Source organism: Diadema setosum, chromosome 3, assembly GCF_964275005.1.
Source record: "Diadema setosum chromosome 3, eeDiaSeto1, whole genome shotgun sequence".
Lineage (NCBI taxonomy): Eukaryota > Metazoa > Echinodermata > Echinoidea > Diadematoida > Diadematidae > Diadema > Diadema setosum.
The window spans coordinates 21,540,243-21,657,252 of NC_092687.1; the positions used below are offsets into that span (position 1 = coordinate 21,540,243).

Genomic DNA, 117,010 nt, shown 5'->3' on the forward strand with positions numbered 1-117,010 from the left:
CTCGGCAATCCAGGATATGTCATTATTTCGAATAAGCACAGTGCGTAAGTTTTGCTGACAAAATGTTCTGGAAACTATGTATTGTAGTCGATTCTTGTTAAGATGAATTATTTCCAGTTGATGCAAGTCAGTGAATGACGAGTCGTCCAACTTTTTGATCAAATTGGAACTCAAATCCAAGACACAAAGAGTTATAGGAAATTGAATTGCATTGACATGCTTGATTCGATTACCAGAGATGTCAATTTTCTCTAAATAGGGAACGTCTTTGCGGAGGTGCGTCCCAATATCAACAATTGCATTTTTTACCAAAAGCAGCGTTCGTAGAGAAGTATGATTGTGAAACTTTGGAATCGAAATCAGGAAATTCTCAGAGAGTGATACACTATAAAGCTCCCTCATGTACAAGAATAAATCTGCGGGAACATCCCGTAAAGAATTCTTGTTCAAAAATAACTGTTTTGTGCCTGCCACGTCTTGAAATAGTTCTAGGGAGATCCGTCGTGGCACTTCCTGAGTACAGACGTAGGAGGCGCTAGATATGCTGTTGTTGAGACATCTCGAACGAGGAACATCAAATACGTTTATGCAGGTAACGGTCTGACTAATAGGATCACATGTACATATGTCACAAACCTTCCCTCCAACAGATTTAGATGAAAGGAGAACAGATAGCCCCAAGAGAATAAGGTGCAGTCTGCTACTACCCAGCCAGCTTTGCTTCCTCCTTACAGTGCCAGTCATTTTTGTCCCTGTTTCAAGAATGAATAATGGTGAATCATTTTATGAGGAATATATATATTTGATTTTCCGTCAGACTAAAATAAAAAGTAAATAAATGAATAAATAAACAAATAAATAAATAGCTAAATAAATAAATAAAGGAAATTGATCCCGGCTGAAGAAATGGTGTATTACCCTTAAGGATCATAATTGCATAACAGTTGTAACAATATTTTCATAAACCAGTATACTTCTTTTTAAAAGTGTCTATTATGATGTCCCTTTTTATAAGAATAACTTGCCCGCTATGTTAGAAACAAGAAAATACAGCTATAGTGTCATCGGTCTCTGCAATCGATTGATTTTCTGAAAAAGAAATGATTCAGCGATTGCTTAATGATTTCATTATTAAAAGTAAAAGATGGATAATAACAAAAGAGAACTAGAAATGTCGCAATGGCGACTAGTATGCCTCCGCCATAATGCATGATTCTCCTAAGGTCTAATAGTCCAATGTCTTGGCAATGTGTGATGACAGTTTCACATAATTGGCAAACTGATATCATAGGTTTGTCACAAATGTGTTGAATGTTCACTTTCCTTGAACTAGGTTTAATTGGATGAATGGTTATATTGTTAAGAGTGCAGGTGGATTTGAGGAGTTTTACTTGACTTTTGACCCTTTCATAAGTTTATGCATTGAGTAATTTTCAAGGTATGGAGAAAAAGTGTAATTTCAGTATCAAAGAGTAAAATTTTAACATTTTTACCTGGCCTCTGACCCTTGACCTTTGACCTATGACCCTAAATTCCCAAGAGAATCACTGCCAGGTAGAACATGCATAGCTGTATAAGGTTTCATGACGATACCTTGAGTCACTTTCGAGATATCAAGAAGTGAAATTTAGCACTCTCACTTGACCTTTGACCTTTGGGCAAGAAACTTCCAAGAGAATCTCTATTGGGTAATACATTTATATATATTCAGTTTCAAGTAAAATCCTGCAGACATTGCATAGATATGAGGGAAATAGTGAAATTTTGAGGAGTTGACCTTGACCTTTGACCCATGACCTTTGACCCATGACCCCAATTCCCTACATAATCACTGCCAGTCAGTACATACATATGTACTAAGTTGCAAGGAGATACCTTGAACCATTTGCGAGATATGGAAAAAAAAAGTGAAATTTTAACATTTTCTCTTGACCTTTGACCTTTGACCTCATGACCCGAAACTCTCTCTGGTAAATGTTTATTTAGTCGTACACATATACCCTAAGTTTAAGAAAAATACTTTCAGGCATTGTCTATAGATATGGAGGAAATAGTGAAATTTTTAGCATTTGACCTTGGCCTTTTGGCCTTTGACCTTGAGAATGTGCACCCAAAAGTTGATAAGCACAACTTTGCCCACTCATACATATACATGCCAAGTTTCATTAGGATACCTCAAACGGTTTAATCAGTTACGCTGTCCACAAAATTGATTGCGGACGGAAGGACGGACGGACGGAAGAACGGACGGAAGGACGGACAAACCGAAAACATAAATGCCTCTGGCGACACTTCGTGGCGGAGGCATAAAAATCAAGGAAAATGTATATACTAAGTCGTAAATGCATTATGTTACAGGCCTACACTATAGGCTATTTTGTCATGAATCCAAGTGCTCCACCAAGTTCTCAATATGCAACGTCTAAATGTAACCATGACAAAAATGAGAAGCATTCAAATCACCAGAAAAAATACTTTTATAAAAGCTCAGTTAAGTCAAATATTTAGCGCAAGTTTGCAAGGGTTGACAAATCTTGATCTCGTTTGTTTGTATAAACGAGTATCTGTACGGCGATTCACAATTTCAAACAAAAACATTGTTGCAGGAATCCAACATTCAGGAATAGTAAAAACATTATGTATTAGTCAGACAAGAGGAAATAAAAACTTTTTGTCTGTAAGGTAAAGAACAATGAAGGCACAATCTAAGTTCAATAGAATAATAATCTAACCGCATGGTTACATATTTACATGCCACATTAAGTATGTTTTACTTAGCATGTAAATTGAACATAATGAATGATTCTTGATTGATTCTCTGTGTATTTCAGCTGGATGATTTTGGTTAATAAGTATCTTGACAATGGCAGAACAATCTTTTTAAACCTTTGAAAGCTTGGGCGTTTTTTTTTTTTAAATCTATATATTGTTATCAAACTATGGTGCCTACCAGCTCAGACCAAAATTCCGCAATGAGCTACCTGAATGATAAACAATTATAATCTTCATTCTTTGTTACACGACGTGGTGAAGCCTTTGACTTTATTCTTCAGCAGAATCGTAAATAAATGAATCTACGGTTTTATCTATCTATTTATTTATTTACTATTACAATTCAGATATGGACGGAGGAAGAAGTCTTCCCCAATCTCCAGCACATTGTCCTCATGAGTCACTGGCGTAGCAAAGATTTGATCTTAGGGGGCGGTTAGTATGCGAGGGAGCAAGCGAGGGGGAAGGGGTGGGAGGGGGATGTCCGCCTCCCGCAGTGAGAACTTTTTGTGCATTTTGATGTTGTAAATGGTGCAATTTGATGCATGTTTTCGTATGTTTTATCGACTTGAAACAGTCCCACTGGTTTAAGTAAGGTAGCAGTATTTTGATGTAGATTATAATTGAACAATTTGCCTGTAAAATGTTATCATTTGAATAATATCATAAACGCTATATGTTAAGCAATCAAACAGAAAAAGCGTGAAAACGAGGGTGTAGGAGAGAGAGGGGACCGCCCTCATCGCCCCCCCCCCCCCCCCCCCTGGCCACGCCGGTGTCATGATTCCAGTAACTCTGTGATTCCTATCACACCCTCACTATTAAAAACAAAGCTTAACAATCCCATGCAAACACACGAGAGACTTTTGTTTAGAAAATTAGATCTTTCGTTTCGTTTATTCCTTCCAATAAAAGATCAGTGGTTGCATAAGACAAAAAAAAATAAAATCAATAAAAATGAAATCAATGATATAATTCAAACAAACAAAATTAGTAGTTTATATATTTACCATATCAAACAGTACATGGAAATGAAAAAGAGAACTACAGAAAAGCCTTGAGACCTTGCATGAAATAAGATCTCTCAGGTGTGTATGAGTGGTTGCAGAAGCACGTTTTACAATGTCAAACACCAAAGACATAAAGAAATGTGACAACAATTATATGAAATGTTCAAACAAAATAAAATAAGGTTCAGTATTTAACAAGAAAAACACTTTTTAAGAGATTTTTTGAACATCTTTAAACACTTATGACAGTGCATTTTGATAAAGAATTCCAAACCACAGGAAGATAAAAAATGGACAGGGGTTTTTTTTTTGGCGAAAGTTGTGATAACTGTAAACATAGGAAATTAATTACCATTACGAGTATCATGACGATGGGTGCTGTTATTTACAAAAACATTTGTTCACCTTCAGTGTAGACCTAGTGTCACAAATGTATACACAAGTAGTTATGTACATGTATCAAGGCTGTATGCATGGTTGTTTAATGTGTATGTACACAGGGTGACCAGATTAATGGAGAACATTCTATTATGGTATAGATATAGTACATACAGGGTGACCAGATCAGTGGAGAATTTTCTACATGGTATACAATGTAGCTACAGTACATGTATGCATGTGACAGGAAATACATTATAGCTCACTCAATCTAGAATGATTTAACCCATTCCAGAAAATTCTAGGAAGTGCTGGCTGAGTGAGGCACTGCCCTTGTAACCCAATGTGATTGGTAGTTAATTTTGGCAATGATGTTATGCACATATTAGGCAGTGAGTCATCCAGGATTCCTGGAATTTGGACTTGCTAGTATGTTCAGGTATGTGGCCCCAGGTTGGAGAAAGTTACAGAATATACTAGAAAGGGGTGAATGGATAGTATATAAGAAGGAGAAATTCTGAGGTAGGCAGAGTACCCAACACCTCTGCTCTGAGAGTTACGTCACTTCTGGCTCTGAAGCGACTTGTTATAGTCAGTCCTGTGTTACCTGCTGACCTGCTATACAAACTGTGTTTGTGGAGATAAGGCCTGGGAGACATTTTGCCTGCAGAGAATTAATTTGCCTACATTGGAGATAGACTCCATATTTTAGTGTCAACGGACATTATTACGGCAAAGCTGTGACGGGCTGGATTCCTTGCTGGACATTATAAAGTGAATCATCATTAAACGCATCAACTGGACGTGGTCGTCACAACGTTTGGATTCTGCGCGTTTCGCCGTGAACATCTATCGTGGACTATACCCTGGATTTATAACGCGGATTATTGTAATCTGTGCCTCTGGATTTACGTCGAAGGAATCATTCATCGGTGCATCACGGATCATTCATTTGTGCATCAAGCATCGTATTTGGACACTACCAGGAAATTGTAGGGATTTCGTGATTTAGTGAGTAAGTGATTCCATTACTGACTTATATTTGTTTATAGTGATCATTATTGTACTGATGTGAAAACCGATTACGAGTCTGTACCCACAATATCACTGTTAATAAACCGCCTGAACATTAGTTGATTGTTTCTTTTGTGCGATCATTCTCAGAGTGATTTTGGTCGTAACACTAGTGTATTTTCATATTCCTCAAAAATAAACAATCCTTTCTTGATTGTAACACAAAAATATATGCACGAAAACACGAAGTAAAAGTCAATATAATATGCTGACATTGTAGATTTAGAACAGCAGAGATAGAAACATGAAGGAAACCTCGAAAAGCTAAAGTTGTAGGAATTGCACATTTCCATTGAAATTAAGCATCAATATGGAGATCGGAAATAATAAAAAACTGACCTAAGCAAATATCTTTACAAACATCACTCAATGAGCAAAAAGATGGCTATCGAAAGTTTATGTTCAACTGAACTTACCACGCCATTCACCTGGTAATGTAATGAAGGAAACGTCCACATAACATGGTTGCTACCGAGAGCTTTTCACGGTGTATATGGCTCTGGAATAAGCAAAGTGCTACTGAAGTCGATCTCTTCGTAATTTTAGTGCGCATTCCAAAAATCCTAACTTTTACCCGCGGACAGACTAGTTAGAGGTGTCTCCTCACCGGCTGCAAAACATAATGAATGATAACGTCATAGAGATGTATCTTTCATACAGATTGCAGTCAGGCAATGATGTAAAACTTTCTGGATTTCAGACGTCGCATGTATGAATATATTCATATCCAATCAGACAACATTTCTCAACATCCAGGGGCGGATCCAGGAATTCCGTAAAGAAGGGGCGCCTTTACAAAATTAAAGGGGGCGCACGCTTCCCTCTTCCTTTTTTTTTTCTTTTTATTTCTTTTGTTTTAACAAATCCGCCACTGACACCAATGCAAAGTTGAGAATTCAATCGAATGGAAAGTGCTATTCCGACATCCCAGCAATGCCCGGAATTATAATAAGTAATAATTATAGACACTCCATATTCCGACATCAATTCAATTAACTCACTTGTCACAATTCTTATACCGACTCACTCAAACATGTGAGTATTTCTTCTATTCTACAATGACAGATTCATACAGTGCAGAACTCAGGCATAATGCGCGTACCTGCGGATTTGAGGCCTAATCTTGTTTTACCGTCTGGCCGATGTTTTTTTTTTATGGTTTTGCCCTATTCCATCGTGCTGAATCCGAATCTGGATGATGGAAGTCTTGCATCCTTGAGGGTTTTGAGGTACAATCAAAATTCAATATGGCCTCAAAAAATGGCCACCAAAGGGTTTTGAGGTACAATGTACTCAATATGGCCTCAAAAAATGGCCACCAAAATCTGAAATTCCTATATAATATTATTTCATTATGAATGATGAAAAATTGACACAAAATTGGGTTTTCCCGCATTTCCAGGGTGCTGAATCTGAATCAAAATGATGCAATTTTTGCATTCTTGGGGATTCTGAGATATTCAAAATGGCCGGCAAACATTTGAATTCCTTCATAATTCTTTTTAGGTGATGAAAAGTTGAAAATCATTGGTGGTTTTAACTTATTTCGAGGGTGCTGAATCCGCATATGGAGAAGCCGATTTTTGTATCTCTGAAGGTTCTGAGATATTCAAAATGGCCGCCAAACAGTGAAAAATTTATATTAATTATTTCTGTATGAATTGTACAAAATTGAGAATAAATTCATGGTGTTACCCTATTTCAAGGGTGCTGAATTTGAACCTGATGGTTGATGCAACTATTGTAGCAATGAGGGTTTTTTCATATCCAAGATGGCCGCCAAAAATTGACATTCCAATTCATTTCCTTATAAAAAAAAAATGGTAAATTAGTCAATACGAAAATTATGGTTTCACCCTATTTCGAGGGTGCTGAATCCGAATCTAGTTGATGCAACTCTTGAATCCTTGAGATCTTTTAGATATTGAAGAGTTTTCACATTCATTTTGGACGCCATCTTGAATATCTCAAAAACCTAAATGATACAAGACTTGCTACAACGAGATTCGGATTCAGCACCCTCGAAACAGGGTAAAACCGTGAATTTATTTCCAATGAATTTATTCACATTTCATAAAGAAAGCAATATAAGAATTTGCATTTTGGCGGCTATTTTGGATATAAATCTCAGAAACGTCTGGGATGCAAGAGTTGCTTTACCCAGATTTGGATTCATCATCGTGCTCGAAATAGGTTAAGAACATCAAATTTTTCACATTTTTCACTCTTTCAAAGGAATATCCTATAGGAATTTCCATTTTTGGCGGCCATCCAGAATATCTCAAGATTCTCAAAAATGCAACAGTTGCATCATCCTGATTCGGATTCAGCACCCTGGAAATGCGGTAAATTTCCATTTTGTGTCCACTTTTTCACCACTTATAAGGAAATGAATAGAAATTTCGTATTTTGGAGGCCATTTTGGCGGCCATTTTGAATATCTCAAAACCCTCAGAGATGCAAGAGTTGCATCATCCAGATTCGGATTCAGCATCCTCGAAATTATAGAGTAAACTCATCAAAAAACAGACGGTATAAAGTTCAGCCTCTGGCACCCAGACTGGAATAATCTACTCATAAATATTTTTCTAAAAATCGAATATTTACGTAAAATTTTCAAACAGCAAATTGTTCTAACCACGTTGTGTAGTAGCAGCAGGCCTACTGGACGACGATGCTGTACACTGATTGTCCGCATGACTGACACGACATTTGCTCCTGTGACATCATTTTGCTCCGGTCTTATTTTCTCCAAGGATTTATAAGGTTGTGGTTATATACAAATTTTGTAGGGTTGTGATAGGGTTTTAGGTTTAGTTTGATGGGAGGATTAGGATTAGGGTTAGGATTGTGTTTGTGGGTAGAACCACCAGCGTAGCCAGGATTAGTTTTGATCTTTTTTTTTTTTTGGGGGGGGGGTGTATATGCGAGGGAGCGGAGCCAGCGAGGGGTGTGGAAGGGGTGTTCCCCCCCCCCCCCCCCGCAGGCAGAACTCTTTGCATTTTGATGTTGTAAAATATGGTGCAATTTGATGCATGCTTTTGCGTGTTTTATCAACTTGAAACACTCCCACTGATTTAAGTAAGGTATATATAGCAGTATATTTTGATGTAGATCATTATTGAACAATTTGCATATGAAATGGTATCGATTAAACAAACTTCTGGTATGAATTTGTTCTTACAATAAATATCATGAACGCTGTCATATTGCTAAGCAATCAAACAGAAAAAAGCATGAAAACGAGGGTGTATAACTCCTCCCACACAAGGGTGATTTTGAATTTTCAGACCTGAAATTCAGCGATCGGGTGCAAACTTTTGGTGAAATACTTAGAATGGTGGGTCTTTTTTTTTTTTCAAAACAAAAAAAAAAACCCACAAAATAATGGAAATGAATAGGGCTCTTTTTTTTTAGGGAAGTGTTAATAGCTATAAGCTGCTATATCACGGAATTTAGCTCTTATTCCGCATGTGCATCATCACTGTGTTATACAGCTACAAGGTCTAATGCGGTATAAGAGGGGGAGGGTGTGGGCACTGGGGTGGGAGGGGGATGTCGCCTTGACCGCTTGACCGGGAGCTTTTGCAGTTTTATTGAAATATAAGCGATCTGAAGCAAACTTTTTGTGCAAAATCAGGAAATTGTCATTCCCCAAAGTGTACTATGTCTATAAAGGGGACCAAGCAATGACAGGGTGGCAAGATACCTCTCCCATATTCGAGGGAGCTTTTTCATTTCTATAACTGAAATTCAACGATCTGGCGCACAATTTTGTTGGAATATCTGGATTGATTTTGTCCGTCAGAGTTAAGTGTAGCAAGTCTGTGGAAGGAGACAAAACAGGAGGATGTAGCCGGGAGGGGATAAGCCCTAGTATCCCTCCTCCACGAGCGAGATTCTGTATTTTATGATAAGATTGCAGTTAGGTGCCTAAACGTTTTGATGCACACATTTCGTGGCATAAAGGGGGTATTTCCCTTGTACATGAGAGAACTTTTGAGTCTTCGGAAAGTACATGTAGGCCTAATTGAAGTCTTGTACACTCAGAATTATTCAGGTTTGGGTTTTTTTCTTTTCAATCTGAAAAGTGAAGGGCGCCTAGCTACTATAGGCTAAAGGGGCACAGAGGGGGTGGGAGGGGTATCCCCCTCCCAAGCAAGAGAGATTTTGCAATTTTAGAATTGAAATTCAACGATCTGGTGCACACTCTGGGTGAAATATTGAAAAGTTATTATCTTATAAACTTGATAAAAGGCCGAAAGGGAGACCAGCTTCATGCACATGCATAGGCCTACAACAAGTAGGCTCTATACATAACACGCAATTTTGGTGGGTAGAACTTAGGTTTGGCTTTAAAATATTTCATGGTCGAGTAATTGTCGCAGGAGCGAATGTCATGGAACTGTGTCTTGGAAATAAGATCATGACTGGGACTGAGTATTAAAATCCCGAAGAGATTCGTCCTGCGACAGAACTGCTATATACACCGTGTATATTGATTCGTTCACTCTTTCCATCTGCACACAAACTCCAACGCGCATGTGTTGTAAGGCGGATTTGTTTTTTGTTTTTTGTTTTCTTTTTCTTTGTTTCTTCTGCGCGGGCGGTCTCGCATCGATAGAAGAAGCCCTGCACCAATATTGCACATAACTCAACGTGGGTACAACGTAAAGTTTACGTAGGTAACCTACGTCTGCGTAAACTCAGTGTGGGGTACTTTGTACTATGGGCTGCTAGGTATTGCAGTCTTGTGATTGACTGAGGACCGCGACTCTGGACCTAAAACCTCTTAGGTAAGAATGAGAATGTATGCCTACATATTATCATTGTGAAATGCTTTATTTGTGTATATATGACTCATAAATGGGTTTTCATGAGGCCTTTTCAGAGATCATTCGAGTTGTCCATACTTGTCAGTCCCATACGTAAGAATATGTGTATTTGTGCGCATGATTGTGTAAATCAGATCAATGACAATGGTGTATGGTGGGTGGTTTAATAGCCTGACCAGACACTGTGCGCAAAAGGGTCTGACATGTGTTAGTGTTTCAACGTTGTAAACGACCGTCACTATTGACGGCAAAATCACATAAAATACCTTTTATTTTGTATGATTTTAAGAGTAATATAATTGCAACACTTACCTACAGCATATTTTCCTGATGATGTTGATGGTTGAGTTGAATTCGGCGTTTTGTTGGTATCCATACCTTATTGTTGAATTTTTCGGAGTAGATCGTGCGGTGGCATCTTTTCCTTCGAGAGCTTCAAAAAATCAACAAACTACCATGCATGCGCATTCAGAAGTGGTTGCTTTTTACCTACGCCCGTGCGCCCGTGCGTTTCATGTGTTACGTAAAACTTGTACCGGTAGTAGATCCGCGCGTGCTGCACTGGCAATGATTTGACCTTTTTTAGTTGGGGTCATCCGACTATCTCATTACTTCCGCCCCGACTACCTACGTTGTAGTATACGAGAGTGAATGCCATTCATATAACACGCAGATGAGGAGTGAAGCAGTAAGGACGTTTACAGACTTGGGGCCCGTTTCATAAAACTTGTTATTAGTGACAACTGCCACATTTCTATGACAAATTTGCTCTCAGCCAATCAGATGCAAGAATTTCAGTAGCTTGTCACATCTATGACAACTTGTCACTTATGACAAGTTTATGAAACAGGCCCCTGATTTCAGCCACAGATTTCGGTAAGTTTTTGACGTAATTGAAAAAAAAAATTGCATACCGATTATTGAATGATGGTCATAGATTACGATAATTCCTTATATTTTAGTTTTCCACGATTAATAAAGATATTCATGAAGGAAACAGTGAACCATAACAATGTCTGCGAAGGAATAGAGGTGCAGCCGCTGTCGCAAAGCGACGGCGGCTGCGTGTAGTTAGTGGGTGGTGTGACTGTAAGTTTGCGTGTAAATTTTCAGCAACTGACCATGATGGTGTGATATTCGTAAATTTGGGTATTTTTAGTACTGGTATTTTATGTCGTGGTTCAGGAATTGAGACCAACCAATTATGCCACACCACAAAAAAAAAAAAAAAAAAAAAGGCAACCACGTTTGAACCAGTGGTGCTGTCCATGACCATGTGACATGACAATTGACATTTGTTTGTTGTTGATGTGTTGGGTTTTTTTTTCAGAGTTCACCACGTCAACACTATGCATTGCCCTCATCTCTCTTTTTTCTCTTGTTTTGGCGTGTAATCTAAATTGGGTCATTATAGATCTAGTTGACCGAAAGATAGGTCTGTATCTGGTCGTCGGGGTCGGGGAGACTGCGTCTGGCTTCACGAATCCCCTCCTATACAGACTGAAGGCTATGATGCTGGCTACTGTAGGGATGCTCTGCCAATGGTCGTGCACAGACCAAACGTTACAATAAACCCAATTTCATGCAGCTTTTTTACATTCAAACAAGTTTGACATGGCACGACACATTACGCAGCAATATTTGGGGTAAATTTCTCACATTGTGCAATCGAAATACAGTAACTAGAATGCCTACTGTAGGTTAGATCACAGAAATTTGTATCCATATCGCAACATCGCCATTCGCTAGCTGTAAGTCACCATTTTGAATCCGTTAGCCAATCATATGCAAGGTACGTGTTTTCATGAAAAAACACATAGAAGTTTATCTCGCATGTGATTGGCTAACGGATTCATATGTTGAAGAGCTGTTCTCGTATGACCGTACAGAGGGCTGGTAGTTGCATTATTTTTTCATGAAAATTTTACTAAAATATTGGATATATCATTAATCTGGTGAGTGTAATGCATTCTTGAAATGTTGATTTTGCTATACAAGTTTCAATTTGCCGATCTAGGGCTGTGAATTAGACGCAATCGAGAAGGATGAGGTACCTCACCCAATTCTCCATAGAGACAGTGGTTAGAGCTTCCCCACAGCTAACTGCACCAGCGACCCCAACCCGTACTGAGTAGGGGTTGCATGGCAGCCCTATGGCTATCGCAGAACCGCGTGATATGGCTTAGCATTTTGGTGATCAGAGACCAAAATACAGGGTTTTACACTGAAATTCGCAGCCATGCTGTTAGATAGGATACTTACAATCAGAGCCACCGAAGTCGATTTACAATATGATCTGTTTTAAGAGCCCAGTGAAAGATTTTATCTGAGATTTTGCTCCTTCCGCACTTTGTATCATAGTACAACTTACACAGCGCATGCGCTATCAGCCTTGCTGTCGATCGGGTATGGATAAAACGTAGCACATATTACAATACACAACGTATGCGTGTGGAAAAAAAAAACAGGGGGGCTAGCTGAGAACTGAAATGAATATTCATGAGGCATGACATATTCTACATCACGCATTCTTAATAGAACGCATGCTGGGCGATGATTTACTATACTTATTTATTTTGTTTCGATGACGATTTATCTTGTTTTCGGAGGTAATGGTGAGGGATACATCAAGGCACCTGTAATATTCAACAATATGGTATTACAACATGTGGCTTTTCGTTGCAAATCCAAGTGTCGTTTCTTTTGAACAGTGAGCTGTTTACAGAATTGCAAGCGTCGCAGTGCACTTGATTACTTCACTAAATTGCATACACGTCGTCGGGGCGCTGTTACTGGTTACAGCGCCCAGCGCCGGGGTTACCCCACAGCAATGTTGTAGTACAAGCTTCCGTCTGTCTCCGGAGGAGAGCGATAATGTCAAAAAAAAATTAAAAAAATAAAAGACAGATCTTCCTATAGACCTCATAGTATGCTGCTTAGTGATATATTGTATCTTTAGGGGGTTGATAATAGAGAAGGGCAGTGATTTGGCTCAGTCAGGAGCTCATCTGCCTCCCCTCCAGTCCTCATCAAAGTAAAAGCAAAGGACCAGGGTTTGATTTCTGAGTCTCACTGAGCAACTTGTTTTGTGTACTCATCCCGTTCCCTCTTGAGGTTAATGAGGCAAAAACGCTGTCCCCCAGATAGGACATAAAATGGAGGTGCCATGTGTGAGAGAGTTATTACAACTCATGCACATTGAACTAAAATCCTGCTTCATTCGTTCATTGCAAAGAGCAGGGTGCTAACCCAGTACAGTACCCAGTGAAGTGACCACCCACCTACTTGACCAAAAGATTGGTCTGTATCTTGTTGTTATGGATATGTTCTGTGAAGACTACATCTAGCTTCATAGAATCCCCCCCCCCCCCTGTACAGACCAAAGGCTGTCCTACTGGCTCCTGTAGAGGTGCTGTGCCTGCTGTTGCGTGCAGACCAACGTTACAACAATCCCAATTTCATACAGCTTTTTTTTACATTCAAACGAGATCGACATGACATGACACATTATGCAGCAATATTTGGGGTAACTTTCCCACTTTGAGCAGGTTTCTACTGAGTGATAAAAATTCAAAACGATGCGAGGTGATGTGAGGTGATTCGCAGTGATGCACAGCGATGCGCGGTGACACCTCAAATTCTTCCTCAGTAGAAACACATCAGGCAGTGGCCAATGCACGGTGATGTGAGGTGGGTGATGCACGGTGATGCGAGGGATGATTTTCAGTAGAAACACAGCGGCTAACGAAATTCACAGTGTACTAGAAGTCTTGAATTATTGGGAGATTTAGCCTGCATTATTCTAACGGTCACACACTTGCATATTACTTTATGTTCACAGCGCTGATGCATCTTATGTGTTGTAGTACTGGTATCTAATACATGCACTATACAGTCTACACAAGTACTGCGTACTGTTACTTTTCGTCTTACACATGGCTTGCATGTTGTTGGGGTGTAACGTTTCCTGAACAGATACACTAACTTGTTTCTTGTTGTTAGAATATAAAATTGTGTCGGATAATATTGACTGGACATTGGATCTGCACTGATTTTTTATTTTCAAGTGCGGCAGGTGACGGAAGTAATAAAAGACATTTCATTTTTGGACGGCAAAACAAAGCAGAATGCCGGCGGATGTAACCTAAATGCCTCTTTCCTCCTCTTTCTCCTTCTCTGAATCTCAAAGCAGCAGGTTGAATTTGACTCCTGACTCACTGACTCGCAGTGAGAGCAGTACTAAGCAAAAATACTAATACCGTAAAAGTGAATATTTTGTGCGACTAAATTTTTCACTGATTGACAAATTGCCCTACATCGACGTAAAGAAGCACTGAATGATCAGTGTTTTAGTAGTAGCCATGATAATCATGGACGTACATACTCGAGCAGGATTCAAACCTACGACCTCCTGATCACCGGACAGGCGTCATCTCCACTAGACCACCAAGCTTTCACCCGACAGCAAGTGTTGGTTCTAATCCTTATAGCATGCAGCGGGTACTGCGTAATTATTAGAATTCATGAAATTCTTCATATTATCACGGCTACTACTAAAACACTGATCAATTCAGTGCTTATTTACGTCGATGTAGGGCAATTTGTCAATCAGTTGCAATGAGAACACCTCGACAGAGGAATTTCATGAATTTGAATAATTACGCAGTACCCGCTGCATGCTGGGATTAGAACCAACACTTGCTGTCAGACGAAAGTTCGGTGGTCTAGTGGAGATGATGCCTGTCCGGTGATCAGGAGGTCGTAGGTTCGAATCCTGCTCGAGTATGTACGCCCATGATTTTTTTATCATGGCTACTATTAAAACACTGATCAATTCAGTGCTTATTTACGTCGATGTAGGGCAATTTGTCAATCAGTTGCAATAAATTTTTCACGCTTGACCGGGTGAGAAGAGTTTCGCATGTTTTTAATTCCGCAGAAACAAGACATCAACTACTGGAACATATGGCATTGGCAAGCAAATATATTCTATTGCTTTTATTAACGTGCTACCTTCCGGTTGTGCGACATGCACGAAAATTTCAACACTGCAAAAATTTCCACTTTTAAAGTAAACAATTCATGTCCCGATGACTTGAGAAATCACACAATACTTCACAATATGTATGAATATAAAGAATTAGCCTTACCTGTTCTTTCAGCAGAATCAATTCAGTCACAAAACTTTTGATTTCCAGCTGTGTCAAGATTGATTCATTTTGGGCATAGTCAGTATTGCCTTGTGATAATTTTCATTACCGTGGTAACCATGTATGTTTTACATAGTAAAATACAAAGGCAAATCATTGTACATGTACACTGTACAGGCTATCCTCTTATTTTGTTGTCCTGCCTCGTATGAACAAAAAATAATCAGCGTGGACTGCTGTTATGTCTTTGAAGAATGTCAGACATTTTGTGCATATCTTGACCTAGCTTTGATTCTGCTTCACATTTCTGCCCAGGCGATCAAAGGCTCCATCAGTGAACCAGCACCAGGAATTTTGTGAGTTCCAGGATGTTTGGAGGACAGCAACCGACATCAGGGGGCACCACTGGTACCCCCAGTCTCTTTGGGACCACAGGTGGTGCTACAGGCACTGGCCCACCAAGCGGAGGGTTCTCATTTGGTGCAGCTCCCACTGGTTTGTGAAATGCTGATATGTTGAATATACATGTACACATACTTTGAAATTACATATTACTGTGCACTCCCATTGTAACCAACACGGTAAATAACAACATTCTTGTTACAAAAAATTAAGGTCCCATAATTATCTATTCCTCTTTACATACTTTACTGTTTGACCATAATGAGATATCAATGTAGCAAAAGAAAACTTACAGTCCTGAGGACTTTGTTGTAATGGAATTTAAATTTACCACAGTACCGGTACCGTACTTACTTTAAAGTACATAATCCCCTTTTATATGACATTATAATAGAGTTGTATTACAAGCATACAATAGATACCAAAATATGTTGTCATTCATTGAGCTGATCAAGTTCTCTAAGACCCCGTTTACAGTGTGCGAAAAGGCTGGGCTCGGCCACGGCCGAGCGCGGCCTTCATTTCAGTGTAAACGCGCAAAAGGCCAAATGTGGGGCCAGAAATGGCCGCGCATTTGGCCACGCTATGGAGGTGGTCTCGGCCTTTTCTCACTGTAAACGCAAACTGGGCCAAATGCGGTACCAAATTTAGTCAGGCTTCCTGACCCTCTGCCCGTGCTATTTCACTATTCAGGATATTAACCCCCTCAATGTCGAAAACTAGTATAGTTTAAGGTGGTTTTGTCCTGCAAAGGATTTTTCCTTCGGCAAAGGCCTTTGCCGAACGGCGACTTCGTTGCCACGGAATTCAGTTGACAAAGGGTCTGAAAACCAGACTATACCAAATTGCGTTTGTTTACAAGCAGAGTGCCACTACAACAAAATATTGAAAGGTTTGAATTAAAAGCCCAGGCCGAGACCGGCACTGTAAACGGACAGAATTGCGGTCTCAGTCCCGCAATTTAGGCCGGGCTCGGCCGCGGCTCGGCCCGGCCCCGCACTGTAAACGGGGTCTAAGTCCATCGGAAGTTTTTATGCATTTATAGATCATTTATAAATGTGTGATTAATTTTAGTGCATTACATTCCTAAATGCATAAAATCTTAATTTGTAAATGAGGTGACAATACTGTACAGTTCTAGTGTATAACATTAATGTAATGTAATGTAAGTTATTGAAATAACGTTAAATCAAGGTGGCTCATACAAGAAGACCATGATATGAAAGGGATATCATAGAATAAACATTACTAACATTGTATTACTTGTAATACCCAAAATAAACAGAGTAGAATACAAGTGTTGACTGTAGTATGAATTGTGTTGGATCTTTACTGTGCATTCACCATGCATTCATTATGCAAGTAGTATTCCTAGAGCAAGTCATTATTGAATATTCCCACAATTACCTCATTAAAATTTCTTGCCGTTAGAAGAAAGTTGCTTGAATTGTCAAGTCACATAATCAGATAAGAGAATCTGGTCAAAAATATTGTTCCTGTAATATATATTTCCATACCATTTCAATTACTGATTCAAGTAATCATTTTATCTTTTTCTCCTAATGAAATCTGATGAGATTTACAAGGAATCATCCATGGCAGTAACGAATGCAGAGTAAATGAAAAGAGACAGTTTTGGTCCCTTTGGCTTCTTAGGGCTGCAGCACTGTTTGTTTTATTAAAGTAACAGCTTTTCTATCCAGTAGATCAGTTAAGTGTAGTGTGTTTTTGATACCCATGTTACTATATAGGGAAAGAATAATACGTAGGAGGTTCACAAGCTCAAGTTTGCATACTTCAGAGACTGAGACTTGCATACAGCATCAGTTTTCCATGGATACACAAAAGTAGTCCACACTTACCGGTATATCAAATTTTGTGGTCTTAATGATCCGGGTTCCATGCTGCCATCTTTCTGAACAATCTGAAGATGCATTATGAAAACTACCATAATGTCTGGTATAATTTACTTGTCTATTTAGGGAATGAAATTAAATTTCACCCAGTGATAAAGCAGGTATAACTTTAACAATAAAGTCAGTCCATCCAGAAATGTGTGCAAATGTGTAAATCTGAAGTCTATGTTTTGAAAGTGTTTGAAGCTGTACCCTCCTGGAAAGCTGACTAAAGCACTTTTCTGATTACTTCTGATAAATGAAACTGATATGGTATACTCTTTAGGTATTGTTCTTTATTAGTTTATATGTCAGATTAGTGTCCAGGCATGTTCAATTGAATAATTTTTGTTGTAATTTCATCAATGTTTGCACAATTTCTAGTCACACATCTGTATGACTTTAATACCACCGTAGAGATGGCAAAAAGTAGTTACCATCGTATAGATGTAATATTCCTGAGAGAGTGGCTGTTCATTATGTATTGACACATGATTTCAATTGTCTTCCTATTTGGGAGGCAGATCCAGTTTCACACATACTTCAGATATTTTTGAGTTGCGGTATCAAAATAAGACTGTATTGGCTCCATGTCATGAACCTCTGTGATAAAACATTGCACTTGTTTGTTAGGCCTCTGATATGAGGTTAGCTGCTTGCTATGTATTCCTAAGATAAAGTGACCCAAACCACTGTTTCCACCAGCCTCAGGTCCACCATCATTCAGTTTTGGAGCTAGTGTCAAGCAGGGAGCTCCTGCTGCAGGGGGGTTTTCCCTTGGGACCGCCACCCAAGGGAATACAGCCATAAGCTCTGCAGCTACCACAGCTGGGGGAGGTTTCAAGTTTGGAGGAGTAACGACAACCGGAGCAACCCCATCAGGTAGGGAAACATGGCACCCAGCAGAGAGTAGACAAATAATACACATGAATTACCCACACAAGGTACCCTTGGAATGGTCTAACATATTCGCAAGTAAAAAAAAAAATTAAAAAAGAGAGAGAGAGAGAGAGAGATTAAATGTTGCCTCATCACCATCACGATGTAAAGATGCTCATGACTGGTTAAAAGCAGAATTATATGTTAGATAAGATAAATACCTGGTCATGTATACGCTCTCAACCAATCATTTGATTAGGATCTGCTTTATCATTTTATGAAAAAAATAACTAAATAAATAAATGAATTCAAAAAAATGTATATGTGTATATATATATATATATATATATATATATATATATTAACAATGGGAGAATATGTTGGGTGTATGACACATGATGAATGTGTGTTGTTCCCATCTGAACTAGAATGTATGTTTAATAGCCATTTGGTTGTGATGACTTAGTGAATCAATACACACAGTGGGAGATATTCTGATATGCAGAATAGTAGGCTGAAAAGGGGTGAAATGAATATAATAATGATTCACATCTGTATAAGGGCAATTACCCCCAGCTAAATACTAGTAAGTGATAAGGTTAGAGGAAAGATTAGGGTTAGGATTAGGATTAGAGTCAGGATAAGGATTAGGGTTAGGATCAGGGGACGGGTCCGGGGTAATTGCGCTAGATCCATTCACATCCTACACAAGCACTACTTCTTCCCTTTATGTGAGTGTCCTTTGTTAGGTTTCCTCTGATTTCAGCAAAGTGAGCAGCTGTTATACAATGGATCAGCTGGACTGATGTCTACACAGATTCTATGTTAGCTCGGTGACTGACTTATGTTACTCTCATTATCAATTCAGAGACACCATCCCAAGCATCTCTTCAAAGGAGATTCTCCTGTATGGATCTCCTTGCATACTGAAGACTGATCCTGCAAACATGCAAACATAATGTGTACATAGGGACATCCCTTTGCCGCTGTGGGTTCAGATCCTGTTTACTTGCTCTCTGGTGCTATCTCAGCCTTATTTTCAAACGTTTTATTTGAAAAAACTAAAGTTGGGTGCGAGAAAGTAGATTTTAAGCACCAAAATATACATCTTTATAGTAAAAGGTACATTGTACACTGCTAGGGTGGAGAGATTTAAACTCAAGCAGGATATTTTTACAAAAATGGGCTCAAAGCAGGAAATTTTGCCAAAATCAGGAGGGTTGGTGTCTTTGTCAATCATTAAATGAGTATTGTATTCACATAATCTCAGGTGGGCTGACCCTTGGCCAACCAGCAGCCAGTGTAGCACCCCAGGCTGCCAGCACCATCACAGCTCCAACAACAGGATTCAGCCTCGGGGGAGCAGCATCAACGGCCCCCTCATTGGCAGCAGGAGGGGCTCCTTCCACTGGCTTCTCTCTCCTGGGAGGAGGTGAGAAACCTTCATCAGACATTTTATACTGTAGTGTGAAAGTGAGCAGTTTGGCGCATTTCACCCAATACAAGATGAAACTAGCACGAAATTAAAAAAATGTGAATCATTTTGCTTGTTACACGCAGACCCTCCTATCATTTCATACATATTGGACCTCTGTGTACATGTAGGTATATTGTAATGTATGGCTATAATGTTATTTCTATATTTTCTGCATGTTTGCTCATCCTGTAGCATGAATGGATTAGTGGTTATGGTGTAGACCTGGTACCTTTTATCGTACAGTGGACTCCCGTTATAACGAAGTCCTCGGGACCGGCAGTTTTCTTTCGTTATAACGAAATTTCGTTATAACCGAATGAATAAACAATAAAAATACATAGAGTTGATAATGTTGCGGCCCTAAATTTTATTTCGTTGTAACCGGAATTTCGTTATAACCGTGTTCGTTATAACGGGAGTGCACTGTACAATGTGCTGCTGATGGTATGGCAGCAGTAAGCTGTTTGAAGTGCCCTTTCAATTGAAACCATTCATTTTGCCAGCGCTCTTCAGACCCTTTCAAATTTTAGTACCTTTTTGATAAGCCTTTCATTCAGAATATCTCTTTACACCCTTTCTTTTGACAGAACCCTTTCTGGAACTTTCATTTGGTGGAAGCCTCTAGATATCCATGTCGTCCTCAGTACCTCTATACACCCTTTCATTTTGCACAACAGTTTCTTGTACCCCTTCATACCCCAGCTGTGTTGTAGACCCTTCCAAATTACAGTGTCTTTTTGGTAACCCTTTCATTTTGCAGAAGAGTGTCAATAACCCCTTTCATTCTCAGCTCTGTTGTAGACCCTTTCAAATCACAGTAGTTTGCTAGTTGCCAGAGTTTGCTGTGTTCTTCTTGGAAAGAGTCTGCAAGAATGCGTGAGGTGAACTTGCGATACCCAGATGAGCCCTAGACCCTCTGGGTCTCTCTTGTTTGTTTGTTTGTTTTTTACTTCATTTCTTTCAATCACTTTCATTTACTTGATACACAACACTCAGCTACTGCAGCTACAGGACAGATATCTCAACCATTGGCTACCACAGCCAGTACAGGAGGGTTAGGAGCTGGTCTGGGATTCTCCCTTGGAACAGCTGCAACACCAAACACCAGTGAGTGCAGTGATTGCCAGACTAGAACAAGTTTGTGACATCTGTGGAGTATTTCAACTCTTGTGGAGTAGAGGTCACACTTACATAACTATTGCATTGGGAGTACATCAATTCCTGAATATCACTAAGCGTTTCTTTTTAGTTGTTTGCACGGTGAGATGAGTAAAGGTGGAGAGTTTTGCATTGTCACTTTGTGGTAGCTGAGAAGGATTAATTGTCTGTCATTAGGCAGGTCTGCACATTAACCCATTTTTCCTACTGGTCCGAACATAAAATTTACTGGTCCTGTATTTTTTTAACTGGCCCCGTCAATATTATTTTTGTTATTTTAACTGTCATATTGGACCATTAAGTTTAGCAATTCCTGAAAAGTTACTGGTCCAACATTGATTTTTACTGGTCTGGGACCATTGGACCAATTCCAGTGTTCAGCATTGCGTTAGGAACCATCCCGATGACTCACAGTCAATCTGCTCCAAAAGCTATGACTCTTAGGCTGCGTTCACATAGAAGTATACTATCCGGGTATTCGAGCTCGTTTTTTGAGGGCACGCGAATAGCTTGAATCGAACGATAGGATTTCCTCACACCGGTTCACATAGGAGGGCACTATTCAAAAGTACCGAATAGCTGCGAAAAGTATAGCAAAGTGGGAATCGAACTTGTTCGATTTTCTTGCAGCGTATACCGTCTCTCGTTTGTGAAATAATGACAATTTTGGTCTGGATTTGCCCTGTAGCAAAAATAAGCATGTTAAGAAATTGTTAATAAGATTTGCTAGGATGTAGGAGGAAGAAATCCTCACTGCATGGGATGGTGAGTTGACGGTGCGGGTGATGGTGTATTCGGGGCCCGAATAGCGAATACCGAGTACTTCTATGTGAACGCAGCCTTACAGCAGCTACCCAGGTCATAAAATTTTTATTAAGTATGCTCAGGTGATGGTTATAATGACCTAGAAAGAATTCAAGCAGTCCTTCACAGGTGATGGTTATAATGACCTAGAAAGAATTCAAGCAGTCCTTCACAGGACTTTCACAGTGAGACACTGCAAACTTTCATACAAGCTTTTTTCTCTTTTTTTTCAGATCAAAATCTTCCTGAACTCAAACTGATATAGCAACTGTTTTCATAGATTTTGTTATAGCAAGCATGATTAGGGAATATTTGGACCCTGCTTTAATGAGATTTTCTTGTTTACATCTTTTTAGATGTTATGACAGCATCATATATGTGGCATGCCAGATTGTGCATACTAGAGCAATCTTACAAACCATACAATTGCCAAAAAAAAAAAAAAAAAGTCATATGTGTATTAAAGTACTGCTTACATGGTAGTTAGTTGCTAGTGCTGTCAGAGAGTAAGAGGGAAAATTCATGTCATTCTCATTAGAGCTGATTAATTTGGCAACTCACATGTTTTTCTGTGAATTTTGTTAACATTTTGAATTATGCAGAGACTACTGTATAAAGATGTGTTAATTTAAGTGTTTGTTGAATTAACATGTCAATCAGCTACAGCAGCCTCGACGGGATTAAAGCTTGGTAGTCTAACAACCTCAGCTCCAGGTGGTTTGACACTGAGCACAGCAACAACCTCTGCACCAGGAGGCTTAGGAGGTGAGCAGCTGCCTTGCAGACAGTGTTAACTGTGTCCATGCATAAAGTCTTTATCTTGTAGCTTTTTTGTAGTACTAGTATATGTTTTCATAATTGAATCTTATGATAACTATTTTTTTTTTTGCTACTGTTACAGCATTGGTTATTTTATATTATGTTTTCCTCAATCATTTTCTGTGTAGATTCTTTTATTTTGACTAATGAATGTAGGAGTATAGTGTACTCCTGTTCATACAGACATTGTTGTACCAATATTTTCCTTACAACAAAGTGAAAATTCAGGTTGCAAAGTTAGCATATATAACATCTTTCTAAATCTTTTTTAAATGTTCACCTGATGTGAGAATTTGAGATAACTGAAGAAAACTGCTGGTCCCAAGGACTCAGTTATAACAATTATAATTTTGTTTGTTGTTGAACTTGTGTTCCCTATGCCTTTCTCTTACTCTCTCTCTCTCTTTCTCTCTTATTGACAGATCATGTGATAATTATCAAGCAATACAGAGGATATGCTGATAGGGAATAAATTTCTAAAGTCCAGATTTATTTATTTATTTATTCATTGATTTTGATGAGTCCATGCATGTTGGTACCTGCACCCCATCCTATTTGGGCATATATATTTTTAGTATTATCAAACTTTGGTGCATGAATTTGTGTGTATAAATGAAGAAGATACCTCATGCATACCCATTGGGCATTTTACCAAAAACAGCTGTAAGACGTAGCACCTAATTTGGTAAGTTCATGTTCAAACTACTACTGTTTAGTTTGTGTGATTTTTTTTGTCTTTCGAAATTGTAATCCTTTTTGAATGGACATCTTAAAATGCTATTGATTTTACACAGTTCCCAGTGATTATGACCTCTTGACTCATCTGGTACTCACAGAATCTGTTGTTACATGGAAATATCTGTTGTAATGATGAAGTGAACAGTGCAGGTAGTATGATTAGGTCTTGTGGAGCAAGACAATTTAATACTACAATGATCTACTGTTTTGGAATGCCCCATTCATATGAAGATGAGCGTTAATAACTACTTTAGTCTTATCAAGTGGTTCAAGCATGTTAAAGTCTTTTGTTGTCCTTGGCAAATTATTGTTCTCACCAAGCGTGTGGTAAAATAACTTCCTACACTAACCAGGAGGCTTCAAACTGGGTGATCTTGGAGCCAAGCCGGCTACTGGGGGACTATCATTGGCTACACCAGCTAGCTCTACCACCTCAGCCCCAACAGGGCTGGGGCTACTAGGGGCCAAACCCACAACCACAGCTGCTACCTCTGCTCCTGGGACTGGACTGGGTAAGTAGCAAAGCATTAAGTTTGGTCTGTGTGTATGATATTGAAGGATAGGCAATAACTCTGAGGGGGTGCAAGTCACGAGACCAACACCCACGAGTCGTACAGCCCACAAGTCATACGGCCCATGAGTTATACCTCTCATGAGTCATACAGCCCATTAGTTCGACACTGAGCTAACAAGGCCCACGAGACCAACACATTGAGCCGAACTCATAGGCTGTTTTTACCTAGTGTCAAACTCGTGGGCTTTATTTGCCTAGTGTCAAACTCATGGGCTGTATGACTCATTAGCTGTATGACTCATGGACCTGTTTTCAGTGTCGAACTCGCTTTATGACTCGTGGGTGTCGGTCTAGTGGGATGACCCCCTCTGAGGTAAGGTACTAACTTCATGATCGGGAAATGCCTTTTGAGGGAACACTGCTCATGTGTATTGAATTTGATGTGACAGATTTTTGTAATGTGATTATTACCACTTACTCAGATCCACAGTGTACTCTCAAAGTCATGACATATGATGGCTGAAACATTTCGATTGTCAAACATCAATGTCTATAAATGGCAGTTCAAGCCAGTGAAATAACCTCATTGATTTATATTTTAAAACAGTAGTTATTTTATAGCCAATCCCAGATGGATTCTACGGACAGCACATTCTCAACATTTGCTATTTGGCAGTAAGACATACTGTAAACCAGAAAGTTTGTGTGCAAATTTTTGCAAAGGAGGAAAGATTTGTGAAATTAAAATGCATGTGAATGTTCTTGTCTACACGTTTATGCATTGAATGCAAAAGTTCAAATAGATTGTACAGTTTTGGTGCTCTGCTGCCATCACTAGACGACAAGAATACAACATTTCGTGATGTCACTACAGGACAGTGTTATAAAAGAAATATAAAGACTCGTTATCATATCTTCTTATTGCTAATATGATGAAAGAGCACTTGACTTTACACCTCTTTTAGAAACCAGGGGAATGATATTTACCTTCAACATATGTCAGTAATATCAGTATCAGTTGAGGGGTTGTGTACATTCCACATCTGATTAAAGTGGAGGCCACTACATTAGTGTCCTTGCCACCAAAGACAGTTGCATTTAAGTATGAAAAATTACTGTTTATGGAGAATAACACCACACAAACACATATTCTGTGCTAGACACTTTGGCATACCCTTACTTTGCCATTGTTACAGCTGTCACTTAATGATATCGATCTGTTTTGAATCTCCTAATATGTCATTGGTATCAATACAATTCATAAGTTTCCATGCATAACATGTTATAATATAGAAACATGTGTAGAACTTGAAAGAATGCAGGGCCCAAGTTTTTGCTGATTCCTGATTTTACTTGGTAATTTTCATCAGCAAACTGCTAAATTCTGGAATCACATCACCATGACAGCAATGCATTACAAATTTGAGACAACATAAAGTCATGTAAAGTGATATATAAAAACTCAAGAGATAATTGTGATTGTTTTCCACAGGTCTTGGTGCCAAGCCTGCTGCAGCTCCCACAGGGTGAGTTATCTTTGCCTGAGTCCATTATAATAAAAGTATATGTTGCTTCCTAAGCTGATATTGTGTTCCTGTGATGGAAAGAAGAGTTGATGATAGAAATGTGCCTAATTTTTTACAAAATTTGGAATAATATGTGACCCGCCACGACAAAAGGATGCGAAAGGTGCCGACGGGAGAAAATTGAGTTTGAAGTCTGATCATCAAAATCGGTCAAAACAATCGAATTTCTGTTTTTGGCTTAATTTTGTAGTTTTATGTTTCGTCTATCATCTGCCGAAATTTTGAAGTTAAATCATCAAAGGGAAGGCAAGTAATTAGCATTTTTCTGGGCCATAATTTTCTGACTTTCGGCGGAACAGGAATGTGTTCGATGATTTGGATTTAGCGCGGCATATGGACCCTGCCTTAGCAACGAGGGAGTGATCTTATTGGTCAGTGTGTTGCATCCTGGTTACTGATTGGTCAGTGCGTAGACTGTTGGCACTACGCTTGAATGAACATCGAGGAGGTTGCTAGGAGCATACCTTCTATTGTCAAGAGGTGAACACTGTCTTACCTAGACCACTCGACATGCTCTTATAAAATCATTGATATCTCCAAAACAGAGTACTTCTGTGATTCATGTTATATATGAAATTAAAGTGGATGAGTGAGAGAATAATGTCATGTCATTTTAAGAAAATTGACCCCCCCGACTTTTGGATCCTTTTGTTGTAGCAGGTCACATATTGTCTTCTTTAAAAAGACTGCTATTGTGTTCTATTTTCTGGTATGTTTTGCTCTTCATTTATTCTTTGATGGTTTTAAAAGCAAAAAGAATGTAATTTAAACACTTCTGTAGTAGATAGAGCAGGAATTGGCTGATCTGGCCTAGATCAAGAGGCAATGTATTATGTTGTTGTGTATGTATCTTACTACTTCACTCACATTGAATTTGTGGTGACTACACAAGTAGGGCAATGCAAACAATAGGGGAGTACTTACCATATTCAAAGTGAACAGTGGAATAAACATGTGTAAACAGGCCCAGCTGTCTGACACACATATTGGATTACTGTATGTCTCTCGTAGGATGGGATCCTAGAGAATTTTTTGCTCTGACTTCATTTCTCAGTGAAGAACTCTTACCACTCCCAGATTTATCTGTCTGACTTTAAAGTGTGAAGTGGAAATGTGGTGTAAAGAGTTCCTCAAGAGTAGAAAGTCATTGTATCCAAAGTTTTGATTTGAGGCTAGCTCAAAGCATGATAACAAAGGACTTTCTTCCAGTTGGACCAAAGAAAAGATAATCTTGTTGTTAAATGGCAAGATATGTTTTGTCTATGTTTTGGATACCCAGCACATCAGCTCCCACTGCAACCATGTCATACAATGACCTTGAAAAATGCATCAACAAATGGACAGTGGAGCTTGAAGAGCAAGAGAAGGTCTTTCTACAGCAGGCAGGACAGGTCAACGCTTGGGACAGGACACTGGTCAGCAATGGAGAAAAGGTCAGTTAGTAGTGGACAGAGAACTTGTCACCTGTGGGAGGAGCTCAGTGGACAGAAAACTGGGGTCCGTGTCATGAAGTCATCACATGAAAGTCTTTACATACATCTCAGAATGGCCGAAGTCGCTCATAATATGTATGAAGCTATGAGAGACTTTCAACCAGAAATGAAATCCATTTCACAAAGTCTGTCATAAGTGTGTCTTATGAGTGAAAAGTCTCTCATAAGACTTTCATGAAACGGACCCCTGAATGACTGGAGTGGGATTTGTTGTCTTTTTTTTTTTTAAGCAGAATTCTTCTGTATAATGAAATTATGTGTTCTTAGAGGGGTGGTGATGCAAGAACATCAGATATAAGTGAAATATTCTTTATTTGAACCATAGTCACTATCAGGGAATGAGGTTTTTGGCTGGGAACGCGCTGTAAGATTAAGGGAAAATGTTACCCATAGTCAGAACATTAAGCATTTCATATGCTTTTTATGTATTGGTAGTGAATGGACACTCCTTTAAACAATATTGAAATATTCTTTGTAAACTTGCATTGCTTGAACTTGTAGGGGTAGTGACTGGTGTGTCAGCCTCTAGTAGAGTACCAGTTGTTAATATTTCTACCCAGGGTGTTGAAAGTATGATGAAAAGATTTCATGTCACACAGATAAAGACATGTGTATTGTATCACATCAGCTCTTATTTACTTGTCTTGTGACTTTTGTTGGCCTTCACAGATCACATCACTTCACAATGACTTGGAGAAAGTGAAAGCTGACCAACAGAGGTGAGGCTCTTGTGTTAAAAGGAGAGTGAGACCCTGATATATTAATGAATTTAGAGACTGCAGCAATGTTAGTAGAACACAACAGAGAAAGTTTGAGGAAAATTGGACTATTGGTTGTAAAGGTAATGAATTCTTCAAGTTTTGGTACTACCATCACTGATCAAGAAGACTACAACACTTTATGGCTTATCATGAGGGGAAAAAAATCAACATATTCTCACTTTTCTAGCACGATAAAAGAGCACTTGACTTACCTCTTTCAAAAAGAAGAGGGCTGATTAATATTACCCTTAAAGGTATTAGCCCACATTTGTAAACCTGCAGCAATTGGTCTCATAGTTAGCATGGAGTTTGGGTATGATTGCAGTAACACCTGCGCAAAATTTCGTTCCATTTAGTCCATTACTTTCATAAAAATAAATGAAAATGCACCGTATGCATGCGTATAAAAACGCTCGCTAGCTACGGTCCGCGCTTGTACTACATGCATGCGATACATTGTGTAAGTTAATGTGCGTAGCTAGCCCGCGCTAGTAATTTGATTTTGGGTCGGGTTGACCCGGTTTGAAAATTGATTTTAAAACGATGATTTTCTCTCTTTTATCGAATGGTATAGACAAAGAGCAACAGGTGAGGTATGTTACTGTTATAACTTGTACTTGAAGTCATATTGGACCTGTTTTATGCAGTTTTGATTTTCGTGGGTTTGCAAATGTGGGCTAGTACCTTTAACATATGTTGGTAACAAGTTAAGGGAACTTATGCTTTTCATTAAAGTAGTAAAATTGAGAAGAATTTCACTTTCCGTTTTCTTCATATTACTTTCCATACTCTATGATACTGAGGTCACAAATTGTGGTAGTCTTTTCATCCTGCTATGGCTGCACCGAAATTCTAAAAAATCACAGCTTTTGAATGGAATGTCCATTTTTCCTCAAACTTTACTGATGTGTTCTACTAATATTGCTGCATTTTTACAATCCACTTATATATTTGGGTGTCATTTCCCTTGAAGTCCAGCATTTGTGGTTAAATGTAGTAGATATTTCCCTCTCTTTGCACCCCTGATGTCACTTTTATAATAAATTTTCTTTGCTCATTTTTCCACTAATGAATTATATTCATTGCTGGTCAGTTTCCTTCTGTTTGCACTTGTTACAAACTCAAAGAGCTGCATCACTTCGGTGATCCCTCACATTTATCCCCAAGTTGAATTATCCTTCGGGTTTATGTCAGGTTTAAGTGTGTACATGTGTGTCACACACAAACACACTGCTATAGCTGCTGACCATCCGAGCATTGAGAATTTAGTGTTTCCAGGATGAACACTGTACTAGGGCTTTCTATAGCTCAGTCGTTAGAGCAACGGTCTCGCAATCCGGAGTTCTCGGGTTCGAATCCCAATGGAATCCCATTTTCTTTGCTCATTTTTAGCACTTACAATAACTGTTAAATTTTCCTGTTAGAATAAATCAGACTGAAGCAAGTGTAGCACAGATGAGAAGAAATAGTTATTGATGCGTATTTTGATCTTACTGTTTGCTTTGCATGTCAAGATGTTATTATTTTGTTTGAATTGCTGAGGAGAAGGGGGCTCTCGTCTTGTGTTGGACACCAAGAGGGTTGGTAGTGAATAGCTTTTTCACAAGTGCAAGTCAAATTGAGGAAGAGACATTACATATTTTAGCTCTTCTAGTTGGTAATTAGTATGTAAGTAGCTCATTTTTCCTGGAATCTCTCAAAGATGTTTTATCATTATTCTTATAGCTCATGTTAGGATATTATACAGTTTTCACTTTTATGACCTAAAGTCAATCCATGAAATTATGCTCTTTCAGCCGTAGGCCATTTTTAAAGACAAAATGTTCCACAAATTAGATGAACGTTCCTTTGAAGAGTTTGTACTCTAAAGGCTTGTCTCTTTCATCAGAATATGATGCATCACGCGTTACCCCGGGGTACCGTAGTACCCCGGGTAACCGCGTTGTGTAGCGCCACCTCACGTCCACTCGAGGACAGCCAGAGAAAAATGCATGCACTGTGTGTGCGTGTACATAGCATTCCCATGCCACTGTATGTTATACTATGCGTGCATGGAAGCTGCGATACCACTAGCGTGTGCTTTAGTGCAGTGCAGTGTAGTGGCTAGTGCGCGCTAGCTCCAGCACCAAAATAATTTCCTCTTTTTGGCATCCAGGGTACAACCTTTTTACAAAAATAAATCAACAAAATGGCTGATTTTTATTTGGTACCCCGGGATACCATTTATGTCATCATATATCAAAGGTGTGCCTTTAGTCATGACAAACAGAATTTTGCATTTCTATTCACTTGATAAATATATTATCTACTCCTTGATTTGTTACTGTATTGTTGTTCAGCATTCAGACAGTTCCTTCTCACTCTCTCTCTCTTTCTTTCTTAACAGTCGAGGAGATCTGTGTATGGACAGAGAAGTGTTCTGTAAAATGAATGTCAGTGTGCATTTTAATTTCGTGAATTTCACTAGAGCCAAGATTCGCGAAATTAAAATGCACGCAAAATTGTCTGCACTATGTGCATTGAATGTTAGAGGCAACTTGCGAAAATTTCATGCTGCGGAAAAGGCTGTCGGCTCCAATTAACGAAAATTTCATGCCACGAAAATATTGTGTTACAGTATTTGACAATAAGCATAGCCATGCATTCATAAGTGTGGAGTAAGGTGTATGTTGGAACCTTGGGTGGCATTTCAAAGTGTTTTGTCACTGATTTTCACTGACAAATTTGCTCTCAGCCAATCAGATTCAAGGATCTCAGCAGCTTTAAACAGTTGTCAGTGACTGACAAGTTTCACAAAATGGTGCCTTGGTTGCTGTTTTGCCTATATTGCAGGTTGGAGCATGAGTTGGACTACATTGTGTCTCAGCAGAGAGAGCTAGAAGACATCCTGGTACCTCTGGAAGAGTCCTGTAAAGTGCAGGAAGGCACCCAGTTTAGGCAACACACCGATGTGGAGAGGGAGAGGACGTGAGTTGTTGTTGTTGTTTTGATTTTTAAGGCGTGTGTCATTCAGTTGTGAATATTTATGCCTGTTGTTGTTGTTGTATTTGAGGCGTGTCATTCACATATGAATATTTGCGCCTTCATCTGCGTAATATCACTATTTTGCATATACATTGTTATTAATTTCTCAAAAAATGAACTTAATACTTCACAATTATTTTTATGCGCGCTATCTGTCTGCTGTCATACGGTTAGGGCAGGTAAGTCCTGGTGCATGCTGGTGACAAACTATGGTCAGCCCGGCTCATTACATTGAGCATGCTTCTCGGTCGCGCAGACAGACCTAGACCCCCAGGGCCCTCTGCCCAACGCATATGGTGCACAAGCAGACTCCCGAATGCGATAAATAAACATCAAAACAGTTATCTCATATATACTTTTCAATATATAATTTACAAATAATTCTAATTTTACATTATGGAATAAGCAAACATTTGGTTTTGCAATCTGCAAGTCTAAATTAGACAAAACTCAAAAAATAAGTACCTACATAACTCTATCAGACTTGGGTCTTTTGGAAAACCTTCTGGTTCTCTTCACATATAAAACTGATGCCTGTAAATGGTTATCATTTTCTGTGGATAATACTTTTCTTACCGCCCGTTGATCTTTGCCTCCAATGTCTGCGATCAACATGGCTCTCTCTTTCAAATATTTCGGACAATCATATAAGAAATGACTTCAGTTTTCTTTTTCCGGGCAATGGGGGCAGTTGCCTGTTTCATGCAAATTTACTTTTAACTTGTCATAATTCAATTCAGTATTACCCATACGGATTTGGTAAATAAGGATTTGTACTTCCTTGTTTTTTAATCTGCATTCAAATTTTCCAAAAACACACTTCTGTACTTCTTGTAAAGGGGACTGTGTTTCTTCCCATCTTTTTGCCACTTCTTATCAAAATGACAACTTAAAACATATTTAACTTTCATCTTATTGAGTCCATTCTTGATTTTAATATGTTTCTCTTGTAGGACTGTTTTTGCCGCTTTATCTGCTGTCTCATTGCCCAGGATGCCACAGCGGCCGGGCACCCATTCAAGATGCACTATCATACCCTTGAACAGCAAGTGCATCGAAAGAATGTGTATTTCTTTCACAAAAGCATCCTCAAATTTACATGTTTCAAGGGCCCGGAGAGCACTTCAGCTGTCAGTAAAAATTACAACTCCTGTATACACATTACTTAGTTGTCTCAACCAGGTTAATGCCATAAGAATTGCAGCAAGTTCCGACCTATATGATGATATGAAATCCTGCAGTCTTTTCGATTCAATATATTTGTAATAGGGAACGAAAAAAGCAGCTCCCACTATGCCTGTTTGACTTCTGGATCCGTCCGTGTATACATGCAAATAATAACTCCATTTCTTTTGTGTAATTTCTAAACTCATTTGATTTTGAAGCAATGGATAATCTGACTTCGATATTAACCTACTTAACTCAGTTGAGACATTCATTTTGGGGATATGCCAAAGTGGGATAGTTAAAGGAGTTACCGGCTCAACAGGCATATCGAGGTAGACTTCCTCTTTCAACTGCATAACCCTGTTTCCAAAGGAGTTACTTGAACAAGTTTTGTTATCATAAAATCTATATTGCCAACAGTCCCTGACATCTTCCAGCAAAGGGTGGTCGGGAGTGGTTTCAATTCTTTTGATATACCTTGCACTCATCAGTTTTCTCAGTATATATAAGGGCATCTCTCCTGACTCTGTTTGGAGAGTTCTCAGGGAGGTTCTGACTTTGCTACCGAAACAAATTGACAGAGCCTGATATTGAACTGAGTTGAGTATATTTTTGACAAGATCAGATGCCGAGTCATATGCCTTCGCATGCATAATTCAGTAAGGAAAGAATGAGGGATCTATATACTGTTATCAAATCCTTTATTTTAAGTCAATCCATTTTACATATGCCAAACATTTAAGTATATTTATTTTCTTCTTACTTCTACATGCCAAGTCTTGTATATGAGATTTCCAAGTTAACTTCTTGTCTAAAATAACTCAGAGATATCAGTGTTCTTTTCTCGGAATAAGTGGTTGTTCTTCTAGATAGAGTAGAACGGGTTCTTCTTTGTTGGAGTGTGAAAACAGTATTGGAACTGTTTTTGGGGATGAGATGAGCATGCCCCATCTTTTGAACCACTTATTAAGTATAATCAAGTATCCTTGTAAGCATGAGTCACCTCTGTAATGTCGTTACCTGATTGCCACATTACGGTGTATAATAGGACTTTGGGGTTGGGCCTAACTGGAATATCCCTGAGCATCAGGTTGAACAGAATGGGGCTCAAAGGGCTTCCTTGGGGTAATCCGTTAACCATCTCCATTGTTTCAGATAGTGCATTGCCCACACGCACCTGAAAGGTGCGCTTTGACATCATGTTTGCTATAAAATGTAGCAAATTCCCGCGATTGTTTGCATTCCACAGTTTGACCAGGACGGCTTCGGGCCACAGTCTATCGTATGCTTTGACTAGATCAGTGAATACTGCGATTGTTTTAATACTCACTTTCAGATTTTTCTGTATTTCATTTTCCAAGTGAATTATATTATCCACACAGCTTCTACCTTTACAGAATCCACTCTGTATCGGGGATAATGAATTATTCTTTTCCACCAAAAAATTTATCTTCTCTTCAACCATAATTTCCGTGATTTTCATAAAGCAGGGTAATAATGCAATTGCTCAGTAAGAACTCAGTTCTGTGGGGGGTTTATTTGCTTTTAAAATTGGGATCAAGATGGAGTGTTTGCATGCTTGTGGTATAAGACCAGTTTCCCAAATTCGATTGTAAATTAATAATAAACGTTCTTTAGAAGGTATGGACATGTTGCAGTAAACCACACTAGTATCCTATTCCATCCAATCCAGGCGTATTGCCTTTTCTTGAGCTAAGTGCTCTCTCTAATTCCCGGAGCTGAAAAGGCTCATTATAAACTAATTCACGGCTACTGTCAGAATCTGTCCTCATCAGTCTCCAAACTTCACATATATTCTTATAATTCTTATCATTTTCCTCTTTCCCGCCTATGCTACCTAAATATTTTCCTAAAACATGTGCTTTACATTTATTGCTGACGATAATGTCCTCTTCAGAGTGTAAAGCAGGCTTGTTTTTATGTTTCACTTGGCACAGGGATTCCGTTAGCCTCTTTTTGTTTGCCATACCTTTGAAACTGAGGAGAAGCGGTTTAGTTTCGCACTAAAGGACTGCCAGTAGTCGTGTTTGGCTTTACGGATAGTCCTCTGGGCTTCTGCTTTCTTTTGTTTGAATTCGTTTTGCAAGTCCTTTGACCATCGTCTCCTCAACTTTCTCTGTATTTTGTTTCTCTGTTTTATTTTGTCAGTATAATCCTTCGTCCACCATGGGACAGGGTTGCACTGTGTGTTTTTTGGGCGGTAACTTGATATTCATGAGAGTTTGATTAGGCGTTACCATAAATTCTTCAAATAACATCGCTGGAGAGGCGTCTTTCTCAAATTTATCCACAGAATCCACAGTTAACTTTTCATTACGTAAAGAGTTCAATTTCTTTGGTTTGTTCTTTTGCCCGATACGTTCTTGCAGCCTCAGTGTATGACAAACTCTGTACCCTCTTTAGTTTTTGTATTTCTTTTGCTCTCTTTATCATCTTACATCCATTGTAAGCCGCCGAGTGGTCATCACCACAGTTAACACATTTGGGATTTTCTTTTCTGGGACATTCCTCAAAAGAGTGAGATTCCCCACATCTGACACATCGGATCTTAAAACGGCAGTTGGCTGCCGTATGACCGTGACGCTGACACTTATCGCATGTTACAACCGGTGGAATCCACTGTTTTACATTAAATGATTGGAAGCAGAGGATTGCCTCTTCCGTGATTTGTCTCGGAGTCTGTGGAATTTGACAAGGAGTCCCTTCTGGTGCTTATCTCTTCCACTGCACTTGAGCCTTCTCTGTATTTTCGTTTCTTACGCCTGCCTGAAGCTACTCTGCAATCTTCTTCATGAACTTTATCATAGCTAGTATCGCTGTCTGCCCCCTTGGGGTCTAAAGCCCCCTTGGGGTCAAAAGCCCCCTTTGGGGTCTACAGCTCTATCGTGATCTCGTGAGGCGGCAGCCGCCGCCATGATTTCACAAGACCCCAGTTGGCGGGAAAGTTGAGTTATGTCTATATTGGTGCGAAGTGCGAAAATCCAGATGTTTGCTTACCTTAAAACTTTTCGGCAGTGTGCTTCTAGAAAGACGTATAATCCATATGCCTCAGTTATGGCCCAAAATATGTGAAGTGAGTCCAAATATCAAAATTATCCAAATAACAGAGATTTCAAGTTGGGAGCTAGTGATGGACACGTCCAGCATTGGGAGCAAGTGTTTACCACTGTGTGACACCAGGGATATTAGCCTCATATCAAGGCTTTGCTTACCAGTTTGTTTTTTTCAATACTCTTGTAATATCAGTTTCATGCAAGCTTGCACTACTTGTAAACCTTGTGAAGAGGCAGTTACATTCTTTAATAATGTGATTTAAGAGACGGGTTTCTTTACTTGTAAATAATTAGAATTATCTGTAATCTGACAGTGCTTATTGCTTGTAGAAGAATGGATGAGAGAATGTTGAAAGTGATGTGGGAGTATGGTACGGGAAGGAGAAAGAGAGGGCCAATGTTCTGTAATACAACTTTCAGTATATAATACATAGATATATTATAGACTTCAAGTGAGAGAATTGATTAATACTTCTTCAGGATGAGAAATTATGCTTATGACAGAAAACATTGGTTTCAGTGGCATTAATTTGGCATTAAAGTATGGTGAACGAGACATCAAATTCAAGAAAATCATATTAAAAAAGGTGTCAAAGCAGAGGGAAATGTCCCCTAAAACAGATAATCAATGTGACTTATTAAAAGATATTCGCGCCACTGAGATATCGCGAGTTAAAACTGACTGATTTGCTTCAACGATATTAGCTCCGGAACAGCTGTCTTTTTCGAGCCCTAAAATATGACGTCACGAAATGAACAAAACCCTTTACGAGTGTAGCGGGACATCGAGGCCACCATTCATAAAGCACATATTTCTTGATGGGTGGATGCAGTATCTGGCCTGTCTTTAGTCGCCTCTGCTTTCTCGGCTGAGACATTAAAACGTCCAAATTTCCCTTATAGTGTACGGAAAGACTTTGAGTTTGACATCGAGAGTGAATTGAGTGATGACAGTGACAATGACACTGATAGTGACAGTGGCAAAGTCGGAGCGGTAGAAGAAGCGATTGAGAGGCGACGGATATGGATGGCCGCCGATAACACAACTCGTTTGGGACATACATGGAAACGGGCACACTGCCTGTCCATACATATGCCCCAAAGGAACCACGTCCGCAACGGCCCTCCATAGACGGAGCCCACTGTGTGGATGGAGTGGTAGCACAGCGCACATTTCATGACGTCATAATTTTGGTCAACAAAATTTTCGCCGTCAGATCGGGTTCTGGTGGTCTAAAAAGAGTCTTAAAACACCATCTCTCTATCGTTCTGGAGACGTTTTTACCTTCTGAAAGTTAATTATTCATATTCCTAGAGACTTAAGCTTTCCAGGAATGTATAAATCACCTTGTTTATGAATATCGTCCTTTTTTTCTCGTTCACCATACTTTAACTTATAGTACTATGTTTACACAAAACAAAATCCATGTTTCATTTAAGTGAAATTATGGTGATATGTCATTGTGGGATTTCTTATGAATAATAATTATCATCTATAAAGGACGTTTTAGCGGTGCATTAAAAACGCGTACTGTAGTCCGCTTAATTTTTACAGTTCAATATGAGAGCATATTGAATGAAATGCATAGGCCAGTGTATTAATTCTCCATAGGCTATCGTTGTTACCGACCATTCTGATTCAATAATACACCATATATTTTGTCTCGTCTGTTGCTCAAGCACTTGCTGAGTGCGAAAACTCTTGCTACTAGTGTGTGAATTCTTGTTACAATTCACAAGCGTGCAAACATCTTGCTAGTTACCTGCTTAATATGCAGTTAGTTGCGTAGGTGGGGCTACTCCTTTTTCAGTGCTGAGTCAACTTCAAAGATGGGTAGAAGTATGGTACTTAAAGGTACTAGCCCACATTTGCAAACCCACGAAAATCAAAACTGCATAAAACAGGTCCAATATGACTTCAAGTACAAGTTATAACAGTAACATACCTCACCTGTCACTCTTTGTCTATACCATTCGATAAAAGAGAGAAAATCATCGTTTTAAAATCAATTTTCAAACCGGGTCAACCCGACCCAAAATCAAATTACGAGCGCGGGCTATAGCTACGTACATTGTACATGTAACACGTACGTGGACCAGAGCTAGCGAGCGTTATACGCATGCATACGGATTACGGTGCATTTTCATTTATTTTTATGAAAGTAATGGACTAATTGGAACGAAATTTTGCACAGGTGTTACTGCAATCATACCCAAACTCCATGCTAACTATGAGACCAATTGCTGCAGGTTTACAAATGTGGGCTAATACCTTTAAGTACACTTTATGCTTTCTCTAGGGATTATAGATGATAATGATTATATTGGATGGCATTGATTCATGGAATCTCAGGGAATATTGCACTTGTTAGAGCCAATATTGCACTCATCTTCGATTCAGCAATGTTGTCCCTAACTCGTGCAATATTCCCTGGTATCCATTCATAGCCATCCCATATAATATAAATATCCCAGTGAGATACAAAAAGAAGCTTGTATAGTATGCTCACAGTGCTGATGATAATCTGTGTTTTGTTCCAGGTACCAAATGGCAGAGAATATTGACTCTCAGCTGAAGAGAATGGTGCAAGACTTGAAAGAAATCATCGATCACATGAATGCCTCCAATACACCCACAGACAATGCAGACCCAGTAAGCTTTCACCTAGTTTGGTTTTCTGTTTGTTTGTTTTTTGATAAATATTTTTGTTGTGTTGAATGTACCAATGCCCACACAGACACACAGACTGAAAGACTCATGGGCATAGACTCACAGACAGACAGACTCACAAGTACACATGTTCAGAGACACACAGAGTCACAGACACATAGACTCACAAGCAGACATGCACACAGACTCACAAGTACACACTCAGGTACACAGACATACAGACTCACAGATTAACAGACAAAGACCCAAAGACTTATACATAAACAGGCACATGCCTCAGAACTGTTCTTTTGTCACTGAACACTTTGTGTATGTGGTCATACTCCTCAACCACTTACAAGACATGTACTGACAATAAGAAGTGGTCTGAATAGTTTTACCTAACTTCATTTGAGGGAAGAACAGGATGTCCAAGTTTTAGAAGTGTAAGAAGGATAATTGAAATAGAAAAAAATTGTGATATTTCTATGACAAGTCAATGTCTCTTCAGGTGACCTCATTTTCACTTCACTAGCACAACAATCTTTGAAATACCATCAATGTATCAATATATCTGGGATGACCTATTGACATATTCAGTTTATCATTTTAATTCAATTTATTTTCTCAGCACATAAGTTTAAAAAACACAATGCAGTTCATCATACAGAGAAATATAAATACAAAGTAAAATATTGTGAACACAAATCTGCATAAAACATTGCTAAAATACCAAGAGGAAGCAGCCAGGAAGGAATGCTAGTTATTCTTATAGTTGGGCCGACCTCTGAAAATTATACAACTTACAATTACATAGAACAAAATTTAAAATCGCAATAAAACATACAACAGTACAATGTGTAAACAATTACCAGATATTGAAATTTTGCCCAAATATTTACAGAAAAATCAACTTAATTTCATTTCAGTGCATCTCATGCAAAACTACTTCACTCTTGAAGGGTTTTCCTTTACATGACGCCTCAACGTTGATTAAATACCATAGTCTGCTTATTCCAAGAGGACTGTAGTAGCATTCAAAACAAGCAAGTTCTGATGAGAGCATGAAAGCACAAAACCAGTAATGAGTGTTGTAGCTCACATTTGTTTTGCATCTTGGTTCGCCATTATTTTCATAGTGTATATCAAACTAACAGCAGACAGTAAAGTATAAGTTGCAGTTGTTTTGAATGTTGGCAAGCTTTTGATAAATCATTCTTTCTGTTCGTAGTTCTTGATCCATTCATTCTTTGTCTGCTGTTTGTCATCATTCCAGATCACTCAAGTTGCCAAAATACTGAATGCTCACATGAACTCATTACAGTGGATTGATCAAAATGCAGGTGAGTACATTCTTAACCTGGTCAATACATGAACCATAGCTTGCCTCATTGTAACTCTATGGAGAATTACCAAAGCTAAGACCCAGTGGATTAATAAATTATGTGATCTGTCATATTCCTCTCCTTCTTGATAATTCTACCACTCCATTCTCTCTTTTACTACTCATCTTCTTCTTTCTTCTCTTTCTTTTTTTTTTCTTTTCCCTTTCTCCTCCATTGTTTTATGAGATACAGTCAAACCTTGGTAGCCATCATTTTTCCAGATCACACTGTTATCGGGATGTGGGCAGGCTTGCAATTTTCTTTCAGTTTTCTTGCATATTTATTGCTAAGGCTCACTCAAAGCAAACACAATTTTGACCATCATCATGTGAACACAAGGCAAGACATATCGTGGCAATCGTTGTGGTGAGCTGCAACTTAATCACACTACAACACTGTAAAGGACTAGTATGTGGATTATCTTATGATGGACCTACCAAGTAGTGACATGGATCCCAGACATGGACATTTCACATTTGATTTTTGAAGCAGAGATCAGTCACCACCAGTATTTGAAACACCTTAATCAGCAGTGATCTCATAAGTCATTTTATTTCTAATTATGAGAGATGATAATACATACCATGCAAATAATCATAATATTGGTATGTTTACGTATACACCTGTGCATACCCTTAGCAGAAAGTGCTATTTTTGAGCTTTATCTCTCTTGTTCGGCCAAATCACTTATGCTGATGCCCATTAGTCCCAATGTGGCCAGATGACTGAGGTTGGATTGTATTTTATTTGCCATTGACTACAAATTGCCGGCTAGAGTGTCAATGCTGATGTGAAATTTGCTGTGTAGGCAACAAACTTGTATCTCATCAATGTCAGATGTTCAGGAGAGTGAAAAAAATATGACAGCCAAAGCACTATAACAAATGGAATCACCTTTTTCTCCTTTGACATGCAGTGGTTGCTTCATTTTGGGGATTAGACAGCAAGGATTTGGACAGGACATCACTGATGTGATTATCTGACAGTCAATTCATTAAAAAGAAAAGTGAATTCCACCAAAGTTTGAGATACAAGGTTTTGTCACCCCAGCAATGTTAAGCTATTACCCTGACTCTGTTATTACCTCGGTCTTTGTTATCAATCAATCTCCTCTATTCCATTCCTCCTACCAGCTCTTGTCCAGAGGAAGGTAGACGAAGTCTCCAGACAGTATGAGGTAGTGAAGAGAGATCAGGAGAGGAACGTCCACCTGGCGTTTGAGTGACCCTCCCCCAGCGGTCAACTGACCAGTCCTCCGCTCCCTCTGTCACTAAGCTGAAGGTAGCAGAGATGTATGAAACAGATGGCAGACAGGGACTCCTCTCAGAATGCTTGTACATTCCTCATTTCACATCAATAATTTCAATCATGAAAACTTGCACAGGTTCTGTTGTACTTGCAGCTTTTATGAAACATTGTACGTATTGGATGGGAGTGTGGTTTGCATAGCCCCCTACATCCTGATTTCATGTTAATTCCTGAAATGTGGTTTAAGTAAATCATGAGAAAGATAGAATCTTGAATGGAGTCCCAGTGAAAAGTAATATTTCTTCATGTGTAATTCACCCCCTCCCCTTTTTTTAATAGGTTAACTTGTTGGTATACACCATGCTATGATTAATCCAGAGCCTGTTTGTAACAGTGTAACACTGAAATAATTTATATGCCATGTATTTATTGAGTTAAATTTCTTCGCAGATCCAGACTTCCCTACAATTTCACTCGAGTGGTTGAATTAGTAATCTTGGAGTATAGTATTATTATACACCTTCTTCATGTAGGGTACTGTGTAATGCATACAAGTTAATGTATGCATGCACATGGCATTCACGTCATGTTAGTAAATGTACAGTGGACTCCCGTTTTAAGGAAGTCCTCGGGACCGGCAGTTTTCTTTCGCTATATCAATTTTTTTTGTAACCGAACAAATAAAACATGAAAAATATATAGAATGAATAATGTTTTGGCCTGAATTTTTACTTCATTGTAACTGGAATTTTGTTATGACAGTGTTCTTTATAATGGGAGTGCACTGTATTAAATTTTGCAAATAGCACCCAATTAGCACACAGACACTCCTACTCTCCCGTTTTCGACGGGAATCTCCCGCCGAAAGCCCATTTTTGCAAAATTACCCATTCTCCCGCTTGAGATTGAATTTTTCCCGCCCTGGCTCTATGTCTCCCACTTGAAATTATATCTTACTTAGTGTCATCGTCTGTTGAAAAATAAGCCTTAGATAGCACGAGAGAGCATTTAGAACCCTAGAGTTTCCTGGACCCTGTCCGCAAGGAACTTCGCGCCCATGATGTGCACTTCATGCTCATGATGTGCGCTTCACGCACATCAAGTTGGAGTCTCCTATTTGCTAGGGGTTTCAGGCGGGAAAATTTCCAGATCAGAAGGTGCTTGGGGTTGGAGTCTCTGTAGCACAATTTGCAAAAATAAGCACCCTGCCAGGTATATGGTTTATGCAATAACACACCTGTTGAGGACCAACACACACATCCACAGCATTGTGTGTTGCCTCATGGATTGTTCTGCCACAAAGCTTTGTCATGTTAGAAATGAGACATCGGCTCTCTTTGTTGTCTCCCTCCTCTATATATTATGTAGGTACAATTAGCACAAAGAAAGAAACCCAAGGACAGTCCAATAGTACATCAACTCAAGGTATTGTTATGCCCTTCAACATAAGTAACATTTTGTTGCTGTAACATTTGTGACCCGCTACAACAAAATGATCCTAAAGTCGGGCGAGGTCGATTATTTGAAAATTGCATGACACAATTCCCTAATCTTTCTGCTTTAAATTGATATATAACACGTCTCATGAAAATAATCAGCTGCGGAGTTATCGATGTTTAAAAGAGAGCATGTCAAGACGTCTGGGAAATCACTGTTTCGAGAAAAGCGCCCTAAAAGTTCTCCTTGCGACGCAATCACAATCAAGAGACACGCAAGTCAGTATTCACCTCCGGACAATAGAAGTTAAGCCCTAGCAACCCCCGAAATGCTCATTCAAACACAGCGTCGGCGGTCTCCTCACCGACCAATCAGTGACCAGGATGTCAGGAGAAGCGGCTAGGCATAGCGCAACCCGCCCGCACGCACCAGTCGACTGGGCAGTGTGCGAGCTTCACGCTTCGGTTAGCGGCAAGCAGCAAACTGACCAATGAGATCACTCTGGTCGTTGTTAGGGGCGGAGCCTATGTGTGGTGCTAAATCCAAATGTTTGAACCATTTTCTGCTTCGTTGAAACGCCAAAAAAACATGGCCCAGAAAAACGCTATTTTTTGGTCTTTCCTTTCATCATTTTGCTTCAAAATTTCGACAGATGATAGAAGACATGTCAGACTCTAATAATATGTCAAATTCAGAAAATCGTAAGTTTTGACCAATTTTGATGCTCTAACTTCAAACTCAATTTTCACGGCTTCGACCGTGCGCGACTTTAGGACCATTTTGTTGTAGCGGGTCACATTTTTTTCAGTATATTTATCATGAGAGTAACACTGCAGACTTTAAAAAAAAAAAATTGTCAACAGTGAGATGCATTACAAAACAAAGGAGAGAGATTTAGATATCGGTATGAAATGGATCCAATTTGAATCATGCTCCAAAATTGACCTGGTTTCTTAGACTGATGCCTTGTGAAGAATCTGAATAACACTACAAGTCTCTGTTGCAACTGCTGGACAACAAGTTTTACTATGTTACTACTATAAATATTTACTGAAAACATCCAAGGGATTAGAATAGCAAAAAATGCCACAGACTAAAATTATATGCAGTCAAGATCCGATACTTTTGATGCCCTTAATTAGATTTGAATTTAATAGTTGAATGTTACAACTTTGTGGACAGATCTATGTCCCTGTGTTCATAGATTATCCTTTATGCCATGAGAAGCATCAGACATCCCTGCTCTCAAGGAACTTTTTGCAAAATTTTTCTTCTGTAGCTCAAGACATTACATTTATTTTTTTTTTTTGAAGATTCAGGAGTTTAATACTGCACTTCTGTACTGATGCTACACTTTCCAAGGGTGACTGCATTGTCATAATCAGGTGGATACTTGTTTTGAATATTATTGGGAAAACAAGAAGTTTATGTCATCTTCTAGAAGCCTATGTTCTGCATCAAGTGATGTTCCTGACAAAGAAATGTTAATAAGTGAAGTTTGATTCTGTATAATGAGGAAAAATAGAAATGATGTATAACAGTTGCGGTTAAAGATAGTGGCATGTACAGATGATATAAAATGTAACATTTCTGGATTGTTTGGTTTTTTTTTTTGGGGGGGTGGAAGGTCATGGATGGTTTGTACTCTTGCTGTAAGATATAGATTCGGTCATACATATGACCTTTTACCATACTTTTATCAACAATTCACTAACATTATGTGGTATAATTGGATGAAAAAATCAGAAAAAACATATTTGTTGCAAGAATTGAAGGTTTCATATCTCAATTTTTAAACTCATCCATATTTCAAAGTCTAAAAATGTGAATATCAAACTAGTTTTTGATCAGCATGAAGCATGGCATTACTGTAATTTAAAGTGCCTTAGTTTGTTTAAATATTTTATCTTCAGCCCACTTGAGTGCTCCTGAACTTAAAAGCCGCCTTCCTCAAAACTGTTAAGCTGACTTGCTAAAAGATTCTGCTGAAAATTTTGGGAAATTAATGATGCACATTGTTTATCACTGTAAAGTCTGGACAATTTGAAAATACTCTATCAGAAAATTGAATAAGTGTCCAGCAATTTTAACAGGTTTTCATCGTGACGGGTTACATACAGGTTACGTTACTCACTTGGTAACAGAAGTCCTTTCTTTCCTTTCTTTCTTTATACGGAAATTTTGTTCAATAAAATAAAGGGGATTTTGCACCATATTCATTAATTATGGTAGTTTTGGGACCTGCATTATTCCGTAATGGTAATGAAATTGTGTTCTGTTTTCATTTGAATGGGAGCACCCTGTCACATGTTACAAATAAAGTGTCCTACTTACCACAAACAATGTGTGAGAGGAAGATATTCTGAAACAAGTAGGAGAAAATAACACATCAGAGCAGCCATAAATAAGCTGACAATTCTGGTTAATATTCCTCTTTGTGTAGAATGAAATTCAAACTATAGATATGATACTGTTTGCAGTCATACACTAACCACCAAGTAGCTATTTTCCAGCAAACATGTTATGAACAGTCACACTATTGACCAAATACTTGATACACTGTCAACAAAAGTGCATAGTAAAAGACTGTTAACACAAAAATGTGTTAGTCATAACATCTCCTGTCTCTGGCATGTTCTTCATTGCTAAGAGCTCACTAGCTGCACACTCAATACTACACTCTTGTAATGGTCATTAGGACACAGTTCATCCCATCAAGTAAAAGATGGTATGTTCTTTAGTTTCATTATGAAACGTTCACATTTAGGAGAGGAAAGGAAGCATTGAGTATGTTATGAAATGCATGAAATAAATGTATGTATATTATGCACGAACACATAATAATAATTTTGTTGCTTGAATGCTCTGGAGCTGCCAAGTCTTCCTGATTCTACAGGAAGCTTACTAAAAACTTTTATTTTTTCCCATGTCTTGATGAGAGAATATAAGAATCTCCCTGACTTGGGATATATTTTCACCCATTGAGATAAATGCAGCATACAAGTTTCTCCCACATTGCTTGTTCTTTGGAGTCTTTCTGGTTTTTAGGGTGATTGTTAGCAGTTCTGATGTTCCACAGGTTAAGACTGACCCTATCCCATTGTAATTGTCTGTTGTCCACAAATATGATTTACAGTAATGCTGAATAACTACATAATGTATGGCATTGATGTTGTCAATCATTCTGTGAGTGTCTGCCACTGTGAAATAAATTGTGTACAGAACTGTTTGTAATAAATATTTCTTGTCATGAAATGAGACAAGCAGCATTGCTCACATGTGCATTTTTCTGTGTTATATTTACATCCAAAATTGGCAAGTCTGTATTTTAGCATTTTAGTTTATGTAATTGTGTGTGTAAATGTATCATGATTCAGAGTGTGATGTCTTAGGCCAGAAGCAAATGGATGTAAGTTGTGGAGATTGTTGTGTCAACAATGTTAACACTTTTCTGTCATTCAGCGATGTATGTCTGGGGTGGTCAAACACATGTACTTTATTATGACTTATGGAGTGTAGCTGATGTAGACACCAAACATTATCCTACCCTGTAGTCTTATTGTAAAGTGTATAGGCCAAACTTCTGAATATGAAATATGATATATTATATACCTCATATATAGATTCCTCTCATCTGATTGGTTAAAAGTGGAGTCATGAAAATAGCTGTGCCCCATTTTTGATCAAAATGACGTCATGATTTACTGTGCCCGGGACATAGAATCAACTGTGCCCCGTAAATAGGTTTGGAGACAGTCGTACACATAGATCACTCATATGTACGCACCAATGATACGACCGCCGCGCTGTCGATCAGCGTTGATTACGAGTGCTGTAAAAGAGACTAGAATCTATATTTTCGGTATCTATATTTCGGAATCTATTTTCCGGAATCTATTTTCTGTATCTATATTTCGGAATCTATATTTTCGGTATATAAAACAAATAATGACAGCTTGATATTCGGGGCACAGTTAAAATTATGTAGGCCCTCGGTGATGTGAAAACCATAATTTTAACTGTGCCCCTCATAGCAGTCATTATTTGTATACTGGAAACATTCAGTAAAATATTTGTAAAAGAAGGTCATAGGAGTATTCCATGTGTGTGATGTGACAGGTGTTCTTGAAGGACATGTGTTATATATTCCTAGGGAGGAAAAGTGTGTGTGAGTGTGTGTGTCTGTGTCTGTGTGTCTACGTGTGTGTGTGTGCATGTGCAAGTATGCTAACATGCCTGCCCTTTCTTCACAACCCTTCGTACCCATGGAGACCTAGATGCCTTGTCTCCCTGTGCAAAAACTTTGAATGTGTGTCAAACACAGGTCTGGATGGATATCAAACTAGCTCTGTAGTGACTCATGTATCCCATTTCATAAAAGTTGCTATGATAGCAACTCTTGCCAGGCCAGAATGGCAACTTCCTATAGCAACAGCCAATCATTAAGCTGGATTCTTGTCATTACCATGAAAATTGTCATTCCAGCAAGAGTTGCTCTTACAGCTCCTTTTTTTATGAAATGGGCCCAGAAGAAGAAAATGGAGAAGGGAAGGTACTAATATGCAAACCTGATTAAGAATATATTTCCCATCACATAAAAAAATGCAGTCTTTGAGTCATCTTTGCAAGTATCATTATGACTTTGAATTCTTAAAATCACTTAGCAAGATCACATTTAAAGTGAAGTCCTCTTGAGGAAGTGGTTGATGTCACAAGTCGTGCTTATCTCAGTCCTCTACCAATCACTATCCAGGCCAGTCACTCCCTGCACTGACTGCTTGTCAACCATGATAGTGATTTGGCACAGGTGTATTTCAGTGAAGCATATACATTACCATGACAATGGTTTGAATTACTTTGGTGTCTATCATTACCTGGTGGAGGAACAGGTTGAATACCAGTTTGGAATATTCAAGTGGAATTGAGAGTTGCCGGGGAATTTGTTATGGCATTCTTGGGTCTAGGGCAATTACCCCCTGGGCAATTACCCCGGACCCTTCCCCTGTCCCTAATCCTAATCCTAATCCTGAAACTAATCCTAACCATAACCCAAACTCCTAACACTAAACCCAACCCTAACCCTAATCTTAACTCTAACCTTACCACTAACCAGTATTTAGCCGGGGGGTAATTGCCCTCTGGGGGTAATTGCCCGGATACGGGCATTCTTTACTCGCGCAGTGAAAGGGAAAACCTGGATTTCTTTGGAGATGTTATGATGTTGTGAAGTTAACACAAAGGCAGTCTGAGAGGTCACATGTGGATCTTTTTTTTATATTCAATCTCTGTGGGCATAAAAACTAATACATGTAGTAGATTTTAGTCTCTGACAGTGTCATACTAGAGGAGGCAAGACCTTGTTGGTAGGGTTTTAACTTTTGTAACAACAGCAGCAGCAAGGCTGCTAGGGTGAGCAGTACTCATCCCTGAGCTGGTGGAAGCAGCATGTTGGGTTTTTCAAGCAGCATGTTTGGCCTTTTAACCCATTGAAGACGGACTGATTTTGCTACAACACCCATTTCCCATAGACACCAGCTTGAGTATACTTGGGACTTGTCCTCAATGGGTTAAGCAGCCAGCTGGGCTTCTACAAGCAGCATGTTGGGCTCGACAAGCAGTACATTAAGCTGTGGATCTTGTACTGGGTGTGACAGTGCATGTGTTTCTACTTGGCATCAGCAGTGTCTGTAGTGGACATGGGCTTCTCCTGCTACATGTCAGCTCCTTGTCACCAAACTGTAAGTAAGCATGCAAGAATGCTCCTTCTTTTGCAGGACAGTTAATTTGATTTTTTTTTTAGATAAGAATGAAACTAATATTCTCAGCTGTAACTGGTACTGTTAGCATTAATTAATTTGGGCTAGTTGCATTTATTTTATCTATGTAAATTGAGAATACTAGATCCAACCATATGCCTCATTTATACACACAGCTGGGCCAAGGAGCGTTCCTAAAGCACTTCGACTTATGCCCATCTGTGTCTATTTGTACAGAGAATCACTGCTCACCGAGACCACACGCACAATGGCCAAGAGGGGCATATAAAATTAAATGTCATGGTGGCCCTAGGGGTGTGCAGGAACCTCGAACATATAAACGGTATGCACAGCCTACACCGCTTACCATTTCCGGAGCACTTTTATGGTGAATGTTTGTATTATACAGAGTTTAGGGTGCTTCAGGAGCACCCCTTAGCTGAGGCTCTAGAGGCACTCCAGGTCCCGACCGTCTGTTCATGCAGAGCTCAGAGGGGCTCAGGAGCGGTCTAATGGCATATTTCAGGCATTTCAGTCAGGCATATTTGTGTGTATATACATAATATATTATGTTGTTTGCTCCAGTTTTGTCACCTTTATATGTATATATATATATATGCATAATTATGTGTATGTGTGTGTGTGTGTGCGTGTAGTATATGTGTACAATAATATTATGCATATATTCTGTACATTTAAATACAGTTTGTCACTTTTTCTAATTCTTTTTATTTTCAGTGTCTCAGATGTGTATGAGTGCAACTCTAAAATAAAAAGATGATTTTGTTTTAATTTGTCTTAAGTTAAACTGAATATGCCTTCAGAGGGGTGTGCTTTTAAAGCTAACTAGGCCGGGCTATTTAGGTTGATAGAGCCGGGGGGGGGGGGGAGGGGGGGGGGGCTCCGAGGCCCCCCTCCAGATCTCGGCCGTCGACCGCGTAATTCGCGACGAAAATTGGCACACATGTTGCCTGTGGCGTAATCTAAAATACTGTGAAGTTCATTTTTCAAAAAGTTATTATTTATGCTAAATTATGCTAATTTATTCATAATGATATGCATGAAATCAGACTATTTGGTATAAATCACTAAATAAAGCTCAAAACAGGCGCACTTTTGGTGTAAATATTATTTTTAGTGTCCTTAGCAAATGTAAGAGAAAAAAATTGTGCCATCAGAAAAATTTCTTAAGTATTTTATTGTTTTTTGAATTTCTAATGTATTTCTGTTTTTTCGACTTTATGTTTTTCATTGTTATTTCGATGAAGTTTGTCCACGATATTGTTTTGAACATGAAAATATGATATTGATTGATTTTAATCTATAAAACCCCAAAATAATCATGCTTTTATGAAATTTGCCTGTAAGCACAATTTGCATTGAAATTGTACATGAATTCACGTTTTTGAGCAATTTTTCGTCTGACATGCATACGTACGTATTTATGCGTAACTTCGGAACGCGCGCCCAGGCATCGCAAATTTGGTGTCAAAAGATGCGTGAGGCTCGAAAGAAAAAAGTCGTGAAACATCGCGGCGATAGCTTTTTGCGATGGCGATGCATCCCGCGAAACGTCGAGGGGGGCCTCGGAGCCCCCCCCCCCCCCCCCCCGGCCTAGTTAGGGTTAAAGATAAGCCACATTTTTAGTATAGTGTCTATCATTAAAATCAACATAAAAGGCAATTGCTCTGAATGCTTGTAAAAGAAAACTATGCAAAAACAATCAACAAAATATCCAATAATCAATATATCTCTCTTGAGACAGTCTCAAACACAATGTATCACAAATATATCTGTCCCTTCTTCACTTGTTTTCTGTGGAACATGATTGCCTCATTTGCAGTGCTTTTTCTAGGAAGCGTCATTGTGTTTGCTAGTGGAATGCTAGAGCTTTAGGTAACAGTAAAATATTGTGAGGTTTCAGAGTGAAGATGTTTTAGGGACCTTGAAGCTTTTTGAAATACAATTTCGGATTAGAAAAGGTAGAAACTTAGAATGATTTATATTTTCAAAGAACAGCGTTCCATCATAATTTTGGGCTACCACCGTATACAACTTAGTAATGTCATGCTTTGGGCAATTCTTACTGACGATCCATCTTATCACCATGTAAAGAGGTAGCAACAGTGGGTTATAATAATAATACATACATACATACAATTTCTATAGCGCCTTTTTCCATTGTGATTAAATGCTCAAAGGCGCTTTGCACCATAAAAGAAGAAGAAGATGAAAAAGAAGACATGAAAGTTTGTCTTCAAAACGCACTGTCAAACGAACAGGATTTTAGGTTACTCCTAAAAGACGTTATGGAGCTTGAGTCTTTCAGCTCACGTGGAAGTGAGTTCCACAATGTCGGTCCAGCGTGAGCCTTCCCCAAAGATTCCCTAGAAAGCGGAATACGTAAGAAACCGGAAGTTGAGGATCGAAGAGTTCGTGTAGGTTGGTATTGACGAAACAAACATACATTGTAATCAGGAGCTGTTCCTTCAATGACATGACAAACCAGAAGAAGTATCTTAAACCTAATACGCTCCTTTACAGGCGGCCAATGAAGACTTTTCAGGATAGGGGTGACGTGACTACGTTTGCTTGACAAAGAAACGATGCGTGCAGCGGCGTTCTGTAGTTTTTGTAATTGGGCAATTTGTGAGTTTGGTAAATTGAAAAGCAGACCATTACCCAAATCAAGGCGTGAAGAAATATGTGAATGAACAAGTTTTTCAGTTGCGGAGCGAGTCAAGTACTTGCACTCTTTCTTTAGTTTTAACACGATTCGCCCTGTGTCTACTATTAGCAGTCATTCTTTGCATTAATAATCTACATGTTTACAAAATTTGCCTTTCCTCTGTGAAAATGATACGCAATTTATGCAGTAGGCGCGCTGTCTTGGTATGATGATAGAAGTAATTCCTTTGGAACGATTCTTATTTACTTCGATCGTCTGTAATCATTCTGATTATAGTTGCTTTGTTGAATGTTGCATTTCAATCAGTGGAAAATCAATAAATAAAAAAAAAAGAATATTATTAAATCACGAATCAAAGATAAAAATCACAATTGTTTTCACTTACATAATCATAAACACACAAACGTCTTTTTGCTACACTATTGTCAATATTAATATTTGGATGTCGTCAAGTAAACTTGGGAAACCAGGGCCCCATTTCATAAAATTTGTTATCGATAACAAGTTACGATAGTTGTTATAAGCTACTGAAATCCTTGCATGTGATTGGCTGAGAGCAAATTTGTCATAGAGATGTGGCAGTTGTTACAGATAACAAGTTTTATGAAACGGAACCCTGGTCTACTGCCCTCTATAGTCGTCTATTATACTACGTGCACAAAATGCAATCCTTCGCTCCTCTCTTTCTCTTGCATGTTTTTGAGAGATACTTATGGTGGAGTGACACGAGTTCACGTAAACATTCCCCGAAAAACGCTCACAGTGGTAACAAAATTAGGAGATATTCAGTTCATAGAAAGTTGTGTGTTCTCTCATGGATACCTTTCTAGTTATAGCCAGCCACATGTTTGCATCGTTACTGGATTTGTTGAGTCTGCGTTGCCACTAGTGTCACTGCAAAGGAAATAACATTATTCTGATCTTCTCCGATGCAGTATTTCTTGGCGCAATCTTTGTGCATTTTTTTTAATGAGGTGATATTTTGTGCGTCGATATACCTTCGATTTCTATTTCATGTTAGATCGTGCAATCCAACGCAGAGTTCAAGTTGACTCGAAGAAAAGTAAAGTAAATCAAACAAAAACAGTGTTGGATGTTTCATCGATATTGAACACAAACTAATTTACAGGTTTGTCATTAATATATGTTCACGAACAGATGATATCATTGAGTCCAGCTAATCACAATCGGGGTATCAATCGGGGGTTCCCCCCCCCCCAATAATTCCCCAAACGTGGACAATTTTCTTGCCTTTTTATATAAAGCTGTTCAAATAATTTCCCCCATAGGATTCGTCAGATCGTTGAATTTCAGTTCTGGGGGCATTTCATGAAGATTTTGTCCGACAAAGTTGCCGAACAAATTTGCTCTCAGCCAATCAGATGTAAGGATTTCAGTAGCTTGTAACAGTTTATCAGAAAAATATCCAACCAAAATGCTACATGAAATGCCCCCTGAAAATGCAAAATCTCCCTCGCTTGGCAGGGGGATACCCCCTTCCGGGTGCTGTTCGTTATTCCGAAGGTTCGTTATTCCGAACGTTCGTTAATCCGAAACACGCAAATTCCCTATACCTAGAGGTTCGTTAATCCGAAAATGAAAAAGGGTTCATTAATCCGAACATTTGTGACGTTATTCCGAAGGTTCGTTATTCCGGAGATTCGTTAATCCGAAAATGAAATTCGGAATAACGAACCTTCGGAATAACGAATCTTCGGATTAAAGAGCCTTCGGAATAACGAACCTTCGGAATAACGAGCTGTAACCCCCTCTTCCATATCCTCCCCCGTTATAGAATATAGGTCCCCTTCCATACATTTACATTGTAGTGCACTTTGGAGATTGACAAATTTCCGAATATTTCATAAAAAGCGTGCATCAGATCTGTCACTTCAATTCCAACAAACTCAAAAGTTCCTCATGTTGGAGGGGGGGGGGGTATCCTCTTTTAATTTACCCTTCCCCCGCTCGGTTCCTATTCATAGATTTAGTACATTTCTTTCATTGACAATATCCCAAATTTTCCATGATGATTGTGTGCATGAAATATTTTCATTTCAATTCTTAAAATACGAAAGCTCCCTCGTATGGGAGGAGCTGGGGGGCATCCCCTTCCACACCCCCCCCCCCGCTATATTAGCCTCCCTTGCATTGATTATGGCTATTATACACTACATTACATATTCCACGAAAAATGTTCGCCAGATTGTTGAATGGCAATCATAAAGATGCAAAAGCTCCCTCTGAATGAGGGAGCGGGTTGCCTCCTCCCACATCATTGCCCCGCTTTGTCTCCCTCCATAGATGACAGACTTATACTGCACTTCTCTGATACAAATATCCGGATATTCCACCAAAAGTGTGCGCAAGATCGTTGAATTTCAAGTCTAATAATGCAAAAGCGAAGTTGAATGGGCGGAGGTACCCCACTCCCTTCCGACCCTCCCCTTGTTGGGTCCTCCTTCTAGACTCGGTACACTTTGGGGGATTGACAATTTTCCAAATATTCCACAAAAGTGTGCTTCAGATCCTTCCATTTCAATTATAAAAAAAAACCGCAAAATATCTCCGTCGTGTGGGAGGGGCTACCCTTCCACCCCCCCCCCCCCCATGAACTTGCATTATTAGTACACAGTGACGCACGAAAGCCGAGATACCGCGATTTAGTAATTCTCGTTTCTGTGAACGTTTATTTTTCGTACTTGTTTGACAATTAAAAAAAAAAAAATCACCAAAAGTGTGCACCAGATTGCTGAATTTCATGTCTCAAATTTTAAATCTCCCTCATGTGGGAGGGGGTAGGCCTATACCCCCTCTCACACTCCCCACCCCCACCCCCTCGCTCGGTCGCCCCGTTTCCTCGCACAGATCTTCCAATCCAAGCATCGTGTAAACAGATCGACGCCACTGATCACAATAAACGTGCGATTTAGATGGTCATTGTGAGGATTTTATAACCTCACTCTAAACACCACAAAAGTTTTTAAGCAAAAACATTAATTTTAAGACCATATTTCACAATCATAATTCCAGGGGAGATAGAGAGTGGGAAGTAAAAGTAGAGAAAGATGGAAAGAGATCTAGCGATTCAAAATTGATATCGAGCGAAAGTGTGATAGAGCTCATGATGTCCAAGCCCGTTGCAGTTGATCTCGACTTCACGGTTGGCGTACTCGGTTGTAAGTCTAATAACAGAAATATTTACAGCTGTCTTTCAAAATACAGAGTAAACACGAGTAACTCTGTGTGTCGTGACGATCTAGTCATGCAGCGGCAAAGTGACCTTGCAGACCTCTCCCGACAGGTTGATCGATATCTCCGAGAAATCGGAAGTATTTCCAGCTCTACGCGGGGGCCGTATCAAGAGTGAGACAGTCAGGTGGTGACAGAATTCCATAGTCTTTGTACACCGCGATGCGGTATTAAGTGGTTCCCACGAATCGCCCAGGCAGGGCAAGGTATACCAACGATCAAAAGCATTGCGTGTCCTCAGATGAAATAGACGAGTTCACACGAGGTCAGCTAAATGCAGAAAAGATACACAATACGTGCGCTTGTGCCGAAAGGGTGGGTTGGGTGGTGGCGCGTCGCGTTAATGGGAACACCACCCTTCGTCCAAAGCCCCCCCCCCCCCGGTTTTGCCGAAAGGGTGCGTTGGGAGCGTTGGGTCGCGTCGCGTTGACTGGAACCCCACCCTTCGTCCAAAGCCCCCCCCCCCCCCCGGTTTTGCCGAAAGGGTGCGTTGGTACTTTTTCTCATGTAATATTAAAAGACGAGTTTTGAATTTCTATTTAACCGTCAAACAACCATTTCAAAGAGGCTATCGTCCGGATCGGTTTACACTCTATTACAACTTGGTCTACAGCCAGTTGGTCTAATAGACTGTTTAATATCAGTTGGTCTAATATATACCAGTTGGTCTAGTCATTATTTCGTCCAATTACTGTTTGGTCTAATTGCTATTTGTTGTTTAATATCAGTTGGTTAAATATGAATTCAAAACTTGTCTTTTAACCCTATAAAGCCCAAGGGGGGGGGGGGCACATTGTGCCCCCTACCAGATTTTCATTCGCCACTCCTTCGCCCGTAATCCAGTTTTAACCAATTTTGGTGACTTTTCCAAAAATCTTATTCCGAACATTTTGATATATAATTTAGCTATATTTGGTATTGCTGGTTGCCATGGCAACAATAAAACTGACAACCATGTCGGTCAGATTTTGCATATTTTTCTGTTCCAATTCCAATTAACCATATTATAATGTATAAAATGGACGTTTCTTGGCTGAAATTTGCTGAAGGAGCAAAATGTGAAGTAATCATGGCCCTGAAATGTTTTTCTTATTATTTCCTTTGTTTTTCTGTGACAATGCCATAAAACAGTAGATATAATAGAAATACTTGAAAATAACAGCATCTTCCAAAGATTGCCATTCTATTTTGTGTCATTTTGATTCCTCCACCCAAGTTATACCTCTAATATCATTTGTTTATCACATTATCAATCTGCAAACTTAAAATTTCGATATTATTGGAATATGAAATATGATAACTATGCATGTACCTATCCCTAACAATACAACACAGGTCTCATAATGTATTTCTTTATTTTGTTATGAATAGCGCCCCCATGTAGTGACCTTGAGAAATTTCAACCATAAAAAATAATGAGCTTTGACTTGCAGATCATTTGTGGCAAATATGGAAAATATTGGTCTATGATAAGACATACTGGGGATAAAGAAATTATACAGAAAAATCATGGTTTTAGCATTATGTCCTATGTATTTCTTTATATTTTGGTAAATAGCGCCCTCTATGTGTCACCATGAAAAAAATCAAGTATGCGGTCATGTAGACTATGAGTTGCTCTACCCATGTGCCAAATGTGACGATGAAACATCAAACAATAACATCAAAATAGCTTGGGCTTTATAGGGTTACATGAGGAAAAGAGAAAAAGTACCAACGCATCCTTTCGGCAAAACCGGGGGGGCTTTGGACGAAGGGTGGGGTTCCAGTCAACGCGACGCGATCCAACGCTCCCAACGCACCCTTTCGGCAAAACCGGGGGGGGGGGGGCTTTGGACGAAGGGTGGTGTTCCCATTAACGCGACGCGCCACCACCCAACCCACCCTTTCGGCACAAGCCCAATACGTGTGGGGTGGGGAGGGCATTGGCTGTATCACTGATGTTACTCTTAGACAAGACAATAATGATGAGAAATGTTACGTATGTTGACAATAATAGCTCCTTCGATGGTATGATACTGACAACATCAAAAATATCCACTTATTCTGACACATTATTGTATCGACGACATTCAAAATGATGTCATTTATTATTACCAATACAGGAACGTTTTTCAGTTTGGGGGAGGTGCGGGACCAGGGAGAGGGGAGGTGTCAAGGTCATGACCCCCCCCCCCCCCCCCCGGAAAGAATCTGAGGGCGGATTCTTTGAAAATTCAAATTCATGGGTGATGTGATTTTTTTTTTCCGATTTTTTTTTTCTTTTTTGACAAGCCAAGAGTGAGGAGGCTGCAGCCCCCAGCCCCCCGGTTTCTCGGCCCCTGCAATATTCACTTTATTCTAGCGGCTTTTTCACATTCAACGAGAAAATTTGTTCAAAGCGTATATGCAGCAGCAATATGCACTGTAACACATCATCCAGGGAGGTGGAAAGTCCACCTCCCTGGTTCTGCATTGCACCTTTACCATTGTCACACTGGCAGCACTTATGCGGGTGAAGCTGTGCACCTTTCAAACCAGAAAGATGCAAAGTTGCATCTCTGAAGGTCGACACTGGTCTGACAGGTGCAACGTTGCACCCGTAAAGGTGCTCCCATGCAGTGTAACACCTGTAAAGGTGCAAAGTTGAAGTATTTTCTTTTTCGAGTGTAATGAGACAAAATCGCATGGCATAATGCTCTCTATAAGAAAGGGAAAATGTAAAAGGGTGTGTAAGAACACGCATACTGTGAACACAACACACACACACACGCACACACACACACAATACACACTAATTGATTTACCAAACATAAGTTTGAGTCATTGTAATTGTTGACCTACTGCGCTCTAATGGTACGGCAGAATGGGGTGGGGCATGATTGTTGCATGTGCCCTATATAGAGAGATTTTCAGACTTTGCCTCGTTACTGGACAAATACATAGCACTTCAATAAACACAGATATGCCTATGAGATGACTATAAGGACATTCATTTTGTACCATATCCGTATTTACAGAAAAGTAAAATTTTCTTTTATTGTTATTGATACAGTCATACTAGCGCAAATTTAGGATATTGAAAAAAAAAAACAGGAAGTAGTATCCTTCCTTGTCCTATATCCTTAGTAACTACAGTTTTCATTTGCTGAGCTCAAGGGCACAAGCACGATTGCACCAGGGAGGTGGAAGAGAGTCTCTTCCACCTCCCTGATTGCACCGTCATTCCAATGTATCTCATGTAGGTTTGGGGCATTAAAAAAGTTACGCAAAAAGAGAGCGAAGACAAATGGGGGGAAATGCTTTATTCTTGTGTCCAAGATGACTTTGATAAAAAAAAAAAAAAAAACACGATTAAAATAGTAAAACATAAGGTAAAGTCATTGCATGTCTTTCATGCCTTAGACCAGGTGTATTGCTATCTTGGAATAATTTCGATCTTTTTATTGAAGAACGAGGTTACCTTATATGTAAATTGAGTGAATGCAGTGATTATTATAGTAGAACACATCAGCGAAAGCTTGAGGAAAATCAGACGATACATTCAAAAGTTATTATGTGGATTTTGAAGTTTCAGTGTCGCTATTACTGGATGCTACATTATACTACAGTTTGTGATGTCAGATTCTGATAGAACGATATAAAAAGGAAATATAACGAGATATCCACAAACTCTCATTCTTTGTTTAAAGTAAACATTCCCTCGACTTGTTTCGTGTATTGAGGGTCATTCTATTTACCATGTCCTCTGAAAGAAACAAGTCAAGTGCTCTTTTATTCTACGAGAAAAGTGAAAACATGTTAACCCGTTCCATACGGGAACCTACACTGCAAAAAGTCCGGTGTTAAATAGTGAACACCGAGCTGGTGTTAAATTTTCGGTGCTCATTTATGGTGTTAAATTAACACCCCCGGGTGTCATTTCCAAATTTTAAACTGTTTTTTGAAGAGTTTCTTAGTAACTGCACTTCTTGTTGATTTTTTATTTAAACAAGACGATCAAGAATTTTACGTTGAAATACTAGATTTTTGAAAAAATGTGAAAATAATTTTACACCAAAGTAACACCAGCTGGTGTGGTGCCTTATTGAAGCTGGACGGGTGTTAAACCATTGATATTAACACCAACAAGTATCAAATCAACACCATGTGGTGTAATTTTTTAATTAACACCAGTACAGTGTCAAAATAACACCTGGTACAGTGTCAAATTAACACCACGAAGTGTCAGGTGAACACTTTTCAACACCATCACAGTGCATTTTTAACACCTGTGGGTGTGGTCCTTTATTGAAGTTTGATCGGTGTTAGATTTAACACCCGTGGTGTTAAATCTAACACACATGTTTTTACAGTGTAGTGGCCTGTGTATTAAGTCTATGGGGATTTCAGAATTCATTATTCAGTATTTTCTTTCCACGCATGTAACGTCACAAACTGTCTCAGTCTTCTCATCCAGTGGTGGCGGCACTAATTCTTAATGTCAAAAATCCACAACTTTTGAACAGATTGTCCGATTTCCCTCAAACTTTCACCAATGTGTTCTAATAATATCGCTGAATTCACTCAATCAATACAATATAATATGAAGGTAAATTTGTGCTTTGATTATTCTTCAGTCGTAATATACTAGTAATAAGGTGAACTTGTCTCTTCAGTTGTAATACTCCTCATTGGCGACACGGGAGAAGTTGTAGCTGTTGAAATACAGTCAAAACTGATTTGCATGAAGCTTTCACCTTTTAAACCAATGAGACTCATCGGGTGATGGAGGAATCACTGTACATTGTAAGTGGCATGAATCTATTGTGTGATTTTATCAAAATCACTTTTTCGCGAAGCTTGAAAGTGTAATATGTTTTCCATTTTCTGAGATTTAAATTTGTTGTGAGAATCTTTTCTTTCCATAATAGCCTAGCATGTATGGAGTGGAGCTTCTATTTCAGCAAATCCATTGAGCAAATTAACATCACTATAAAGGGCAAAGGGCTGTCTTAATTTTCATTTTTGCAACAAGATCTTATTTTTGGGTGCTCGTCAAGAGTTCTACACCAACGAGTCACACATCACAGCCCACGAATCATACTGACCCACAAGTCATGCAGCCCATGAGCTCAAAACTAGGCAAATATAAGACCGATGAGTCCGACATTAGGCAAACAAGGCCCACGAGTTCTATTCGACTCAGAGCAAAAAAGGCTCACGAGATCGACACATTAAGCTCCGTGATGTAATTGTCGGCCTCGTGGGCCTTTTTTGGGTGCACGTCACGAGACCGACACCCACGAGTCATACAGCCCACAAGTCATACAGCTCACAAGTCATACAGCCCGCGAGTCATACAGCTCACAAGTCATACAGCCCACTAGTTATACAGCCCACGAGTTCGACATCAAGTAAAATAAGCCCACGAGTTACACAGCCCGTGAGTTCGACACTACACACAAAAGGCTCACGAGACCGACACTATGCAAACAAAGCCCACGAGACCGACACTAGGCCAACAAAGCTCACGAGACCGACACTTTATAGGCAAAAGAGGCTCATGAGACCGACACTAGGCAAAGAAGGCCCAAGAGATCGACAGGATGAACAGCGCCACCTATAGACCAATTAATTGTATAGGGCGTCCAGATAATGGCATAAGGAAGATATGAGAGATGGAAAAGGATAGTTGCTATAGGGATTACCCCGTCAATATATATTGCCCACCCTCGCCCCTTGAACTGTTCAAGATTTTTAATTGTGTTTGCGTGTTTGACTGTTTGTGAAAAAATAAATAAAATTCAGTAAAATTGCATGAGATGATTCAACATTAATTTCGAAAATGCCAAAACACCCTCGTTTCCCTTTCCGCAAAAATATTACACCGATATACACCTGCTTAGAAATAAAACAAAATAAAATGATGTGGACATCAGATCAACTAAATAGAATAATACCCAGGTGTGAAATGAAGTTTACAAGAAAATATTTCACAAAATGGTTAATGTTGCAGCGCACACTTGCATTGCATGATTTGGAAAGGGAGTAGTCATCTGCAAAGCTATGGATTTAGTATAGATTCGCAGAAATAAAATGTAATCGTCTATAATATCAAGGTATCGTTAAGAATTCGAAAAAAGAACATGCATCCATGAAAACAGCCATTCTATTACATGAAAAATGTACCGTTTTGAGGAGAATGATTTTACAAATACAAGCCACAAATCGAGGTGAATCGCTGCGATATAAAATGTTTTCATCCTTTGAATGTCAAACATCATAGTTACAGAAAAAATTATAAATTGAACTCTGAGCAGGCGGGTATAAGCAGGAGGATGGGTTATATAATAAGGAATACTTAGCTAGAGAAGTGAGAAAGAAAAGGGCAAAAAAAAACTTACATCCTGTCCACCGTCTATCTAGAAATCGGGAAGGCCTTTTAAAAATAGCACGATGGCATCTAAAATCAAACCATACATCGTTCTTGTCTTCTATTATTTTTTCATAATTTTTTTTTCTTTGGGGGGTCCCATGAAGAGGACAATTTTATATTAAAAAGAGATAAATTGGTAACAATTTAGCTCCCTGTAGCGTGACAGAACTGCCCTCTAAAAGACACACGTGTAGAAATACATAGTTACTTGATGTCGTTGATATGTAGATGGTGCTGTTCAATTAGTTACAATCTCTCGCTCGATAGCGTGACGAAATTGCACCCGCCAGTATGTAATTTTCCCCTTAATGGAACACCCTGTACAGGTAATTGACATGTAGATGGCGCTGTTCATCCTGTCGGTCTCGTGAGCCTTCTTTGCCTAGTGTCGGTCTCGTGAGCCTTCTTTGCCTAGTGTCGGTCTCGTGAGCCTTTTTTTGCGTACTGTCGGTCTTGTGAGCCCTTATTGTGTAGTGTCGGTCCCGTGGGCTTTCTTTGCCTAGTGTCGGTCTCGTAAGCCTTCTTTGCCTAGTGTCGGTCTCGTGAGCCTTCTTTGCCTAGTGTCGGTCTCGTGGGCCTTCTTTGCCTAGTGTCGGTCTCGTGAGCCTTCTTTGCCTAGTGTCGGTCTCGTGAGCCTTTTTTTTTTTTTTTTTGCGTACTGTCGGTCTCGTGAGCCTTTATTGTGTAGTGTCGGTCTCGTGGGCTTTCTTTGCTTAGTGTCGGTCTCGTGAGCCTTTTGTCTTTAGCGTCGAACTCATGGGCTGTATGACTCGTGAGCCGTATAACTCATGGGCTGTATGACTCATGGACCTATTTTTGATGTCGGTCTCGTGGACCGTACTCGTGGGTGTCGGTCTCGTGGGATGACCCCCCTTTTTTGCCTACTGTCGAACTCCTGGGCCTTGTTTGCCTATAACTGACGGACTAATCAGCCATGTTTGCTTACTATAGTGTCAGACTTATGAGCCTCGTTCGCCTATAGCGCAAGGGCTGTATAACTCTTGGGCTGTGTATAACTCATGGACCCTTTTTTTTCAATGTTATGAACTCGTGGGCTGTACGTCTCGTATATCGCGAGTCGGTCTCGTGGGATGACCCCTTCTTATCCTATATACTGATTTCTGTCTACGGGGTATTGATATCGCAGTGCTTGTATTTAAAATTCCCTGAGTCGACTTCAAGTTCTAGTGTAATCGCGAAATTAACAACTCACGAAAATGGTGCCTCCACTCGGATGGTATCGTCTCCAAGGTGGGAGTGGGAAGTCGATAAAATTTCTCTTGAAAGAGAATAATACTATATAATTTTCTCATCCATCTTTTGTCGCTTTTGTTGCTGTGGAATAGGCTTCCTTCTCTTCTGAAATCATCCCCAACGCTGGATCACTTCAAACAAATCTATATCGCTATATAAATATATAAATCACTATTTATCAACTATATCATTACAGCTGTAGGTCATACACTGGTGTAGCCAGGATTTTTTTTTTTTTTAAATCTTGGGGAGGGGGGGGGGGTAGTATGCAAGGGAGCGGAGCGAGCGAGAGGGGAGGGTGTGTCCCCCCCCCCCCCATCCCGCAGTGAAAACTTTTTGCACTTTGATGTTGTAAATGGTGCAATTTGATGAATGGTTTTGCGTGTTTTGTCAACTTGAAGTAAGGTAGCGGTATTTTGATGTAGATTATTATTGAACAATTTGCATATAAAATGTTATCATTTGATGAAATTTCTTGTATTAATTCCTACAATGAATATCATGAACGCTGTCCGATAAGCAATTCAACAGAAAAAGCATGAAAACGAGGGTGTAGGAGAGGGGTATTTCTCCTCCCATACAGTGGCGTATCTATATAGGGAACACGGCGCCCGGGGCAAGCGCGAAAATTGCGCCCCTAATTTCTGAACAAGACTAGTGTTCAACCCCAACCCCATCGCGGTCAGGGACTTAAAAAAATCCACATGATATGCTTTTTCAAGCACTTAAAAGGGGTCTTTTGAGGGTGATTTAAATGTAATAAATTTTGATAAATTTTGGCGAGTGAGCGAGCCGAAAATTTTTGTATTTCGGCTTACAAAACATGGAATTCTTGTCATTTTTGGGGTTATTAAATCTTACAATTCTAATCAAGATATAGTGACGGCCTTGTAGATAAAGATTTATACCAGAAAACTGAGGACTTGAAAAAATACTCTAAATCAGTACGAGCGAGTGAGCCGAAATTTGTATGTTTCTGTATAGGAAACATTGCACTTATCTCATACTTCGTTGTATACTTGTAAATCATATAATGCTGGCACACTGTTATATGGTGGCTTGCCCTGTATATAAAATAACAGATAATGCGACAATTGAATCCAAAAGCTCGCTAAAATTCACAAATCAGTGTGAGCATTTTCTGAACATGTTCGTATATAGGAAGTACGGGATTCTCTTCAATATATGGTTGATAATTCAAGTAATTATTAACATTATGATAATTATGATGGCTGGTCCGGCTGGATTTATGAATATATACTGACAAACTGAAAAAAAAAAAAACCACACACACAAAGCATTAGAATTAGTGCAAGCGAGCGTAGCGAGTGAGCTCCTTTTATTTTTCACTTAGGTTGGCAAAAAGTTATATCGTATAATTCTCAATAATGAAAGCAGCTTGCTAAATATAAAATGACTATTGTGTGAACAACGTCAACAATAAACATTGTCATTTTGTCCGCGTCATCATCATGTTTTGTTCTTATCTTGTTTGATTTGGTTTCCTGCCCCCCCCCCCCCCCCCCCGCCAATGAAGAATGTGACGTCTGGGCGAGGGTTTTTATGTATATGTGTGTGTGTGTGTGTTTGTGTGTGTGACCAACAATAAATGTGTGAACAATAAACATGGTCATTTTTGTCCGCGTCATCATCATGTTTTGTTCTTAATATCTTGTTTGATTTGGTTTTCTGCCCCCCCCCCCCCATTCCCCCATCCCCCGTCCGGGCGAGGGTTTTTTTTTGTTTCTTTCTTTCTTTCTTTCTTTTTTTCGTTTTTTGCGCCCCCAAAGAGTGGCACCCAGGGCACGTGCCCCCTTGCCCCCCCCCCCCCCACACACACACAGATACGCCACTGCTCCCACACGAGGGTGATTTTGCATTTTCAGACATGAAATTCAGCGATCTGGCACAAAACCTTTGGTGAAACATACCCCCTCCTGCTCGACGGAACTTTTGCGTTTTTAGAATTGAAATAAAGCGATTTGAAGCACACTTTTTTGAGGAAAATTCGGAAATTGTCTATAGAGGGGACCAAGCAACCCCCCCCCCCCCCGGCTACGCCGATGAGGTCCTATAGCGTCTACAATATTTAATCACAGTAACAATAAATTATTTTAAATAAACACTATTTAATCACTCTTCTGTTTTGAGGACATTAAGTGCAAACGGGAGCATTATTTCTTGACCATCCGTGATTTGGTTTCAAACTAGTGATGTGCGTTATCAAATACTGAAGGGAAATTCGTCAATCTGAAAAAGGACTCGTTAATCCGAACATTTGTGGTTATATTCTGAAAGTTCGTTAATCCGAAAGGTCGTTAATAAGAAAATGGAATATGCGGTTCGTTATCAAAACGATAAAAGGTTCGTAAACTTCCGAAGGTTCGTTAGCACGCATCTTCTCTTCACTTCCGAATAAACAAAACCTATGAAATATGTTCGGTTTAACGAACCTCTTGAACGGGTATACGGAATTTGCGTGTTTCAGAATAACCAAACTTTGGAATGGCGAACCTTGTTTCATATAAAGGAACCTTCGGAATAACGCCCATATTATCACTCCTCCTGCACAATTATACAGTGAACGAGGAAAATCTGTGAGCTTGAGGTCAAAGCATGTGTCAAACTTTCGGTTGTAACTTCTGGAATGTAGGACTTTACTTCGGATGGATTTTTACGCAACTTATATCATTATTCGGACAGTCTGTTGTACGTATTCCGGAAGGACATTTCGGGATCAAAGTATGGCAAGGTTGAGTGCTACAGTCTTGATGGAGTCATCAGTGTCACCAATGCAAACTTTACAAGTTTCGGATATAAGCATCTGTTCTGTTTTGATCCAAATAACAATAAATAATTTTCATCATTCAATTTTGACACACATTATAAAACATAAAACTTAACTTCAGTTTCTGCTAAGATGAAATCACCAGTCTTCACGCACTCTGACAGTTATCATATAAAGCAGTTGAGAGCACTTTCACCAACACCCATGCGTGGTTTTCATCATGATCTTGAACTGATGATGTGATCAACATGCATGCAGTATATCAGCAGAAGATGACATTTCCTCGACCGCCTTTCTCTCGATTAGCTCAGGTCGGACCTATCCATGTCTCACATACTTGGCGTGAATATCACTCCTGCAGCAACCCATCTCGCGCTCTTCAGCCTATAACCAACACCAATCATTATTAAATTTCTCACGCTTCCATGCAGGAAAAAACAAAACAAAACACGTGACGCGTTGAGCAATTCACTAAACTTTGGATAGGATGCCCGCCAATGCGAAAGTGACTATGATATGGTCAATTTTTTCCCCTTAAATGGACTGTACAGTACTGGTAGAGGTGGGGATTCATGTTTTGAACATTCCTAAGTGAGATAATGAAAAGCCTCTTATGAAATATGAAAGAGCATGTAATTTTAGGAAGATTCAACGTTTATTTGATAAAAATTGGTTTTCAAATGGCCGAGATATCCCAAAAAGTGCTAATAATAAAAGGCGACATGCCACAACTTTATTAGGATCTCTTTGTTTCACCTTGTTTTTGGATATCTCAGCCATTTCAAAACCGATTTTCATCGAATAAACTTTTGATACCCCTTAGAACTGCATGCTCTTTGACATCTCATAGAGTTGTCTCTGAATATCTCGCAAAACGTTAAAAGCTAAATCTTCACCTCGACCAGAACTGTACACACCCTTTAATCTCTTAACCTTTTGTTGGCTGAAAGAGGATGATACAGCAATATACAGATTACAGCTATAATAATTCAAAGAGGCCTCTAAAAATTGTGCCTTCAATCTATAAGTAAAGTTATGTCAGCGAAATATTCGTAACTCATTCACCTTTGAAAACAAATATTTTGGCCAAAAAAAAAAGAAGAAGAAAAAATGCTCACAATGATATCTTTCAGGAATATTTTTCATAGCAACATAGATGAGAATTATACAAGTAAAACTGTATTAGTATAGGTATATAACGCACCAAACTGCACAATAATTATTATTTGTAATCTCGATATAATTCAATATTCAATTCAATTCAATAGTTTATTTATTTCCATCATCACAAAGAAAAGAAAAGAAAAAGTTGACATAATCCAAAGTGATACAATTTTTTTTTCATTTCTCTTACACTCGTCCGATAAAGGATTTTTTCAATACAATATAAAGTATATTATACACGAATGATGTCGTAAAAAAGAAACAATGCACTTTGTCATGGCAACAAAAATAGTAAATAATCACAATGATGGAAAACAGTGTTCCACTAAAAAAGCCACGCTTGTAAAACGTGGAACACTGGAACAAAACAACAACAGCACCAATTTATTATACCAATAAGACATATTCATTTAAATTCTTCTATATACTATTGTACATTTTACTAATGATATAATGATGTTGATACTATGAACAATACTTACTAGGATTTTAGGGTGCAATCGTATAAACTATATAACATATCACATTTGTGGCACAGACACTATGGGGCCAGGTGTGCCAGGAAAATTGAATGGAAAGGAAGATATGCAATCGGCCACAAAAAACATAACGACGACAACAACAATAACACAATACACAGAAATAACAAAATTTGAGGAAATGCGCTCAGACAGATACTGGACAACGAAGAACGAGGAAAAAGTAGCAGGGAAGAATAGAGAAGGAAAAGGAGAGGGATGGAAAAGGTCTGTGGACACACTACAAAATCTCAAGGAAAAGTGAAACATGACGGGTTTTTTCATTGAACAGAATTAACTGGTATATTTAGAAAACAAATATTTTTTGAGTTTATACTTAAATGTAATTAACTTCACAGATTCTTTTAGATCATTATCTAAGCTATTCCAAAATCTGGGTCCGGTATAAACAAATGTATTTTGAGTGTGTACAGTTCTAACTAAGGGAAGATGAAATTCTTTAGATTGTCTAGTGGGATAATTATGTACGTGGCTGTTACGGTGAAATAAAGAATAAAATATTTTGGGTAGATGATTGCAGTTGTAATTAAACATAAATTGACCAAGTTGTAACAAATACAACTCATTTATTTTCAGAATTTTGTGCTCAAGGAAAAGCTTGTCAGTATGTGCTCGGATATGAAGGTTAAAAACGATTCTGAGCGCCATCTTTTGCAGAAGAAAAAGTTTATCTAACAATGTCGAATATGTATTCCCCCAAGCAAGAATTCCGTAATTCAAGTACGGCAATACCAAACTTGAATAAAGCGTAATCAAAACCGAAGAAGGAAGATAATATTTCAATCTATTCATTATGCCTATGTTACGTGCAATTACTTTACAAATATTGTTTATGTGACACTTCCATGATAACTTATTATCAACACAAACACCTAAGAACCTATAATGAGAAAGCTCCCTGATGGGAGGCAGACACCCCCCCCCCCTTTCTGTCACTTCGCTCTCTTGCAATTACTCACTCCGCATCAGCCAGTTGAGAAACTTGACGTCTGCAGTGGGTAAAGGTTAAAAGGGAGAGTTTCTACACTGTGTCCAGATCTGTATACAGACTGATGGACCTCTATGATAAGTTGTGCTTTGCAGATGTATATACTTGTAGTCAACTGCCACCCCCTCCAAAAAAAGTCTTATTGTTGACGTAAATTCATAGAGCAGCTCTTGTACAAACCGATAAAATAGTTGCGGAGAATGAAATCTTTGTATACCTTATAAAGGACTTGTTAATTTGACCGATAAAACTGTTCAAAGAAACATAATTATACAATTCTCCAATTCCTTACCTTCCTATTTTGTAATCAAATTTACTCACGTATATATATATACCTGTTTTCTTTGTACTATAAGTGTAATGTCAATTATATTACAGAGGCGGATCCAGGAATTCCGAGGGGGGGGGGGTGCACACACACACACAAATATTTCTGGTACCACTTCCGGGTTTAATCAGCTATGACAAGAGAAGAAAAAAAAAAAGGCTTATAGCGCAATTTTCTGGTGCCACTGCAATCGAAATTTAAAGAGGGCGCAAGAGCAATTTTCCTTTTTTCCTTTTCATTTCTTTTATTTTAAGACAAATCAAAAGGAGCGCGCGCCCTGTGCGCCCCCCCCCCCCCTTTATCCGCCACTGCACTAAACTTGAAGATGGAGTGAAGATCAGTTCATTCTTCAGTCTTGATAACTTTCCCTCTCTTTATACTCCATATTATAAGACAGAATATTTATTTAACCAGTCATGATATACGTGCGTACTGGTACTCTGCACATAACTTCAAACTCCACAGAATGATTATAGGCCTGTACTTGTTTTGAGCAAAATATTCGTCCACAAGTATTTTCTTAGGCTGTCGGTCAATTTTCCTTTCCATATAAATCATGCACTGTGAATCAAACGATATTAAATGATGATCTTAATCTCTCAACCAAAATACAACATATGTATTCTACATTCGATCACCGTACCCCATGGTATTTGTGATTCATAAAATGAAATAAAAATGAGAGACTGAGAGAGAGAACTCGAGAGAACGTCATTATCAAGTATCTACACACGTGGCACTCAAACTTTACAACTGAATCGACACTAATTTTATCATACAATCGAGGCGTATCTTCTATTCAATCGATGCATCAGATTTTAACAACAAACAATAAGAGACATGACAAACTGAAATAATGCTACTGCCGCTTGACAGCGTGCCGTACAAATTCCAAAAGCCTCTAGGATCGGTAAATATACAGTTAATTATTAACTTTGCCCTGATATCAGTCTGGGAACGAACAAGATAGAAGAAATGCCCCCAATTACATTTCACCTATCTGTATACACTTATTGCTTACATAATATTTCAGCCAATGTGCATAATGCTATATGGTTGACATGAAGCTAGTCATTTTCTCTTGTAAGATAAAAAAAGAAAGAAACGAAACATATTGTCCGCAGTGATGTGAAACTGTTTAAATCTTATTTTTATTCACTTATTTTTTCTCTCTTTTTTTTAGAGCAAGCTTGTGAAAACTTGTGTTAGGCATTTTTCATGACATTCAACCTTATTTTTCCCCCGAAAATGCAAGCAATAAACGACATGAAAAATGACAAATTCAGTATATATACTCAAATTGCAACAACATCAATGCTACGATTTCAACCAGTTACTCGGGTGTGAAACTCAGTTGTTTTATTTTCGTTACCCGAATTGGGTTCAGGCTGATAAAATCGTGAACTTATCATGTGCTATATCACAGAGTGTTATAGTTGTTATATATAGTACAAGTATAATTATAGGCTGTGAGAACTTAAAAGAAAGTTTAACACAGTCATGGGGTTGTCCACTCCTAGGTGCCGGATAAGGGGGCGTGTCCGACGCACTTTGGTTCCAGCAATCCAACAACACGCCACGTGCTCCTGATTCATACAGGCTTCACATTCTTTGCTTGGCTTCCATAGTCTCCTAGTGATAGAATTCTGTCGTAGTATTCTCGAGGTTTAAGAAGGGCTTTTCGAGATAACGCATAAAGCTCTTTTCGTTGGTTAGAGCGATGCAGAAAACAATATATTGACAAAAGCGTGGATCATCTCTTGGCGGGATATTGTCGGATGCCTCACGCTCTGAGTGCAAACATGCCAAACAAGTGTGGTTGTTGCTACTGTTGTTGTTTTTTATAAAGATTATTTCTATATTGCACGAGATGATACGAGACCATGTATTTATCACCACAAAGTTGAGTCATATCATAGAATAAAACTCAAAATACAGTTTTAATGCTTGTTCAAATGTCTTTTCTTATAATCATACTACGGGCCCCAGCACCAGAAAAAGTTACATCGCGTCAAGCATAATTATATCCCAATCAAGAGTATGAAGAGATTGAAAAAAATCTTATGCTTTTCATTGTGATTTTTGATAATTGTGATTTTTTTTATTCCGTTCTTTCAGTGAAATCATTTCTCAATACTCGACCCAGAGACATCAAACACTTGCAGTTCGAATCATCCAAGGTTTTCTTTTTCCTCCTTTATTGTTGAGACCATGTCAGATGCATGACAGAAGCACATAGCATCGATGGTCCAAAGATAGGTGTATATCATTCACCGCACGTCAGTGCAAATCATTCTTATCGGGTTTTTTTTTTTTTTTTTAAAGAACACTGAATTATATACACCATGTTGCCTGCATCATACATTGTACATTTTGTCAGCGTGATAAGAAAGTCATAGTTATTCCGGAGAGGGATCTCACCGGAAGTCACTGAAATTAATGTTTGTAAAAAGTGGATCTCTGTATACAAGACAAACCGTCTGTGATTAGATAGGCATCCAATGTCAAAAACTATCATAATATCGTCCTTCGCACAGTCAGTTGGCATTGGCATGTTTCTAAATAAAATTTTAAGCTTTTTTTTTTTTTTTTTTAACCAAACAGCAAAGATAAATTCCCCTGACATACTAGTGCAACAAACACTATATATCTTAGTATTGTTTACCTCTGTTTTCATAACTATTTTTTTCAACAATTTGTACCTCGAAATCAGTTTAGTGAAATATAGTGATGTCATAAAAGAGAGTAGAAAAACGAGACCACACGAGAAAAGACAGAGGCAAATCACACGAAATAATAATCAAGATATTAGGCTGTTGTTTGATCTTTATTTTTGTTGGACATTGTATGGAATGTTCCTATTCCAAGGCATTCAAAATAATGTTTTCCAACATGCTATGGTAGACCCCTCTTAATAAGACAGGTGATTCTCAACCCTGTCAGATATAAATCTCAATGAGGTGTGCATGCAATTCTGCTGATCTTTTTCTTTTGACATTTAAGAAGAAAAAGAAAGAAAGGAGAATGATGGTAAATACAAAGCAAAAAGAAGAGTGAAGAGTAACAAAACTGGTGTTATCGGCATGCCCTCATCGAGTTCGCGTATCTCGGGCCATAAGGCCAGGCGACCAGTGTTGTGCGCCTGCGCAGTCATTGATTATTGATTGTGTGCAGTGTTTGTTCGTCGTCGCGATATGATACCGCGCACCGCCCCTTTTATGTGGGCATCCAATCTTGAGTAAAAGAGCCTCGCAGATCATCAGCTAGGATCATTCAGATTCAGTCCTAATCACACGGACTGGGAGATTAATCAATTTATTAAATTCATATCATATGATTGTAGGATTGAAGTAGACTGAAAATGGAAGGTTCTCCAATTAAGTCCAACCCCGAGGGAATTTCCGGTGCCCGGAATGAAGCCGCTCTCCTCTCTTTGATGGAGCGCACCGGCTACCACATTGTTCAAGAAAATGGACAACGAAAATTCGGTGGACCGCCTCCGGGTTGGGAAGGCCAACAGCCCAGCCGCGGCTGCGAGGTGTTCGTGGGGAAAATCCCGCGGGATCTATTCGAAGATGAGCTTGTTCCAGTCTTCATGAAGATTGGAAAAATCTACGAATTGCGGTTGATGATGGACTTCAGTGGCAGTAACCGTGGATATGCCTTCGTGATGTACACAAGCAGAGAAGACGCAAAGAAAGCCGTGAAACAACTGAACAATTATGAAATCAGGAAAGGGCGTTATCTCGGTGTTTGTCCATCGGTGGACAACTGCCGCCTGTTTGTTGGGGGCATTCCCAAGAACAAGAAACGAGAAGAAATTCTCGCTGAAATGGCAAAAGTAACGGAGCAAGTCGTGGATGTCATCGTTTATCCCTCCATCAATGACAAGACAAAGAATCGTGGTTTCGCCTTCGTTGAGTACGAAAACCACCGGGCTGCTGCAATGGCAAGACGCAAGCTTATCCCTGGTCGAATCCAGCTTTGGGGTCATCAAATCATGGTGGACTGGGCCGAGCCGGAGCAAGAAGTTGATGAAGATGTTATGCGATCAGTAAGTAGAGTCTAGACTTTTTTCTTTGCTTTTTGAATATAATAAGGGTCAGCATTATTTGAGCAATTGTTAACCGCTAATATAAACCTCAATTCTTGACCAAAGGCTACTGCACTGGCCTATCGTTTAGGTCTCTTTCTAACGTTAGAATTTTTTCTAAGGTAGAAATGTGTCTCTACATTTTTGGTCTCGGTCTAAATGATCTAACACGTTACTACTGAGATCTACTACTACTACTAGAGTCCAACAGTTACAGAAATTTCTAATTAATGTATACATCTACTTCGGATCTAGATGCAAATATTCGAGAGATTATTTAGATCTAGATGTCTTTAAATGTATACCGTAGGCCTAACAATAAACATGTTAGATATAATCTTATGGAACCGTCTTTGAGACTTGTTCTTTTGTGACGGAGACTGCAGTGTCATGGTGTAGACTTTCTACTAAACTAGATAACCTAGCTGTTTATACGTGTTAGATTCTATCTCTAACAATGTTAGACAACAGGAATTAATTTTCTAACTTGCGCAACATACACAGAAGAACTCAATATAGGGCATGCACTAATATCCCACTATGTTGATGTGAAGGATATCCAATAATTTGAACAGTGTAGGATCGGACCTATTACCGGTAGAATACTTCTATTCTAAATTCTAACGGTTAACGTTTTAGTCTGGAGCTGAACAATCACACCGCGTACCGGTAGATAGTCGACATTCGACGCATCAGCAAGATTTGGGGTCTTTGTAGAATTCATGGAAGATATTCTTCATAGATTTATTTTTAAAAAAAGAAAGAAAACTGCACCCCAATCAAAAAGAAGGATAGTCTTTGTAGCTTTTTATTTTACTTTGAATCCTTTTTTCTATACCTGTTTTAATCATGTTTGGTTAACTTCTTATGCCCACGAACTGTTTTAGACCCACGAAATGCAAAGCAACCAAACTGCGCTACGCGTTTGCCGTCTGCTGACAAACGTCCCCCTACTACCCTAGTCCGATCCGTAGTTCACACAAACGGGCGCCGCGGGCTGCCGTGAATAGCCAAAGCAGACGGCGGAACTTGCTGTAATATTGCTTGCGTGGTGGAGGCGAGCGGTAATATCTCGGGCACTCGAAGCCCCCACATTCGCTAAGTTTACGACCGATTTTACCATCGAACAAAACTTTGTTGTACACAAACGTTGCGTTTCGTTAAACAAAACGCTTTTTGAATTGGTCAATCTATATATTTGCTCGTGGTTAATATTTCCACACTCTTGTTTATCACTCGGAACTCTATCAACAACGCTAACTTGAATGTTCCGTTTCGCCCCAACACATGGTACACGTGCGGTTTTTGCCTTTTAGGGCTTGCCCGCTGTATATGGCGGGTTTTGTTAGCAAAACACGCGCATTGCCATTGTAACTGCCATTGTGAGCACCTATTGTGTGGCTTCGTGATAATCGGGTAGACAATTTTGACTCGACTTCAGAATTCTTCTAGGCTAATCTAGTGGTTTTGGGGTTTCTTGAACACTCTGGTTCTTAGAAAAAATATCAAACTTGGATTAAAATTATTAAAACAATAGAAAACAATTTTATAAAGTGGCTCTAACATACCAGTTGATTTCTGCTTGTCAACACAAGAGAGTTTGTAGACAGCTAGATTACAGTCTTGTATCTTTCAGTATGGAAATCCCAATGTTCAGTGCTGTCTTTACTTACCATTTATTGTGATTCATTTTATTCAGGCAGTGAAATTTTGAGTGTGAGAAATTACATTGAGGCAGACTTCAGTTTCTATCAAAATGCTTGTGAAATTAGATGTTACCTTCTACTGTCATAGTGTAGGCTTGGTTGATTGACATGCCAGTACATGATACACAGGACAGCTTTAGTTTTTTTTGTGTCATTTTTCCAATAGTGTTAAATATTAAATTATAACATAAATTTGATTGTGAGACTGCACACCTACTGCACATAATCTATTCATGATCTATATTGCTATGCAAAGATTCTTTTGGAATAATATTTGAGGATGTTACACCATTTGAAAAGGGATTAACTTTAGTACATCACATCTTTTTATTGTGTTTGAAGTTTCAAGGAAGTTTGTGTGTGTGCCTCCTTTCCTGATAAACACATAGTTGTGGGAGTAACAGTAAAGACAGGCAAAAAATATATATTCTGTACAGTTAATAATTTGTAATGTTATATGTTTTGGGCTTTTCATTTTATGAGAATAACATGTAGCTACTATCAACAATCAATTTCATTTCCCTTGTCTTTACTTTGTACATCATGATCACCAGAAAATCCTTGATATGAGGGTTTCTCATTTTTGAACATAGAAATATCAATGCAAACATTTTTTCATCAAATAAAATATGTAACAAAATACAAAATCTTATTTTAAGCAGTCATGTTGTTGCCTTGTACACGACTGTATATATTTCTTCTATAGATATGTATTTAAAATTTCCTAATTCAAAAGTAATTATTTGTATTTTATACAACCATCTTGGGAGCAAGTAGTTGGACAGATGAATTTGTTCATCAACAATTTGTATACCCTTCAGGTGGGGTTTACATTGGGATTTACATGTTTGAAGCACCTAATTCAGTTTTCTTTGGTTTGTTTACATTTTGAAACACAGTGTCAATGACTGTACTTGCTGATTATTATAATCTGGATCGTGAGTGAGTACATGATGTGTGGCTAGCAGGATTATACTGTGAGAGGCAACCCTGTGCAGGGGTTCACTTTAAGCAGTGAAATATTCACGCTCTAATTCCTCTGAAACCAATACACTGGGCATTTAACAATAGAGGTTGTAGTGATCCATTGTAATAAAATCTAGGTTACTGGCACTAAGTCATAATTGACTCATGCTCACCACCAAGTCCACTTGAAATAAGTGCAGATTTATTTAGAGTGTTAATGTAGCTATTAATTGACAATGTTTCATAATTGGGTTATTTAAACAGAAGGTCATGCTCAAGAGATATAAGTTGAATTGGCTTTCATACTTAGAAGGTACATGTAGTAGTCAAATGCAGGTAATGTACAATGAGCTTCTGTACAGAACTCTAAAGCAGCAGATGCTGATTTTACTATGTGTTTATATGCGTACTGGTAGTCATGTCTGTGTGTGTGTGTGTGTGTGTGTGTGTGGTGGGGGGGGGGGGGGACTGTACTTGATGCCTGTATTATATTTAATCTAACCATATGAGATTCTGCAATCTCAATAAACTTTGTACAGGGATCTCCAAGTACCTTAATGGTAGGGAATCCCATTTGCATGCCTTAAATGAAGAGTTGTATAAATACAGCATGTTGAAGAGAGTATCATTTAGAAACTCCCATAAAGTATTGAAAGTGGAAGGTAACATTTAGTATCCGGTACATTTTAATTGACCGTTAGATTTTGAATTGAATTTTGGTCGGGCTCACCGTAAATTCCAGTACAATACTAGGCTACCTTTGCAGACCCATGCACTGCATGTGTGTCCATCATATTTTGTGAAGAAAGTTAATCAAAACTTACAAACATTTCTATTCTTATTCTTGCCACACAAAATGTTATTACATCAGCTCTTATACTTTTAGATTTGTGTTTATAGATAAAAAATACAGAAGACTGCAACAAAAAGGCTTAAGTGTGGCTGACACACAGAACTACTGAGTAGTTAAGAGTTTTGTGCATTATTCAAATTGTAGATAGCTGTTGACTTCCAAATTTCTAAGCAGTGGCCTAAACAAGTCCCCTGAGGTTCATATTTAATGTTTTGCTGCATTTTGGGAGGTCTGTAAAAGGTATCCCCTACCTTTAAGGCAGTGGATTAAGCAAAAGACTTCAGGGGAAGATAGAGTCACTGAATTTTATAACTACAATGTACCTCTTCTCCGAATGATAATTCATATAAGATATTGATTCATCATTTGTTGAATTTTATGCGACAGATATCAAGTCATTCCAGTGGAAATATGTAACACACTCATAATACTATGTAGCTGTAAAAATCATTCCTAATCTGTTCTTGTAATGTTAATCTCTCTTCTTTGTAAGTTTTAGAGTGTCATACCACTCTATATTCAAGTTTACTGGGAGAAGTTTGATCATAAGCCAACATAAGAAAAAGAGTGAAATGATGCATTTTCACATATTTTAAGAAAACATGCAGTGATATCATTTGCAATCATTCCACACAAAATAGATCAGTGATGATGAAATGATCTCAATTCTTAATTGGTTTCTGTATAAAAATAAATAAACATATGAATACAAATCTTTTCCTGAAAAGTCGTTATGTTCTTGGAATTACACTACAAGATTTGTTAAGAAGGACAAATTCATTTATAAAGGAAACTAGTTGAAATTTTGTGTGGAGATGAGGAAACTTGTGACTGAGAAAAAATGATTGACATACTATGTAGGCCTATCCAGTTTACATACAAAATGTTCACAACTTGCAGTACTGTTCCAGGAAAACATGAAATAGCAGAAATTTTTTTCCGCTGCATGTGTGTTTGATGAAATTTTTTCTGATACGTTCGTATGATGTTACTTGAATCTTGTGAATTCAATTTAGAGTTCAAGACAGATACATCATGGTGTATGTAAGTTTCCCTTCTTCAAACCAGATATGGAGAATATTACAGCAGGATATGATTGGTCCACCTTCAAACCAGGAGGCTACTTTGTTTGAAACTTGAATCATACTCTGTTATAGCACGAAAACAGCTCTTTATGTTGAGCCTAGCTAATTAGTGCCGACTTAAGTATAGATGTGAATCATTAACCATCCATCAGTGGAAAATGAAAATTGTTCATGACACACTTTAATCAAAATATCATGAACAAAGTAATTGTGCTTGGGATATTATTATTTCACTGAAGTACCTTTGTCAGGCTACATAGAAAAATCCAAATGATAGGTAAAATTGTGAATCCAATAACTGGATTTCTTTGAATATACTTTTATTCATGCAAGGAAAATATGTAAAATGTACCAACTGTGTAATTTCAGTGGAAAAATACAAGCAATGTATTGATGTATAATGCACACAGCTCTAGAAATAATAGTGCAGATTTGGTGTAGACCAGATATCCAGTGATTGATGCATTCCTTTTCAAGGTATTGTTCTCTTTCATTGCTTATTTTGTGCAAAATTCTCTCATTGGGCTTTTGAGAAAAGATGCATTTCTTAATCAGGTTTAAGTCAGAAGACAAACTGAGAGGCTAGATCTCAAGACTGACTCCTATTTCAAACAAAATGCAGGGTCCTTACCACCCAAGGAAAGCTGTAAAGATCAAATGCAAACAGAGAACCTCTATTGTTGAGGCTTGGTAAGTAGGCAAACATGTATTGGCTGCAGTTAGTAGGATGAGTTATGTATGGGTGCTAACGTGTCGCTGGATTAACAATTAGCCAGAGACACACTGAATAAGGGAGTGAAAATGCTGACTGTGTGTAATACAATGCAATGTCCTACAGCATGCCTGTTGGAGTCTAGTATCATCTATAGGTCACTACTGAAATCATTGCTCATAATGGAAAAAAAATGATATTGGCTAAAAGTTTACCCATTCTGTTATGAATTGAGGGCAGTTCTAAAATTCAGTTCAGTTCTAAAATTCAGAATTTTCTCTTTTTTTTCCTGTCAACTCAATTATGGGCCAAATAACTTAATTGTGTTCATTTAGAACATCAAGTTCCTTTCTTTCACTCTGATTTTCTTTTTCTTTTTTTTTCTAAAGATACAAGCAGTGATCATTGGTTAATTAATTTCACTAAGATTGAATATTTGTGACAGTGTCATTGAGGAGAGTTACAACACAGCTCTATATTAGTTTCTCCTAAGATTTGATAAATTCTTTGTAATCATTCACTTGAATAAAGCTATGATTTTAAATCACTGTTATTAAGGTTGTGGCATATTCAATGTAACGCTTGATTTCACTGTTACTGTACCACGCTTATAAACATTAACGCTTATTTACTATGACATGATTGAGGTGAAAACAAGTATCAGTAGTGCCATTGCCTAGCAGTACATGTACAACTGTATTTCAGTGAATCAACATACACTGTAATGTTTTCTAGAAATCAGTAATTCAGGCATGCTGTCTACAAAGCACCATATTTATCTGTGAGTACAACTCTATGTTATATGGCACCCTTTAGAAAGATGTGCAATGGATTAAATTTAAGACTGAGCTTCATTATGAGAAGTCAATCCATTATGAAGAACAAACTACAGTAGTCAGGTATATTAGCTCAAAGAATTGTAGTGTGTGGTTTACATTGTCTACTTGATGAAGCAGCTTATCTTCCAGAATGACCACTATTAACTATTGATAGGGCTTTTAAGGAACCACACAGACCTGAGCTCTTGATCAAGTAGCAACTAGGCACCTTGCATTTTTCTTCTTGTTTGTTTGCTTTTTTTCCTATTCTAAATTTGTTAGGTATCTGAACTCTGTTATGGACATGAGTAGTTGAGTAGTTGTAAACCTTCTCAATTAACATACACTATTAACATCTGTGGGAAGTTTGTGAACACCAGAAATGTCCCAAGTCATTCCATACATGTATGGTCTTTATTAACTTGCTTCTTCACAAAGTTATACCAAAATGGGAAAAATAATTTATAAGTTAAAAAATCTGTTAATATTTCAAACAACTTCAACAGTAGTAATAAACTATTTCATAAAAACAGTAAGATCATTTTAAACCTTACTCTATTTTCTGTTTTTCTTGAAAACTGTTTGATGTTAGAATAATCAGTCAATATTGCCTTGCCCCAGATCTGAAAAAAAAAAAGAAAAGGTTCAAATTTAATCTCATCATGAGAGGGAGACTTTCCTGAAAAGAAGTTCATCATGAAAGTTTGTATTTTGTGTGTGTGTATATATGAAATCTCCTATTATAGCCCAGTGTGAGACAATTCAGAGCTTCTTGTAGTACAACCAATATTTGAATAGCCACTTAGAGTTAATCATAAACTATTATCTGCTACAATCTTAATTGTTCAGAGCTCAATAGGAGCTGGTCAGGCAGTTTACACTTGTCACTACTCTTCAAACTTTTGATATAACCCTTTTGTGATGAAGTTGAGCACACTTTGTAGAGATAAAATTACTGCTGTGAGGTGAGCTGAAAAAGGTGTTTTTCAGTGCTGTCAATGTCAACATCAACTGTGGGATTTGGCCATAAGATGAATATTAACTAATTTAAGATATGAAATGTTTCTGTGCCTGGTTAGAATGAAGTTGAAAGTAAGAAAATATTAGTCAGAGGGGTGAAGGTTGAGGTGTGAATTTTCTTCAAATTGTCTCCCTCTGCAAATGAAATAAAAAATTAAGTTGTTACTGCCAACTTCCAGGTAATCATGGAACCTCTAGTTCATTTTTATTTCTCTTCGAGACTTAACAAAAAACCCTGTCAAGTGCTTTGTAACAACATTTCAGAAAATGAGGGCATCCATAAAATTGTGTGATGCGCAAATCTTTAACAAGATTCAGCAAAAGTGAGAAAGATTTTGCAGAAATATGAAGTCACATATCACCTTACTCAAAGCCAGAAAAAAAGAATCCGGATTTTCCCCCATGAATCTATGAGGGAAAAAAGGTAAAGAAATTTGAATGAGCCAAAGTGGCAGTGCTGTATATTAAGCAAGTTGAATGGAAAATATAGCCCCAGGTTTTATGTGAAATACATGATAATTTCAGTGCCTGAATCAAACTGCAAATTTTGTTGTACCAGATATCTTACTGAAAAATCTCACAATTCAAATTTGCTTCATAATATTGGCTCCAGTACATTACTCCAATATGCTCTCCTTCTTTTGTGCACCTGTAACTGGTCCTATGTACAATGTGACCAGTCAGTCCTTTTATAAAGCCAAAGCAATTTAATATATGTGTCTCGGTGTCAAATGGATGTTGTGCAAGGATAAAGCTGTAGCATGACTACCACTCAGTATTTTTCTCTGATGTCTGTTACTGATTTCAGTCATGAAAACAATGAAAATCAGATGATTCATGACTGTTGGATTCTAAGGACTGGCTAACTAAATATTGGGTGCAAAACAAGAATGGTCCACACTTAATATGCAATGACACACCCATGCACCCATACCAATCATGCACATTTGCATTAATAATTGTTTTACATCACAGTTGCATAGTACACAATTTCCCTTTAATTACCAACCACCCCCCCCCCCCCTTGGCTCCTTGATGATTTGAACACTATAGACAGAGACTGTAGCAAAGTTTACTGTATTCTGGCAAGGTGCTATGTACCCACATATTGGTTGCCCGGGGAAACTTGCTCAATATTCTGCAAGTCATGTGAATGGGCTCAAGCCTGATATTAAAATACATACTAGTACACTGTACGCACTCTTGGCCAAATTGCCAATTGGGCAAATTGGAATGTCTAGTGTGGGTTTGAGTTTGAGTTTATTGAGTTTATTTATAACAACAGCATATGTACAAGAAAGTTTGAATACATGTTTATACATCAACATTAATACATAGCACACATAACTGTCTGAATGATCTAAAAACATATTGAATATAATCTATGATATATAATGGATAAATTATTATGTAATCTAAAACTATTTATCAAAAAAAGAGCTACAATATGGCAATGATGTACACAATGAGGTTGCTAAAAGAACCAAGAGGTAGCACATGTGCTAGTAGGTGATATCATAGTCTCTCATCCCCTGACACTGCACTTGACATCACGATATGCTGAGTGCATCTCTGTCATCATGCTTCTTTGCTTCTCCAGATGAAAAACAGTACATTCTATATTGTCAGAATCATCCATTTGTTGAGAGACCACATAATACCACAGCTTCTTCATATACTGTATAAGCTGTTATTTTTGCGTACAGATATTTTTGCGAGTGAGGAGCTCATGGACATTTTCGCGAGATGTTGTTTTTGCGATGTGACACCGAGGCTATTGTAAGTGCACTATAAGCATAGCGTATGGCAACATTTTCGCATGTTGTTAAATTTGCAGTCCAGCCGTGATTCACGAAATTTGCGAAAATTAAACCCTCGCGAAAATAACAGCATATACAGTACATATATATATATATAATTATGATTTTGTTTTTTGTTTTGTTTTTTAGAGCTCTCTTTCAGCTCCTTTGCACTTTATTTCTTTAGACCACATCTCAGGTTGGCACTCTGTAATATCACAAGTTTTCTCAAACCTTTCATAGCTTCATATGAAGGGGACACTTGATATCGAGTCGTAACAGCTTTCTTGTTATCAGGATAATCAACTCACTTTTGATTATAGATTTGAGTTTCATCAGCTGTACATATAGAAATATCAAAGTTACATACAAGACTTCTGACGTGAGCAGATCAGAACATACATGTACTGATGAACAATAAAACCTTTTCAAGGTAAAGGACGTAGTTTGCTATGGGAATGATACTGCAAATTGATTTCCTTTACGAACATGATGTCATGAGCAGGCATATCTTTCTTACAAGTATGTACAGGTGATGTATTTTACATTAGCCATCACATTGCAACAATTTGTGTATAAGGGCACCTATGTGTACTAATGCTTTTGTGCCTGTACAACTGGATACTATGGTTGTCTGTTTTTAATAATACTCTCATTGAACTACCACTGATACTGGTTGTTCAAATATGTTGCAGTTTTCTCAAGATGTAAATCAGTGGTTTGTGAGCTTGTGTTTTGAAGAAAATACAAGCCATAGCTGGTTCTTGCACAAGCTCTTCCCAGCAATGGAGCACAACAAACATGCTAGCTTAGGTTTTTCTTCTAACTTGTCAAATATGGAATGTGATATTATTACCTGTTAATGTTCAAGTATGATATCAATCCATAATGTATCATACTACCAAAGTATCCCAACTGGGTTGTAAAGGATGTACCATTGTGTAAATTGTGGAAAAGAACCCACATATGCTGCATACACCTGTAGATGTATACAGTATCCCATGATAGTAAACACACAGCATTAATACAGTGTTCTGTACCATCACCAGTTTCAGTCGAAAGCTGGTGAAGACAGCACTCGATCTATGTGCACAGGACACCCAAACCAATCATGCCATGCTGTGTGCTCTGAAGGAGCTCTCTGGCTATAGTTAGCATGTAACCTTGTGTTCACTATGAATGAGAAGACTGCTACAACTGTATATACCTGGTAGATGGCAATGTCACCATGTTTGTTTTTTTGTGGCTGTTTTCATTTTAATTCAAAAATATTTGATGCACACTGTCAAATAATAATGATTTAACATTAAATACGAAGATATTCTCAGTCAACTTCAGAATGGTGCAATGAATAGTCCACGTGTGTGCTATGTAAACAGTGTCTTGTTAAGGGTCATGGATGATGCAGCAATTTTGGGGGTAAAATGAGGATGACATATTTTGCTTGTCGACCATCAATGTTTCCTCATGCATGTTAGTGCCTTGTCTTAAGGGTAGTGAAACAAACCAGAGAATGATATGAAGTGTAATAATGTGAGAATTTAGGAGTAGCTTGCCAGCAATATAATGATAGGTAGTGGGATCCAGGACCAGTGATACAGGAGTCTGTCTAGGCGTAACTGTGTCCTTATTTCAAGGACAGGCACAAAGTATGTCCTTTATTGTGTGAGAATTTAGGGACAGCCAGACCAAAAGGGTATCAGTTTCACCCTGTTTATCCCTTCAGACAGATTTATTGGATAATGAGTATGTTTGTCCACCCATCACTAATTTGAGGGGTGTAGGGGTTAATTTCTTGGTTCCAGAATTCCCGAGAGAGTGGTGATAACAGAGACTTGATAAGGCTGTGAAATCATCTACATAGAATCCACAGCCTCGGCTTGTCATGTGTGGGCTTCCTTAGACTTATAACATTTTTCTTCTTTTTGTCATAAGTTTTCACACAATGCTACTTTTTAACATCTATTTCTAAATATAATGCAAACACATACATAATATAAATCACATCACCAAAGCAAAATGATCTTCCAGAAAAAAAAAACAACAACAGAAAAGAAACAAACCTAAAAGAAAAAAGATCTTGTTTTACTGGCATAGCTACGTTTGACTGGCAGTAAGTATATGTACAATGTCATAATTTATTTCAGATCTACCATAGTGGATTTCTACAGAGACGTAGGGACCTACACTGTATTATATAAAATTCCCAGTATGTTAGGCTTGGTTACTTAAAGGCATTTTTCAGTTGCTATGAGACAAAGAGATCCATGTTTAAAGGTGTTAGCCAATGATTGTTGATTTCTTGCAGTGAGTATATTACGTTGTTTGATGATACTCTTTCACTTTTGTCTCAGCGCAATCCTATAATTGCATGTTAATTTTTAATTCTAAGACCTGTTTTCTGCATAAAAATCATTTGCATATTTCATATATTTTGTTTTGATATGGCAGCATTTTAACTTAGTTGCTTATCCACCTGACCATTCTTCATACATCCTCACAGGTTTTAATTTTTCTTTCTGCTCACTGGAGATTTACTAGGCAGTTATAGATAATAAGATTTTAAAAGAAAAATGAATTGAATGGGGCCAAGAACATCTCCTGAAATTCTAGGCCTACAGTTACATAACAATAAAAAAAAAAAAAGTAACATATCACTGACTTGTGACATGGTTAGAAAGAAGGAGGAAATTACCGAGTTGGTTGACAAAAAATTAGGTCACAGGTCAAGGTAAACTTTTCGCTCTTTTTAAAGAACAATCAATTATTCTGGTCCAGAGTATGTGCAAATTCTTATGTCTGATATATTTAACAATTCCAAATGCAAGACCTGCTGTCACATCTTCCCCCAATAATGCTCAGCACTATATTCTAGAGAAAATTGAAACACAACAACCACTGCCCAATGTACAGATGCAAGATATTATTCTCCCTTGCACTGGTTGCTTTCAGAGGCCCTAGGTTCATAAGAACAGTGTAGAGCATGCATCATGCAGTAGAGACTACAGGGTGCGTATGTTTAAGGTGTATTTGCATGATATGTTTGTTTTACAACAAGAGTAAGGCTGTGCAGAGTACAGGGGTCAATCCAGGGTTGTGTCAATTTGCACAGAGGAAAGGAAACCACCAGCATTTAAACACACCAATAGCTTGATGCCAACGTGGACACTTGCTGCTCGACCATGCCCCCCATAATGCCTACGTCATGTCATTGTACCAGGTACAAACTCCACTTGAAATTTGATTTCAATCCTGATTAATCACAGTCATAAGTTCCTAGCTGCCATGACAGGGTGCACTTGATCACCAACCGCAGCAAGTTGACTCAACATTATATCGAGTCTATTTTTAGACTCTTTCTCATGGGGCGTAGAGCACCCTGTAAAAGCGCTATATTGGATTTTGAAGAAGTAGCCACATTTTGCAGACTTCTGTGCCAAGGAAGTTGATGAAATGAGATGGAAATCATATCCTTGTTGCTTTTATGCAATCCTATTTAATGGTACCTTTGAGAACATGTATGACCAGTAGCTTGATATGCTGATATGTCACAAGTGCTTATACAATGTCACAAATTTGCCCAAACCATAAACTTTCACTCACCAGCTAGCTATCATAGAGCTTGACTTACGTCATTTCCTCTTTTGCAAGGTCAAGCATATATTTGTATTTTTTCAATATCAAAGTAATAACAGAATAATCAACAGATTGATCAACAGATATCCATTTTGTAACTTCCTTTCAGCCTTTTTTATATTAATTCTCATCACATCGACCACTTGAAAAGTATTTGTCATGTCACATTTTCAAAGAGATTTGAGAAAGTATAGGCCTTTATTTTAAGGTAGTGAAAATTTTAGAATGATCAAAGAAAATGTGAAACCTATGTGGGGTTATTCATTATTCCACTGTAGCGAGAACATATCACACTTGACTTATCTGTTTTCAAATATGATCCAAGATAATGATGAATTATTGTTACTTTCTTTGACCCAACCTCCTCTACAAATAACATCTATATTTTCCAGTTTTTATCATGTAATGTCACATATATCTTTAAACTTATATTTGTAACAAAATTTATTCCAGTTTCTTATTATCATTAAATGATGTACTATGAGGAGTACCCTGTATTGATATTGGCTGTAGAACAGATCTATGTAGCTGAGTCAAGTGCATGATGGATGGCTGTATGGTAAAATTATAGCACCTTCTGAATAGAACCAATTTCCCTAACCGCACTCCTACATCGCAGAGATCAGTTGCAGCCTATCTATATGACTGTGTGGTATTAAAGGATGACTACCAGTTCTCATATCACTCCTAGGTATGCCTATACGCAAATTGACTATTACTAGACATGATGCAAAGAGTTTCCTTATGATTTCTGGCATATCATGCCTGTGAATAGACAAACAGCTTGCTTGTGTCAGTGTAGCCAGCTGGAATGGGGGGGGGGGGTATTTTCAGTGTTTTATCATAGTGAGTATACGAGTTTAAAACCTTCTTAGCATAGCAAACTCCATAGAGTAGTATCTGAAATCAAACTGAGATTCAGAAATGGCCATGTGTACAAAGCTGCCAGTGTACAAAGCTGCCAGTAGTTACATTTCTACCATAATTACCTGCATCAAGGAGGTTATGTTATTGGTGGGCATTGGTTTGTTTGTCTGTCTGTTCATCTGTCTCTTTGCGAGATAACTCAAAAAGTTGTGAACGGATATTAAGATGAAAACTTGAAGATGATAATGACGCAAGAAAGAGCATCATGTATACATACACTGAGTGTGCGTTCAAGGCGCATCGTGCAGCTACCTGCTTCACGTGAGGTAGACCCCTGCTGAGACAAAGTGAAACAGAAAGACTTCTTTATCATAGGAAATACGGACACTTTTTGGAGTACATGTATGTGTTGTGGAAATGAGCTGGCCCTCTCGGTGCCTTTCTAGTTATTCCTTCTTCCAATTTAAATGTGCCTTTCTTGTTTTATTTTTTAAAGAAATATGACTAGGCATTGAATATGCAGCTTCCCCAGTTTTTTATGTCAGATATATTCCTTATCATATACTATTTACTGCACATCTTAAATAGGATGTGTTTAGAGCATCTAACCTGCTGTCTGAGGTACATATCTGCTCATGCATATATAATAAGGCCATCACCATGATGTGACCTTTAAGTGATGTTACAGAATTGAATTTAAACAATCAAGAGAAGTAAAAGGGCATAGTGTTCTGCATAGGTCATACATTGTACATTCTAAGCAGTGTCAAGTGTGCATGGGGGCTCTTTTAAAGATTTTTCCATATAAGAAATGCATCTGTTGTTATAACTGTGAAGATACAGGTACCAGTATATGACTTTAGATTTGAAGTTCCAGTGATTTCTGAAAAGAAAAAAGATTTAAATGCAGAGTACACTGCAACTGATCAGGAAATTAGGTGTGAGGGATACTGAGTATTAGCTTTATTAACAAGGCAAAGGGACCTGCCATATGGGAATACTCTACATGAGTCAACAGGTTATTTTTCATAGGGGATGTATAGATACACGTGTACATAGAGCATACTTTTTGTAGGATGGATTAGCCAGGTCTGTGCCTAAATTGTGTATCAGTCATATGCAGATAAATACAAAGATTTCTGTATCACATTTGTAGTGGTGATAATGATGATTAACATGATGATCATAATAATTAGAATAATAGTAATCAGTAAGAATGATTTTATGATCATGATAAAAGTGATGATAAAAATTTGTCCTAATTAGCAACAAGCTCTTTTCTGACATGTGGTTGTGCTTTACAATGTATCATTACCCAGTCACTAGTACCAAGCTGGTACCAAAGTTTTGCCTGGAGTGTGCTCACTCTACTCTAAAGGAGCATTCTGGCCAGGCTGCCACTTCAGGTCATTCCAGGTCACATATTTCACATCAAGACTGTTGGACACACAGCTTCTTTACAGCTAATCACTTTTTCACATTGGTAGAGAGGAGCCATGTGGATGAAATGCCTTGCTCAAGGACACAGAGCTTAGACCAAACTTGAACCCTAGACCCTATAATATATGGTCGCAAGCACATGATACGTACAGTGCACAGGACCATAGTACCTTTCATTAATATTGCAGTTGACGTGCAACAGACAGGTCAGCCATCTTTCCTTGTATATGAATATTTTTCATGGCATTGATTCTACACATTCATTTTTTGATGTGCAAAAGAAACTTGAAAATGGGAAGATGTGAATATCTTGCACCAATCTGCACAGCAATTGTACAGACTATAAATCACAACCTCCTCTCTGTGACTAACTTGGAAGGGCAATTCCACACGATGTTATCCAGCTGGCTTTACTGTATATGCTGTCATTTTTGCGTACAGACATTTTCGCGAATGAGGAGGTCATAAACATTTTCTCGAGATGTTGTTTTTGCGAACTGACACCGACGCTAAAGTAAATGTGCTATTACCCTAGCGCATGGAGACATTTTCGTGTGTTGCTAAATTCGTGATTCAACTGAGATTTGGAAAATTTTCGAAAATTAAACCCTCACGAAAATAACAGCTTATACAGGAATATACAGCGTAATACCAAACAAACAGAATTTTAGATGTTTAGCATAAGAAAAGCTAGATAAGAATGTTTAAAGCTTTATAGCTGTATAATGAAATGATATGAACTCTGACACGATGGTTTGCTAGACATGCATTACCGTATAACACATGCAAAGATGAAACTATCTCAAGGGTTTGATTACCCGAGTGTGTTAGAGATACAGTTATCATATACATTCATATATCATTTGACCCTCACACAAGGTATCAACTTTTAGGCAGACAATGCTAAGATACTATCAACAAACAGAAGGCCTTCATTTACACATGGGTTAATCATTAACTCTGGTTCAGTAGATGGAGCTTGTATTTAGTCGTGCATTCAGTCTTGTTAATGCAGTCTCATACAATATGTTAACTTCTGTGTTTTAATCCTTATTGGGAGGACACCATTCAACAGTCTAAATTCATCAATTATTGGCCAAATCTCTTTTTATGGCGTGTTATAGTAAAGCATGAGTTCATCTATCTCTGTGGGTAGTGTTATTTTTGTGTGTGTTTGTGTGTGTGTCTGTGTGTGTGTGTGTGTGTGTTAATAGTAAACAGACCACCATGAGAGACTACCCTTGGAAGACTTCAGCAAAACCAGACATCTCTTATAAGTACAGCAAAGACCAACAGCTGGATTTTGTTAAAAAAGAAAAGAACAGAAAGACCTTCATGGAAGCAGTTGTATTCTTTGATACAACTAGAATGTTTAGTGAGCTCATTTGGCAAAAATATAATGTCATTGACTATATCATAGTATACTAGTGTAGTCCTACATTTGTATCAGTGTAAGAACTAAGAGCCAATTGTAGGCTACATCAAAATTTTCAATATAGGTATTATTGGATTTCATTTCAATAGTCAGGCAGTCAGTAGGTATTGGCACATGTGCATGTCCTGTGGTGTTCCTTCAATGTGCTACAAATGAATACAGAGGCGTGGGATTGGCATTGCCTGAAGATAGTTTACTTTAAGGACAGTTCTTTTTTTTTCTTTTTTCCTTTTGTTCTAAAGAGTTTCTGTATGCCATATATAGCTTTGCTGTGATCAGAAAATATCCAGTATGTAGTGGCAATGAAAATTTAGGAGCATGCCAGTCTGTGATTAGCTTTGCTAAATTTCATGAAGCTACTAAGCCAGCTAATGTGCACTATCTCCATACTGCAGGTGAAGATTCTGTATGTGAGGAACCTGATGCTGCATACAACAGAGGAAACCATCACCAAGGAGTTCAACAAACTCAAGGAGGGTAGTGTGGAGAGGGTGAAGAAACTCAGGGACTTTGCCTTTGTCCACTTCTACACACGTGATGATGCCTTGAATGCCATGAATGCCATGGACAGTAAGTTCACTCAGAGTGATCTATGTGGGTTTTATATGAATGTACAAGTAGAGCTACATTGTATACTCCTCATCACTATAACTCCTCCTTTTCTGTTAAAGGGATGGAATAGTTTTGGTTGAGAAGAGTTTTCATCTCTTAACTTTTGCGGAGATGATTACAAAACCGCTTATGAAATATTAAAGATCATACAATTCTAAGAGGAATTTAAACCTTATTTGATGAAAATCTATTTTGATATGGCTGAGATATCAAAACACAAAGTAAAGCAAAGCAATCCCAATGAAAGGTGGGTCCCACTTTTTATTAGAATCGCTTTATGTGGATATCTCAGCCATTTCAAAACCAGTTTTCATCAGATAAACTTTGAATTCCTCTTAAAATTGTTTGCTCTTTGATATTTCATAAGAAGTTTCTCCTTAACTCACAAAAAAGTTGGAAACCTGAAGCTGGCAGTCTCAACCAAAACTATACCATCCCTTTAACCCTATAAAGCCCAAGCTATTTTGACCCCTTCCAGGCCCAAGGGGGCACATTGTGCCCCCCCCCCCATATAGCTTCTTTATTATATCCTGTATGACCGTCATATTTGGCACATTGGTAGAGCAACTCGTACTCTACATGACCCAACATTTGAAATTTCTCAAGGTCATCCACTAAGGGTGCTATTTACCAAAATATAAAGAAAAACATAGGAAACACGCTAAAATCATGTTTTTCATTTATTTCTTTATCCCCAGTATATATGTTTTTATTTTATATCAATCATTTTCACATTTACCACAAAGGAAAAGCAAGTCAACCTTCACTATTTGTTATGGTGGAAATTTCTCAAGGTCAACATATGGGGGGCGCTATTCATTACAATATAAAGAGATATATAAAACCTATGATGTATTGCTTGTATTGGAATGGATATATCGCATTTCATATTTCCAAAATATTGAAATTTTGAGTTTGCAGATTGATAATATGATAAACATATATTACAGGCAAAGCTTGTGTGAAGATAACACAAAATAAAAGGATAGTCTTTGGAAAATGCTGTATTTTTGATTATTTCTATTATATCTATTGTTTGATGCGTATGTCATATAGAAAATAAAGGAAATAATATAAAGACCATTTCAGGGTAATTCACAACCATAGTTACTTCACCCTTTGGTCCTTCAGCAAATTACAGCAAAGAAAACCCCAATTTCATCCATTATTATATTGTTAACCGAAATTGGAACAGAAAATCATGCAAAATCTGATGAACATGGTTGTCAGTTTACGGTTGCCATGGCAACCAGCAAAATCAAGCATAGCTAAATTATAGATCAAATTGTGCGCAATAAGATTTTAGGAAAAGTCACCAAATTTGGTTGAAATCGGGTAAAGGGTGTAGGAGTGGCAGACAAAAATATTGTTGGGGGGGGGCACAATGTGTCCCCCTTGGGCTTTATAGGGTTATTGATATGGAATAAGATTGGGTGTTTTTGACTTATGCATGGAGTATACAGTTTCTTATTTCTCTTTTTAGGGATGACTGAGGCAAATCTCATGCTTTTAAAGTGATGGTCAATAAACTAGACTCCAAAATAATAGATAAATGAATACATAGATTGAAAAATAAATAAATGCATAAATGAATACATTGTAAATACATTCTATGATTGAAGGACATTCCAAGGCAAAAATGTCTGTTATGTCGCTAGCTAAATTGTGTCAATTATGGATATTAAGTGAAAAGTTTGATGCATCCTCCTATATTCTTGTGATAAGCAGAAATATAATATATCTGTAGCCATTCTGTTTGAGTGAAAGAAGTCTTTAAAAGTTTGAATGAGGCCCTTCTCCATAATGAGCTTGTCAACACAAAACATAGTGGCAAGTTTTGTAGACTGCTTTACTTCCAATGTGGCTTGTGGTTTGCAATTGGAAATTGTGTTCCATGCATTTGTTTAATGAGATACACTGCAAAGAAAGTACTGAATGAAACTATTTTCAAATAATTTCATAAGTATGACTGTATAATGAATATCAATATGTTTTTAATTGATATATATCAAATTCTTTGATGCACAGCATATTTTATTATGTTTTATATGTTATCAGTATCATCACAGGCATTGTCAAAGTGTACACTGATGAGTATTTGTTTTTACATCAAAAGATGCTCTTCTGGATGGGGCACAGGTTGAAGTAGTCTTGGCCAAGCCAGTGGACAAGGGGAGTTATGTCCGCTACACACGAGGAGCTGGACGTGGCTATGTCCAGCCTGGTCTCTATGGTTACGAGAATCCACAGACCATCCCTGCCTATTACCCTGGATACAGCAGCCCCAGCGCTTTGCCCCCAATGTAAGTACATCAAGTCAAGTCTAGTGTAGTGTGTCTGCTACAAGTAGTCAACTTGGTTGCTACATCTCCTTCATATGTTCTGTTGAAAGTATGACCTTTCATTTATAGTGTAGATGAAGTCCATTGATTTGCTCCTCTGCTGTATGTGTGGCACCTTTTGCAGTGCCTGTATTTTCATTAAAGTGGCTAGTCAACTGATATTTCCAAAACTTCTACAACTTGCAAAAATAATGCCTCCAGTAACACAAGTACACTTGATATTTGTTTGCTAGATAGGAAATCTCTAACTTTTCTCCTGAAAAAGGGATGATTTCTTTCTCAGTTTGTCAGTGTAGCTCTTATATGGAAAGATTTCAGTGCTTTGCTATCAAGTGCTCTACCTACACTGTATCTTAGGAAGCTGTAGTTGCTTTTAGAAGTATGTGACTATTTGCTTGTCATATAGCTTCAATTGTTCATATCATGTAAGGTGCACTTTCTAATTTCCATGCAGCATGTGATTTATATCATTTGAAATCAATCTTCATATATCATAACTGCAACGAAAGAAAACCCTTAATTTTTTTTGTGTAAGTTTGTAGTCACCATTTGAAATATATTTTGATGGTGTGACCTCAGGATGGGACCACCAAGTCGTGGAGGAATGATGCAGAGGTCCCCCATGAGAGGAGCCCCTCGTGGCCGCTCCCCTGGAGCCATGCGTGGGGCTGGTGGCACTAGGAGCTATGGAGCGGGGCGTGGCAATTCATATGGTCGCTATGGAGACAGAAAGCCACAAGAGGTATGTTCTTCACAGGTAGCTGTGCATATAACATTATAAGTGGGTTGCTTCATAGGAAAAGTAAACCACATTAGAATGGGCAAATGTATCAAGTAGAAGGAAGTGATATGAAGGCAAAAATTGTTTAACATTTTCACAAAATCAGGCTAGTCTTTTTGGCCACATCAGCCCCAGTAAATAACCTAAATGTTATGCCTCTTGGTTTCTCAATATTATAGTCACATGGTCATGAGATTGCTTTTGTTTAAATGACTTCAAGTAAGATAAGAAGATACGATAGCTTGTCAGAATTGCCAGGTCATGACCACAAGTGAAGGAAATCATCCTACAGACCAAAAAATTCCCAAACACAATATTAAGCATAAAGTAAAGGAGAGATTTTGTGCATACATAAGGTAGCATTAAAGTCAAAGTGTCCAAGATTTTGAGTGGATGCTATGCTACGCTTGTGTTCTGTTTTTGTTTATGCTTATGTTGTTTATTATGAAGGGGTTGCATTCAAATTTGTTTAAGTTTCTAAGTGTTCATGAGATTTGCTAACAAAATCACCAATCCATGTATTTTGCTGTTTTTTAAATTCTAAAAAATACTTTTGTACCTCTAAGCCAACATTTTTCTCTGCACTCACACAAACTTTATATGATGCATTAGACAGTTTACCAGCAGTGAAAGAACAACCTGCTGAGGTTTGATCTTTCCTGCTTCATACACAGTCTTATGTGCCTCACATTTTCATCGTGATAAACCTTCTCATATGGTTTTAGCTGCAAATATAAGGCACACAATAAATTGATTTACTGACTATGTAAATTAAATAGAAAAAAAATGCCCAAAACATACAACCAAAACACATATCAAAGGAAAGGCAACTTGGCAGATTTCTGGGAGAAAACAAATTGATGATAAACTACCAAATTATACCTTGAGGCTAGAATCAAAACAGGTAAACAAAGATAGATTCTAAAAAGGCTTAAGCTAACATGCCTATTTGATGGTGTTTAATATTAAATAGTATGCAGTGGGCTAAAGCCCTCAAATATTGCATGCACACTTGCTATTTGGCTCTACTTTTTGTGTCAGTATTTACTGGTTGGGACAAGTGATTATACCTTGATGCTGCCAACATAGGAGTAAATAAGTGAAAAGTAGGGTACTGACACAAATATAATCATTTGTTACATAGATTCCTTTCATATCTACAATACACAATTATTCTTTGTGTGCAGCTAATAAACAAGCTTTTGATTTTTATATGAAGCTCGCAATTTGGCAATTAGTTATGAAATGCACAGGTAGACCAGCACTGGTAAATAATACTGTGTAATGTCATTTGATGGAGCTAGAAGAGGAAAAGGCTTGTGTATCATGACTTTTTAGTACTGCTGGCATCTAGATCTAGATATATTGTGCTTGAATTTGTCCGCATTTATCTTCCACAGGATTTTATGGTACTATTATCATTTATAATGAATAACAGCCAAAATCATATACTTCATAACTGATCAGAATGATAGATTAAAGCTGTTGTGCTTGTGTTTAAAGTTTGTTGGTATATATAACAAGTTTTATGACACTTGTCTCTTAATGTTTGATATTTTATTGTACCCATGATCAAGCTCAACTATGCAGTAAAATAAGTGAGGGATGAAATTGATTATTAATCTCAATGAGCTTCACTACAGTCAGAGGCTTCAACAATAAGAATTATATCAAGTAGGATATAAGTTGTCCATCATGTTAAACTTATATATTAAAAACTAATATTTACAATAACAACTAATATTCTGAACTTTGTGTTTCTTATTAGTTGAACCTTAAAGTCGTGATTCTAGTGCTGGGTAATACAAGTAAGTGGTGATAACGTTTCTAATCCATGCATTGTCACTAATGATTGTGTTGTCAAAAATGTAATAATGCAGTAACTAGTGTTGTTTTCTTTACAGTTTTTGAACACAAAAAGGAATTGATCTATTTTAAGTTCAAGATGATGATTGTTTCTTTTGCCAAATATTTGTGGTAGATGGAATCAGTCATTAACTCGCACTAACAGAAAAGTCTTATCTTTCCCCATTTATATTGTTCTCTTAACTGTCCCTGCTAACTACAGCCTAGACTCTATGACCTTCTGCCGGGAATGGAGCTGACCCCTACCAACCCAGTAACCTTAAAACCAGAGAAAAATAACATCCAGGTATACTAACAGATTGATGCTGATAGACATGTTAAAGTGCATGAGAATCTAACTGCAGTATTTCTTTGTGTGTATTCAATGAATATACTCTCCAAACACAAGCATCTCATCATAGGACATGTTCAGTTCACATGTGTGCTGTGAATGTAGTGAGATAAATTGCCTTTGTAGCCATTTTCAAAGAATTTTATTCAATATCTTGTGTACTAGTTATTATTGTAGAGTTTTAATGTTTATATTAACATTCATAAGGATGACTGGACTCAAAGAGCAGGTATGGCCAGCTTTCACACAACAGAAATATTCTGACTGTTGCCCTATAAGAAAATAAGTGAATTTCTAAAAAAACAAAACAAAACAAAAACAAAGCAAAACAAAACAAGTGAACCAAGTGAATATGGAGGCTGTTAAATTAAAGATGCATGTCAAATTTGCATTTGCATACATTAACACCTAAGTTTCCTGATAGATTTCAATTATCATCAACTAATCAGTGATTTAATTCATTGAAAGCTGTGCTTGGTTTATCTTTGTGTGACACCTGCTTCTTTCCACTCTTTACTATGAGTGGATATTCTCAATTTGCACAAAATAAGTCCACCATATTCAAATTAAGTCTGTGGGCATGCAAGCTGATCTACCACTGGTATGTGTAACCTTCCACTAATCCTCCATTTACTCCTTACTCCTTCTCACACTTCTGTCCTCATTTTACTCTTTCTTTTGCTCCCCTCTATCTCCTTTTAACACTCCTCTTACTGCTGTTCTTACTCTTCTTACTCCTCCTGTACTCTTCCCCATGCTCCTCTTACTCCTCAAAGTCTTCCTCTTACTCCTATTACTTTTCTTTTCCCTGCCTCCCCGTCCTCCTCCTACTTCTACTACTACCACTACTAACCAGTGCTACTACTTTACCTGCATTTACTGCTTGTCATTCTGTAAACTATAATATGTCATTCTGTAAACTATAGTATGTCATACACTTTTCCATTTTCCCTTTAGTTACTGGAAGAGGTAGATTGAGATGCGCAATATTCATCTTTTCTGTGTATTACTGTGATTGGCTTAAAAATTGGAAAGGATGAAAATGGGCATGGTATCAAATTTGCACTCATGACTGCATATCATCCATAGCGGTAACCCAGGAAGAGATCTCATTAAGTGTGTTCATATCTAATACTGATAACTGCAGCTATCTAAGAAAATGGCATAATGTCACACATTTTCCAGCATTTCCTTTCTCAAGTGCACAGCTGGGGATCACAAACATTTGTTTGGATTAAACTAGAAGAGGGCAAACAGGGGATATTTTCTTTTCTGCTCTTCTTTGTGATTGACTATGGCAAATGAGGTCATTCATATCTTTTGTATTCACTCCTTTCCTTGCCATTGATAAACCCTAGCTCTGCTGCCTGTCATACAAAAATAATTGCTGCTGCATGGAAACCATTTAGTAGCATCACTTTTACATTACCAATCGGCTTGCTTATTTCATCTCTGAGTCTGATTTATTTTTGGCCAAAGAAGTGTTGTTGGTTTTTTTCCCCCAGTATGTACGTATATTTGCAAGTGTCTTGTGCTATTTCAGCAAAACTATGTACATCTCACTCATATAATTCCACATCTTATTATTACTGTGCATCCTATTTTTGCCTAACCTTCTCTCCTTATTTCATCATGTTTCTTTAAACTTTTTTTAGTCTTTTGCCTCCTTATCTAACACTTAAGAATGTCTGTAGAATAGTCTGTTATGAAAACAGTGACTTCTCTTTCCCATGTAATGTACATAGCTGTGTGCGTGCTGCAGTAAGGGTACATGATGATGGTTATGGTAACAGGCATTGTACATTACTGTGTTACAGGAGCATAATGTGTAGTCAAAGCCAAATGGCAGAAGTATGAAAATAAAAAATGTGAATAAAATAAAGGAAAACATGGCTGCAAAAACTCTTGAAGATGGCTCATATTGGGATCATTCAGTCCCAGGTAAAGCCAACAGAATGAACCAGATCGATCCAAGCACCACCACAATGACATGGTCTGGCACAGTCCAGGGAGGAGTAGTGGTTTAAAAAACAAACAAACAGAACAAAGCAAAACATGGGTTCATCAGCACATAATATGTGGTGTTCGTATAATTTTCCTATCATGTAATATTTCAATACTGCCAATGAACCTACCTGTGAAAAAAAAAAAACAACAACCAAAGAATCTGCTATTGCTCATTGTTTATTGGGTTAGATATAATAGTTGGTAACAAGTTACATTTCTAAATTCATTGAAAAAAAATATATATATTTTTAATGAATAGTCAAGTTAATGTTTCTGCTTCAGACAAGACGAATAAATTCAAAACTTGTAACAATTCTTTTAGGAAAATTATGTATTCATCCTTCAAACTCCTGTTATGACTTTACCAGTAGATCAATGTAAATGTCATGGTTTGCTTAATCATGCTCTGGATCACATCACAAAGTGGTCCAACATAGTATGCTTCCTGGCACAGGTCGCCTTATAAAGATTTGGTCCCAACTCATGGTTCAATCTAGACCACTGTGGCAAGCTTTAGAAATTGGAACTATTGAAATGCACCCTTAAGACTAAGAAGTATTAAATGTAATGTCTCATATTTTTTACATGTGAGGAGCTCTTTTCGTTCAAATTTAGGTCAGTGGGATGTCGCTCCTTTTAAAAAATGTGATATAAATTCAAAGAGAAGTGGGAAGACACAATTCTCTCAGTGGTCCTGTGTTTCCCCACAGATTTCCAATTGATGTAAAGTTTCTTGTAGATAAGAAAATTCAAAACAAAACTGTGAATGTGCATCATTGCATTGTTTCCAATTTCATTTTATGTCAATTCTTGTGGACACACTCTTGTGGGTGGGTTCTGGTTAAACAAAAGTACCTGGTATTTTTTTTTTTTTTTTTTTTTTGGAATGAGATATATTTGTCAGTATAATGCTAATACTTTGGCTTTGGCTGAAAGGAAACTGTGTCCAGCTTCAGATAGAGTAAATATTTCTGAGGAATTCACCCCATCATTGTTATACACTTCACTAGATTATTAACATTTTTGTTCCTTTATTTCAAGATTTTCTCCCAATTTATGGTATAGAAAATAACTGGATTATTTATACATCAAATATATTTGCATGAGTCGATCCTTTCTTGGTACGATGTTATGTTGTCAAGTAGATGTGTCTGCATTGAAACATGAATGATTTCAGAAAGTGCAGGTGTTTAGCGAAAAAGTGGAAGTTCCCTCACTAGAGCTTTTTTTTTCTGAAATAAGGAATGTCATTCCACAGGTTCATACAATTTGGGGTTTTTTTCCCCCTTTCTTGCAAGTAATTTAAGCCACTATTTAGGAGTGGTATGAGGACTTTTTTTTTCTGCATGTCTTTCATCTTGGTTCATCCAGGTTCTGGAGGAACTGTGCAATAAGAATAGTTGGGGACTTCCCCAGTTTACTCTCCTCTCCCATCGTACCAGCGGTGATGTCCAGCTCTTTGTCTACAAGGTGAGGAAGTCCCTCCAACAAAGATGGCTGCATCTCGGTCATCAAGTATTCTTCAGCAGTTTGTGTTACACTTTAAGGATTTTAGCTGCCTCCTCTTTCTCACTTACGAGAATCTGAAACTCAGATATTGCACAATATCCACCCAGCTCTTATACTGTGTTGGTTAATGGTGAATTTATGAAAGAATGTCTGTGTGTTTTCTTCATGGGAGAAAATGTGTGGAAGGTAAAAAAGCATTCTATGCTCTGAAAAATTACTCTGAACAATTAAAAATTTGTGTTTCTCATTGCAAAATTTTGTTTGTCGCAAAACATCTTATCACAGATGTCTTGACTGAACAAGCATAGTGGAGTTGGCTCATAGATGAACGTTTCATTTGGTTCAACACTTGTGTGGCATCAAATTTCATAGATATTTTCTCACAAGGAAAACCTCTGAATCTTTACTGCATGCATATTTGTGATGAGTTGTACATGAGTGTTTCTGTTACAGCAAGCCTAGCCATAAAGCGTCTGAATTACAATGAATTGCTCAAATATAGGGTATGATATATATATAATGGGAGGAATATTTTGTACTGGTATTTCTTACGGTTGAAGAAATGTTCTGTTGTAATAAGTCAAGTCATGGCAAAGGACATGGTCCTTACCTCTCAAGAAAGTACATGCAGAATTTTACTGTTAGAATGAAACTTGCCAGCAATGTGAAATAAATGCAGCTATTATCTTCTGTACCTGTGCATTGCAATTGTGAAAATAAAAGCAAATGAAATGAAATTGATAATGTGTGTCTGATTTTACTGATTTTATACTCTATGTCAAATAATTGCAATGATTACCTTTTTTAAACATTTTATTTTACCCTCTTATGTTTTTTTCAGGTGACAATCCCAGCTCTGGCTAGCAATTACCCGGATGGAATGACACCACAGAAACTTTGCCAGACACCGGAGCAAGCCAAGAACTTTGCAGCTGAATGCATGCTGGCATCCCTGGGGGTACCAGTCGATGGTAAGAGGTACCTGTACATCGCTCCATCAACTTATGTGTCGTCTATAGGTTGAGTATAACATGTCTTGGAGGTAGCAGTCTGCCATGGCCTGCTGCTAGTCTGACACTGGGTGCAGAGGCTAGTAGTGGGTGGAGGTTGCTTCATCCACCATGAATGAAGCCATTGGAGATGTGCGTCATTCACATGTAGTAGACCCACCATCACCAGATGAGAAGCACTAATGAGATTCTGCTATAGAATATATGATTTATTCACAGTTGCTAGGTTATATATGAAATCACAGTGAAGGGTACAGCACTCATAGATATGCTGAAAATGAATGTTTTGTATCAAATACAACTGCCAGGTATTTCTTGAGCAGAAATGAAGAAACATTCAATGCAGTGAACCCTGTCAGATATTTCAAGGAGATCACTCTTCTTAAACCAGTCCCAAATATTATCATACAACAGGTGTCCTTTAAAGCACATATTGCACTGTGTAGGATATTTGCAGATTTCACCGTAAATGTCATCCATACTACTAACCATCCCCCCCCCCAAAAAAAAAAAGAAAATCAGTTTAACCAAGGTCTTGATTTCTGATTTCTACAGTGTGAATTTTGATGCATATGAAGATTATACCTGGACTCGTGTCCTCAGTGTGGGGATGTTGATATGAAAGGATGCCATGACATCAGATATTTTCTGACTCAAATAAAGTGGCATTGGTGCTGCAAAGCATCATTCATCTTAAAGGACAAGCTCTACTCTCACAAACATGCAGTTAATGCGACCATGTCTGACCCCCCCCCCCCAAAAAAAAAGAAAATTAATAAAATAGAATAAAATACATTTACATGTTTCCATGAGAATAGTATGATGGAGCAGAAGTGCATTACTTCTTTTGACAAATTTTCACAAACTTTCCAATTGGAATTTTCCTGGGATGATTTTTGTAGAAAAAGCAAACAGATCACATGATAGATAAAATGATCCTTTGCTGATTTTGTAAAGGAGAGATACATGCAGTCTTTCATAAAATGAATAGATATCATCCCAGACATGCAAAACTCTCTGTGCTTTGGATAAACCCAGATGCAGGCCATGTGTGGTAGATGCTGCCCTCAATTCATGTCACATAGAAATGCTGTTCTGTTTTGTTACTGTAAATTAAAAAAAAAAAAAAAAGCTTTCATTTGTCCTGTGTGTGAAAGAAACTGTACAGTGTAACTGTGATGTCCTGTAACAATGTCTATACACTTGTGACTGAACATAGAAAGCAGCAAAGTGTAAAAGCAGGTGTGTGTTTGTGTTAATGTGTTCACTGGAACACTCAAAAATTTTGGATGATAGGCCATAAGTATACATCCACACGTACCAAGACTTGCATAAAACGTTGACTCAGCTGATCGCAGATTCCACTAGGTCATGACATCGACATTTCCCTTCATCACCCTGTTATCATTTCTTATCACATCAGAGCTAATATGAGTGTATCACACTGATTAATAGCAACTTCATTTTATCTTTGACCAATGCTTCCAATCATAGGTAAGGGGTAAGACTCACAAACCCAAGGACCTTTTCTTAACCAACTCAGTGACATGGTACCATGGGTGTCAAGGAGGTATATTGTGCATAGCCAAAGGGTTAAATATAGTCAACCTCGCCAGAAGCTCGCTGCACACCACACGATCTGACTGGTCGCATGAATCTGGAGGCAAACCATGTCATATGGCCAGTCGACCGAATTGTCCCGCACACTTTACATACAGACCACATATACTATAGTACTCAGTAGCTTGGCTTGCAACTGTACTGGAGTCAGTACATATACTGTAGCGTGATTTGCTGAAAGTCCACTATTGGACATGAAAATTAGACATGTCAAATCCTCACAACTGGCATTTGCAACATAGTCACATGACTAAAACTGGCAAGGCTGGTCACACTTCAAGTTGCTAGGTTGTATGACCGGTGAATCACTTCAAAGTCATGTAGTCTGTTAGTCCTTTAATCAACCTTGCACAAGTAATTGAATCGGCCAAGTCAAAGAAAATTCTACTACCAATAGAAACAAGTACTAATTCTATTGTGTAAGCCAAACTTCATGTAAGTCAAAAGATTTTCTTAGATCCCTTTGGAATTGACTTGGGTGAGGTTGACTGTATTTGTTATGCAGTCATCATACAGCAGTGCAGCCATTGTATCACACCCACCTTGGGCAATTTCCCTTTCATTTCACAATATTGAAAGAGAGAAATGTAAGCATTTGGAGATAAGGGTTTAGAAAAATATTGTTTATTGCTCAGAATTAAGAAGGTAACTTCACTGCTTGGTTCTCAGGATCACAACAGAGAAATGGTGCTTATTATCCTGTCTGTGCATCTCAAGCCATCTTAGCCTTTTTTAAGAGCAGTCTATTTTTCGTTCAGAATGATTGCGTGGTTTTATTCATTTCATACATCTTCCAGATTGGAGGAGACTGTCTATTTATAGAAGAATAGATTGTCAATGTATCTTACCTGTTCCAGCAACTATGTGAATGATGTGCAACACATTGTGGGAGCAGGGTGCCTGTGAATGTTTCTACAGATAAATGGCACTATATGATTGCTGTTTCATCATCATTCATTATCATCAGTCATGAAATTTCAGTTTATATTAGTGTACTTTATATATTTTCATATCTATCAAAGGAACTTGTAAAAGGATAATTGTCACAAAGTTAAACTTGAGAATGCCCCACCCCACCCCCTCAAAAAAAAAAAAAAAAAAGTTTGTCAGAGAACTCAGCAAGTTTGTCAGGGCCAGGGGAGGCTTCAGGGTTCACTTACTGAGCTTTGAGAATATTCCCTGCAAACAGGACTGTGTAAACACTGGGTGTAATTGACTTTGAGATGCATGTGTCATTGAACAAATCAGTTTTAAGCATGTGCCTAAAGAATGGTTAGTCCACAAGACTGTTGCAACAAGAGCCCTGAGTGATTGTAATGTTTACCTACATCAAGGTCCATCCTCTTATCTATTGTCACAGAAATTGATAGTTAATATATGAGAGGCAGTCATGATGTCTGACTGCCCTGGAGAAGTATGGTATCACACCACCCACTCTCCACCACTGCTTGTCATGTTTTATGTGCTGTTACTAGCATAAACCATATTACAGCCTTTTCTCTCAACATGGAGATAAAGAAAAAACAAAATTGATCTACTCATGTATATTTGGATATCAATTGCATGTACACTATCCTATCTTGGGGTTGAAAGCATGTTACAATGTGATAAAAGTTTCCATGTGATTGGCTGTTGTGATGATGTGTACAAATGTTGGATGTACACTGTTAATGGCCCTCTGGAATTGGCAAATGATAACTTAGCTGTTACTGTTTACTGAGGGGAAAATAAGATATAGCAGTTTACATTGAAGTGTGTCTGACCATTCACTCTAAGCTCTCAAACTATACTTTCTCTTTAGTCCATTCTGTGTCCAACCACTTAACTAAACTTCTCAAACTGTCTCATCAACATTCATTAATCCATCCCAACTTGACCTAGGTGTAGACTAGCTAGCAAACCCACTCAGATGAAACAAAATGTCTCTGTCTAACAGAAAGACATGGTGATTAGTAGGCATTAGAGGAATTTGGTAATCTCTGTGCATTGACAATCAGTTTCCAGACACCCACTACGCCATTCTGTGAAGAAAGCACTCCAGCATGCGTACCAATCACCAAACAAAGCACAGTAAGGGTTGAACATGGTAATATCTTTACTTCAACCCCATCTGATATCCATGTAGCTCTGTCATATCTACACAATATTCCATTACTTTCAGATTTGCAATATATCAAATGTGTGTGTGTGTGTGAGTGAATGCTATGTCAACTTGATACAAAGGAAGAGAAAATTCTTCCCTGCTGGTTTAGTTTGTCATTGATGTCATTCTCAGATTGGCTGAAGGTTGTCTCCTGCATGATACCTTTTATCACTGCAAAGTATTTCATACGTTTATCAATAAGGCATTGTGAAAATACTGTGCTAAATTCAATTACCATAGTGTGAGCAAGCTTTACCACTTGTATGCTGATAAGAGGACATTTGACAATTTTTTTTTGTTACATACCATTTCATGATGGCGTGATGCTTAATCATCCTGAGACCCAGGATGATCATTTCACCAACAAATGAAAACTGGAAATGGTTTCACGCAAATTGTGAAATCACCATCTTTCATGTCCATGGTATCAAATGAGTGATGTAAACCTGATGCCATTTCACAAGTATTTATCAATCTTCATTATTTTCTTTTGACTCAGAATGCTCCTATGCTGGCACATATTTGCTTCCTCTCCTTTGCCTTTGCTCATTTGCATATGTAGGTGATGAGGACCAATCAGAGAGCCCTGTTCAAGACAGCCCCTCCCATTCCCCTTCTGCATACACTGCCTCCATCCATCCTCATCAAACTGGCCCATCTCATAGCTCATATCCTATCACATCTAGTGGCCTAGTAGTTAGCGCAGGTAGGAATTTTTAGTGCTGCTTCTGTCGTATCATATGGTTACTTTCATTACCTTCATCTATATTTTCTTTTTCTTTGCATCCCACCATACCTGCTTGAGTAAGATATATATTACTGAATGCTGTCATTATCTCTGTAGTCTTCATCTGACTATCCTGTCATTACCAGTGCCTTAACTTTATCAAACTAGTAATGATTGCTACTCACATAAGATGCATGAGCATTAAAACAAAAATCATTTAAAACTCCTCATTCTTTAAAGCCATATTTTTCCTTGCTATTCTGTTATCATAAGCTCTTAAAAGTATTGTGTTAGCAAAACATAAGAATATATTTCATCATAATGTGTCTACATGTACACATGTTTTGCTGCTGCAACAGTGAAAATGATTATGGAATTTAATTTCTAAACGGGTTTCAAATTCATTCTGCTAATTTATCAGACGACTACATCTGTAATTGGAGTAAAACATTTTATAGGGCTTTATTTGACAGAGGGTATAGTTGCACCTCCTACAAAATTGAACATCACCAAAATATATTTATACACTATGTCACATGGGTGAACTACATCAAGCATCAAATGTAAAGGGATGCATTTAAAAGGGCAATAACTGAGTTGTGTCTGTCATGAAAGTTTAGACAAGACACTCACTCCAAGATGGACTGATAGAAATGCACACAAATAAAAGCTCATATTGTTCTTGCATCTTTGGAGCAAAACTCTTATGATCTTTGATTCATAGACCACATGAATAATCAACAATTACCTTGTGTGTTTTTACTTACGATAGCCTCAGGTATGGCACACCGTAATAACTTTGGACATTTTCACTTATCACTAAAGTGACTCCACCCATAGTGCTTGATGTGATGGCCAAAGTTTGTGTTGAATATTGACAGGCCCTGGTTAATAAAACCCCTGCAGCCTGTTCGTTATGAGAGCATCTAAAACCAATGCCTTCGTAGCTATTAGAGACTAGAGAAGGGGCTAAATAAGTGTATAAAGTCTAACTTTGAGCTCTTTTTTTTTTTTTTTTTTGTATGTGCACATAAGGACATGTATGTGCTTGTATGTGTGTATCTATTTGATTTGATTTTTTTTTTTTTTTTTTTTAGGGGGATGAGCAAGTTAGTTTACATGCTCTCAAGTCATCGGACAGGAATAGAGCATTAATTCAGTTTGCTGCATGTCAGGAGGGGATTGCTCCAGCCTTATGAAGAATGTTGATTAGCATGATGATCAGATTCTCACATCAGCCTCGTGTAATGATTTTTATCAATTCCACTTTGGTGAATTGACTCATGTATGACATCCTCCTATATTGACAAAATAATTAATCATCTGTTAAAAATCAAAACACAGTTATATGTGCTTAAGCATGCAACTTCTCTTTCCTTTGTGCTGAAAAGGAGAGAGGGATTTGTTTAGTTATTCTAGTTCCACTGGTGTCTAATCTGTCCTCCCCTATTTTTGTGTGACAGGTGGTGATGGCCACGGCAGCTCCAGCAACCCCTACCAGTCTGGCTATCACCAGCAGGGAGCCTACACTCACGGACCGGGAGACATCTACCAAGTCTACCAGGGCTGAGGGACCATTGACCCTTTAAAATTGCTCATAAATGGACAAGAGTTGGCTCTACGCACCCTATTCCTGACAAAGAATGCAGTAATTGGTCTTTTCTCTCTTGATTTTACTTTCTCTTTAGGAGTAGCTACCATGATAGAATATTCTTATGTTGAAGCGTTTCATATTTTCTTGTTGAAAGACTAGCACAAGGAAATTTTCTATTGTTTGACTTTTATTCATTTCAATTAACTCATTTAATCATACATACTTTTATCATTGGTTAAGACTACCTATGAAATGGAGGAAAAGGTTTATTTGATCTGTGGATATATGACTTCTAAAGGTGCCAAAGAAGTAACATCATTTAGATCCATTGTCATTCATACAAACTACTGCCATTATTGGCAATTTTGGAACATTTATGTCTTGTGACAGGTGTGTAGAAGTGATATGACTTTTTTAAAGGAATAATGTGATGAAGACCCTATGAAATAATGTGACAAATAAAATATACTTTTTTTTTTCCAGTGCAACAAAGAATGTAACACCTCTAAGTTTACTGCCTTTAGAGAGTTGTGCAGCCATTGTTACATGGATTGATAGGAAGTGATTGTCTTTCTTAATGTGTCTTTCAGTACTTTCAGTGATTTTGGAACAATTATACTGTCTTTCATTTTCCAAGCTTCAGTTGTGGTCTTGTTCAGAAAAAAAAAAAGCACTGAGTGAGGTTGTCGATCTCTGTGGTATAGCACTTGCCAATCAGCAGTGTGTCCCACTTTCACTATCACTTTATCATCAATATGAGGATTGAAAAATGAATTGTGCATTTCTCTTCAATCCAAAATCTTCATCTTATGGCGTTAAGAAGCTGCAGTATCTTTGATTTTACATCTGTAAGACTGTACCTCATCAAAGTCTCAGTGATGGAGTTTGCAATGCTGCTGTCTCAGAGTCAATATCACCTGTCAAATACTCTACACATCTTCATCTCCATGACTGTGTGCTTATAAAGTATGTTTTATACTTCCTGGCATTTTACTTAGACAGTTTGTAGTTCTTGGGGAGCGAACTGTGCAAACTTTATTCTCGGTCTTTGATGAACTGTCTGTGTTTCACAAGGCTTGATAAGTAGATATTCACCACTCATCTGGTGTTTACCCAAAGGACCACGTTCTGTTTCCACTTTTACATTCTAAGATATGTTTACATTTTCATTTTTTCTTTCATATCTGTAGAATTAAATATATTGTCAAAGGAATTAACACGATTTTCAGTTAAGTAATTATACTGTTTCTCTGTCACCACTTCCAAGACTTCATCATCATTGAAACTAATATAGTAGCAGTTTTCTTCATGAAACATTATTTTTCCCCTTGATTTTATTGAAAGATGCAGTGACAGGGGTGTAAATGTTAGAAAAGTCAAAAAAGGAATGTACTGACAATTTATATTATGAAGATTTATGCTTATTTTGGTGTTATTTAAACAGATTCTTCACTTCTATAAAAACTGTTGATTCATACTATTTTTCCTCTATTTAAGGCGAATCAGTGAAGTGTTGAATGTGTGCAGTAAGAGGTGGATAAACTCTGTTTGAAGCATTGATAATACAACTAGAGTTGATTTTGCATCACTTTATGGATAGCTTATTGTTTGCTGTTTCTTGTTAGATTAATAAGACATCTTTATTCATGTTGACAATATTGATAGCATCATAATATATCCGTATTCAAGTTCAGAAATTTATGCCATTTATCATGCACATGTAGATAGTTGAGAATAGTTCCGTCATTCCATCATTCTGTACTTATCAAGTGTGGTGTTTTGCATTTATCAAGAGTTTCAATTTGTAGATCAAATTGAAAATTTTTAAATCCAGTTCATGACATGTTACTATTCATTAATTATGTTGCAGGGAAGATGTATTGTAGGCCACGTTTTAAAATCAGTGGATGTCCACTCGTCAAAAACTAACAATTTTCATAGTCTGTCACAGCAGATGCTAAGAAAGTATTGTGTAGATGGTACAGCACTTGAAACCCAAATGTCAGTCTTTTTGTCACATCTTGCCTCTTTGTGTGAAACTTCGAATTGGACAAAGATAAGGGAGCAAAATGTAGTCATAAAATACAGGATATAAGTGGATATTCATTTGGCCATGTTTGGAAGGAATGTTTCTGAGGATATTGAGCATTGGCAAGAAAAATATCTGTTTTACATATGTGCCTTTTATAGATATGTCTGTTGAGATCAGATGTAAATGCCTTAAAGAATTAATACTGACATATTGGGTTCAGAGTATCTCCTGTAGCCTACTTGACATACAAAGTACAGATTATCTCCTGTACTTGACATACTAAGTATAGACTCCTCTGGTGTGTACTGGTGTGACTATACACCTGTTGCAATTGTAGAGATTGGTTGTTGCCAGATAACCCCAAATGAGTTGCCACAGTGTACATTGTGCAATGTGTTTTTATCAGTGCCAAATTGAAATCTCATAACTCTGAAGGCACATAATTGTTAACTTTTACAACTGTGTTAGAAAGCATTGAATCCTGACAGTTCACACAGAACTGTTGAGAATGTGCATGGAGCAAAATATCTTGGCAGTTTTGCTGAAGAACACTCTAATTACTTGTTCCCAAACCTGCAATGTTCTTTCAAAGAAAGACTGTTTGTTTCTGCAGTTCTGCAGTGCCTGATTTGTCTGGAGTATGTTCTTTGACTGAAACTTGTCTGCATGGAGGCATTTCAACTTCAAAGCATAAAAACAAATCTGAACCTGCTGTAGTACTACATAATGCCTACAATTTTTGTAATGTTTCAAAGATGGTCCATATGTAGGCCAGTGGTTTGTCATTTTTCTTATTTGACCAATCCTATTCCCTTCCACCTCACCAAACAAGCAAAACAAAAAGAATATGAGATAGAAGAGGTCCTCCTCACAGTGAGAAATATATTTGACCTGATTGTATCAAGTGAAACGTGTACTTAATTCTGAACATTCACTTTTGGAATTACTGTGAGCTTTACTGACATCAAAATTATTTTAAACATCTCATCCAAGCCAACTCACTGCTCTATTATATGTTTGCAACTTGAAAAGTAAACTGTTTACATGCATCATTGATTTTCATTACATTCTAGGTCACTTAGTTTGTTAGCTAAATGTAGTGTAAGAAGTTATGGTGAGCTCCAAATTTGGACAGCTGTTGCTACAACTTGTAAGCTTTATGAAAAGAAAAAAGTTGTTATATATGTGTACATTTATAGAAGTTTTAAACACACAAATTATATAAATCCCAGGCCTTTATTAGTGATGTACCAAAGTGTGTAACTATTTGTTGCCTTCATTGAAATTTGTGTAAATTTAGGCTTTCATGACATAATTAGATGAAACATTTATTGTCCTTTTACACAAAGACCTGGGATTTATATGGTACAGTATGGTCTCTCAGGCCAACTACAGAAATATTTTTATTTTATTTCACAAGTTCCAAGAACTTCTTGTATTGTTTATTTTGTATTGTAGCGGCAAGCCATTGCCCCATGAAGACACCATGACCAAAGGAACTTTGGATTCCTCAGGAAGTATTTTTGTACGTTTTGTACAGCAACATTAAAAGAACAAAAAAAAAAGTAAATTAGTCCTGATCAACAGTCTGGAAATGCCCAATCATCAAAGTTTGAGAGAAATTGACTAGAATTGGTCAGCAGGCCTTGAATACATAGTTAGATACCCAATTGGCAGCAGCCTGTTATGTTCAGCCTCAAAGGCATGTGTAGAGGGATTTGATTGGTTGATCGTAGTTGGAACAGATATGGCCTAGCCAATGGAAAATGCATGGAAAATGCAGTAGCTGTATAGCCACCTGTTGAAGGAAGGTGGAAAGTGATTGGATGATTGAGTGTTAGAGCATACCAATCAAGCTTGTGTTTACATTCCATGAGAGCTGCTAAGGCTGAAAGGTGCTTTCTGATTGGTTGTGTCACAAACATGTTTCCTTCCTCTACAAACAGCACTAAAAACTATACATGCATATACCAAAAAGTATTATGTCTTTTCTTTCTTGTATCTGCAGTACCAAAGAAATACCAGAAATGAATGCCAAAACCAAAGCGTTATGGCTCCTATAAGATATTGAGGACAATTAGTAATGAGCTGATTGCTGCCGATACAATGCACCACTCTATCTGGTGGGACATTGATACCAAAGATTGTTTGTGCCAGTTTTCTTGGCTTCTTTATTTGAAAAGTTTTTGGATTTTATTGTATGCAATTTAGTACTTTACCATGTACCTTAGAAAATAGGGTACAGGTTGTGTATCAAGAGACTCAGAGCATGAGATCCATTCTGTGTGTGCACGTAATTCAATCTCTGCACCTTGTGGATAATTCACAAAACTGAAATCCATAAGGCTGGGGAGAAAACTTTCCTTGGCTGCAACCCCCCCCCCCCCCCCCCGAAAAAAAACCCCCAAAAAACAAAAAAGACAAGCTTGCAAATATCACTGCCTATGTATTCAAGAGAAATAACTGCTTGTTCACTGTTTAGCACAAAGAGATGATTCAAGCTACTTGTATTCTCTGTGGATTTTCTGATGTTTAAAGTGTCCTATGCATCACACCAACAGAACATACATGACCTCTTGTGTCAGTATTTTGTGTCACAAATTAACTTTGAATTTTGTTGATGTCAAACTCTTGATACACAACCTGTCTGAATTTTCTAAGAGTAGATTGTGGTACAATATTGTGAAAATGCCACCTGCAAGGTTAAGAGTGAACTAGAATGTTCATGTATACAAACTAAGTTTAAACCCATTTGTGTTCAATTTTACAATTTACTGCAAATGTATACTGTAATTTGTGTGTTAATTCTTCGTAGGCTTTTATGTAAGGCTTTGATTCATGTTTTGAAACGATTGTTATTTGTTCATTTTCAAAGGAATTTCAACAAATTTTAGCTGTTTGTAATGGTCTTGCTCATCGCTTGTAGCCTTCATGATTCATTATCATTCTCTCATCTTGGAAATAAAATGCAAGTAAAAAAAAAAAAAAAAGACTGGTATTTATGTGATTTTGTCAGGAAGTGAATATGGGATGAGAGTTGAGTGAAAATAAAACCTATTATGTCAATGACATTTTTTTGCCAATACAGTGGTACTGATTTTAACATGAAGCTGTAAATGCATGGATTAGTAAAAGTCTGAACAGCATTCAGAAAGGGAAAAAGAAATTGTACATACACATTTAACCACAGTGGAGGGAGCTTTTGTTCCAAACAAGAAATGCTGCTTGGTTGAGTTTTCCTGATGATAGATCTTACTCTATTTTTTTTTTTAATGATAAATCTGAATCCATGCTATAACAATGCTGTGGTACAGCATCACATTTCTGCAGAGGTTAAGAGAGACTTTGAGAAATCAATGAAATATAAATTACCCTCTATTCTTTGCAACGTGTAAATTGTTTTTAACCTGTTGAGGACAGTGATTTTGCTTCAACATGCACTTCCCATAGACACCTGTCCGAGTACACTCGGGACTCGTCCTCAACGGGTTAATAGTTACTGTAGTTGCTCAAGGCCGGTCACATTGCCCAAAAGTCGCATAAGCGCATGAATCACGCAAGAAATTTGGTTGTGCGTGCTTGTCTGTCGAGAATTTTCGCTGATTTACACGATGAAAATCAGCGATGAATTGCGCAAGAACTACGGAAAAATCATGCAGAAATCACTAACACTGCACTTTCAGCGCATAAGCACGCAAAGGCCCCAAATAGGGCGAATTCGTGGTTGTGTGCGGATTTTACCGGACGCATGGCTCAGTGTGGATCAGTAAAAATCAATACATGACAATTGACCATCAGATTACAGAGATTCTAAAGCCCATGTTATAATAATTACAGATGCATGGTTTCATCTATGGCAAGCAAAGAAGAAAGACTTGCGCAATTGTAGGAAATACGCTTAAATTAATGGATTTCAGGTAAAATTTGTTGCCATTCTGTAAAATAAATGATGTACGTGTCTTTTCGTACATCACAAGGAATGGTATGCATTCCGTAACTATGGAATTGAACCTAATCCCATTTGGCTTCACCTCACGGGTTAAGCATTCCATAGTTACCTTATGCATACAATTCCTACTAATGCACTCAGACCCGTGCATCATTTGTATATTGCTGCTGACTTTAGCTAGCACAAATGGTTTAACAATTCTTTGATTGTACATGTATGCTTTAATCAAATATCAAGTTTGGACAATCATGAATTTGAGTTATGTGATTGTGCATGTGAGCCCTTTCCTAAAACCTGAAAGGAGTTTCTGAACATGAAATCATCTCTATATGTTTATATTAAATGGGTTAGTCAAATACCGGTTAGTGATTGGCTAAACACAGTCACGTGATGGAGGAACATTGGTTATGTTCGCGTTCGCCCATGGGAGAACATTTTGGTAATGTTCTCCCATGGGAAAACATTTTCACGTAACAAATGACAGAAGTACCCGCGCGTGCACAGTGAATTTGGCTCTGCGCGAGCGATCGAGTGCGTTGTGCTGGTGGTTGAAGTTGACGTATTTGACATATTTGACTAACCCATATAATACAACAGATGATGACTTTTGTTGTCGGGAACATGTACCAAACGTTCCACCCTCAGGGTTTGAAATGCTATTTCGGGAGGCTATAAGTCCCTCGACTTCGTCTCGGGACTTATAACCTCCCTCAATAGTATTTCAAACCCTTCGGGTGGAACATTCAGTATGTTCCCTCCCCCACTAGTCATCATCTATATAATGATAGCTTGCCTCTTCGATTTTGTGCACTTCATGTTAGTGCAATGTTTCATGTATTAACAGCATCACACAAATTCCTCACAACTGTAATAGAGTGAGCTGAAATAATTTAGCATAAAACAATTAGTTATTACGAAGTAAAAATAATCTCAATACACAATGAGATGGGCAATACAAACAACAGCACAATTTTTAAAGAACATCATTTAATACTGAAAAAATCTTCCTGTAAGCTAATTTTTCACAAACATGATGATAAAATATGATAATCTGCTGTCTTTACAAAGGATTTGTGTACTGGCCATCAACACATGATGGCATAAGGCATGATAATCTTCAATGTGCTTCTTGGAAAGGTACTCTGTACAAACTAGCATTTCGTCATAGCATACTTTTTACATTGTGCAGAAGGATACTTGAAAAATATTTAATTTGGTCCCATGACTACTACTGGGGAGTATGTCACATTTGTTTCAACTTTATCTAAAAAATAGAGCAAGAAATACAAGTAGACAAATTAAACATTGAAATTGCAGGTTTCTAACAAACAATGCCATGCTTTACGGACATAGGTATTTCTAAAATGTACAATACAACTACTACATTGTATGTACCACTTGATTTGGAGATATTTAAACAAGTTTATAACAGCACTTTGGATTTCTGAGGCATTGCTCTGGACCTTTCCTTGTGGGTCATAATGTAGAATACTGTATACACCATATATTTAGCGAGTCTATTTTTTGCAAATCGGGACTTCCCAACAACTTCGCGATTGGTTAAATTCACGATCATGGAGTACAGTACTGGATAGGAAAATGATGGGATCAGAGTCGATATTTTTGTGTGTTTTTAAATTCGCGAATAGCACCTGACTCGCAAAATTGGGGAAAATAAAAACCTCACAAAATATTTGACGAGTACAGTTCATGAAGGATACATATAATGTACAATTTCAGCCTCTCTGTATTTCCAACCCTTCATTGATGATCATCGCCAGGTGCTGATTGATATCATGCACATCTTTTTCTTTACAGATAAAATGGCAACATTCCTATCCACAACTGGTTACTAACACCATACACTGTTTTGGCATTGAAAACTCTGTGACTGAGCATCCATATGGCAACTGGTACCATCTGAACAATATAGCATTCTTGCCCCCTATGCATGATTCCTAGGAAGGTTGATGATAAATCTGATCATGTTTTACAAAAGAGATGAAAATGACAATTTTGATAACAGGATCCCGACTTACTTGTGACCCAATTCAGGCAACCACTGCCACTGTAATGAAAATTGTATTGTTTTACCTCAAAAGAGTGCATAAATGAATACAAGAAGAATCTTTCACATGACACAGTGAGGCGTTGGCCATCATTCCCCCAGGAAAGCCATCCATACCATTAGAATAACTTTGTATATCTTGCTCCTAAGAATGCTTTCTGTAAGATTGGATGAAATCTAACCATCAGTATTATACAAAGATGAAACTGAATACCAGAACCCCATTCACAAAAGATGTTAGGATAGCAACTCTTGCACGACTGAAAACTTCCCATAGCAACAGCCAATCAGAAAGCTGGATTCTTGTTATTACCATGACAACTGACATTTCAGCAAGATTTGCTATCATATCAACTTCTAATGAAATGCGGCCTAGAAAAACAACATGTAACATACAATGGATACAGGGCAAAAGCAGTAGTTCGTCTTAGCCAAATCCTCAACTGACAGAACTTGGTCATTATTTCTGCTAAGGTGATTAATTCTCTACCAACACTGCTTGATTTGTTCTGTTTGTTAATACACTGTAGGCCTACACTTCATGCGCAAAAAAGTTGAGTGGATTTGGACAACATTTTTATAGAAGATCAGCAGTGGGCAAAGGGGCAAATATTTGTCATGATTTAGATTACTACCTGGGTGAGATATATTTGTAAGTTTCACAAAAGGATTCTTCACCAGTATGACAAAGAAGTACAGTAGGACCTTGATTATCTGGCCATCAAATAATCTGGATGTCGACTGGCTGACTTTTTTTGTAAATGTTTTCATGTCTTTTCAGTGCTAAATCTCGCTGAATCAAAACAAATACACGGTCAACCATTATCCTGCGAATACACAACAGGACAAATTGTTAGGAATGTAGACTGCTGTGCTCTCCTCGCTTTCGGAACTGCTGCCTAAGCAAAAATACTCGTCCTTGCCTTGCTCTCGTCATGTAACTTTCCTTCGGTCCTTGCTTCTGTCCTCACTCTATCCTTGCTATCGACCTCACCTCTGACCTTGTCTCTGATCTTAACTAAGTCAGGCAGAGTGACCATCATCACCTACATTTGGGAATGCAGATAGCCTCGATTCAGCCTGTGAATGAAATATATGACCTCCCTGATGTTTGTGAGCCAAACTCAAAGCCCAATAGTGCAAGAAGTATGCAAGTTATTAGTGTCATTTACAAGACAATGGGCAAACATGACGTGAACGAGTGGCCAAGTGACTCAAAGGAAATGTTTGAGTGTGCCTGTGCAGATTTGAATTCTTATGAGCATAATTAAGTAGCAGCACTTATTGGAAAGTATCAACGGACTTTCGCAAAGTCGTCGACACATCATGGACGGACATCAATTGTTCAACATGCTATGGACACGAGCAACGCTTTGCCAATCAAACAACAGCCCTGTCACCCACCTCTTGCTTTTGAGGGCAAGGAAGAAGAAATAATTAAGACTCAGCTGGAAGCAGGTATAATCCGCGATTCTACAAGTGAGTGGTCAAGTCCCCTCGTGTATGTGAAAAAATGGGATGGAACGACCAGGCAGTGTGTAGGTTATCGCAAACTGAATGATGAACTCAGAAAGATGCCTACCAACTCCCTAGAATTGACGACTGTCTTGACTATCTTGGCGGAGTAAAAATATTCTCGACAATAGACTTACATTCTGGGCATTGGCACATTGGCAGATAGATTTTAAGGAAGAAGATTGAGCAAAGACCGCTTGTAGTACTCGCACTGGGCATTGCAAGTATGTGACCATGCCTTTTGGACTTTGTAATGTGCCAAGTACATTTGAGAGAGCCACGGAACTGCTAATGAGGAAGCTGCAGTGGAAAACGTTGATACTGCACTTGGGCAGCAGGGGGTCAAATTCAACAACATGAGCCAAGAAGAGTTGGTCGCAATGCAGCGGGCCGACGCCAACATCGGCATCGTCATCAACTGGATCACGGCATCAAAGGAAAGACTAGATCACAAACTTGTGCATGATAAGAGCCCTGCAGTCTGGAACCTGAGGCTGTTCTGGAAACAGCTAAGAATTGTTGAGGGTCTGCTCTACAAAACACAAGACAAACATCCAATTGACATCGACATTGAAACTCGTCATTCCACCCGAGCTTCGCGATGACGTCATGTGAGCAAACCACACATCAGTGACGTCGAGGCACTTTAAACAGGAATAAAGCAAACCACACATGAGCCACCTACAAAGAAGTTTCTATTCGCACAACATGAAAGAAACCTGTTCACCTGTACATCGCCACATGTGCAGTGTGTGGTACTCGGAAGAGGCCGAAATCAAAGCCAAGGGTGCCCCTTAGGGAATACAATGTGGGCTACTCCATGGACCGTGTTGCACTAGACATCATGGGCCCTTTTCCCATTAGTAACAATGGAAATTGCTATGTTTTGGTTGTAGGAGATCAGTTCACTAAGTGGACCGAGGCTTATGCCATCTCTGACCAATAAGCCGTAACCGTTGCTAACGTCATCCATGAATTCAAAGCAAGGTTCCTTTAGGGTTGGAGGCTAGCAAGAAATAAAGATATACAATAGCAGGTCCAGACAGGGAGATGATTGGCTAAAAGTAATTTTCTTTTGTGTTTCTTTGAATAGATTTTCAGACAAAGGATAACATAAATTATGTAAGACTGACCTTTTTTGTGATTGGTCAAAAGTGTAGTTGCTATATAACTCTTTGTCTCTCATTCCAGACAAGAAGGAAGATAAGTTATGTAAGAAGGAGTAGTGGTATGATTGGTCAGGAGATATTTTTCATGTTATGTCTTTGTGTGAATTTGAGACAATACAAATGTTAGGAGTGGCAATGTGCTGACTGGACCAAGGTAGTTATTCTTTTCGTTTCCTTTAATGTACCCTTCCACTTCTGTAAATTGCTGACTTGTCCAAATAGGACAACTTTACTTTCCCTTTATTTGCAGTGGTTTTGCAAAGATTAAAAATTTTGTGGGAGACAAGAAATGGGAAAATTGTCTTCAGAAGATATTTAGATGTCGCTGAGTGCAGACTTAGGAGCTGCTAGGCACATCTGTGTTAACTCTTCTCACAATAATGGGAACCATGTTGAAGAAACTCTTTTAATAAATCCAGCAGAAACAAGCACCTTAAACATGAATGGCGTCTCGTGTGCTTTGTGCCCTGTGCCTATCGGCTTAATGGTTGTGAGCGTTTTTGAGTGGTCTCTCTACTTCGACGAAACAATTTATCTTCAACAGAAATATAGTTTCGTCATAGCATCCATTAATGCGAGTTTACTCTGCACAGGAAGAAAGAGGGCAGTAACCACTCAACCCTTCATTACGTCAGGGGCACGAGTGAAATAAAGTGTAACACAGAGAGAGAGGGTGACTCACACCAAGCGCTGACCGCTACCAGGAGTGAGGGTCGTAAACCTGCCAAATGTCCACCACTGGGAGGATAGCCCAAAAGAGGTAGAAGTCAAAGAATTGGTACCAGGATGTAGTGGTCAACTAACACCCACTTGGTAATTAAAGAAATATCCATTTCTTTGGAAATCATATCTTCAAAAACAACTTCCTGAAATTATGGAAAAGTTACTGAAAGGGGTGTGATCATTTTGACCAATTGGTATAAAGTTTTGTGAACCATTTCATCCACTCCTCCAGTAAGATAATTTGTTTGATAAATTAATGTGCAGCATTTGGGCCTACAATGCAAGTGCAGTTACGAAGTACATTTTAGAAAAAAAAACAAAAACAAGATGCAATACCCAAAATTCTTCAGACCAGAGCACAAAATTATCTGTGAAACCACTATGTCTATATCCAGTTCTTAGGGAGGGTTCGGTGTGCATCAGTGTAACCGACAAAATGATCTACCTTTATAGATGAATGTGAAACGAGGAGAAAGTGGTGATGACAAAAGGCCACATACATTGTGTTTGACAATCTGAGCAAAGAAAATTTCTTATCAGCCTGAAGGAGGTTGTGGCAAGGCCAGAGAGAGAGTAGCTTGCACAGAAAGGAGATAAACGCCAATGAAATTTGGCATTTGACGTTGGCATAAACTTCAACTGAATTGGACTATAGAGTCTAGAGATGGATCAAGGGGACTTCGCCTAAGGGGGTACTCGAGTTTGAAGTAAATAGGACCCAGGGGCAGAGACTTCAACAGTTCATCTCATCCCAGGAATCAACCAGCTGTACTGATTATGTTAAATCACTGTCTCTATTTGTAACGACTTCAAGAATATTTGTCAATCACCATTTCTATTCACATGTTGTAAATATAATTCAAGATTCAGGAAAATAAACCAAGTGATTATTGAACGGAAGAAGCATTTGTTTCACCTATGTTGTAGACTCTCAGAAAGGAAGTCTTTGATCCAGTCACAGGGCAGTGCAGCTGCAGTGCCCTATAAGGAGGTTCAGCAACCTGATTTTTGAAATTCAGGCTACTAAGAACAGTAGATTGAAAGTACTGCATCATGACCCTCTGAAACCTTTTATCAGTAAGTCTATGCCCTCGTAGGCCTGAGAGACTTGACCCAAAAGGTTTTAACTGATGTCAAGACAGCTGGTAAGTGCACTGGTGAGACACAGACTAACATTAAGGACACCCTACTCCCTCGCCAGTCAACTTGTGTGTCCAAGAATTCTGACAGACTACAGCAGAATGGCAATCGAGATAAGATATAGCCCGCTGTGGTCTTTCATGAGAATTATCACCACTTGACTTTTAGATTTTGCCTCAGGAACATCGTCAGAACTGAAATTAGGATTTTCCTCACAGTACTGGGACGAACGACTACTAATATATAGTGACAATGTTTTCTAACAAGCACTACAGATTTTTCTTACCACTTGACCTGGGCACCACGCTCATAGACGAGGAGAGACAGCCGAGAATAACAAACTCCATCTAGAACTCAATGAGCCAACTGCTTGACGAGCCAGTACTGCAAGTGGGTTATTCCCCTATTTCACCGCCACCATCTGCAGGGCAAGCCAAAACTGAACCAGGCCCCTCTCGTCCCGTCACCGCCCAGGCTGGGATAGCTGGGATGGTTTTCCAGCCGATCCCACTCCCCAAGCAAAATTTGCAGCCATCAAAGAAAATTAAAGTACCAGA

The 117,010-nt window shown here is 38.2% G+C and overlaps 2 protein-coding genes across 4 annotated transcripts; both read left to right on the plus strand.

Moving 5' to 3' along the window:
- Positions 1–15,587: 15,587 nt before the first annotated feature.
- Positions 15,588–41,341, plus strand: LOC140246685 (uncharacterized). The gene is made up of 13 exons (XM_072326025.1): positions 15,588–15,714; positions 18,222–18,398; positions 19,666–19,827; positions 20,869–20,979; positions 22,495–22,599; positions 23,745–23,903; positions 25,398–25,431; positions 26,771–26,924; positions 27,654–27,703; positions 30,578–30,712; positions 37,552–37,663; positions 38,937–39,003; positions 40,179–41,341. The coding sequence occupies exons 1-13, from the start codon at positions 15,588–15,590 to the stop codon at positions 40,268–40,270; spliced, it is 1,485 nt and encodes a 494-aa protein (XP_072182126.1). The 3' UTR covers positions 40,271–41,341.
- A 6,037-nt stretch (positions 41,342–47,378) lies between these two features.
- On the plus strand, positions 47,379–108,277 carry LOC140226554 (APOBEC1 complementation factor-like). 3 transcript variants are annotated; one of them, XM_072307004.1, is made up of 10 exons: positions 47,379–47,468; positions 70,229–70,939; positions 87,711–87,885; positions 90,044–90,230; positions 90,849–91,011; positions 93,119–93,202; positions 96,626–96,724; positions 97,605–97,734; positions 102,099–102,242; positions 103,727–108,277. In XM_072307004.1, exons 2-10 carry the CDS (start codon positions 70,247–70,249, stop codon positions 103,831–103,833), a joined length of 1,782 nt encoding a protein of 593 aa, XP_072163105.1. In that variant the 5' UTR covers positions 47,379–47,468; positions 70,229–70,246; the 3' UTR covers positions 103,834–108,277. The 3 variants fall into 3 exon arrangements, with proteins under 3 accessions (XP_072163105.1, XP_072163108.1, XP_072163106.1); XM_072307007.1 differs by lacking the exons at positions 47,379–47,468; positions 102,099–102,242 and having other exon boundaries at positions 70,130–70,939; XM_072307005.1 differs by lacking the exons at positions 47,379–47,468; positions 93,119–93,202 and having other exon boundaries at positions 70,130–70,939.
- The last annotated feature ends 8,733 nt before the right edge of the window (positions 108,278–117,010 follow it).

What these genes read in the sequence shown, in the direction of transcription:
- LOC140226554 (XM_072307004.1), top strand. Translation starts at nt 70,247, where the DNA reads ATGGAAGGTTCTCCAATTAAGTCCAACCCCGAGGGAATTTCCGGTGCC. An exon ending in TCCAGCTCTTTGTCTACAAG is followed by an intron (nt 96,725 to 97,604) that starts GTGAGGAAGTCC and finishes TGTTTTTTTCAG; the next exon opens with GTGACAATCCCAGCTCTGGC. An exon ending in TGGCCTAGTAGTTAGCGCAG is followed by an intron (nt 102,243 to 103,726) that starts GTAGGAATTTTT and finishes TTTGTGTGACAG; the next exon opens with GTGGTGATGGCCACGGCAGC.
- LOC140246685 (XM_072326025.1), top strand. Translation starts at nt 15,588, where the DNA reads ATGTTTGGAGGACAGCAACCGACATCAGGGGGCACCACTGGTACCCCC. An exon ending in AGCTGCAACACCAAACACCA is followed by an intron (nt 20,980 to 22,494) that starts GTGAGTGCAGTG and finishes CATGTCAATCAG; the next exon opens with CTACAGCAGCCTCGACGGGA. An exon ending in CCACAGACAATGCAGACCCA is followed by an intron (nt 37,664 to 38,936) that starts GTAAGCTTTCAC and finishes TCATCATTCCAG; the next exon opens with ATCACTCAAGTTGCCAAAAT.